Genomic DNA, 144,179 nt, shown 5'->3' with positions numbered 1-144,179 from the left:
CTCTGACTTCGAAGGTGGTAATTTTGGGAGACGGCATAAGGCTTTGCAATACAATATTCAGATGAGGATTTGGTAAAGCATCATTCTCATTGTCACAATCTTTCCATCTCCCAGATGGAAAGATATTTACCTACTAAAAAAAAGAGATAAGCTGCAAATTTTTTTTCTCTGTCTGCTCATTCTGCATTTTTTTTTTTGGGGGGGGTGGGGAGGAAAACCCAACAAAACACCACAGAAGATAACATAGTATTTCTAAACTGCTTTGGATTGGCCTCTGTTCAGTCTCTCAGTCCTTTGCACAACCAGGTAACGGCTCCTGTGAACACGGGGCATGGGTCTGCCCGGTCTGAATACCATAGTCACAAATGGACTGGGGCATTCAAAGCAAATTAACTGCTCAGGCCTGAGGAATGCACATGCTTTATAACAATTCATTCATCCATGTGTAGAAAGAAAACAAAATTCTTTACCCACATGGCTGATTGCACAGCATAAATAGCAAAGGGCAAATGTAAAAAAATTGCTGAAGTGTATATACCATTGGTATAGTACTATCAGCATAGAAATGCTTACAAAGATAGTTAGCTTACAAATAGAGTTAAGGACAAAAGCTTTGGATTAATTGTTGCTGCAATTAGCTGCATCAGGCAAATGCAACATTAATCATAAAGGTAAAGCACTGCAGGATTCAAATAGTTTGGGGGTCAAAAAGCCATGCCTTTCAATTTGATGTGTCTATTTTACTGACAGTGAAGATTCTGATCCCTTATGTGTCTTCTGTTTAGCAGCATACAATTGATATGGAATATGTGCAAAAAATACTCAAGAGGCAGAAAATATATAGTGGTAGAAAAAGCAATTTCCAGAAAAGGTTTCTAGTCCTATTTCTGTTTGTTTTCCTGTTTTGTCATCTTTTCTGCAACTTCAGTTGCATAAGAGTTAGTCAGAAACAATAACAAGAAAATGCTCTCTAAACACTTCAAATGATCGTGTAATATACAGAGGTGGAAGTGCAGCAGTAATTCAATCCCATTTTTTAAACAGCCAACGCTAAGCAATCACCTTGTCTTGTGCACCGCCCCGCCCCGCTGCGTGGGCGAAGCAGAAATATATGACTGACATGAAGGTCAGGTTACTGTTCTGGAGTTATAAAATGACAGAGAAAGAACAGAAAAGGGGAATCCACTTAAGACAAAGCCATTGCCGATTCGTACAAGGGGATAAGGATTTTTGTAGAACCCCCTTTTTTTTCTTTCTTCAGAATTATCCAATTATGCCAGACAGCCCCAGCTTTCATTTTGAAGAGGCAGTTTCCAGTCTTATTTCTACCCTCCCTCTGCAAGGGAAAGCAAACAAAACTAACAAATGCCCAGATAAATCTTAACAAGAGTCAAACCACGGGAGACAATAGAAAACAGCCTTAACAAAATTTCACTGTTTCAAGAACAACAGACTGCTTAATGACTTCAAACACCAGGAGCTGATCACACTATCAAGAAGATTAAAAATAAAAAGTCCCACTGGGTTGTTATACTCCAGTTTACAGCATATTTCCTGCTCATTTACCAGTTGTTCCATAACCCTACTGAAAGCACTCCCCATCCCTATTTTCCTTAAAAACAAAACCTCCTTTTATTCCAAGCCTGTGCATCCTCCAGGATGACTCAGCTGCCTGCAGTTCTGCAAGGCTGCTGCTTAAATTTGGGTGCTATGAGAGGATATCCCTTTAAAAAGGAAAAATTCCTATAAAACAAGTGGTTAGAAAAAAAGGCAAGATTATAAAGGTTTGACTCACAAGTGCTCTGCCTTATTGGTCTGTGTTATAGTTAAGGAAGGAAGATAGGAGGTTTTAGAGAGGCTAGGTCTTAAAATAGGCAGGAGAGTAGGCTTGAACACTGGCAGCACAGCTCTGCAGAGAGCTTGCAGCATTCCAAGTGCACTGCCATCTCCCTTGTTCCCCATCCTTCACACTTTAACAGCTTTATTTTCTTTCTTATAAAGAAAGCATCTTGAAGGTGTTTCCAAGTTACGTGCACAAATGAAGAAGCAGGCAAATGAAAACTCCCAGAAAGAACTGCTGTTGGGTCTGTGTGCACTCAGTCTGTGAGGTGCTGCCTTTTGATACTGCAGTGTTTAATAAAGGTCAGGAAGCAAGAGGAGGTTGGCATATGTGACTGATATCTACCTTTACACTATACCAGATAAAGGGTTATGAGAAATACATGTTCTTATTCATAAGAATTAGTCATTTTCTATATGCCTCAGATTAGTAAGAACCTTCTTCGATTGACATGTGTCTTCAAACTCACTTTTTCTATACTTCTGAAATGTTTGGCAATGATTGCCTTCAGAGAAACCCTTCAGGAAAATGGGTTTTCAAACTGGAATCTATGGCTCTACATCTGGATGTGCACATATGTATGTGGGTGTATCAACAACTAAAAAAAGCAAGCACAGCAAGGCTGTTTTGTTGGCTTATTCACAGAAGAGTCAATACTTTCATTGACTCTTTTTACTGGTTTGCATATTAAAAAAGTTTGGAAGTTACTAGGGCTCTAAGCCAATCTGATCTTCCTGTAGTGTTCCCAGGTGGGCCAGGATTTTAGAAAAAAAAGTGGAAAGACAATTCATTTGTAGAAAGGTCCCCTAGGAATAAAGCCAGAGCAGGAAGAGCTAATAGAGATGTACCCAGACAGCTGGCAGCATAGTGGCTTCATATTCTGCCTGTCATATGTTCAGTGCTGAGCTCAAGGGTTTTAAAGTACCTTTTATTCCTAGCCAGGCATCTGAGGTCTGCATGGTGCCAATTCATAATCATGTTTTTCCTCCAATGCCAATTTCTCCCATGGTGCCAATCCGTAAGCACATGTACTTCCTGTGAGGGGTACTCAGGCTGTTGAGGAACTTTGGGAAGAGAGTGTGTCTTGTGTGAAAGGCAAAGAGGGAACAAAAAACAAGTATTGCACTTACATAGCAAGATTACATCAACTTTTTCTTTTCTCTTGATTAGCATATTCATAGCTTGGAAGTATCAAACACGAAAGTAGTGCAAATTAATTGATTGTAATCCCTTGCATACTGTGGGAGACTTCTTATATATTTTGTTGCTGACACCAGAAATACTCTGTGGAGCTTCACTTTGCATACTAGGCTTGAAAGTGCTACTTTCTTTTATTGAATTACCTGGGGGAAAAAAGAAGCTTTCAGGCATCATGGCTTTAACAATTGCTGGGTTAATTGCATGTTAAGAACTCTCTTTTTGGGGTTTGTGTGCTTTATATAATTAACAGACATAGTTACCTGAAATGCAGGCAGCCAAGGTAGTCATATAGAAAAGATGTGAAACAATTCCTAAAAGCAAATATCAATTTACAGTGAATCATAATAAAATATTTACTTCTACTGCTTGGTATTCCTGGGAGATGAGTGGTACCTCGAGTTACCAGGAGCATTTCCCCTTTTTGACTTACTCCCTTTGCCCAAGGGGGCCATGAATAACAAAAGCAAGTGAGAAATAATAACCAAGCAATACTAGGTTCCCCTGCTTTATACAGCTGCAGTTGTGTGTGAATGACAGTGTTTTTAGAAAGAAGAGCCATTCCCCAAATGTTTGTGTGAAAAACAGAATCAAAGTGTAATTTGTGTTGAAAGGGATCTCTGGAGCTCCTCTAGTCCAGCCTTCTGCCTAGACCACGGTGACTTTCACAGTTAAAGCTGGATGCTCATGGCCACATTCCGAGCAGCTCCAAGGATGGAAATTTCACAGCCTCTCTGGGCACCTCTGAGAGCCTGACTCTGCCTTCTCACCCAAGCAGTGGAGGATAAAGACAGATCTTCCCGGAGATGTCTACAGGCTGAACAAACCCAGCTCCCTCAGCCTCTCCTCATACACAGTATGTTCCAGGCCCCTAACCATCTTGGTGTCCCTCCACTGGTCTCTAACCAGTTGGTCAATGGCTTGTCAATCCATTTATGTCAAGCAGGAGTGGAAACCTGGCCACAGGTCTCCATCATTCAGAGCAGGTGTATGAAGCTTTGCAATCAGGAGAGGATTAACCTTCCTGCAGATGTTTCAAGTACCCTCATTTGAGGTGTTACAGGTGCTGTACTCAGCTGGCTGCATTCAGACAGCCCTGCTAAATCTGTATGATTACACCAGGACATTCACAGGATCTAAACGGATGTTAATTTGTGCCTCTGCTATGCATGTTGCATGAGGAAGTTGTAGTTAGAGGTGTAACATTCATGTCTCTATCTAAACTTGGGGTGGTACCTGCAACTGGGCTTTAGATCAAAGGTGGTTTAAATAGTGATTATTTCACAAACTTCCTTTGCATTGACCAAATTAAAAAACCCAATCTTGTCCTTGTTAAAACTAGTGGACAGATATGCTTATGCCAGGCTCAGCACTTTCCAAAGTACAAAGACTGCAAGCACTAAAGACCCATCTCTAGGTACACAGCACAGAAGAGCTGTTTGCTGTGGGTTTTCTCTGTTGCAGAGGCGCAGAGCTGCTCTGCAGCTTTTGCTGGTGCTTGAGGCAAATGCATGGCGTTGGTCAGCCTGAAAGGAGTGCATGCGAAAAAAAGACCTTGGGCCCTGAGCTTTCTGCAACTGACTAAGGGAGACACTCCCCAGTGTAGAATAAAGAGACTATATGCCTATATACCTATTTTGAAATGAACAAGTTTAGGTCAAAGAATAAATATTTCATGTTACACTGTCAGACTACATCAGGAAAAAACCAATAACTCCCATGATACTTTGACTCCTTTTAATAGAGATAAGATCCCCAGACCAAAAACATCTTGAAAGATGAAGAAAAGCTTTGTGCCGTTACAAGGCAACATATTTTCAAAACTATTTCTAGACTCAATCTGTATAAGCAATACAATTTAGTTTGCGTTTTATGACCATTACTGCACACTGCTTTGAGCTTGGGTTGGGGTTTTGTTGGGGAAGAGGGAGAAATGATTGAACAGTTTGAACATGGCTTCCAGAAAGGAGAAAGGAGAGCACCATACTTGGGAAAATGGCTCCAGGCAGGGATGGGAAACCCTCTTGTCAGTGAAGTCCAGGCTGATGGTGCCATGCATCTGTGGGTATCACAGAGCAATCTTAAACTCCAGACCTGTGTTTCTCATTTAATTTGCACAATAAATGTAAGGTTTGCATCCCCCCCTGTCATTCTACCAGTGGGAAAAGAAGAGCTTCTCACACAGTGATGTGTAATCCCAACCCCTGGTCGACCTATGTGAGTTGCACAGAAAATCTTCTCCCCCCCATTTGAAAGGATTTCAGCCCCATCAGTGCTCACCACAACTAATTTGCGTCCTTGATGGGTGGCCGTTTGGGGTCCGGGGATGCCCAGAACTTTCCCCTTTAATTTATAGTAGCTAGGAATAGCTGCTGCTTTAATGAGGTGTACGCTGACCCCTGGTGGCAATCCCCCCCACATAAACCTACACATCACTACAGGTTAGAAATCTAAGCTTTTCTCTTATGCGGAGGTTACGGCAAACCAGCAGGACAGGGAGCAGAGGGCTGGGCAGAAATTCCTGATCCAAATAATCTCTAAAAGGTGGACCTGATAATTTGTTTGCGGAACACTGGCCGGCCACTGTGAAGAAAAATGCAATGAGCAGTTCTGTGTGTAGTAATTCCCCTACCAAACCTTTATTTTTGCTTGTCTTTGTAGTGATAGTGATGGATTATAATGCTGTCACCTACAATGAAATACAACTGTGGATGTAATTATTTGAGATATTGAATTACAAGAACTCTTGGTCAATGTCCTCATCATCATTGGAAGTGACTGCTGTTTCATTGACTTTTTTCCTGCCAACAGCTTGCCTGCGAGACGTTTTGAGATGAAAGAATAAAGGAGCAACCTAATGTCTTTCACAAAAGGACTGCTCTCAGCTGTGGCTTTATCAGTTTCTGACACAGCGCAACAGCACGTGAACGAACCAGGTTTCAAGGAAGCAGCTGTCTGTACCCTGCCAACACATCCATCTCGTGCTCTGCGCCAGCGCTCATCCCCTGTCCTGCTGGCTGTAGGGTCCTGGTCCTGGTCAGTGTGAACCTGACTTCAGGTCTCCATGGCTGAATTTTTATTTACTTGTATGTATGTACATACAGGTTATATTTAAATTATATAATTACATTTTAAAATTTATTATAAATATTATAAAGAAATAGGGGCATGAGCAGATTCATGGAACGGGAGAGGTGAGAGTGCTTCTGCTGGGACTTTCCCGGTACTGAGTTTCCAGTCAGAGGAGCAGGCTCACCTGCTGCGGGCTGTGCTGGGAGAGGGCACCGTGCAGGGACAGCACACCCCTCAGCTCCCTTTGCTTCAGGAGCTGCTGTGGCAGACATGGCTGGTCAGGGGCTGCTGGGAGGCACAGCCAGCACTGAGGACAGGACATCACAGGGAGCAGCACAGCATCCCCTGCCCACTTTCCCAGGTGTCTGGAGAAGCCGAGCCCACAGGGAGAGGCCAGGGTAAATGGACTGTCTACAGCAGAGACTAAGCGGGCTGTCTATCCCAGCTCTGGCCTGGGTAATGAATGTTACCAGATTTTACCAGGGTGTGACAATAGTCACATATGGTATCAAATACTATTCTTTGGAGACCTTGACACCAGATCACTCCACTGCACAGGACACTATAGCCCCTCACTTTCTGGCTGCAGGTGTGGGAGCATGTGCAGCAGCGCTCCTGCTAGGTCCAGGTCTGCTTCAGTCAATGATCAGAACCTGCTCTTCCACAGATCTGCACAGATCTGTGGAAAATTGACTGCATTAAAAGGGCCAATCCAGCTTCAGAATGATCTGGGATAACATTTGACAAGGTGGATCATTGCCTAGTATGTATAGGCAATATACAGGTATTGCCTGGTATATCTTAGCCATATTCTATTCATTTTGTCCACAGATATATGAGCTCATATTAATTTATTGCTAAGGTCGGAGCACTTCTTGTCCAAAGTAGTCAAGGCCACAGGATTTTCCTGCTTCCAGGCAGCAGACTGCCCTCACCATTTCCTTGGTTCATAATGGTGGGAAGACCTTCTCTGTCCATGGGCACATCTTAAAGTCAGTCTCCACTGGTATTATTCTTCCTCTGATAGTTCTTCCAGGGGCTTGTTCCTGTTGGCTTCAAGCATGCTGGTGAGATAAAAGTCAGTGCTGTTCCTCCAGGTCTTAAGGTCCTGGACCCTAAGAAAGCTGGCAGTTTCTGTGCTGCTGAAAGCTGACTATGGTATTACAACCACTGACCATGCTTATTTAATGGGCTTCATTATTTGTCCGATCTTTTTCTCAAAATTTCCAGTAATCCCCAGTGAAGCTGTTTTCAGGCTTTAGTAGCCCATATTTGTTGCCTCTAAACAAAGTATAGGCTTAACACCTACTTGGAGGGGATCTGAGGAACCTGCTGGAAAACTTAAAAGTAAACATTTCCTACAAACCTATTATTTGGCTGCATACTGTATGCTCTTTAATCCTAACTCTTTTTCTGGACTCCAGCTTGGTGGATAGGCTATGCTGTACTTGCTCTCCTAGAAGTTACTGGGAGTGCTGGAAGGATGCCGATAATAAGTCAGGACAGTTTCTAGGAGAGTCAGGACTGAGGCCAGCTTCCTCCATATGGAGAAAATGATTTCTGTTTTCTGGGGTTTACAAATGAATTGGCTCTCAGTCTTTGAGATTCCATTCATTTTCATCAAGGGTGTGCTGGCTACTGAAAACCACCATGAAGGGACAGACATTAAGGTATGTGGTAAGGACTATGGAAGTTCGTGCATTATCAGTTGTCTTCTTAACAGCTTCAACTTTAAATTGCTCAAAAGATGCTTTTAAGTAATTTACTGAGAACTTGTCAGCATCCTGAATCATTAAGAAAAAGTTAAAAGCAGAGTAACTGGAAAAATCAATGAGCCTTTTGTATCCCCACCAAAGTGCCATCAATCTAAAGAAAGGTCATGTGCACATAGCCTTTTTCTGAAGTGGTTTTTACGCAGTGAAAGTGCTTGCTGCAAGTCTGCCAAAACCACCACTAGGTGGTGGTAACAACGCAATTTCTTGGTTGCTTGGGTTTTTTTTTTCTTTGAGGAAAGACTTGACACTTCTCTGTGTTCATGACACCGCGTGAACAGTTTGTTAGATGACGATGAAACACCCGTCAGGCTTTAGATGTGAAGCGGAAACCACATAGTCCAGCAATGGGAAGGAATGTTGCTCCCCCAGAAACAGCCAAGAACAGCTTGATTACAGAAACTGGAGATAGAGTAGATGGGGCAAATTACAGAGCAGCTGGCTGTAAAGGGAAGGAGTAGTTTTCCTTGCTTGCTACAGATTGACTTTTAAAATGCCTTCTGTATTTAAAGGCTGGAAGATCTAGATTCATGGTTAAAGTCCCACTTTTGCACTAGTACCCCCTTTTGCATTAGCACCCAGGTGTTACATGATTCATGCTGCAGCAGCTTTGGCTGGTGTAAGGTTTAAAACCTGAAAGCCCAATTAAATTCCTTTTTTTTTTTTTAAATGAAAATAAATAAAAAATATTATAGAGGATAAGATAAGCATCTCTCTTACTGTTTGCTTGAGTATTTCTTTGTCTGCACCCTTGGGTCATAAGACTGCTGCTAGGCATTGGTTGAGTTCCAGTGGAACAAAATTTAAACTAATGAATGTTCAAATGTATCTTGACCAATCCCCTGTTCTTGCATTCCCCAATAGTTAAGGTTTTTCAAACAGAAAACTCATCAAATCAAGAAAATGAATCTGTGTTCTTTAGACCAATGTCCAAACACTGTACTGCACGAGTATTTTCTTCACCTTTGCAGCCAAGTCCTTGCACAGGCAGCACTCTAATAACCATAGTGCAACCGAGGTTTACATACACAAAAAAAAGTAGAATGTAAAATTTTAATTCCCTCTGTGTCTAAATTAGCATATATATCTGCTGGTGTAAGCACTTCAGCTGGTGTAACTACTTACGTGTTCATTCCACGTAACAGTGAATTTGATGTTGTAGCTAAAAGCATATGAAAATAAAGGGAGTTACACTGATTGTGTAATTATGTAATTAATTTGTAATTAAATTGTGTAATTAATTTTAATCTGTGATGAAGACTTACTTGATTATTGCACTTACAAAATGAATTCTGGTTAAAGAACTGCTTCCATATTCTGCAATTTTTACTACTCCAGTTCTTAAGTTTATGAAGCCTTTCAAGACTCACTTGGTAAGGTGAGTGCATTTCTCCCACAATATCAAAGCTATATGCTATTTTATGGTATCAGATAAAGTATGACAAAAGAAATAACTTTATATAACAAATACAGTTTTGAAGAGTAGGAGGCTTTTTTCCAGTTTGAGACAAAATGTTCCATGCCCCATGCACTCCATATTTTTGTAATTGTATGATATGTTGCGTTAGCATTCAGTCATTTTACTGTCATGAATCTACATTACTGTGTGTGCAATGATTACTCAATATTGTGATTTATTGGATCCAGGTGACCTGTCACCACAACTAATCACCAGCTAGACAGAAGTTATGTGCTAGGAAAACAGCAGCCTTCTCAGGTGTTCCTTTCTTGCCCCTTTCCTCCATTTTTTCTTCAACCTGGTTCCACAGTGAAACCAAGCTTCAAAAAAATGAGCTTAAGTCAGGGCTGAGTTTGAGACCCAAAAAATATGAGCTACTGGTCAGAAACTGAGTTGAAGCAGCAATGAGTCAGGCCCTTATTTTGTGTGCTCGATATCAAAGCCCAAGCAGCCACACTGCTCAGAGACATGTGTAAGAACAGCTGTGCAAATTGGTCACTGCATTGCACTGAGGCACCAGGATATTCTGTTTAATCCTTCCCTTTAGTAAAAAAATATACTCAGAAGAGGTCAAGAAGCTGTAAAAGATGCAAAGCCTCTCCTCTCTGATGCATTCTTTGTGGTCTATTTTTACAGAAATCTCTCTTAGTTCAAACTGTCCTGAGATTAATAGTTCAGGGAGGGTTAGTCAGCCTTCCCGGCCACGGAGAAGTAATCACGCCACTCAGTCAGCACAACAAATTGATAAGGTGCTGTGCAAAGTGCTCTTTCATCTTCTGGCAGCCTGGGCCCCAAGCCTGTGTCAAATGCACTTGGAGGATACCACAGGAATTCAGCTGAGTGTAAATATCTCCCACAAAACATCTCTCAATAACGTCAAAGCAAACTTAGAGGAAATGAGCCCTTCCTGTAAATACCACCAAAAACCCCATTTTATTAGCTGATGGTGGTATTAAACATTGTGTTTCTAGAACATTTACACCACAGCTAGTAACAAATAAACTAGACTGCACTGAAGCTTTATCATTTGTCATTGCCTTTGCCAGGTAAATTAGAGTTTTGCTCAACAACAGCAGCTCTACAAGCTGACAGAGAGTTTGCAGGTTCAACAACAATGGAGGGCCATCCCCATGCTGCAAGTCCATGGGAGATAAGAGGTCGTGTGGGCACAGGACCTGGGTATGGGTGGGCAGTCTGGGACCCCTTAACAGGGTCCCTGCACCCCTTTGGGGATGAAGTTGTGTGGCGCAGCGGGGCTGGTGCCTGCTTGCTTGTGCCAATGCTGCTGTATTGCACCCATCCTGGAGATGTTGAGGCTGATAAACTGGGCAGAAAAGTACCCCTCTCTCTTGGTCTTTTAGAGAAAGTTCCCCTTTTTCTTTCAGCTCACTGTGCTGTTGGAGACCTGATGCAGGAAGTGATTAATGCAGCTTGAACCACTGTTTGTCACTTTGCCCTGACTCTGACTAGCATGGGAAGTAGAAAGCATGGGTTTAATTACCTTGTCTCTGTAGATTTTACACAAAACCATCAAATCCAGGCTTTAACTCTTTGAGTACCTAATGATGTTGGTAGGCAAGCAGTGAGGGTTTGAAAACCCCAAATCTGTCTCGCTTCTTTACAAGGGAATTTGAACCTGAACTCAGGTTTTCAAAGATAGAAGAGAGAGAGTTTGAATTTCCTGTTAATCAGTTCACACAGCTGCCACTCAAACTGTTGATGGAAAAGGATAGTTATTACTTGCAAAGTCCTCACCCCTTGTTTCTGGCATTTCAGGAACACAGATTGCAGCATCCTTACTGTATACCTCTGTTTAAGATGCTCCCTGGCACCTGGATGTTTGTAATCATTAGAAAAGGAAAACTAAAGAAAACAGAGAGCATCATGATGTCCCTGTATGGGTCCATGGTGTACCTTGAACACTGTCTACTGTTCTGGTCCTCTCAGTTCAGAAAAGACCTGGTAGAACCAGAAGGGTCAGAAACACAAAGATGATCAATAAAGTGGGAGGACTAAATGAAGTAGGACCCCTGAGCCTGGAAAAGCAGTGCCCAAAGGAGCATATGACAGATGTTTAGAAGGTCTGTGTTGGCTGGCTAACACTGTCTCTTTAATGCAAGCTAATGGGCATCACCTCAAACTGTCAGAGGGGGTTCAGAACAAACAAATAGATGAGAGAGAGGCTGAGAGAGCTGGTACTGTTCAGCTTAGAGGAGAGAAGGCTTGGGGAGGGGGAACATATCAATGTATATGAATACCTGAAGGGAGGGTGCAAAGACGATGGAGTCAGGCTCTTTTCAGTGGTGCCCAGTGACAGGACCAGGGGCAATGCGCCCAAACTGAAACACAGGAGGTTATGTCTGAACATCAGGAAAGACTTTTTCACTGTAAGGGTCGCCAAGCATTAGAATATGTTGCCCAGGAAAGTTGTGGAGTCTCCATCCTTGGAGATGTTCAAAAGCCATCTGGACCTGAGCCTGGGCAACAGGCTCTAGGTGGCCCTGCTTGAGCAGTGGCGTTGAACAAGATGACTTCCAGAGGTTACTTCCAACCTCAACCATTCTGTGATTATGTGACCCTTCACAAAAAATATAGTTAAGCTGTCATTCCCTGCTGCAGCATCTGGTGGATTCTATCAATGTACACATATTCAGAAAGTGATTTGACTAATTCAGAGAATAGAAGTCCATCAAAGGCTGGGGTTGTAAGGCCATATGTCTGCCTCAGAAGACCTTTGGACAGCAAAATATAGGTGCTGGTAGAGCTTCCTGGGGGTGTGTACCATTACCCTCTCCCTATACACCCTTTATGGGCCACTTCAGGACTCTTTTCTCTGGAAAAAGGCCAGTGTCCTACTGGATAATAAATAGACAGAGTGTGGATCCATCTCCCAGCTCAACAAAACCTTTGAATGGCAATTCCTCACAGCAAGCATCTGTTGTATTAAGCCATTAAGAAGAGATACCACATTTGAACATAACTAAACCTCCCCTAACCTACCAAGTTAGAGGAACATTTGGTCTGATTGAGTATATATGCCCTTTTGTTCTTATACGGTATCCTTATGTTTTGTTACGCAAAGCTCCTGGCTGCCCTAGCTATGCCCAAACTCACAGCAGGAAACCATAAACAGAAAAGCAGATTGAGGAGACACTGCAAGCCCTTACCAAATGCTGAGGTCAGTGGGGACAAAACCTGAATGGCATCTGACACCACACCATAAAAGGACGAACAATGACCCACAGACATAGGAATAGGAGTGCAGTAAGTAGCAGCAAGGAGCTACAGTTGTATTGTTATTTGACAGTCATAAATCCAACATGGGAATAAGTCAGAGATGTCTGCTCTTTAAAAAGAAAACTGAAAACTTGGGGTGATTGAACCAGTGTCACAAAAACTGCTAAATAAAATAAGGAGCCTAAGGAAAACTTAAATCTGTTCAGTTTATTACGGTGTGGCTTTAAAAGGCATACAGGTAGTTTCTGAAAGAAAAATAGTCAAAGATTACATTAAAGTGATCCTTAATCTGACAAAGTCAGAACAAGAGCTGGTAGCTAGCATTAAAGAAACACACATTCAAGTGAGAAATAGAACCAGGATGCCTGATGATGACAGTGATTACCCACAGAAGCAAACTCCCTCAACAGCTGTGGTACTCGTGCCTGTAGACTGGAGGTCCCAGCAGGGAGATCTGGCCCAAGCATTCCTCCACTTTGTCATGGCAAGGGACCCTATACTCCTTCCTCGTAGGCTTGGGAAACCAGGCTAGAGATATCTTCCACTTTACTAAAGTCTGACACATTTGCCTCTTCCCAGGTATATTGTTTCTGTTACTTGTAACTCATACTTCTGTTTGTGTTGCCTTAGTCCAAGATCATTGGGTCTTTCCAAAGATGAAGCTAGTTGTCATCCTTTCTTTCACTTTTCTCCTCAGATTAATTAAAAAAAAAAAAGGGGGCAAATCTAATTGTTCTTCATGCCCTGAAACTATGTCACACCTGTAACTATGTTAAGAGTTTTGCAGATTAAAACAAGGTGAATGCAACCACTGTGTGTGTGTCCGTTTCTTCCTCCTGTCTTCTTAGTAATTTTTGAATCCTTTGGCTACCATCAACCACAAATGATAGAGGTTTCAAGGGTAATAAAGACACTATAAGTTTTGGGAAAATCCAAGCAGAAAAGAGACTTTATTAGTATTTTTACTGAGGAAAGAGTTGTAGTGTAAGCCTACATCTTCTTAGTCAGTAGAGAACCTGCATAAGAGAGTGCCTTTATAAATAAATGCACGGTTATGCCCAATATCACCTGGAAATCTTACATCCTTGGATGCCAAAGTAAAGTAACTAAAACTATAAAATCCTTATGAAAGGAGGTGTCACTAGCTTGGCTGCTCAGGGAATTGCTTGTTTCTCTTTGAAATCCTGTCTCTCAAAAATGGCAATAATTTAGATTATTGTTACAATCTCTGATCATGTCAAGAAGTCTTTTCCTAAATATTCATATTTGATGTATATATTAAAATAGCTCTTCTGTAAAATGGTAGAGAGCATGGCTTTCTGATTGTGAGTTTTTACATACTTTATTCTAAACTCCATGCCTTTATAAGCAGATTTGTTGACTAGAACTTCTGCAATGTTTTCTGCTTCCCAACCAGAAGAATAGACTTTCTAGTCTCCTTTCTTTGTGGAAAAGGACTCAAGCAATGAAAAAGTATCCTCAAAGTCCCAGAACCACCTGCACTGGGTTTTATTTGGTGCAGGAGACAAGGGGAATAGACTCTTACTGGCGTGTATGGTTTGCCAGTTGAACCAGCTCAGGACCTGGTGTCGATGAGAAAGTCAGCTACTGAGCTCATGCATAGTTTAGGCTAAACTGAGGGTCTTTTTCTTGATAAGGGAAATCTGCACTTACAAGATCAAAGAATTGGACAAGGCTGTGCAGTCTTAACCCTTTTTTATAGGATTTGAATGGGGCAGTTGAAACATACGAAAAAAATTCTCTGTATCAGGTTGAATGATCATTTTTAAAAAAGTGTCTCTCCTTCCCTCGACTGCTCAACTGCAGACTGCTCACCAATTTGTGTCTGAGAAGTGCCACTGGTTTTGATCTAGTGGTTTACCCTCTCCAATCTCGGTTTTCCTGGGGTTACAGGACATACAAGAGCTGGTCCCTCAGGACTGGCCAGGACAGCTCCAGAGCCCCCTCCCTCAACCCCACCCATCATGCATATACTGCAGAGCCCATTTTCAGAGAGACTCCTCTAGCATGCTGCATCCTAGAAGAAAATATTCCTTCCTTCCTTCCTTCCTTCCTTCCTTCCTTCCTTCCTTCCTTCCTTCCTTCCTTCCTTCCTTCCTTCCTTCCTTCCTTCCTTCCTTCCTTCCTTCCTTCCTTCCTTTTTTTTTAAAAAAAAAAAACCAAAACCTGGATGTGTTTAACAGGCAAGTCAGCTTTGAAACTGCACTTAGCAATGTTATCTTTTTGTTGCTTGGAAATAACTGTGCCTCCATCCTGAATAGATGTAAACCTGTGTTTTCTTTTATGTTCTCCCTGCCTCCACTGCTCTTTAAACAAACTGTTGCCAAATGATTGTGCTAGTGCAGTGTTTCACAACAAAGTGGTCTTTCACACGGTGTTGGCTATTTCTAGGTCAACACATGTGTGAAAGCACTCCTTTCCTTTTATTTCTGATGGAACCAGATTGAGCCCTTGTTACCAAGTGACTTGATAGCTCCAGTACTAGGAATATGGGTAGCCATAAAAAAACCCACAGATTTGGGTTCGTCAGTCTTAGGGCAGGTACTAGGAAGTTGCTTAATTTTCAGCCAGATCCTTCCTTTTTTCACCTATTTTTTAAAGGTTCACTGATTTCCATCTAAGACCTAGTTTAGAAAGACAAATGATCCAAACAACAAACTATAGACATGTTGCATATAATCTGTCCTTGTTAAGGCAAAGTTCTGCATTATTTCTACACGGAACATAAAAAGAAACAGAAAGTTTATTTAATGGCTGTTTTGAAGACATATTGAACAAAGACAAATTTATGTCTTGATCACTTCAGCCAGTGGCTTTGGAGTGCAGAGAAACATTTTTGTTCATAGATGTTGTACACAGAAAAACCCATAAAAATCTTGAAGATTTAGTGGTGCAACAGAAGGGGAAAAGGAGTTGTGGCAAGAAGCTGAGGTTATAGAGTTCAAGTCTGAATACCCATAAATGTCGGGAGGGTCTATTGCTGTGTTATTTCTGTACCTTAATTTAAGAGCCTCAGTCTGACCATGAGCTGGCAGTTCACTAATATGAACTCTGAGACTCAGACCCAGCCTTATAACTGTCTTGTTTATGGTCAGTGACTCCAGCTTTATTTTGCTGAAACAAGGACTATTGACTGGGAGTTTTTATCTCATTCTCCTTCTCCCTCTCCTTCTCCTTCTCCTTCTCCTTCTCCTTCTCCTTCTCCTTCTCCTTCTCCTTCTCCTTCTCCTTCTCCTTCTCCTTCTCCTTCTCCTTCTCCTTCTCCTTCTCCTTCTCCTTCTCCTTCTCCTTCTCCTTCTCCTTCTCCTTCTCCTTCTCCTTCTCCTTCTCCTTCTCCTTCTCCTTCTCCTTCTCCTTCTCCTTCTCCTCCTTGTCCTTCTCCTTCTCTTTCTCCTTCTTCTCCTTCTCTTTGTACTTCTCCTTCTCTTTGTACTTCTCCTTCTCCTTCTCCTTCTCCTTCTCCTTCTCCTTCTCCTTCCCCTTCTCCTTCTCCTTCTCCTTCTCCTTCTCCTTCTCCTTCTCCTTCTCCTTCTCCTTCTCCTTCTCCTTCTCCTTCTCCTTCTTCTAGATGTAACAAATTTTTAACCAGATCAGCACAGTGCTGTCATTTGTGTGCTTTGTGAAATCTTCCCACACTTCTTTACTTCACCACTTCCTCGAGTACGCATGGAGCCACAAGGAGAAAAACAAGCTTCAGCATCTGCTAGGTTAGAATTTTTCTTTCTCCCAGTCCTATTTTCTTGTTACTGGGTTAGTCTAGTCCTTAATATGTTTTAAAACTCTCAAGGATCCAGCTGCTGAAATGCATGTTAGCTTAATCAAAAAACAAATAAACAGCAAAGATGTGTGGGAAAGGGACCAACCGTACTCATTGTAAACACAGCAGTGTGCAGGATGGACATCTTTTTCCTCTAGTTCCTCTTGTGATTCAAAGTTTTTTTTAACCATGAACCAGAGAGTAGCATTTGATCTCAGTTTGACTTCTGAAATAGGTCACTGTGTGGTTGAGGAGCAGAGATATGCAGAGATGATGCGTCTGCTTGGAGATCAGCTTCTTGTGACTAAGAAGGAGCAGATAGAAAAGCATAAATAAAAATAAATATCTTTGTCCCTACTGTGGCTGAAATGGTCTCCCATGGTGTCCACGGACAGCAGAGGATTTGGAAAGAAAGGCTGCATTGTGATAGTATTTTTCCCTTTGTGGATTACCCAGAGTCTCGCATGGGAAGATGAGGAACTGCTCTGAGCACAGACTCATTAGGATGAGTCAGTGTTTCTAATTCCACATAGAATAGCCTCTGTGAGAACTGGACAGGTTAGTGTCAAAAGAGGGAGCGCTGGTGTTAGAAACATTGCTGGTCCTTTCAAGGAGAGCCAGAGTAAATAATGCACACAAACAGACAGACTCTGGGATCTCATTACAAGTAAAAGCACAAAGAACAACATTAAAATGGTTTAATCTCCTGTTCTTCATGTTTTAGAAACTAGAATACCTTGAGGGATGAAGCAGAGAGTGAAGCCTATGTGTGGAAGAAGTGAAGTCTCTAACTTCTGATTCCATTAATGGGATTATGGGTGGACTTAAAAATTTGCAAACTGTGAGATGACAAGTTCAGCACCAGTGTTTCTAGAAGTAAAACAGATAAATAAGTCAAAACCCAATGAAAACAAATGAGTAAATGTCAGTATTTTCCTTCCCTAAGAAGAAATACTTGTATTTAAACAAACTGGACATATACAAGTCCACAAGTCCTGATGGGTTGCTCCCACAAGAGCTGGGCAATGTCATTGTGAGGTCACGCTTTATTATCTTTGAAAAGTTGTGGCAATCAGTAGAGGTTCCTGAGGACTGGAAGAAAGCAAACGTCACCTCTATCTTCAGGAAGGGCAAAAAGGACCGTCTGGAGAACTACAGGCCAGACAGCCTTACCATGATCCCTGGGAAGGTGATGGAACAACTAATCCTGGAAATAATTTCCAAACATATTAAGGACAAGAAGGTGATTAAGAATAGTCAGCACAGACCTCCAAAGGGAAAAATCATGCCTGACCAACCTCATAACCTTTTGTAATGATATGACCAGCTTGGTAGATGAGGGAAAATCAGTAGATACTGTTTATCTTGGCTTCAGCAAAGCATTTGACACTGTCTCCCATAACATCCTCATAGACACACTGATAAAGTATGGGTTAGATGGGTGGACAGTGAGGTGAACTGAAAACTGTCTGACCTGCCAGGATCAAACAGTTGTAATCAGTGACATGAAGTCCAGTGGAGGCCAGTCACTAGTGGTGTACCCCAGGAGTTGCTACTGGGGCAAATACTGTTTAAAAATCCTGTTAGTGATCTGGATGATGGGGCACAGTGGTGTCACCCTCGACAAGTTTGCAGACAATGCAGAACTGGTAGGAGTGGTTAATAGACCAGATAGTTGTGCTGCCATTCAGAGGGACCTCAAGAGGCTGGAGAATTGGGCTGAGAGGAATCTCATGAAGTTCCACAAAGGGACATGCAAAGTCCTGCCTCTGGGGTGGAAGCACCCCATGCACCAATACACTCTGGGGTCTGACTGGCTGGAGAGCAGCTCTGTAGAAAAGAATCTGAGGGTGGTGGTGGACAAGTTGACCAGGAGCCAGCAACGTAGTCTTGTGGCAAAGAAGGCCCACAGCATCCTGGGCTGTATTAGGCAGACCACTGCCAGCAGGTTGAGGGAGGTGATTCCCCTCTACTCAGCCCTGGTGAGGCACATCTTGAGTGCTAGGTTCAGATGTGCACTTCCCAGTACAAGAGAGACATGGACATACGGGAGCAAATCCAGTGAAGGGCTGTGAATATAGTTATCAGACTGGAGCATCTTTTATTTGAGGAAAGGCTGAGAGAACTGGGACTGTTCAGCCTGGAGGAGAGAAGGCTTGGGGGATCTTATCCATATGTATAAATACCTGATGGGAGGAGATGAAGAAGAGGGAGCCAGACTCTTTTCAGTGATGCCCTGTGACAGGACAAGAGGCAATGGACACAAATTGAAATGCAAGAAATTCCACTTTAGCATTTTTTTACTGTGATGGTGACTGAACATTGAAATGGGTTGCCTGGAGAGGTTGTGGAGCCTGTATCCTTGGAGATATTCAAAACCCAACTGGACATGGTCCTGGGCAACCTGCTGTAGTTCACCCTGCTTTAAACAAAGGGTTTAGACTGGGTGATCTCCAGACGTGACTTCCAACCTCAACTCTTCAATGATTATGTATACTGTCTTATATTGTAGGATTTTGAGAGGGCCATGATATACTGCAAGTGTTTTGTTTTTCATTGACCAGTGAAAAAATTCGAAATAAGTTTGAGGGGAAGAATAATGGCAAAGGAGATCAAAGAACTGATGAAAGTATCACTTGTTTATTGAAATGCTTGCAGTTCCTGTTTGTGATACATTTGGTAATCCTCAGGGGTGACATGCTATAAAAGTGGTGATAGTTTCACTTCTTTCTTATATTTTTTATTGGAAATAATAAATTATCATGGATCCTGTTTTACTTTCAGTTGCAGAAGTCCCCATGAAGATACAATGGATCAAAGGCTGAATCAAACATACCATATCCAACAAAGTCCATATTGCAGATACTATTACGCTCCAGATGAATATTTTCCCCTTCGCATTGAAAAGTAGTGGGAATTGCTTGAATTGTCATAAGCCAGAGGTTTATATGTACTTCAAGTGTTTTGTTTCTTCTTAACTACTCTAAAAAAATCCTAGACAAGTTGAAACAGAACAAATGTAAGGAAAATGACTGCAAAACAGCACTGTGGGATTTTTTCTCTCAACGTAAACTATACCAAGCTCACAGGAAAAGAAAAAAATTCTTCAGTAATTGCCCTTGCAGTAAACCCAGCCTGAGCTGTAGTAATCAGACTGATATTTTCTATCTATCCTACCATGGGAAACAATACTAAAAAATGTTGATCTGCAGTGTGGTCTGTTTGTTTTTTTAGCACAACAATTTCAGATCTTTAGTAGGTGTCCACCTGCTCCAATTTTGGCGTGCTGCTAGTCCTCTGCCCCTCCATTGCCTCACCAGCTGCTACCCTGGGAGGGGCAGGATGACTGCCCCCATCTCAGCACTTTCCAATTTTTGCCTGTCAGAAAATCCAACATGGTGCAAACCAGGTAGCTCTGTGCTGATGAGAAGGTCCACACCAGTGGGTTCCAGAAGAATGGGAGCATGTCCACCTGGGCCCACACCTCTGTAGGCAGCAAGCTAAGGACATGCTGCCTTCTCAGTGCCTAGGAAAAATCTGGGTAGCTCTGGACTACAGTGAACTGAAAGGTAGGGATATCTGCAAGACCAGGTGCTTAGGGAAAAATAGAAAGTGAGGCAAACTGACAGTAGAGGTGCACCCATACTTTTGTACTTGTGTGAATGCTTGCCTGGCCTTCTGAAGTCAGGAACAGCTGGAAACCTCCTTCAGCACCATGAGGGTTTAGAAGAACTTAGACTTTGGTTGCCTGATATTGCTCAGTCAGTCACACACATCTGTAGTGCTCTCAGCCATGAGACAGCTGTAGCATTTTCACTGCAAAACTGTGGTAGGGAAGATGTCTCACCACCCCAAGAGCTCTGTGGCTTCACTTCCATTCCTGCAGATTAATGGGGCTTCTTTCAGTCCTAGCTAGAAAAAACAGGGATTTTTTTTCTAGTTCCTGCTGCATCAGTGAGTGGCCTGGCACACCAGAACAAAAGAAGGCCATTTTAATGGTTGGAAAAAACAGTAGTCCATGCTCAAAATCTCTCAGAAGGCTCTACTGGAAGGTAACTAGCCATCACCCTCTGGGGGGACCAAGACTGCCCAAGGAGCTAGTGTGTGACACAGAAGTCCCTTGCCATACAGATAGGTGAGGAGATGCTGGTCTGATTGCTCCATGTCATGCTGGAAGAAGAAGAACTTGCAATGCCAAAGGAGGCTGCAAGCCAGACCACAGGTGTACAATGAGCCTGCAGCTGTGCAAACAACATCAACCTGTGTTCACTGACTTTCATGAGCACAGTCTGCATAAATACACAAAACCGTTGATTCAAGGCTTAAGGCCAGACTGGACATGATATGGTTGCATTTGGTCAGGACCAGATTCAGAGCTGATGTAAGCAGAGATGATCCATGGGCTTAGACAGGCCAACTTGCACAACCTGAAGAACTAGGCTCTGCTAAATAAAAACTGAGTCAGGTCTCATGATGGTTTTGTGTAGCTTTTGCTGGCTTTCCATCTTAACATAGACTACAAATTCTGTGTTAAGAAGCTCCATGATTTAAGTTATGCAGCTGAAGCTGAGTCCTTATGAGTTTGTCTGATGGGGACAGACATTTTTCCATACCTGCATCAGAAAATGGCATGGATTGACTTGAGAATTACAGTTCTTCCCTGGCCCTTTACTGGCACTACTTGTGTGAATCCCATTGTCAAGGCAAACCTGTGTGTGTGTGTGTGTGTGTGTGTGTGTGTGTGTGTGTGTGTGTGTGTGTGTGTCTCTGTGTCTGTGTGTTTGTGTCTCTGTGTCTGTGTGTTCAGCTGAGTGTGTGTGCGTGTGTGTGTGTGTGTGTGTTCATCGGCCTGACAGACCAGCCACCATGGAGGCTGCTGTCTTCCTGGCTCTGCACTGGTGCAAATCCAGAATAATTCTGGTAACTTCAGCAGAGTTACTCAGGAGAGACACATGCAGTCGAGGCCAAGATCTGTTCTACTTAATTAAATAAATAAAGGTTAAATATCCTGGAAGACCCATTTTCCAGTGTCCTTAACCTTGTCTTTGCTAGTGATCTCCTTATTTATTTATTTACTTATTTTCGAACTGAGCTTTTCATGGCCATTGACATAAATTTTCCAGCTTTTCTAATACAGAACATCTGTGGTCCCTATGCAGTGTCCTCTATAGGTCATGGGAAAGCTTTATCTTACTAATAAGCTCCATTCCTCTATATATTCAAGCCCAATTGACGGGGCCAAGTGTGTTTATAAATAAATATTGTCTTGTAATGACCATTTCCATATGTCCCAAAGGAATAGAGACTCAGTCCTTTTGAGCTGGCCAGCTGCCTCCTTTGTAACAGTGAGAACAGTATTACCCAGTCTGGTTAATGTTTGGTTTATGTGGAAATGAACTCCCCAAGGTGACAGGCCAGTGATACTGAAGAATGCAGTGCTCCCAGCTACCCTTAATAGTCGGGGAAGTTTGTTCATCCATCCACCGTTTTTCTCTTCATCAGAGAAAATGATGGGTGTGTTTATTGAATATCAATATTTGTGCCTCACTATCTCTGTCTGCCACAGCCAAAACAGGGATGAAAGCATGAGGAAGGCAAGTGAGTTTCATCTGAATGCTATCCCATATCTTTCAGCAAGAGAAATGACCATGATGTAGGACATTGCTAAGTTATGGAACAATACATTTGCTGGGAAATTCAGAGAATGGATAGCAAAAATATCGGGTGAATGTTTGGCCCTTCTTACTGATGAGTACAACAAGAAATATGCTGCAATATGCCTTCTCTTCTGAATGAAGCATGACCTAATAGTTCCTTATCACTGAAGGATGACATACTGTCTCAGTGGCTTATTAATACTCTTCCACCAGAGAGAATATGTTGTATTTCTTAAATGAGTCTTGATCTGCTCTGCATCCTCTTCCATCCAGGCAGTGGTGCAGCTTCTTTTAAAGGCTTTCAGAAGAAATTCATTGCAGTTTTTAGAAGATCAACTAATGTAGCATATCTGTCAATAATGTAGGACTAATGTAGCATATCTGTTAATCTTCACTGCTTAAATTATTCCTTTAGCTACATATATGCATGTGTTTATGTAGATATATACACACAGAGTAAAGAATGTTTATTCTAATTTTGCATTCTCCCAAAGCTTTGTAGTGTGTGGAAAGGAAATAATGTCTGTAGATTTCTGTGGTTTGATTTCTTGTAAAGCCAGTCTGACAAACAGCATCCAGGCTTGATCACTAGTAAGAATTGATTTCAATGGCTATAATTTCATCCTATCTTATAGTTCTGTCAGAAATAGTTTCAGTTGGTGTGATAAACATAATTCTAGCAAGATTTGGCATGAATCCAATGAAAGATGCCATTAAGACAAAGACAAATGTAAAGTATCTCTGTCTCAACTTCCGTGATTCCTTGATTTCAGATAGAAACAAAAGTATGAAAACCTTCACAGTAGTGTCTTACCATGACATTAAAATCTAGGTTAAGTCTTTAGATTAAATAGAAAAAGTCTACCATCTTCAGTCAAATTTCAGGCCACAAATATTTAAGAATGAATACCCTTCTGGGAGTGATCTGACATTCGTATCTCAGAAACAAACCCCAAACCCACTGATCCTGGAAACTTCAAAAGTGAAAGAGGTAAGACATGGAAATTAAACCTTAACTCCCCCGTCTTCTCACAACGTATTTTATACAGCCTGTCAATAGTATTTTATTTTTAATATTTCTTGGAATTCAATTGCATCTCTGATATTTTTTTGCCAGGCTGATCACCAGAGAAGACTGCCAGTGCTGGGTCGCTGTGTGGTACCACAGTCACGTTGCCTCCAGACAAAGGGTGAACTGAACCAGGCTGTGGCTCCAGACCAGGACCTCCATGCTGACACTGAGTTGCCCACATGGAGACAAGAAGTGGGGGAGGACAGGGCTGACGCTAGTCAGATGAAAAGAGGAGGTGTGCATGTGTATGTGGGGGTAACCAAAATTTAGGACTAGACTGACGAAAGAAGAGTAATTTTCCAGAGCTTCATTTTCTTATACATAGGAAACAAAGAATGATCCTTCTCCTTAGCAGGTTGGGGTTTAGCACTCAGTAAAGAAAGGTTATATCAAAATAGGGCATCTATTTTGGGTATCTGGGTGCTTCTTCTTTTTTGTGACAAATCCAATTTTGGCTGATGCATGAAGGACTAGATAGATCCTCCCTTTACTGTACTCTGGGACATGTTCTAGAGGACAATTCAGCAGTAAACCAATTCCTGTGAATTAAGTTATTACAACCTTATGTTTTTTGATTTCTTTCATATAATATAACTATGTATGTTAGAAGGGGATGTGTGCACTGCAGTTTGGTTTTGATAGTAATAAGATCTTGCATTGCAATCCTGGCTCTTTTGTTTTAAATGGCAAAGAGAAAGCTGTATCACCAGGAAAATAATATAAAATACTGTTTGTAAATATTTAATTTCAGGTTTATGAACTAGATAAAAACCAAAACAAAAACAATCACACCCCAAAATGTTCAATTGATCTATTACTACTGGGATCTGTTCAATTTTTTGTTATGTAAACTGCACGATGGTCTTGCTTTCTGCCAGTGGGAAAATCTCCTGAGAAGAAATGTGTCTCTTGTTTCCTCTGGGAATGGTCAGTACCCTGGAGATGCTTCCTGGTTGACATTTTGTCTCTCAAGTGATTACTGGGCCTTTGCTCAGATGAGAGAAGTAATTTTTCTTTCCCTGACTTCAAGTAGTACATGTAGTTATGTAATTGTAAGGCTCTTTCCTTTATGCTTAAGGCTAAACTGGCTTATGACAGTGGATGTACAGGGGTTTGTCTTCCCAGTCTTTTGCTGAGCAAGACTGAGCTGAGCTGGAATACTTTGACCATATTTTGGTGGCAGGTAGCGTGGCAAGCTCAGGAAAACCCAATTCAGTATTGGTCCATTGTCCATCCCTGCTTTCATACATTCTCCCACAGGGAATTTGGGGGCCAGAGCCAACACACTTGAGTGCAAACCAGGGCAGCATCCATGGTATAAGGGGTCAGTGATGATTTGTGCCTGCTGTAACTATGGTGTATTTATTACATAACTGAACCAGAAACAAACTCTGATTTGTTTATAAAATGAAAACACATATTTGTTCTATCTTCTGGAAATACAGCATAGTCAGTGTGAATAATCTTGTAAAATACATTGGAATTGCATCTGGAAAACCTAAAGTCCTCCACAGAAGACCACATTGTGACAGTTAGGAGTTAGGATTTGCAAGATTCAGATTGTGTTCAGATTATGTCAGAACTAATCACAAATTTTAGCTAACCTGAACCTCTACTTTCTACATGATACTGTTTCCTGATATGAGCTGCTTGCAATCACAGCATTTGGAAGGCACTTTGCAGATACACAGGGAGGACAGATCTAGTAAATGTACATAGGTGATCCAAACAGTGTACCTAAATTTGTTTTCATTGTACATTTTTTACATCTGTCATTTCAAATACCCTGCAGTGTCTGGAGTTCTGTCTCTATCAAAAAGGAGACAATTCTTTCAAAAACAGGGAAAAACAAATCTTGTTTGCTTACTTGATTACTGATATTTTTTTTTCATTATTAATTGAGGTCCTGTTTCTACATAATCTTCTTTTTTTTTTACCAGAAACCCATGAAACAAAAGTACACTGCTGCCATATGGAAAGGGCAGCTAGAACCTTACAGCCATTTTCTTTTCCAGGAGAGGCTGCATTGAAATGTCTAAACAAAGATTCTTGTGTTTGTATGTAAATTTAGGGTTAAATAATTCCCTGGGGCTGGAAGACACACACCCACGTGGCCTGGGAAGGGCTGCTTTAGGATTAGGAAGACTCCCCTGCTAGACAGATTTATGCTCTGGAGACCCTGACACTTTTCACTTTGAGTGCTCTTCCTGCCTGGACTCTGGCCTCTTTAGCATATATTTAACTTCAGAGGCTTCCTTGAGAATCCTCCTAATTTGGAGGGGACTTAAAGCAGTGTACAGAGATTCCCGAACTGTTTAGGATTTCAGAGGTGCTCAGGTGTTTCTGTCTATCTCAGTGGGTAACAGCACCCATAGTGTTTTAATTATGTTCACATTTATTCTTATTAGCAGATGATACTCGGTATTTCATGCTTTATTCACAACAGTGGCACAGCTGACACCGTAGGAACTGTTTCAGCGTTAACTTTTCACTATTTATTACAGAGAATCCAGGTCATTAATGCTCAGTCAGAGGACACAAGGGACTATTCTGGTTCAGAGTGTGTGTAAGACCCTTACATTCAATAATCAATTGTTTAGCAAGAGGAAAAGAACAAGCCATGGAAGGGAATCGGGAATCTGGTTTGTCTTTCACAGTTCTTTGAACTGTGCTCTGGTAGCTCCAAGCAAGCCTTCCCCAGGGAGACATTAGACACATGTGCTTTTGAGAGCTAGAAGATCCGGGGCTGATCCTCGCTGTTGCTGTGAAGTTCACATGGCCATGGCTTGCGACCCCGCTGGAAGTGAGTCCCTGTCTGATGTGAACGGGGAGGCACGTAGCTGTGTGGTCGCTACCACTTTTCATGACTGAAAGCGCATGTCCTGCACAGTGTGTGCAGCTCCACCTATGGCATCACCTGTGGCTGTGAGTGCTCATGGAGCTCCTGGGGGCTCAGAGAGACGGTACCAAGAGTAAGAAATCTTTAAAAACTCAGATTGCTGAACGAATCCATTTGGTAAGCCTGCCGTGTCTTTGCTAATAAATATTTCACCCCTTGGAAGGTACATTTGTACCCTCTTTTGTGTGCATGTCATGACTGATGCTGTTGGGTAGATGGATCCATATTTATGGCAGTTTTACTGAGTTGAACTGCCACAGCCTCTTGATGATTTCATGACCCAAATTACTGTGGGCAAGTTTTTCAAAGGGAGATCTGAAATCTGTTTCTACTAAAACAACCCTTCCTTTCTGACAAAAAGTTCAGGAACAAAACATAAATGATCTTTGCATGTGTATCTGCACATACACACTCATACATGCACACATTTTTCCATTACAGTTTATTTCCCCTGTGTAATACTCCCAATGACATTTCTGAAATACCCATATGAAATGCCTGGAAATCCTAATGGGGAAAGAAAAATAAGTTTCACTTCGTAACTATCCTGCCCCATTTTCTGTCCACATGGCACACTGGCATGTATCAGTCTTTCTCCACCACTGCATACATATGTAAGTCAAGTTGAAAACCTCAAAGAGGAAAGTGGTCATGTGAAACTCTCTGAGACACTTGACAGAAATCTAAACCAACACACTGCAAAGAGTTACAAACAGAAATCAATCTCAAAACCAACGCTTCTCCTGTGACATCACGTCACATTAATCACTGCTAGGTTGCCCTAATAAGGATGAAAATTCCCCCTTCACAGCCTGTTCTCCCAAACAAAAAAATGCATCTTCTGCTGTGTCGGACCTTCCTTAATGTCTGCCAGAACAGATATTGCTGGTAGCTTTGTTCAAAGGTCAATGTAGTTAGTCAAGGCCCTGGACAGGAGAAAAATCCATCACAGTGATGATCTTTTCCTCTCTAAAGCACATGAGTGGGTCTCTGAGACATGAGGATGCATGAGACAGAGATGATATAGATAGAGATAGAGATAGAGATAGAGATAGAGATAGAGATATAAAATTTGTGTGTGTGTGGCCAGAGACTAAGCTTTAAATGGAATCTTTTGGCTGAAAAAACAAAGTAACAATAACCTGGAGAATCCCTACCATCAAATCTGGCTTACCTCTTTATATAAATTTATAGAGATATATATACCTATTTATATAAATACCAAGTTAAACAAGATTTTCTCCTTTGATTTGCTAATGTACACAAGGAGAATTTAAGTTTAAGGATTTTACTAATTAATTAATAATCCTGTGCTTGAAGTGGAATAGGAAAGAATGTATTCATATACACAGATGTATTATGTTGGAAAGACATAAGGAGTTATCTCTAGTTGGTAGCTGTGTGATTTGCAGTGAATTGTGAGCACTGTGCAAGGTGTGCCTACCTACTTAAGATGATCTTTCTATTTTGTGGGCATTGCTAGCAGCCTCTCAGTCAGTGAGTGTTCAGATTTTGAGATTTGAAATGGGAAAGATATGGTTGACTTAGTCTACATGTTCCCATGCTAAATTATTATACTTGTACGTGTCTGTGTACGGTCTCACTTTAAATGTCTCCATCAGTAAAGTTTCTGCCACCTCTGCTTTGAAGATTGTTCCACTGACCATTCAGTGCACGGTCAGGAAATCTTTATTTTGGTCATCTTAAATTCTCATTTCTCTGATTTTGTGCCTTTACTCTAATAATTGATATGACTGAAGTACATTAGCCCTGGACCTTCTCCAACTCCTCCTGAAAGCAATGTACAGCATAACCCTTTGCATTTTAAACATAAGATTTTCCATTGCTTATAAACATGAGAGGCTTTAAACTATTTTGATGAAATGTTTCAGGGGTTTGTGTATGATTTGGGTTGTGTGGTTTCCAAGTTTAATTAAACAGGGGTGAAACATTTGTTAGGATTGAAGCAAGGAAAAAAAACCAAACCAGCAGATGGCCCATTTTGCCTGCAGCCTTCATTGTCAGAAGGGGCACAAGTAAGGGTCATGTAGTTCCACTGGGGCAGCTGCTTTGTGGCCTTATGTGGTCATCTTACTGTGCTTGGTTTAATTCTGCGAATGTCTTATGGGTGACATATGTAGGTTTTCTGTATCATCCTGGTGTTCATAACTTAGGCTGTGACTGAACAAAGTGCTTGAGTGTTAACTTGAAATCCTGTGTGAGTTAACCCTGGCCTACAGACAGAAAGGGTGTAGATAGACAATATGCAGTTGGGTCAATGTTATCACTCCCATGCTCCTAAGGGAAGGACATCAACCTCTTACTCCACATTAATGCTTTTGCAGGGATTGTCTGGCCTCAGTGAAAGTGGTGAAACTTTGTTATTCAAACAAAAAATAAACACAGTTTATTGGACATAGCCCTACATGCTCAGTGATGGGACAGTTTTCCTTCAAAGTTGAGCACTAGCTGAGGTACTGAGCTGAACCTCAGTAGCAAATGTAGTCATGATGAACTATATGTTTTCTTGGAATCATTCCTCAAGACGTACCATAATAAATTAGACTGTGGAAGGCTATTTTTTTTTTTTTTTAAATCCTTGAAAAAGGACACACTGAAAAACTTGGCCCCAGTCACAGTTTACCACAAACCTTCACAGAAACATGATGCAATATCATAAGCACTTTTGTTGTATTTGAGCAGTTGATCAAAATGTAAACTTACTGTTTGCTTGTGCCTGTTACTTTTTATCTTTAACCAGAATATCTGAATTGATATTTGAACAGATTACTGTCCCTGAATGAAAAAACCCTATGTCTGATAATGACATACTTAATACCAATATAAACTGAAGGATACTTGTGTCTTTAAAATTAGGCTAAATTAAATATTTCAAGAAGCGCATTCAGACTTGTATTCCATTATTCATGTTGATATATAAAGAGTATGAAGGGGCTGACTATAAGGAGAGCTTCAGTTCAGAAATCTTATTACTCTCTTAATTAAACACAAAAGATTTAGAGAATATGGTGAGATTTTGTATCTGGAAAAAACAGCACATCACAAACAATTTAATCTGATCCACCAGGAATAGTATGTGTTTATAACATAATTTAAAACACTAGCTAAGGCTGCACATAGAACATCTTTTATTATCTGATATTTTTTGAAATGCTGTGAGATGCAAAGCTGGCCACCCAAGGGGTTAACAATTATGACTTGCTCTCACTCAAACTGCAGAGTTTCTTTTACTGGGTGTTGCAACCCTTCAGTTTTGCTTTATGTCCTGGCCTTGACTGAATCTGAAAACCATGACAGTCAGCAGAAGCAACCCCTTTTTGACAGACCAACCCAGATCACCCAGAATCAAAGACCTAACATCAAAAAATATACCCTAAAGGATAAAGAGGCTGGGCCATGGAAGGATGCAACTAATTTTCATGGCTATGGTGGTTACAAAAATAGCGCTTGAGGAGAGCAGTGATGTTCCCTGGGTGAGTAAGACACTGAGCCCCAAACCGTAACAGGCCTTTGTAATCACTCCAGTTCCATTCCTCAATTTAATGATCTTTGCAGTAGACCTCAGACCATAAAACCAAGAATTGTAATTTTACTTTGGCCCACACAGAATCTGGCTTTCTCATCCTTGCTACTAAGCCAAAATTTAACAACAGCAGGAAGAAAAGTAAACTCCTGCAATGATAAGATACCCTAATTTTTACAAATGATCCCCAGGGACATTTGTCAGTACTGTTTTAAGGATCCATAATTAGCACTGAAATGCACTTGTCAAAATAAATCAACAATTTGGGAATGCCTAACCCTGGCTTGGTTTTGGGTTTGGTTTTTTTTTTCATGTTTGTTTGTTTCCTCAGTGGGAGCTTAATTTAATACTTTTGAATCAGAGGAAGCCTTTCTCAACCAAAACTCATTAACCCTCCCTATTCATAAATTTGGAGTGCAGAAGGGACCATTATATCATCCCATCAGACTTCCTGAGCAGCAAGGCCATGACATCATACACAGCTACTCCTGCACTGAGCCCAGAAAAGTGTGTTGAGACTAACACATATCCTCCAGAAAACTACAGCATGTTTGTGAGTAGAAGTAATGTCTTCAGTTGGATCAAGTATTTTTTAGAGTAGTAGGAAAAAAAAAAAGGTGTTAAATCTTTAATAAAGGTGAAGAGAGAATATATCACCATTTTGTTTGTGTCTTTGAATTTTTAACAACCTAAGTGTTAAAAGTATTGGTAGCAATAACTAAAGTATGTACAATGTTTTCCTTGAATGCATGGTTTTTGTCTTTCTTACATCATAATATGTCTTGAATGGTCCTAGCATATTCCCTTCACTGTTAACTCCTAACTCATCAGTGGTCTGAAAGAAGAGTCCTCAGCCAGAAACCTACTGAATACTTAGTATTTTTAAATATTTCCTTTAATCCAAGCCCCTCAGTGATGTGTCCTGACTGTGAGTGCCTCAATCTCAGTGGTTATTTCTCTTGGACAGCACTGATCTCATCTCTGAGGGCTAAATCTCTCTACATTGTCCAATAAGGGAATGTGGGAATATATTTTATCTTTACTGTCCAGTTATCACATGAGAAATCTTTTTTTTTTTAAGTTCAAAGAATTCTTAAGGGAAAGTAGGAGACATAATTCAGAGAGATAGGGCCAAGAAGCATTATTAATATGCTAGCGGTATTAGCAATTCTTGCCTATCACCTTAGATTAATCTGGATGTGATGTAAACACACATATATGGAAAATATATTTTAACATAAGCATCTGGGGGAGAAAAAGTTAACTCTCACCTGACTATGCAAGCAACCCAGACCAGGAAATCAGGTTTAGAGAAGTGGGAATTTACTCCATCATTTTGTATTTCACTGCCATCCGTCACACACAAGAGTGTCCCTCATCAGCTTGACATGAAGAACAATACCTTCCTCTGAAAGACACTGTCCAAAGCACCTGGGGAGCCATACTGCTTCCCACTCTGCTCCTAGAGACAAGTCACCAACCCAGGACACTGACACCAGGGGTCTCGCTGCCTCCAGCCCCAACCCTGCAGCCATGAGCCCCAACATCACTCCCCATAGAATCTGGTGACCACAGCTCCTGGAGTCAGCCACCACCCAGCTCACCGTGAATCCCCAGAATCGTGTTTGGTGACTGCAGGCATCTGGAGACCAGGCTGATGCACACTTGTAAGATGCCGTGCTGGGGCTACAAAACCCTGTTGCTGATAGTAGCACAGCACAAAATCAGAGTCTAGCAGGACATGATTTATTGCTTGATGGTGCCTGCCAAACCCCCACCAGTGTTTTGAAAATATCAGGCTCCACAGGGAATATAATTTGTCAAAAATGATGAAAGCTTTTTTCCTTTCATCATATAATATCTAATGTTCTTTTCTCCAGTCAAAGTTCCTTTCTGATCTTGGACTAACTACTTTTTCATCTTACAGTAACAAGCAGTTGCTAACAATAATCACTGGAGAGTTTGGACACTGATTTCACAAAATGTCCTCATTCTCTAGTTTGCGAAGGAAGAAAAGATATGCAGAATTAGCCATTCAGTCAGCAAGAATGGTGTGTGCATACCGCTTTCCAGAGGGAAAAGCATAAGCATGATTCCTTGCCTGAACTTTATGCAATATAGATAAAGTTGTGTGCTTTTGTGAAATATATTCAAGATGTCTGTGAGTTAAGTCAAGTCCTGTGCCTCTGAAATGACCTGATGGACTACAGTGAGACATGGCATTAGGGCAAAGGCCTATTGTATACATGAGGTATTAACTAAAGCTGAATATATTTCTGGTTCTCTTGCTGTAGGATGTCTTGAGTATCCTGGAAAGCTTGGCTTAACTCTTCTGTGGGTGGAACCAAGCAGCCGTATTCGCAAGGGCAAATTGCTGTGGTGCAACACATGCCCATGAAGCAATATTCAGGAGGGGGATCATTTTACAAGGCCACATTAATGCCAAGTGTTACAGAGGGGTTCAAAGTGTGGCTTGCAGCAGGCTTTAGGGGGTTTTGGTACACAGAGAAAGATGCAGCTGGGTGCACTGGAGGGTGCCCAAGAGGGGTGCTTTGAGCAGGCAGGAGTGTCATGGCCCTGATGGGAGACCAGTGGCCTTCCAAGCAGTTGTGGGGGTGCCTCAGGGCACCCAAAATACACCCAGTTATTGCTTGTTAAGTAATGATCCCACTTCCATTAGCTTTTAGTGCTTAGGTGCCTATCCAGATTGCATCTTCAGCAGCCCTGGTCCAGTCTAGGCTTGAAGGGCAACCCAGCTGCCTTGCCTGCAGTGTAGACCACCCCAGCAGCCCCACTCAGCCAGGTTACCCCCTCCAGCAGGCAGCCCCAAACCCAACATAGAGCCTTGTCTGGTTCAGCAGCACTCTCCTTCATGCCACGGGCACTGAGGGCTCCTCCCTGGACACAGACTTTTTGGGCTCTGGGCAGCACTCAGTGACTGTACATTGCACATCCTGACAAGGCTTGGCTGCAGCTGCGCGTCTCCAGTATCTGGCTTCACCGTGGAGTTTGATGGCATCGGTCTGAGTGGGAGGAAAGGAAGAGCCCTGGTGTTTGCGGTCTGCCAGCCCTCCTGCAGAGACCTGATCTACCCATCTGCTTAGGGTGTGCCCATGCCAGTGTCCTGCCTCTGTCCCTGGCTCGCACCAGACATTTCAAAAGAGAATGCAAGAAATCCTGAAGGTGACAGCTGCAGAGTAACCTGCCAGCAGGAAAAGTTTCCTCCAAACCCCATTACTTAGAGGCTGGCTTGGACCCTGGAGCATTAAGCTTTGTATCACCTGTAAGCACTGTCTGTGTTTGTTTCCTCTCCATGTCCCCACCACAGTAACTCTGAATCTTCTGGTGTCCAGAGAGAGGACAAAGGGTCTCACTGCATTTTACTGTTTAAAATAGAGAAGTTCTTTGAGTTAAGGCTAGAAAGAAAAATTAAAGTGCAGTCCCAGATATTACGGCTGTTAAGGAAGGACTTTATAATCACTTTTCTACTCTTAGGAAATAGTTCTGCTCCCCAGCGACATCTGCCTGGTAGGCTGTTCAAAGAGCCAAAGCACATTAAATGTGCAGAATAAGCGATGTTGATTAATGCAGTTTCAGTTACATCATGTTACAGGGGGATGGGAATGGCAGGGACACAAATAAGTGTGAAGAGACGGCAGTCGGACGATGTTTATACATTGTCGCTTCTAATTTTCTAAATTATTATCAGTGGGAGAGATGGACAGTTAAATGCCAGCATGAACTGTCAGCAGTATTTGGTAGAAATCTCAACTGTCTTTCTTAACTTGGCAGTGTTCTTTAAACACAGAAAACTTCAAATTTAAAATAAAGCCCCTTTCATCTGATAAAGTTGCTAGGGAGAATAAATAACTAAACATATTGAACCGTGGTGCTGCCAGCTCATCCATTCTTGGCAGGCACGATGCTGCAACGCTGGGTCTGAAACCTGTCCTTCAGTGAGGAACGCATCTCCCAGCCCCGAAACCTCTCCGCTGCTCTCCATGGCCAGTGGGGCGGCTTACCCCAGCTGCTTCTGCTGCTGGCCTCTTCCAGGACTGCAAAACTTGCTCTGGAAAGGGTCTTTGCACTAAGGGGTTTTCCACAAGGAACAGGAGCACAGCACATATGAACATGATATTCATGACACAACGGTCTGCCTTGTGTATCTGTTCAGCATCCTTGCACATGACTGAGGTATCTTAGTGTTACCTCAAAAATACCAATATCTCTACAATAGCCTTACAGGAAAGAGAGTACATCAGCTGTAAAGCAGAGAGAGAGATGAAGGCAAAATAAAAATTGGCGGGAAGAATGTACTTAAGGAGAAAATGAGAAAATTATTTTGGTTAAAAACATCTCAGCTGAAATACTGAGAGAGTATTGAGATAATTTAAAATTATTACTCAAAAGGACTGTGGAAAAGGCTGGGATACAAGAAGGACTAAGAATATAGAAGAATGAATGGAGAATACAAAGGAAAAAAGGGAAAGAAATAGGGAAAAATCAGAGTCGGAAGAAATCATTATTGTCACTTTTTTATTTTGTAGTAAATTTGCTTTTGTACAGCATCTGACAGAACCATATATCAAACAGAAATTCACAGCCCTGGAAATGGAGGCCAGAGACAAACTGTATATGCTTTACTCTGACTCTTCTTGGAAGTTACAGATGTTCATTTTCTGGACATGCAATGGACAGATTAATATCTCCAGATGTTCACCATCCATCCTCCTAGAGCATTAATGGGCAGGCCAGGGAATGAATGCTTTTAGCAGAAACTTCAGTTTCCATTACTGCTTCAGATGAAGCATTTTGTCAGTGTTTATGTTCTGGGGATCACCTGCTCCAAATGTAGGGAGCCTACACTTCAGAACAATGCCACCACCCAACACCACTCGAAGCCTGCAAACCTTCCATACAAGTGCTGATGAACTGAATTCCAAAGAGAATGAGAATTCAGCATTGCTTTTGACTATTTTACCCAATAGGAATGAGCAAATAGTTAAAATTACAAAAGCATTTACGTGGTTGAGTGGCTTGGAAAGTCAGTACATGGATAGTACTTCTTTTGAGCCACAGACATAATAAGGCAACTTTTGTAAGAAATTTGAATAGGAATTTGTCCATAATTATACTTCTTATTCACAAAGGAAAAAAGCATGCATCAATTTAGCATTACCAAATGTGATACAATTAGTTGTCATACATTTATTTATTCTTGTAGAAAAACTTGTGATGACATTTTTGGGAAGGCTCTAGATAACAAATGCCCATTTTAATTTGAAGAGAAAAGCTGCTTACCACCAATTCTCAATGCCATATTATATAAAAAACACAGGTGAGACACTGCTGAAAAATAGTAATTCAGCAGCAGCACCCAAGTCCCCCTGAAAATTATTCAGATAGTTTTGAAAATACTATTTTTGATATTATTGGCATGGTTCCCTCTCATTCCCATTCATGAATTTTCACTGGCAAAAAGTAACTTTCTGCTGAAGCAAGCAGACTTAATCCTATGAAAAATACTGTAAGTGAAGTAAGTACACTTGTTGCCTTCAGTGTATGAAGCTATAAGAGAAAACAAACAGGATTTGGTCTTCCAACGATATGAAGAGGATGTTAAAGAGGCATGTGCTTTTTTCAACTTGAATAATTTCAGTGAAATGGATGCTCAGGTGGCAGATGGGAAGACTTGAGTTTCTCAACTTGGGCCACAGCTACATTACAGGTGCATGCTGTTCTGCAGCGGAGTATCTCACCCTTATCTCAATCTTGCAGTGCTCTGCAAGAGGCCATGCTGTTTTGCTGTTTTTTCTGCCAGTGCTGCCCAGAGCAGCACCAGTTTTCCAGTGGAATGGTCGGGTTCCTTCAGCTGACCTGAATTTGCTCTGAAAATGCCTTTATCATAAAGCAACAGAAAGGAAAGATCTGGAAAAATAAAGATAAGATACTGGCTCTTCTCCAGTAAAATCATTGAGGAGTTTAGCTACTCCTTTCAAGAGAACAAGGAATTCACCCCAAAAAGATCAATATCCAAATATCCCACACAAAATCTGTGGGATTTGTTTGCAGCAGTTTTGAAAAAACACTCACTTCTGCCTGCAGGTGGGTAACCCACTTACATAGGAAAAAAACACATTTTGTGACAGGCAGCAGCAGAAGATAAGAAAGACACTCTTGGTAGGAAAAATACAATTTAAAAAATTAGCATGCCATTAAAACAAGTATAAATACCGATTATATTACATGAGTGAACTGTGTTTTCTTTAGTGTACGTGCCATTTTTTATTAATTCATACACTAAGTGCTAAAGTGTTTCCTAATGCCATTAGGTGGTGCTTTCAGTAAGTAATAGAATAAATAGTTCTTGCACAGTTCTTTTCTTCACTGTGTTCTCATTTTCTTAAGTAAAAGAAAATTTAAACAAAACACCACTGTTGCCTCCTCCTTCTGAAACCCACCGACCTTGCACAAGGCTGTGTATCATGTTTCTGAGGCACTCTGGCTCCCCTCAGGTGTGATAAACTGCACTTTGGGCACGATGAGGGAGGGATTGGTTCTCCGCATGGAGTTGCTCCTTCGAATGGAGTTGTTTCTCCTCATGGAGTTGCGTTTCCGCAGGGAGTTTTGGTGGGACAGCTCACTCTTCTGCAGGGTCTGGATGAGAATGGATGGCTTCTCGTCAAGCTCTCTAGCGCTGCAACGTGGCGCTGCCACTTTGACGGTGTTACCAAACTTGGAGTAGTCGACTGCGTACACGCCTTCCTCTTCGGTGACGATGGGCACAAAGCGGTGACCCCACAGGATCTCCTCTGCTATGTAGGAGGTTCTTGCCTGCGTCGTGATGCCAGTTGTTTCTACGACTCCTTCGAGTATCACGATGAGCTCCAGGTCCTGGAGCACCAGGTCAGCAGCGGAGATATCATAAAGAGGGCTCCGCTTGTCTATGACATGACAAATGATTAAGGGAGCCACGAGGAAAATATTGTTGCTTTCAATGGGGTTATCCACAGGGATGTCTACTTGGTGAATGGGTATGACTTCTCCTTCAGGGGTCGTAGTCTTCCTCACAACCTGGATTCTCACTGAGGCGCTAATAATCATGCTCTTCCTCAGATCTCCCACTCGAAACATGAAGCAAAGTTTGCCGTTTCGAACTGCAATGACTGCCTGCCTGCTGAAAATCAAGGTCTCAGCCCGCCTGTGAGCTTGTGCAGTTTTCATGAATATGCAGCCCAGCATGACAGCATTGATGATCAGACCCACAATGTTCTGCAGGATCAAGACTGTGATGGCCAAGGGACATTCCTCTGTCATCATCCTGCCCCCAAAACCAATGGTCACCTGAACTTCAATGGAGAAGAGGAAAGCAGAGGTGAAAGACCTGGAGAAGAAGATTGCACAAAATTATCTCTAAGGACATTGAACACACACTGAGAAGCTAGTAACATATACTTTCTAGAAACAAACTTAAGGACCTATTTGTACAGTCTTAGTACACTTAAGCCTTCTGTTAAAACCAGCAAAAGCATTGCATGCACGGTGACTTTGTTTCTGTATGACTGGTGCAGTATCTGATGGTGACAGGGAAGACCTCAGAGCCTGAGGTCCTAAAAGACCATCTGTAACACTAGGTGACCCTGAGAAGCTCACTAGATCCTCTGTTCAGGAACACATGCTGCCCACTGTGTTTGTCGACAGTGCTGTAACAGCTGGGCTTTCCACCTTCTCCATCCCAGGAAGCTCTTGGTGGAGAGCGGTGGTTTCGGCAATAATGAGTAATTGGCTAGCACACCAAGATTCTTCCACCAGCCTGTGCAGGGAAAGGAAATGGGAAAATTGCAGCATTTCACCCATATGACCTGAGTTGTGACCCCCTTTAGTAGGATTTCCTGGAGGGGAAAGAAGCACTCCCAGATTTGTGACACTTCCCAAATCCTTGCTTGCCTTGTGACTGAGCCCGCAGGATCAGGCTGCAGAGAGAGGCCAGTGGCCTCCAGGGTCCCCTCTGCACATCCTGGCAGGAGGACAATGCTGTGACCCAGAGTTTGGGTTTAGCTCACTGCTGTGGCAAGACTAGCTGGAAAATTTCAACACAGAAGTGAGTTGTAGAAGTTTGGGTTAAGTTAAACGTCCCTAATATGTTATAGTGACGAACATTAGAGGATGCTGTCCACAGACTTTCCAAAATACATTATTTACAGTAGTCCACAATGTCATATCCCCTGTATATAACAGGGTCTTTTGTAAACAGATACATCCTTCACCAATCTCTTATGTCTAAAATCAGTACCTTGGAGTTTATCCGGTAGAATTGCAGTACCCCGGGTCTCGTATGAACCAATATCATAGTCACCCTTTTAACACAGTCCAATCCACCAACGTTTGAAGAATTGCCATGCTCAACATGGCTTTACCTATGGAAAATATGTCCTGCCCATGAAGATGCTTCTAAACCATTCATTGGATCTGGTTTGCTTTTCAATTAATCTGCTTTTAAATAATCTTTTCTTTTTTTCCCTAACCTTATTTTCAGTGAACCTGGGGTAATGAGGAGACATTAAAATAGCATAGGCAATATCAGGGATAATTTTCTATAGAATGAGAAAGTTCATCTTTCAGAAAACCACCCAGTCTCTGCAGAGATATCTTTGAAAGAACTTTGCCTTTCTTTTTTTTCCTTTTCTATATTTTTAATCTTTGGCAGATTCCTTTGTATTGAGGGGTTTATTTTTGCATTTCACTCTGAAGAAGTCAGGGACAAAGGAGTCAATTAATAGAATCCATTGAATGATGTCTTATGTTCATGAATATTTAGTTACATGCAGAATGAAACTTCTAAGTTTAACTTAACTTCTAACTTCACTTCTAAGTTTAAACTTAATTCAGCTTAATTCAACTTAAAGCTCTGTGGAGTAAGTATTCTGATTTCTCTTAACAGTACTCCTTAAAAGAAAAAAAAAAAAGCAAAAGAGAATCTACCTTTTTACAGTGGAAGCAACTGAAGCAGCTAGTTTGTACAGCATTTTGACAATGTGAAGAAGGAGCCAGAAACTCCAAATCATACTGTTCCCAGGTCCTTCCCCTTAGAGCTCTGTAACAGTTTACCTCTTTGGGTAATGTTTGCTTTGTATGGCCAAGAGCTGTAAGACTTAGAAATTTCTGCAGTACTTTGAAAAATTAAAGTGCTGTGCATGTTTTAGGCACTGGTTAAAAACCCTGTTTCCTGTATATCTGTAATGACACCTAACCAAGAAAGCTCTCCCGAAATATCTGTGGGCCTAAATCTCGGGAAAGTAGGTTAAAAGATATTTGCCATTATTTTGGCATACATAGCACTGCAATATTAAATATATTTTACATCCAGCAACTCACCATTCTTAAAAATGTCAGCAATCATATTGCTTTTCACAACTTTGTCCAAAGTGGTAGCCTGATTTAACAGGATGAAGTATTTCACTATGAATGGAAAAGATTTTCCATGGCTTGGACATGGACGCTTGAGCAGCTGTTGGCTGAAGTACCACCAGGTACATGCACGAGGGAGTGATGTGTGTTCTTTGTCATGGGCTAAACCAGAAAGTTACACTGATTCATCTGCTCCACTTTTTGACACCCCTCCAGGCTGTCCTTGCAGCATAGGTTAGCAGCCATCCTGGAAGAACCATGGACACGGGTCTGCCTCATCCCAGTGGCACAAAGCCCTCGGCAGATGGCTCAGGCTCTGCAGGGTGGCCCAGGAGCCCCATGGGGAGCCCCATGGGGTGGGCCAAGCTGAGGGGGCCACCAACCAAGAAGAGGGATGTCCCCCTGGCTGACCCTGAAGAGCTGGTGGTGTGTAGCTGCTTGCTAATTTAGGTTGGACAAATACCACAAATCCCAGAAATGCCAGGGGTGACACTCCAGTATGTGCAAGCTGGGTCGTGATGTCTCATTTCAGAGGCAACTGCTTGTGGCCAGTTATTGGAAAAGAAATAAGACAGCAACCCCCCCTCCCTGCCCCAACCTCACAACCTAATGAAGGCTAGCTTGGAAAAATCCCCATTTCCTTTAGCTTGGAAAATCCTCATTTAGCAAAAAAGTGTCAAAACAAAGGGAGAATGAAATCTCGTCTCCCTCATGAGCCAGATACAATGTTCCTTCAAACCTGGTGAGGTGTCTTAAAACTATGTGCAGGAGAAAAGAGGAAAGGGAAGCGGATACTCCAATGTCTCAGCAGACCTTGCAGCCCCCCTCCCAGTCCCTCACAGAACTGTAATGTGTAAAGGCAGCTGATCTGGGGCAGTCTGGTGGTACCAAATCAGGATTTTTCTGCTTAAAAACCTAGTGCTATAAAAAGAAATTTTACTGACGAGATGACGAAGCAATCTTATTGCTTACTCTGCCTCCAATTAACAAACACTATGTATGTATGTGTCAGTTTATCAGTGCCTTGAAAATTGTCATGGCTTCAGGGATAGAGGGTAAAATAGCAGGTGACATTTAATCTAATTTAAGCTTTCACTGTCTGACACATCATGCACACAGTGGAAACTGTTCCTCTGTCAAACTGCTGGCCTATGGCTTCATCAAGGTATTTTGAAGCACCCCATATTTAGCTGTCGCATGAGAATCATCTTGGCAGACATATAGCTTCGCCCTAAGCTGCACTCTTCTTGCTAGCCCTGCCTCATACCCACGGCCAGTGCTCTGCCTGACACCCATGGCTGGTATCTTGCCTCTCAGGCATCGGTCTCGGGGTGGTCACCTTTCGCTGGCACAGCGAGTGGCTCACACCACACTGGGGATGCTCCCGTTGCCATAGACAATGTTACAATACATATAACACATACCCACTCTTGTAGCAGGCTCTTATCTCGACAGGCAAGGTATGTTACCCACAGAGTATGGAGACACATGAAAAGCAGCAGGTCTCCCTCTCTTTCAGATCCTGTAAGGAATCAAAGAAATCTACAGTACAGTATTTTCCAAGCCCAGAAGGCTTGCTGAGTTTATGCAATCTAGAGGAAAACACTGCACTTTTCAACTGTCTCAACCAAACACAACAGTTCATGTAAAACGAAAGCTGCATTTTAGGCATTGGCAGGACAGCAGGCCTGTTCCCCCCCTTTCTCCATCCCACCAACTGTACTTTACCTGACACATGTCACACATGGTGTCCACTTCGTGCTGTTCATAGTGCTTTCTGTGCTTGGGTCCATGTCGCCGTGGGCGAAAGCCACCAGCCACCACATCATGGCGAAGAGCAGCCAGCTGCACAGGAAGGACATAGTAAAGATGACCAGTGTGTGACGCCACTTCAGGTCCACTAAGGTGGTGAAAATGTCTTGGAGGAATCGCCCCTGCTCACGGATGTTCTTGTGTGCCAGGTTGCACGCCCCATTCTTGGCGATGAAGCGGGCTTTGCGGGGCCGGTCTCGAATGCGCGGCTTGCGCAGGTTCTCGGCAGCAATTCGTGCCAACACATACTCTTCAGGGATGATACTCTTCCGAGCCAACATCTTCCTGCCACCATAGTCCACTCAGCAAGATGTGAAATGGGGGGTGGTCTCTCTAGCGTGTCTCTGCAGGGCTCACTCTACTCTGCAAAAAGAGAGAACCTGGTCAGATTTGTCACCGATGCAGTACAGCAAGAAGTCCCGATTAGGTACCCCCTACCAACAAGTGTTGCATTAAATGTCACTGTATGATTCTACAGTGCCCTCCCTCTTTCAGACCATCATTTTTATACGGGCAATTGGTATCAGCTCATAACAGAAATGAAAGATGCTGTTTTGACACTCCTTGCAGGAAGGGAGGCTGCGGAACAGCCTTGCAAATTTGGTGTAAAGTAACATGACGTACGACAGGTCGGTTCCTCAGGCTGTTTCTCCAGGAGACAGCAGTGCCCAGGTGGGTACCGCAACGCGGAGCACTAAGTTATTCGCATCCTTCGGGACCTGAAGAATCAGACTTCGGCTGGAACCAAGGCTAGTCTGCGGAGAGACCATGGAGCCTCATTTCTCACGGCGCTCGCCCTGCCGTGCAGCCAGAAGCCCCGCCAAAAGCCCCCGTCCGATCCCCCGAAAGCATCACCAAAAGGAGCTGAAGCGGAGGGGCGGGAGGCAGGGAACGGGACTCCTCGGAGCAGGCGGTCGCGTCTCCCCTTCGCAGCTCTCCTTCCTTTCCGGGATTAGGCTGGGAAACCCTCCCTTTATTCCCAAAGTTTGTCCCCAAACGGGTGACAGAACAAGCCTACGGAAAGCCCGGCTCCCCCGCATCTCCCCGCCGGCTGGCCCGGCCCACCGGGGGAGGGCAAGGACCCCCCGCCCCGACACGCGGCTCAACCAGCCCCCGGCCCTGCCCCCGCCCCAGCCCGCCCCGACCCGCCTCCACTTACCGCGGCGGGGCGGGGCGCGGCCGGGCCCAGCGGGGCGGGGCGGGGCGGGGCGGGGCGGGGGTCTGGCCGGTTGGGCAGGGCAGGGCAGGGCAGAGCAGAGCGGCCCGGCCCGGCCCGTTTCGGTTCGGTTCGGTTCGGTTCGGTGCGGTGCGGTGCGGTGCGGTGCGGTTCGGCTCGGTGCGGTTCAGTTCGGTGCGGTGCGGTGCGGTTCGGCCCGGCCCGGCGCAGCGCAGCGCACGGACACGCACAGGCTTCCTTGCGCGGAGCCGTACCGCTGCGGCAGAGGGGGTGATGGGCGTGCTAGGCTCGGTCCAGCGATGTAGCAGAGGGACAAGCTGCTCCCACCGTTGGCTTGTGGCTTTTCTGTCGGGGTGCGCACAGCCAACCCCGGGCTGCAGCAGGACAGTGGCACGGCCGCTTGCTTCCTCCGGTAAGCCAAGAGTTGTGCCTTTTTAACTTTATCTCGTCTCGAATCTCGCCGAGACAGCTTGCAGGCGAAGCATGTGCGTGTTTGGAGGACCCAAGCCACGGTCTACATGGCCTTTGCTGCTTTTGACAAACTTAATTACCTGTTTCTGCAAGAAAATTAAAAATACATTCCTTTTTATGGGTCACAACTCTTGTTGGCCACAGAGTCAGGCCCATTGTAATGATCAGGCGTTGGCAGATGGGTATTTGTGTATGGGGTGGGTTTAGGAGAAATTACGCACAATGGCAAAAACCAGCAAAACTGCAGAAGTTCATTCTTTTTCCCACAGGTCGAGCTTTACAGTTTTGGCTCTTGTGTTTAATGGAAACTTGCATTCTTGGAAATTGCAGGGTTTTTTCCAAAGTCTTAGGGTTTGCAGGAGGAAGAATAAACAGTACATCAACTTTATGAAAAGATCTAAATTTAGATTTTACCGAAGCAAAGTGCAGAGATTTCATTGTGTCAGATTAACTCCCCCGTGTCCAAAGAATGTGCGTGTGTACAGCAGGGAGGTTTCTAAACTGTTCTTTGTATTGCTCAAGTGAATGACCTATACGCTATAAAATTTATACAGAACAAAACACCTTACTTTCTTTGTAAACTCAAGAAAGAAAGCAAACACTTGACAGGCCTGCTTGTGATCAGAAAAGTTTTAAGAGTATTCAGGCTTGGAAAAATTGAGAAGGCGCATTTGACAGGCAGTGTAATCCTCAGCTTGAAGATATCCACCCTGTTGAACACATGCACGTGCTCAGCTTAAAATAGTTGAGTGATTCCTGGAAACTTTTCTAGCACTATTCTTTTCTAATACCAGATACCGAGTAGTCAGAAAAGGGACAGCCTCAAAGCCCCAGTCATATTAGGCAATTAACTAAACATATGAAATTAACTTTAGGCATATGACCAGCTCCAGTCTGAAAAATCAGGATCTGAATTCCCTTTACATTCTAACCAGCGTCTGGGTACACATCCACAAGGTCACTTGGGTGGGTATCTGCAGGATCAGCATCATTGGTGCCAGCTATGGCACTTCACGGGCTGGGCTTGGATCACTCGGGACATTACCCTGCTACAAATGGGGTGGCAGAGACTGATCTTAGAGCGCTGACTCGTTTGATGCAGCCTCCAAAAGTGCATCTCACTTGGGTGTAGCTATTAGAAATAAGAATTAATACACGTGAAAAAAAAAAATCCCTTTTCCTTTTTTACTTTATCATTTTCCTCATCCTTTCTTCCTTTTAGCTCCTCTGGAGTATTTGTTCCATGCTAGGGCTAGAAACAAGATTGATGTGCCCCCGTATAGCTGCTAGATGCATCTGAAAAAATAAAAAACTGTCTGGGAACTGCATGGAAACCCCCCTCCTTTTTCATAAGATCCTTGAATTGTATAATTTGCTTCTGACACAAATTTACTCATGTCACATGCCAGATTGCACGGTTTCCTCTGAAGTTATTGAAATCCACAGCTTTAAAAACAGGAACACAGAAATATCAAAAAATGTCACTTTTATTTACTTGCCACCTTAGAGCATAACCCACCACTTGGCTGTATTCAGGTTCAGCCTCTCATCCCTCTGCCAGGGACCCCTCAGGTACTGGTGTGCTGCTTGCTCCTTGCTGGCAGTGACTGGGACTGTGTGACACAGACTGTGTGGGTTAGCAGCTGGGTTGGCAAAATGGAACCAAATCATCACTGAGGGCAGGTGGGAGGAAGGAGGAACCTTCCTCAAGCTGGTCAGGTGGAACAGAAACCGATGCCAGTGCTGGTGCTGTCAGAGACCTGTATAATCTCTCAGCCTCATTTGTTCCCTGCTAAGCTGCTGGAGGTTTCCTCCCCCTTAATTGGGCACCATGCAGAGGCCAGATTTTTTGTAGCTGAGATAGGAAGGGGTCCCACCAAACACACACAAATAGTCTTGGCACAACTCCAGTGTGTCTAAACAAAAGTTATTGATCGTTTCACCCATCACTGTATTTGGGAGAAAAGTGCTTATGAAATCCCATCTTTCCATCTCTGCCTGTTCAATACTGAAAGAGCTTCCCCCTCACAGGAGGGGATGCCGTCCTCCTCTCTTGAGATTAGCTTCAAGGAAGCCTGCTGGGCCATGACCGCCAGGATGTGAAGATCAGGAACACCAGAACTATTCCCTTTCCCTGGTTAAGCATTATGAGGCATGATTTTGAGCACAGCATCCACTTCCCATGTTACAGTGTATGAATATGCTCTGGAGAGTGACAGCTACTAAAAATGTTCCCCTTTGCCCTTTTAAATACTTGTTTGGTTGCCACATGCACTTTTTAGTCTGAGATTTAAGTAATAGCTGGGAAAATCTCCCAAAATGTCTCCTAACCCGTTTTGTAAGGAACATAGTGTCTGAGTGCTGTGAACACAGCCTTTTCAAGGCAAAAAATAATCAGAATTGATGGTGGGTTTGGGTCCAGTTTTTTTACAGCCCATCACACATCTCCCTTCTTGCTGTTTCATTTCCCCTCCAACCACAAGAATTACTGATATTATGGTAAATATCACTTTACAATGATGCATATCTAGAAAAGGATTAAATAATGTGCTTAGACATGAATCTGAACTATCTACATTATAGCTGTGTCCAGCCCTTCCAGAAAATCCTGCTTTGTAATAAGTTTTGTTTGAAATTCTAATCTTAGCTTAGAGATAGGATGACTTTGCAGGCCTCCAGAGATGTCATGCACTCAGCATGAGGCTTCCACAAAGACACAAATCTGATAAACCATATTCAGATGACATGGATGAACTCTTCCCCAGCTGAACTGACAGTAGATCCATCAAACATGAAAGAGCAGAAACTGCAAACTAAGGGCATCTGTTACCCTGAACCAGCTTTTTTTTTCTGTTTCATGCAAGAGCAGCTGGACAAAAATAGTCTTTATCATCAAAATACATGTAACTAGTGCCCCTCATCCAATATTACTAAATTGCGTGGTGAAGTTTGTAGATGTTCTAGGGGTTTGCTGACAGAGGGATTTTTTCCCAGGAAAATTATCTGGTTTGGAAATGATACATCAGCCTTGTTTGATGAAATCTGGTACATATCTGGCTTCTCTGTGTGTGTCAGGCTATGGGGTGCAGGCTATCGACCCTCTGCAAAGCTAGCAATATGTTGGCAGTTCTCTAAATCTCTGTTACGCTACTTCCCGTGCCAACAAATGGGGCCTGGTGCATTTGTCACCAGGAGTTTAGTATTTTCTACCCCCCCTGCATGTAGTCACCAGGTAGCAGATGGGGTGATATGTTGTGGTTTAGCTTCTGCAGTTCAGAGAGCTGAGGGGCACTGCTGGCCATGGCGAAGGTATCCCCTACCTTTATATCTGCTCCCTGTGGAGCATGGGGGAGAAAGAGTGACCCACACCATCTTGGGTGAACCATCTTAACTGACAGCAGCTATATCCCTAGAGCATGTCCTTAGCTGTTCAAGCAAGTCTGAGCTTACTATAGCTTGAACAGCATTAGGCTGACTTCAGATCATCTGCTCACATCTGGCTCCATGGGCTTGGTGGGGCAGTGATACTCCAGCCAAACCTGCCCAGAGCTGGGCCCTTGCTGCTGCTTGCAACGCAACACATGCTTCCCAGCTGGCTCCCGTGGCCTCTCCTACAAAATGCTGCTGTCCTCTGAGGGCTCACCTGGTAGTGCAGAGGGTCAGCGCATGGGCCACCAGCATGCATTGGTGAGAGAGGGCACGGTCCTAGAGAAATGCATTCAGCCCCATAGTGTGAGAAAGCAGGCAGGGCACAGTTTTGGGCTGGGACTGCAGCCCCTGGCCTCCTGCACAGTCAGCAGAGTGGGGGCAGGGGAGAGAGGAGAGGGAAGATTATCACACCCAAATTACATGGTTCCTACAGTTGTCTGATTTATGAAATCAAATGTCTTTTAGCCTCTGTTTCCCTAACACCACCTCTGCTCCAGGGACATGCATGAGCCAAGAAAGGGATAGTTGAAAGAAATGCCTTGTGCTCCAGGGTATATCTTATATTCACTCTCTGCCATAAGCTCTAGCCTCATTTCCCTCTAGAGATGACCACATCATATTAAATCCTTGCACAAAACCCAGCAAAACTTCTTGCAGCCCCACACTACTTATCGATCTCCCTATCTTTGTCTTAATTTTAGCTATGTGTTTGTTTCTTCCCAGATCTCTTGTTTATAGTGCTGGCTGAAAACCAAAGACTGCGCTTTGCTGAGCCTCAGTGCTACAGAGACTCAGGCTGTCACAACACCTCCAGATCAGGGATGCTGGCATCGCTTTTACCCAGTCCACCTTTTAGGTCATGGTATCCCTGACCAAAAAAGCTAGGTAATCCTCTTGTTTTTCAGTTCACAGCAGATATTTGCTCCCACATGCTTCAGTTTAAACCTTAGTTCAAAGTACAGAAATACTGTACTGTCACATCTGGGACTTTACCCAAGTCAGTCTCTGCTACAGGGTGATATGCAACAGTCAAAGTGGTACAGCCTTTTCCTGATACCTGGTGCTCTGAAGCATATCTGTCATGTTACGTGCCCCTTCCTGGAGCAGGAGCTTCTTCTAAGGCTCTGGGAAGAGAACAGTTTGGGATTGTTTCTTTGCCTTCCCGTGCCATAGTTTATGGAAAGGCTGTAAATCAGTTTCTAGGTAGGTTGAACATGGTTACAATAAGTCTCTAGCTGTGTTGCTAATTCACTGGAGTGTTCTTTCCCTTAGATGCTTCTCCCCTCTGGCTCGCTGGCTATTTCCCTTATAACTTTTTTCTGTGGAAAAACTGTCTGCTGATCCATCTGTCTATGATGACTCTCATTTCTGAGTTTACTGGCCAGATTAACCTCTGAATAGAGATGTGAACTCTTTGCCTCTTCTAGCTGGTGGAGTTGTGGGTGCTCCTCCTCCCACTCTTATGATCAGTCATCAGATGGAGGCATCAAATGATTTAAGTTCACTGAGGGGTGAAACCACAGTGTAGGAGGACTTCCTACAAGCTCCTAACCTGCTGCACAGTGCCAAGGTGGCTCCCTGCACCTGGGGTGGAAGAGCTGGTGGGAAGCTTCAATGCTGTACTTCATATTACCAGGGCATTGGAGAAAACATAAATGAGGGTTTGGACTCCTTAGCATCTTCTTGCATTCCTCCATTTTTTCCCCGCAGGTCTACCCATAGCAGACTACACACAAAACAACAGAGGTGTTTGAATGCCTGAGCTGTTCCCAGACTCAAGAGAGTCTCCGAGGTAGGTCTGCTAGCCTGCTCCTCAGTGACCAGGCATGGCTCTGTACTTTCTTTGGTGTCATTGCCCTCTTCCCTCTGCTCAGTCTCATCTCAGATTTCCATACAACATTTGGATTTTAAGTCTAAAATTTCCTCGCTAAATGATACGTTAAAGTGTATAATGAATTTTTAAAATCATCTTCCACTGAAATGTTGTTTCTCCAATTCTTCCATGGTAGGATTTTGGCTTGTGTCAGGTGGCATCTTCCCACCCAGTAGCCAGGCATGGCTTGGATGTGGGATGCCCCAAGCACGGTCCAGAGACTAATCTAAATGCACAGGATGGGCAAGGCAACCTTGTTTTGGGTTAGCTGTGGTTTTAGACACATGGATGCTCTCACAGGTGGGCGGTGCCACTTTTCCCATTTTATTTAGCAGTGTAGGTGGAGCCTAAGAGTTGGCTCTAGGAACAGATAAAGCTGCCTCTGGTGGCAAAGTCCTGGAGGCAGCCAAAACCCCATAAACTAAGAGAGCGTATGTACTCCTACAGGTGGGACAAATGATAGCTGCCATTTCTCTTCTGGTGGTATCTGAAGCTTTGTTGCTTCAACAAAGCTTCAGATACCAAAGGTATTGAGGGTATCAAGGGCTTTTCATTCCATCTCCTTATCCAAACTGTGCTTTTACCTCTTGTGTAGCAGGAGCCAGAAGGTTTCTGGCTAGCTTCAGCCTTGGAGTAGTATAATAGAATTTTGTCACCTCTTCTGAGAAGCTCAGAGCTGGCTCAGAGGGCCATACTACCAGCTGAAGGAGATTTTTCTTCTGATTTGTGAAATGGAATTTTTTTGTATATCTCCATCCTTGTGCTTCTAGGTCCCCTTGCCTACAACTGAGTGATATCTCTGCTGGCTGCAAGGGTGAGATTATGCCATTGATGGAAGATAGATGCCATCTCTCATTTTAAGATCATATCACAGAATAACTGGCAACTCCGAGCCCTCTGATCTCAACTCTGTGGTGAGACCTGGAGAAGTAGATGGCCCCAAACCTGAATGATTCAGCCATGAAAATCTGCAGTACTCAGAGCCTCTTAGAACCTCACGTTCCTGCCTCTGGTGGAGATAGCTGATATTGCTGAAAGAGTAAGGGTCTAATGTGGCTGATATGATAAAAACACATTATAAACATCAAATATGAATTTCTAACTTTATGCTTTTCAAAGAATTTGCTGCTTTGGGTCATCTGTAACTGTGATACTGAAGGTGGTGGTTCTGGACCATGTCATTTACACTAAGCTGCATTAGTTCCTTAGTTACATGGTTAAATATTTCACTGGACATTTAAGTGATATTTATGGATGTGCAGCCAGAAAACCCTGAAGTAAATTAAAGGGAGAGTTAAGAAATGTCATGGGAATAGCCCTGGGACACTCTTATGGGCAGTGCTAGCTGGCACTGTTCATTACTTATTTATACCTTTTATCCAGAGGATGTATAACTATGTAATGTGTTTATATATTAAATGGACTAATATACATACACAGGAATTAATGCACCGGGCAGTGAAATGTGCAACATAGTAATGTGAAGTGGATGCTGCTTTATTATATAGTAATTCATAGGATGAAAATCTCTGTGTTCAATGAAAACAAAAGAAGGCATCTTGCACGTGATGAATGTCAATTACACCAAATAGAAACTAATTTTTATATATATATATATGAAATGCTTGTTTATAGTCCTTTCAGAGTGTGGCTTATTATATTAGAGAAATAAACAGCTCCTGCCAGGAATGTATGCTATGTTTGCATGGGTAGTGTCTAGCAGCAGACAGATGCTATCAATAGTGAATAATTAATAATAACTATGTAGTTAAATAGATTAAGACTTTTCTAAAAATCTCTCTTCTCTTGAAGGATTACATTTGGAAGCTTCTCTAACTCCACAGCATCATACAAGCCAATACTCTAAGCTGTCCTGCCAAAACAGCATCAGCACATTGTTAATTTGTAACAGTCAGAGAACTTTTGCCTCACAACAATTTTTTGATAATTTGAAAACCTGATAATCTTTCCCCACAATTCCACACAGAGGTCAGTTCTGGTGGAGAAAAACCAGAGCAGTAAAAAAACAATGTGGAAATGATTGGGATGTTTGCATGGCAATGAAGAATTTGATTTACAGTTTTGTTTTCAGACTTTTTTTAGTACTCTCTTAGTTTTGCCTTTGAAAGGATTTATTTGCAAAGAAACTAAAGAGCTCTTCACATGGCATCATTGAATTCATATCACAGAATTTACATAACATATTTTGATTTTAAATTAGGCTTTCAAAAGATACTACTTGAGATTATAAAATAGTAAATGTGCTGAATTAATTTTTGCTTTAAAACACATTTTATGGGAGAATCATTGCTCCAGAGAGATTTTAACAAGTAGCGGTGTGGTTTCACTACATATTTTAGAACTGATTTCTATTGGCAGTATCACACTGGGGATGCTGGGACATAGTGCTTGCAATAGAAACATATTCCAGCTTTTGCCACTAGATAATGGAAACATAATAATGAAAACATGGCCCCTGTCCACAGCTTTTTTATGAAGGTGGCTGTTTGCCTCAAATACATTATATCTCCATTTGTGATAAAATGCCTGCATAGCTTGTTTAAAATGTATGTGTGCTGTTTCCTTCATCTTCTCATGACACGTTAGCAAAACAGCATGTGAATGTATCGTCATCTTTTCACAACAAAGCATGACAGCACATTACTTTAGGAAGCAAAAAGAACACATATAATTTAATCAAACAATTTATTGTATAAGAAGTTTGAAGAGACCTACTTGACCACATTCAAAATTGATGTCATCTGTATTTTAAGAAAACATAATTCAATACAATTACTTTTTGCTGACAGAGGTTTTACATATAATGAGATGCCAAATCCTTTGGGCCATATTCATGTTGTCGCTAATTGAATTCAGTGGAAGTGTATTAATTTATAGCAGAGGTGTTCTGCTTAGTTTACACTAACCTAAAAAGGGCTCATCCAAGTGCTTGAGAAACTTTTGATAATATGTTCTTTCAGCTGAATGATACAGTTGGGAAAAGCAGGCATGCTCTTGCAAATAAAGAGCTTTTTCAGGTCTGCAATGAAACTGGAATTTATAAACACTTGAGATACCTCTTCTGCATATCAATTTGCCTAACAAAGAAATGATCTCTCCCTGCAGACTTTGCCTGGCTTATGCCCCTGGCTTATCAGATCTATCCCAAACTTCTATGGGGGAGTTTCCTGCCTTGCAGGAAATGCTGGTGGATCAGTTTGTCCTTTTCAGTTTATACATGGCTAAAATTCCACTGATTGCCTATCTCTAACTCTCAGAGGCTCCCTGAGGCTCTAAATTTAGCAATCAAAAAGGCAGACATCTGGTTCAAGCTCATTGCCTAGACTCCTGCAGAGGTGGGTGAGAGACAGGCACCTCCAGTGGGTGAATCATCCCATTGACTGATGTGACATGGATCTTTTCAGAAGAAATCTTTCTTCTGAACAGAAAGGAAATGAACCTTGAGTAGCTTGTACCACACACTTCTTTAGAATAAAAGATCACATGTGTGTTTTTGAGTATAAGCACACACACATGCAGACAACATACTGTGTATCAAACAGAAAACTCATCCAGGTGGTTTTAAGGGGTCTTCATAACAAAGCAAAGGGAGTATGAACAGTTAGTTGTAAGGGACTCTTTGAAATAACATATAATATTAATCTAAACCAAGTTTGAAATTACAAAAAATCAGCAACCAGCTCAGCCAGCTCAGAATTAGGAATCCTCACAGTCACTGACTTATTTCCTTTTTTTTTTTTTTTAAAAAAAGCAACTTTCCTATTTGGTAACTGTATTGTTTGAAATGTTAAGTCCAAATAATTGTCATGCTCCCAAAATCCCTGAAGCGTAAATAACAATTAGCAGAACACAAGTGGTTCAGGCAAAGCTATTCTTAAAGAGATTCTCATTGTCTTTCAAGCTGCAATTGCCTGGAAAACATCATCAAAATAATTCACCTTAGATGAATCCCAGCATCCACTGTGCTGTTGTAGATCCCCAGCAAAGTGAATAAATGGAGAAATCTGTTTTAAGCACTGGATCTTGAGGAGGGAAATCTTCCCCTTGTGCTACCTGTCAACAGTGTTGCTTTATGGCAGAGGCTTGTGGACCTGCTTTAAGAATTAAAGACCCCCACAGTGTGTTTCCTGGCACAACTGAGTTTTGACTCAGTAATAAACACAAAGGTTGTATGGGATATTTCTAGTTTAGAAGAAGCAGTAATGAGCAGCTAATTGTTTGTTTCGATTTTGTTGAAAGACAACATATAGGAAGGGAGCAGTCTCATCCATGCCAACCATTAGACCTGGCTCAAAGAGTGGGAAAGATAACCCACCCACTGGTTGCAAGTTAAAGGTTGAGAAACACTGTTGTGGCTCCACTTTAAAGGGGGCCTACAGGAAGGATGGGGGGGACTCTTTTTCAGGGAATGTAGTGATAGGACGACAGGTTTTAAACTGAAAGAGGGTAGATTTAGATTAGATATTAGGAAGAAATTCTTTACTGTGAGAGTGGTGAGACACTGGAGCAGGTTGCCCAAAGACGTTATGGATGTCCCCTCCCTGGCAGTGTTCAAGGCCAGGTTGGACAGGGCTTTGAGCAACCTGGTCTAGTGGAAGGTGTCCCTGCCCATGGCAGGGGGGTTAGAGCTAGATGGTCTTTAAGGTCCCTTCCAACCCAAACCATTCTATGGTTCTATGATTGGCAACAAGGGATCCTACTCCTGTTTTGCTGCTTCTGTCAGAGAAACACTTAACAGAAAAAGAAATGCAGATGAGATGAGAAATATAATTCAGGATCTCTCACTGAGATGTCCATAGTTAGAAATGTACACACGGCCAGTGTTTGCATTCAAAGGTCATTTTTAAAAGGAAGACCTTAATAGTTCTAGAGCATAATATCACAATAATAAAAGCTTGCTTAGTTTAATGCTTGGAAAAAACAACCAACCAACCCCAAAACATGATGACGCTAGAGTAAGTGTCCCCCTGAACAGGAGGGTGTTATCACAGAAAGCTAAAGAAAGCCAGGGGGTATGAGAGTGAGGCAGAGCTGTGTCAGAGAGAAAATGAGGCAGAGGGTATGGAGCTAAATCAGGAAGGAGTGGGAGACTGCAGACTGAATAAGGAGCATTCAGGGATACAAGCAGGAGCCTCAAAGAGGGTATGATATAAGGAGATGGTGAAGAAAAAAAAGGAAGGAGGCTGTGGCAAGAGAGTAAGGGGTGACCAGCAGAAGAGGCAGTGTGACAATAGTCAAAGAAGTAAAATCTCCAGACTGATGTTTCCTTTACCATGTATACGTCACAGCCTAGGGAAACTGCTCCTAAGGAGGACACATTTGTGAACTTTACATGAAATGAAAAGAAATTTGCTTCAAAGACTTTGTCCCTTCTGTACCATTCTTAGTAACAAAACAGCTGTGCAACTGTTGGGATTACCCTCCTCCATTAGAGGAAAACACAAAAAAGCAAAGTTCAGCCTAAGCACTTGGTGAGTATATAACATCATATGCACAGTGGCTATAATGCAAAGAGATATAGTATGTCTACAGCAGTTGGTTTATGTTTGCTAGCTCTCTTAGGATTTGTGTATGTTGAATAGGATTAGTTGCTTCAGGAATCAAATTGTGCTTTTAAACCTGCTAGGCAGCTGTGGGACATGCTACAATGATCATCAAACATTTTGACCATGGTTAATGTAATACTAGGGCCAATATTCCTGCAAACCTCCCTCAGAATGAATGAAGCATGCTGGTAGGTTTTTTCTCATTCCATAATATATTTTCTTTTCTACATGTTTAAACAGCAATGTTAAGTTCTATAGCTCTGGAGGAGTGGATGAGCAAAGAAGGTGCTTCTTAAACCTGGGTGCTCCTTAAACCCTGGCTCTGGGACAAATGTAAGAGGAAAGAGGAACTAATTATTGGTCCCTCTTAAGTACTACAAGATACATGACACAATCCCAGGCCCATGTCAGCCATTTAATGTAATGGGAACCGGGATCACATTGAGCTACTTGGAACCACTTAAAATACATCAGGATTGCATTGTCATCAAAGATACATGGATAAACAAAGTTATTTGTACTTCATCTTCATACTGAGTCTGACAACAATGAATCCAATTAGCTTTTCGCTGAAGACAATGAAATTAAATCAACAAGGATTTTGGCCTTTTGGCTCTGAAATCTGTGTAACAACATGCACTTCCGCTGTAAACATCTGCTTTATTTTTTTATTTTCTTTGTATGACAAAGGTCAACACAGGGAATTAATCCAGAAAAGAGCAAAATCTTTTCACAGCAGTAGACAGGGAAATCACAGAAGTACTTCCCCTCATAAAATGTTCAAGACTGAGCTTTTTTGTTTAGTTGTGTCACACAGCTTTTATTTCCGATAGTTAAGACGGAAAAAAAAAAAAAAAAAAAAAAAAAACATTGTATCATTTTTACACTACCAAACTAAATGTAATCCCAATTTTAAGTCCTACAACTTCTCCAAAATTCATAGCATTTTTTTTTGCCAAGTACTGTGCCTTATGTTTTTAATTACACTAGAAATAGGCTTAAGCACACCTTGTGTTCTTCCTAGATCTTATAACAATAGATGAATAAGAATCACATTGAATACTACTAGTGAAGATGATGTCTCAAGACGTGCCTTTGGAACTATGTCTGTAAAACTCCTTCTGGAGGTTTACTGTCCATTGTGCAGTTATCATGGTTCAGAATCTAGCCATATGCATTAGTCAAGTGCAAGCAACCTTTTCAAAGCTGTGTGATGTAAATATGTATCTAAATTCACCTAAATTCTTGAAGATATAGTAATAATTTGAAAATTATACCTTCTTGGACTAGATCTGATTTAGAGATAAGCCAGAAATGTGTAAAAGGAAAAGAAAGGTTGTCCCACGATAAAAAATAATGTGAAGGGCTAAAGACATACAAAACAATTAGTGGTTGGCTAATTACATGCCATTTTAAGTAGAATATTTTAGTGGACATGTTTAAAAGATTGACTAATATCAAGTTTATAAATTCAGATTAATACAAAGTCTTAAGATACTGGACAAAATTCCTCTATAAGCGTATCAAAGCATGCATAATCATAGAATGATTTGCATCTTTGAATGAAGAAAGTCTGCAGAACAAATATGGATTTAGAAACTGACTATAGCGATAAGGCATCATTGCACTGAAAAATAGTACCGTGACAACTATAGTGTGCTAACTAAAGTGAAGGACAGGAAGAATTTCCTTATTTCTGATTAAATCCTTTCCCTCATTCACTGCTCCTCCACCACACTTGAAGAGCAAAGTTTATGCCTTTGGAATGCGGCAGATTGCCCCAAGTGTTAACGGTTTGGATTTGTTTGTTTGGTTTTTTTTAATTTTCCCCCACTGGGGACAGAATGCTTCTGGGGATCTCTTGTTTCCTTGACAAACTGCACGATTTGATTGCTGGTTCCAGTATAACATATGCAGTTTATAAGAGCAGTGCATTCTTTCGCCCTCTATAAAAGAAAATAAAGCCACTAAAAAGTCTAAGGAAAATGCCAAATTCCCAAGAAATAAAACCTTCTGAGTCTGTGTGTACGTGTGCATGTGTGTGTGAAGTTTAATAGCTTTTGAATGAAGTGACATTTTTATTGCTTTGAGGCATATGTGTATTGCAATTGGTTTTATTATTTTGGAAGATGGAAGTGTGAAGAAGGAAGCTCTAAAAAAAGATATAAAAGTGATGTCACATTGAATAGAAAATATTTGCATTTCATTTGTTTAAAAATAAGCTATTAAAATGCATCATACGATTCTTCACATGTCAGCCCGGACAAATGAAGCAAAGATGCCATCTTCTTGAGAAAGTAGGTTCTCAGGCGTATCATATTCTAAAATATTCCCTCGCTTCATGACGATGACCAGGTCTGCCGTTAGGATGGTGTGAACCCGATGCTGCCGTAAAGAAAAGCAGACAGAAGTTTTCAGTATGATAATTCTCACTGCAGTTCATTAATGGGCCTAATGCAAGGCACACGAAGTTGGTGAAAGGCTATCTCTGTTTGTAGTGGTATTTGGAGTAGGTCCTTGTTCTGTATCTTTAATCTGAAGAGATCTCCAATTACTTTTACAGCCTCTGCCACAAAGCCTGAAAATACTTAAACATGCACTTCACTTTAGGTCCGCTAATTGCCATTATGAACAGCACAGCTGCTGGAATAAATGCTACGGTGTCACTGAAATACATCTTCTCCTTTAGGAAATATGGGCGAGAAACATCCTGGGTATGCCTGCACTATCAGGTGGCTTAGTGTTCTGCCCTGTTCCTTGGTCTCTGTACCCTGACTGACTACTCTGCATGTATCTTAGGGCACTCCTGCGCTGTCTTCTTCTGTAAATAAATTCGCTTCCCTGAGATTAACTTTGAGTGTACTACAGGCAATAGTCCCATAGGCAACAGGAATGAAAACAGGCTGAGTTTGTTTTCAGTTCTGTATGAATACAGCCAGTCAGGTATAGGCAGGACAAACTCTAAAAGTGTGATATTTCACTATATAGGCTGAAGGTCAGGGATTACTTTATGGGGCAGATTCCTTTGACATGATAGATTCAGTGTTAGCTGTATGCCTAAGCTTTAGTTAAATATGATTAGCATAAATAGTCATGAAATTAAACAAACCCAGGAACCACACAATAAACACGTTCTTGCACTGCCGTCTCAGAAGCTGTGCAGTAGAAAGGAAGCAGAGTGAAAGGAAACTAAAGAGGTAAAATAACTACCAAAGAGCCAGGAGTCTCGTGAACAGTGTGGACTGAGAGAGTCTACTTGTGAGTCTTCACCAAAGTGGTGAACAGGCCGTCCTCTTTGAGGAGTAAGTTTGAGGCAGTGTCACATTCAACTAGAAAGCCTTCAGAAAGGACTAGGACAATATTGGCATCCAAAATGTGAGATACGCGATGCTGGAAAAAAGAAAAGAAAAACAGGTGGGTGAAGGAAGGATCAGCCATGAATGAAGAGAGGAAGGAAATGAAGCCAGTTCTGTGAGGAAAACTAAATATTAAAGTGTGCTATTTGGCTTGGGACACCAACTTTAGAAAGACAAAGCAAAAGAAAAGTGAGATTCCAGTCAGAAAGACAATACTGAAAATTTGAACAGCATGTAACTGGAGGAGAATATGCTTACTGTTAGCATCTTCAGTATTTACACGTCCAAGAACCTTAGAGCCTATTGTAAATGAGCTAGGTTAAGTGGTTTGCCTGACACAAACTAGTCACTGACAGACTTGAAACCACAGTCCAGGAGGCATAATGCTAATCTCTAACCGCAGGACTGGATTCCAGACAAAGCAAACGAACCAGCTGTTAAAACATGTATTTATCTCATGGATAAAACATCTGTTTGTTGAGTAAGCCTGCTGTCACAAGGTGGAAGTACTCTTAATGGTATCTACTGTATGTCTGTGCATGTGTATGCATGTACATGTGCATACATATAAAAAAAGTTATATGGAACTTTTGGGCACTAGGAGTGGCAGGAAAACAGGAAAAAATATCATAAACCTTAGTTGAACAGATATTCATTTTTTGAGCAATTCCCATTGATTCCAATTTTTAAAATCTTTATCATAAACCCAACTTTTTATTCTGAAAGAGAGAAAAGATAACCCAACTTGAGAAACCATACCAAAAAGATTTTGAAATCTCGTCTCCTTTTATAAATCTGTGCCATGATTGTACACACTATGCATAGACTTCAGAGGCTAAATTCAAATCTAGATTTTGATGCAACTTTCAATAATGGTTTAAACCATGGGTTTGGTTTCAATTTTTTAGCGAGAATGACTTCAAAATTTCCTGGAGATGATGTAGATGCTGAAGTTGCCTGTGAAGTCCTTCCTCAGACCTAAGTGTTTTAGTTTGGCCTACTTGGTAGCAAGATAGCATTTACTGCAAAATTTCATGTTGATAGTATGTGTCTTGACTTGTTCTAGTATCTGGGAATATTCTGACCTTGTGTTTTAGGTTTATTTTGTGTTGTTCTTAGTTTTATACAGTGATGTTTAACTGGTGAAAGGCAAGATTAACTGCCTGAGGAATAAGGAAAGAGAGCATTTGCTGGCATCAATACTTACTGCTATTGTTACAACTGTGCGGTCTGCAAAGGCAGTCATCACAACCTTCTGCAAAATGTTTTCCTACCAAAGGAAAAGGCTTACTTCAGTTACTACATCCTTTTACATTTTAGTTCATGTGTCTTCAAGCACGTAAGAGAGAGGATCATATTCCATTCTATCTCTGATCTGTGCACCAGATTCTCAGTAATGAAATGCCACATCTGTGAAAGCAGCGATTTTCTAAAACATTTCATTTTGTCTTTTTTCCCCTCACCACAGACATCAATCCCCAAAACACATCAACAGCAATGGCTGAAACCAAACACAAGAGAAAAGCAAAAAAGCTGTCATTTTTTTCGACTAAAGAGATCTCATGACTGATATTCATGGGAGATGCCTCTTCCCCGGGTAGATCCATGCATCAATCGTGCTAATTGATATACTCACTGTGGCCATGTCAATAGATGCTGTGGCTTCATCCATGATGAGAATGCTACTCTTACGAACAAAGGCTCGGGCCAGACAGAAGAGCTGCCTTTGCCCTACGCTGAAGTTCTCTCCTCCTTCTGTGACCATTGCATCTGTAATAAAATAAGTTACTTTGAATGTTGCCCCACTAAAATGCGGTATGTTTGTACAGTCAGGACCCAGTGATTTTGAGTGGGCACCACGAAAACTCTGCTTGTGCACTATTCCAGGGACAAGCAAAATCCCTGTAAAAGCCAATAAGCATGATCTTGACTGAACACTGGAATGGAGTGATACCAAGAAAAGTGAGCACAACTTTTTGGGAAAGGAGAAATATATCATTAAGCAAATAGTTGGCACAAATAGTTAGCAAATCTGGTAGGCTGCAGGATAATACCTTAGTAATATGACATACACGTATTGTGGAAGGAAATATGTGAGTTTCCTTCATGAACCAGATCTGAAATTATAAGGAAAATGCTGTGTCAGTGTTCTAGACAAGAGCCACAGCTCTCTGGCAGAGTCAGATTCTGCTGATAGAGTGGAGGTAAAAGTGCTCTTTTTTAACTCTTTGCTGACTAGTCACCCCACTATGATGCTGAGGTGCTGCAGGATTTTTCTGCAATGAGTGGAAAACCAGACTAGTCTTCAGTTTTTAGTGAGAACATTCTCTCCAGCATAGATACAAGAATATTCATTAGGTGCCTGTGAACTTCTACATGATGGTTCAAAGTGTAAGATTCCATGTATTTGTTTATATGTGTGCATGCTCATGCATGCATAATTTCATTATTGGCCTATGTTCTCAGAGACTTCGTTCAGACATACCAAGGCCTCCTGGCAATGACTTGACCATGTTCTTCAACTGAGCAATCTCCAAAGCTTCCCACAGTCTATCATCGGTGCACTTGCATTCTGGATCCAAATTAAAGCTGCAAACAAAACCATAACAGGAGTCTTGTTACTGCAATTAGAGTTCATTCAGGTCTTGTGCAAAGGAATATTTTGGCATTGTGTATGTCACTTGACTTCCCTTGGACAGACTGTGTAGATAGATTGGACTGAGCTAGGAAGGTTCCTTCCCTTTTCCATCCCTTCCTGTACCACAGTGCCCATCACAAACATGCCATGCAATGCTGCTTGTCACCCCCCAATGACTTACACCTACCGGATGGAGCCACTGAACAATATTGGATCCTGGAGAATAATGGAGAGTCGGGAACGGAGAGTATGAAGAGGCAATTTGCTGATGTCTATTCCATCAATCACTATCCTCCCTGTTTAAAATAGCATGCAGAAGACATGTGAAGGAATTGCACAAAGTGCGTGATCTGCAAGTAGCAGACAGAAAGATAAAACAGCTAGTTTGGGCTGGACTCCACATGATGAGGCAGCTTGCCTCTGATCTCTCAGCACTGTCATATAAACACTTGGAAGGTGAATGTATGTATTAACACAAGCCAGAGCAAACCCAGCTTATTAGTGACACTGTTGCCTTACTCCCTTTATTTTTCTCCCTTGCCCCCTCCCTTAAAGGAAATACATGGCTTCCATGCTATGTGATTAATGATAGCACCAGAAGAATAATTTATTATGGGGCAACCTGAGCTTTCATTCAAACAAAGCGAGAACGAGAACAACTTATGTAATTAGCCACATCCTGTGCCTTTCTCTGTTCCCCTTGACTTTAACAGTTACAGAAGATATTTAATTTGAGACTGTGCACAATTTCTTTTACATAATGTATGTATGTGTCTGCAGTCCATACCTCAGGAGCCAAAAATATCCTTTGAACTCTAGAAGGAATGGGGTAGCATTAACTTTTTAACAGGAGGCAGATCAGAAAAACAAAAAGGATGTCCTACTCCAAGGCATTTTAATACCATTCATGCTGGTTCCTACAGCTCAGTTTTATTTGAGTATTTGGTTGTGAATTAGCCACATACTGTTCTGCTAACATAAGATTACTGGAAGCAGTCACATTAATCACTCCTTACCCTAGTGTTCATTCCCTGACCAGAAGTTGCTGCAACAGCTGGGATACTTGGTAAAGTAAGAGGATTTTTCCTTTTCTAGTCACTAGTTCAGGTCAATGAGCATATGGATCTCATCTGAAAATCTGATTTATGATGTGCTGGGTGTGGCAACTGCTGGTATTCAGGCAAGGGAGATGGGGGAAATGTATAAGAGAAACTTGGTTGGCTGCTCTCTTCCCTTGAATCCTCAAACAAAAGTCAGGAACTACTGACTCCACTGACTTTCCCTGACCACAGAAACTTCCTCCAGGTTATGGGGAAGGGATGGGCCAGGGCAAACTGAATGAGGGTATCATAAGGGGTATTTTCATCAGGCTCACTTCAGCAGTTTCCCTGTGGATTACTTCACTGGGCAGTTGCATTCCTCCCTGGGAAGTACCTAACATTAAGTTCCTCACTTCTCTCTCCCAACAGCAAGGACCTAACTGTGAACTGGCAAATACACGGATATTCAAAGCTGTTCACGTATGCCTCTTCTGTTATTCCCAATTGTCATGATACTGCATTTTGTAGGTTCCTCTGTTTGGCCCATTTCCAATGAAAGACTTAATCCCCACCTAGCTGGACTACCAATAGTCTTATGCTTTTATTAGATGGTGAGAGGAACCAGGATTTAGTTTGTAGTGTGCAAAGCCCAATTATTTTCAGACTTTCAGAAAGCCTGAATCAGATCATAAGACTTCAGCATGAGACATTAGTGGTTGCATAAACTTAAGCAATTCCTTTTCTTCACAAATGAGGACATGAGAGAGGGTTAGCAGGAGATGAGGTGGAATAAATTAATATGGCATGCTTTGGGAATAGGGGAATGCATTTTTGATAGAAGCCAGGGTGCTCAAGGAAAAGAAAAGAGCAGATGAGGAGACCTAAGGGAAAAAGTAAATTAGAGAGGAGTTGAGAAACTGGGAAAGTAATGAGGGTGACCAAACAAGACAGAAGAGAAATAAGAGGTAGTTTGAACAGAGGGAAGAAAAGGGAAACCCTAAAGAAAAAAGAAGGAAGCGAGAGTAGGGGAATAAAATGGAACACGTACAAATTTAAAGACGTAACAGAGACATAACGGACCAAGATGGACAACATGAATGAAATCTTGGCTCTAGAAGAGTTACTGTAACTTTTATTAGAGCCAGGGCTCCACCCAGAAGTGGACCAGCATAAAGGCCAAATATGGGTCTAGCTGAGAGAGGGATGCGCACAAAGGATAAACAGAGCTTGATTAGAAAAGACTTAGGCATTCCCATTGGGAAAAAGCAGGGATACAGAAGGAACAGGCAAAAAAAAGATACAGAAAGAAGATTAAAGTAGAAGGAAGCTTAAAGTTGACCATAAACATAATTATTATTTGTTTGCACTATTTATATACCCAGGAACCCCAGTCATGAATCAGAAACCTATTACCATAGATACATATAGGCACAGAACCACAACAAAAGCAAATATTAGCTGCATCAGATTTACTTATCTTCCCACATCCTACAGGGGTTTCCCTAGCAAATGTTCCATGTGCAATGGCTAAATTAGAAACATGGAAATCTTTGAAACAAAAAGATGACTTTCCAGTAGGTTTCCATATTCCCGCAACAGTACACACGTATATCTATTATAAATGCCAGGATGCATATTGCTGCACACCAGTCCACGCCAATTATCTGGGAGAGTGAAATGCTGCAGGAGTGAAAACAGCCAAATGTTTCCAAAACCTTTAGTCAATTTCTGCTGTAGTTGTGGGAAACCACAATAAAATCAAAAGTAAATATCAAGGGAATGGACTTGCGGAAATCTAGTTTCTATTCTGCTAATATTTTGACAACTATTATAAGTTAATGCAGTTATTTTTTACAGAGAAATTTAGAGGCTCCAAAGGGTTGCATATTTTTTCCTCCTATCTCAAAAATGGCATATTGTTTTGTCAGACCATACACACAAAAAAATTTAAAAAATTAGAAATATAATCTGTGCATAACATTTCCTGGAAGAACCAAGCGCTACTCAAAATAGGACACTTTGTACTTTGAAGGATCGGGCATAACAAGCCCCATTCTAATCAAGTATCTTCTGAGCCTGAGAGCCATATAAACTATCAAAAAGTCTCCTCACTTCTTCTGAAGAAATAAGGGGGAAGCAGGTCAGGAGTGACAACATACTCCAGTGAAAACTAACCATCAAATATGTCCACCATTCTGAAGAATGCCAAAGACAGGGATGACTTGCCGCTGCCAGTACGACCGCAGATCCCAACCTGCAAAAGAATGCAAGATGTTACTTACAGAGGGAAGCTGTAAATCAGACTTGCAACTGATTTTGGGAAAGCAGGACTGGATTGCCCTAGTGGTGACTAGAAAGGTCCTTCCCAATGGCTGGTGGCAGACCAGCACAGCAAGCTCACTCCCCTTTTCTGCTTCTCAGCATCGTAAGGACTTGTCCCAGGAAATTTTTGAAACTTCAGTATTTTGATCTGGACTCCAATGACACTATATGCTGAAATGTGAGGTATTATTGCATTTTTACCCAGTTCCAGTCTGGTGATCATCTAACCTCATTTGGCCACCTAGGCTCACTCTATGTGAGGGAGATGGACTTGGAAAGAAGTGGGACTCTCAGAAGGAAAACTGATCCCAGCCTAAAATAAGATGTCATCAGTGTAAGTTTCTTGACTCATATTCAGGGACCTCAGAGAGGACCATCAAGGTATATAGCTGTCACTACAAGTTGTTATTCTTGCTCTTCTGCCATCTTAGAAAAGAAAACACAATAAGGAATGAGGATGATAGGTAATTGCTTGACTTGGTACCTTTTGTCCTGGTTTGATATATGCCTTAACATGCTTAAGAACAGGTTTCAGGTTGTTTTCATATCGAACACACAAATTTTCAATCTTGATTTCCCCCTCCTGGGGCCAGTCTTTGGGGACTTGAGAGGGATCTGAAATATTTACAGAAAACCAAACCAAAACAAATGCAATCAGAGGGTCACCCTTTATGACATTCCCCTTTTCCCCCCTCTCTCCTGGCTGGGCACCTTCCTGAATCCACTCCAGAAATGGACTCCCACTTCCCTGCCAAGAGGGAGCTAGGAACTGCCTGACAGGTGCATTAGCACTTAGCTTCCAGATCTCAACACGTAAGAAGAGAGGGCAGATGCTGAAGTGGCTCTTGGCAACAAAATGGTGAGAAGCTGAATGAGCAGAGAAGAATGTAGTGTCAGCGCAGTGTTAACATGCTCTTTGGTCAGTAACCGGCACAGGAAGGGCAGCACAAGGAAGGATGTTGTTACTGCTGTACAATATGAGCTGTTGACATTATCACAGCTCATATTTCATCCTGATTTGTAAATACACAGGTAGGTTTTGTCTCCAGACTAAGGGGCTTGGCTTTCCAGGGACACTTGCTGACCTGTGAGCCTTTTTGGTCTTGCATTTCAAGCACTTCTAAAATACCAGTCAAAGCCAATTTGAAATATGTGGAGTATGAACACCAATGTGCAGTTCAGGGAAGAGTTGCTGAGGTCTGATTGCCAATGTGACCCAGTCTTGAAGTCCCCATTTGCTGCAAAGATGAGAGATTTTGAAGCATGTGACTGATGGTGCATTTCTAATTTTTATCCATACTTTTATTTTCTAAATAGCTACATGGATGTTTTGTTCATCCCATCTATAACTGTGCCCTGGTACTTTCTGATTGTATAGGGCCATGCTCTGTCTCCCTGGCATTTGGTAGTTTTGGAGGTTTTTTTATGTTGATTAGCATGGGCTACATATCTCATAGCTGCTTTTGGCTATCCTTGTCATTCAGATCAGTGGAAGTTCCAACACGAGTTGAGTTCAATGAGAACAGATTTTGGCCACCAAAGATGTGTATACATTTTGCATGCTTTCACAATTACCACATTAAAACCCAAAAAGATTAGAGTGCAATACCCAAGTAGCCATCATAGTTTTCTGACTCCATGTTCAGGAAGCTGTGGACTTTCTTTACTGCACCCATCTGCACCTCCAGATCAGCCAGATTCCTCACCACCCAGTTCAGATAGTTGGTTATCTGCATCACAAAATGAAAGCAAGGACAGGGTTCAGCCTTCTGTCTATTCACCTACCTGTTTGCAAATAAAGGTTGGATAAATTTGTAAAAGTCTTTGTCCTGACTCAGCACAGTGGGTTTCTTATTAAATAACAGTTCAAGACTCAGTGCAACAGCATCAAATACCTAATAAGCCAGTTGTACTCCAACACAAACAACCCTGACATAGTAATTTAGTGTTCGGTATTCTCATCCTTGTTTCTTGAAGGAGCACTATGGAAAGGTTGTACCTACGGTCTGAAGATGTGGCTGATTAAGGGAATCTCTTGTTCTCAGCATCTAGTAATCAGTACTGAAAGGCATCTTTAAGCATACAAACAGAAAATGAAACAAAATTTGAAGTGCTGTTTGAAAATATTACATTTTCTAATCTTTCAAAGACTGTAACTAAGGATTAAGAAAGTTCACTTTGCAAATATATTGAAAAGATTTGATGGGAATTTCATTTCTGTTTCTATGTACATATTTAGATAACTAATTTCTCTCTGTGGAAAATGTGAGGTTTTTTAGCATAGAAATACATGAGAAAAAAATGTATTAACAGCTCAGTGGTATTTCATTCTTGGTTTTTATTCCCATCTGTAATGAAAAGGATTTGATCAATAGTAAAGGTACTACCTGTAGTAGATAATAGTTGATAATTAGTTGTCTAACAATGCCCAGTAGCTTAGACAAACTGATCTCTAGTCAGGACTGACTATTTAAAGCTGAAAATTGTAAAGCAATTTCCTAAACATTTGCTAAATGTGCCTATGTCTGTACTTAGGTGCTCATATAAAAAAAACCTGATCTTATTAGGAACAGTTGATTGCCAAGCACCTTCAAAAATGGAGATACTTTACATACCTGAATAAAGGTCTAGAAACTTAACACAGTGAAAACAACCTATACACAAATATATTCAGAGAAAGGTTTTTCCGTTTGTTTGTGGGAAATTGCTGAATCTGTCAAGTAAGAACTTTATTATGAATAAATCACTCAGCCCCACTTCTTTTCCACTAACCTAATACTGATCCAATAGGCATACAGTAAATAATTTTCACTGAGATTCAGCAATAACATTTGTTGTTGATTTAGAGGATTTAGTTGCTTGCTTTATCCTTAAAATAGAGTTACTTAAGGGGGTATTATTTTCTTTGTTGTTTAGAAACCCGCTCATTCAGTGTCCAGCTTTTGAGTCAGGAAGTTACGGAAATGCGTTTGCAGGTAAGCTGAACACTGCAGAACTGCTGCTTGAGCAGTAGCAGGCTGCAATCACAGACCTGGCAGATTTCATAACAGAGCCTGGCATCTGAAAGGCTCTACGCATTATTTCAACCTTCATCACTGTTGTGCAAGGGAGTTGGCAGTGTTTGTACAAGGGGAGAGAATAAGCTTATGGATGTCTACTGTAAACACAATGTTGGTACAAACAGTTTGCTCTCACCTGGGTCCATACATCAGCCCTCTCTTAGCTCCAAAGAGAAATGATAGAAAAACCTGTGTCAAGGTTTCAAAATTTTATCAATGTTATTGTGGGGCAGAAGAGAGACAGGTAATCACTTGGTGACTGCAGCATTTTTTCCTCTGCTATGCCAGACTTCAGCACATGGCTAAATTTACACTAATGATCTGTTTGCAAACACAGACTAAATACAAAGAAGGCAAAGATGATGCAGACATCCTGGTGCTTCCAGATCTCTGCTAATGAAGTAGGATTATCAGGAATGTTTTCAGAGTGCAGCTGAAGCAGTGGGACTGATTCCCAGTTGCTGGCAGATTCTTACACTGCTGCAACAGCAGCACGAAGGGGATCTAAGGCCACCCTAAGGCAGCGGCTGAGAGCTTTCTGTTGTAACCATGGGCTTGCCAGCATTTACGTGCAAAGCCAGATCTCAGTATTAGACCCATACCTATATCCCTCCCTTATACCAGTGCCATAAAGCAGCCAGATTTTTGCCATGCCAGTCATGATTTCAGAAATTCTTCCTGCCACTATCCTCATCATGCTTTTGTCCCCACTTTCATGGTTAATTCAGTGATATTTCTACTCTCTATTGGTGATTGTACTCACTCTGTGCTCATGATGCACTCTCAGCTTCTCTTATAGCCTAGTACACTAAAACATGGTTCCTTCTCCATGATTCAGCTCAAACAGTTCATTGCTAATTATAGTGTCAAAATGCCAGCATGCCACTAAAATCTCGTTGTTCCTAACCCCATCTCCTCTGCTTTTCTACTGCTACCTGTCATGATGGACCATGCCCACCAGCCCCAAAGGTCCCAATCCCCAAATCCATTCAGAATTGCATGGAAATATTGGGCATCTGAGTAGTTTCCCTCCAAAGGCAGAACTGGTATTTTTGGTTCTCCAGCAATTATTTTATTTGGTCTTTGGTTAAAGATTACCCAGGTTATGACAGTCTGTGGAACAGTATTTTCTGGCAGGTTTTGCTATACACAGGCAGAACCAACATTGTGTTGTGCAGAACAGAGTGCACAGCAGGTCCTCTTACGCATTTTTAATTTTCCTGCTCTGCTTGAGAGCATGCAGGGCCTGGGAATGGTTGTGTTTTTTTAATTGGCTCATAAAACCTGAAGCAAGTCCAAGTTGCCCTGAACTCTCTCAGCTTTGGCTCAAATCCATTATTTGCAAGATTGTTTTTTTCAAGATTATGAAAGCTGGAAGATAACCATGAATATTTAAAAAAATATTATAAAACTAATACATTGGTCTGAAAGTTCTTATGCTTTGCCTTGGTACATACCGTCAGAGCGTACAGGAGACCTAGCCCCACAAAACCCGAGTTAGGCCCTTCGGTGATGGAAGTGACAGCAGCAGTCAGAACTATACAAGCACCGAGGTAATCCTGGAATGAGAGAGACGGGGAGAGAAAGATTCTAGGCAACATTAAAATGCAGCAACAAGAAAATTTCTTTAATTGCACAGCAGGTCCGCTTTACTGAGGATTATTTCTATAATGATGCCTAGTCCTTAATTCTGGCTTGTTTTTCCTGGAAAAGGTCAGAGGTTGTGGAACCCAACCTGAAACACTCTAAAGGAACTTGCTGAACACAGTGAAACAGGCCAGTATTTTCTGCAAATCCATTTGGGCTAGGGTATCTCATTGTGGCTACCCCAAAAAGAGGAGGTATCAAAAAATCTAATGAGCACATAAAAAAATATAAAATCATAAGAATGGCGTAACAATGGCACCCCTAATTCCTACCACTAAAACAAATCGGTTCCACTCTCTCCACTCTCCTTCAGGTCTTCTCAGACATGGGTTTCCCCCCCCCAAAAGGGAAGTATCGGTGACTTCACAAAGTCCATGAAGAATTTTGGTAGAATTTATACAGGTCATGCACATGTTTTATTGGCAGAAGTGGGCAGACTGACAGACAGTGTCTATGTCATGCAATGGGACACCGTGCATGGTGAAGGCATCCCTAAGCCTGCTATGTGCTCACAGCCTGCAGTGAATCACCATGTGGGTGCTGGCAGTGTAGACTCTGAAAGCAGTATAGCTGTGTAGTTGTGGTGCTGCAATGAGCCTTGCTCCAGCCACAGCACTTTGGGTTTCAGAGTGATTCTGTGGTAGATACCTAAAGGATCTGAGCTCTGTCGCATGGTGATGACTTGCTTTACAGAAATTGCTGTGTAGGCTGTATTAGAAAGATCTGGCTTCTAACAACCTTTGCAGGAGCTTGAACCCATCTTCTTGATGTGTACCTCAGTTTTGAAGTGAATGCCACATGTGATGTCATGTAGTTGTCAAGGTGCCTGATTCATGAGACTGCTGGTATTTCCACTCTCCCACTGCTCCCTGCATTATGTTTACTTTGGATTACAGGGTTAGCATTTTCCATCCATTTTTTTTCCTCCTCTCTGACAATATCCTGCCTGGAATCTTTCCTTCTGAGATTTGAAATGAGGGCTGCCTAGTTCATCTGTCTGTAAAAAGTATGATGAGTAGATGACGGACTCAAACTTAACATCTACAGGGAAGTAGAAGCACAATGGTCTCGAGTCTCCATCAGCAGTTGAGACAGAACTTCACAGTTGCTATTAAATCCTACAAACTTTTGAGTGATCTTAGTACCACTGTGCCAGTAGGCTGAGCTAAATGAACTATTTCTTGGCAAGACCACATTATTTATAATTCTATGATGAAGCAATGCATATTCTTGGATCAAACTCATTCCGCATGTAAGCAAGGCTAAGACCATAAGACATTAACAGGCATTGCCACAGTTTATTCCAGGACTGGCTATCTCTCTATTATTTATCTGTCTTGATTTGGAAGCAAATTCAGTTGATCTTGGATGCTGTAGGAAGCTGAAAGCTTCATGTACAAGAGCAAGCTTTGCCATCATAAGAAATGGAGCACAGCTTTGTTGCTCTGCCAGCATACCAGGAAAAGAAGGTGAGCATACAGCCTTTGATGTGAGGATTAATCATGCCCGTTACTATTTGTGTCTAGCAGAAGCAGGTCACTGCTCTGTTTATTCACTGCTCTTTTAGTGTCAGATGAATAAGGAAATCACAGTGACTTTGCTTGCCTCTTCTCGCCTTGCTGATCAGGAAAGTTCCTGATGTGCTGTCCCTGGAGAGCCCCCATAAAAGCCAGGAGCCTGTCTCACTGGCAGTATCTGCATTGTGCCCTACTGTCATTTGGTTTTCAGTTGGAGTCTAGTTCTGCCATCTTTTGTAATATTGAACAGTAAAATCACAAACAGTATGGCCTCACAGCTGCAGTAGGGTCTTAAATTACAGCTATGGGATTAAAACTGCTGCTGGAGAGACACCTCAGGACCTGGAAGCTCAGCGGTGCCTAAAACAGCCCTGGCAGAATGATGGCATAGTTCACGAAACTACTAAAAAGCTATGCTCTGCTTTGAAAGTAGTTCTTGCAGCAGCAGTTCTGCTGCACAGTAGGAGAGAAAGCCTCATTTCAAATTATGTAAATGTTTGTTTTTGCACTCTCTTCAGATGCTAGACATCAAAACAGCAAAAGATGAGGGAGACTTGTATTTTCTTACTCCTGGCCAAGAAAGCTGAAAAACCCCTATGGGTTTAACATAAACAATCCCGACCTATTTTAAGGAACAGTGTGTATAATCTCATTGTGAGATTAATTCTCATCATTATCTTCTCTGCATCAGACAAAGTCTCTGTTTGCTTCCAAGGTTTCAAAACCACGGCTGGGATGAAACTGAACGTACCGTCCTGACCTCCAGCCATCTGTTGGCAGCCGATAGAAATAAGTAGGCAATGTTGTTCGTGTCTGTTAGTTCCAGCATACGTTGTTTAAATCTGGCTTCATGCCTGCCAAGAGCAAAGTTGTTATATTACAACATATTACACACTCATACACAAATGGATAAAGTATTAAACTCTTCTCTCCCTCCCCTCCTCCCAAACCAAAACTTTTTGCCTTTGTGCTTTTGTAAATTTTATGTTAAAAACTCTTCCCTAAGGACCCATACCTGCTGCCAGGGCTCTCCTTAACCAGGCAGAGCCACACATACAATGGGGAGGAATTTGTTAGACAAACAATTATATTGGACTAGATTTTGGATCAGAGCCTGTCCCCTCAAAGAGACTGCAATGCCAGAGTGCTAGGGCCGAGTTGTAGTTCTCAGAGCATATCCGCTTTTATAGCTGTGGACTGTGGCTGCTGCTGCCCTCTGGTCCTCTCACCGGTGAGCACTGCTGTGGCCCCTCGCTTCTTCCTCGCAAGCTGCTAGCAGGAGCAGAGAGCTCACCTGTCAGCTTAAAATCTGATTTCAGAAGTTACCTGGCCAGCTGCAGAATTCCACCAGGAGTGACATTTCTAAGGTTTCAACTAACGTAGACTGCAGATTGATCAGTAGATCAATACCTTTCAGCTACTCGGCTCAGCTGTTTTCTCAGCCAGTCACACATTGCCTAAGCAACTCGGAAAAACTATGAGGGAGAGATATAGATCATTTCCGAATTACAGAAATGAGTGGCGTTACCTCCACTGTCACTTGTTTCTCTCTCCCCCACGTAATGCCAGTCAGATTTGAAAAACAGTGCAAGGATGTCAGAGAGCCTAAGAGCTGAGGTACACTTTGGGAGGGCAGAGGGAAGTCTCTGTTGGTCTAAGTGCCTTGCAGTACTTTAGGTATGACCTGCAGTCAGATGGAAACCATTTTGGTTTTTCGTATTCTATTGTCTGTTAAATACCCTCACTTGAATAAACTAGCTGAACTTCACTGAGCAGTTTATCATCTGTTTTATCATGGCAAGCTCTTCCATTCTGAAGTCTCAGGGCCCTGCTGTGAAGCACCTGTAACCCCTGTTCTGCCAGAAACTTCTTTCTTTCTTCTTTTTTTTTTTTCCTTTTCCCACTGATACTTTATTTCCCTCTGTACAGCTTGTAAACATGTCAAGTAACCTCCCCAAAACAACAAATGGTAACAGTAATGACACAGGAAGGAGCAAAGATGCACTGACTATTTTGCTCGTCTGCCTTTCTGGCAGCAAAACTCCCGTTTTCCTAATGGAAAATCTGACATGCTCAATCTGTATCTTTTCATCCACGTCCAGCTGATCTTCTGGGCAGTTTTAGACTTTTATCCTGTCAGATGACAAACAGCAAAGGTCACTGAAATCGCTTTCTGATCCAACTGTACTACTTTGTGGTAAGTTATGTGACGAACTGCTCTATTTTATCCTGGAACATACTGAACTCAAACTGCAGAGGATGACTAACAGGACTATCAGTAAATACGAGCTTGCTGACAGAAAAACACTGGTTGACAGTGGAGCACAGACAGGGAAATGAAACGGCTTTGATTAGCACCAGAGATCATGGAAAACTCAAGTGATGGTTACGATGCCTACTCCTTCCCTAGGACTGCCTTTTGCTCTCTGCCATCCAAGACCACATTGCCTTTTTGTAAGGTAAAGAAGAGTTGAACCACTCCCAAGGAGTGCTAAGCTCCTTCCTCTTTCTCAGGAGATAATGTGATGAAAGGCCACTTTGAACCTCCCAAAATGCATTCAGCATACATCAGCATCAGGCCTTAATTATGACAATATTTCAATACATCATTCTGGTTGTTAAAGCTTATTAGAATATTTCTTGTTGAATATAAGCTTGTTAAAATATTTCTTGTTGACCACTGGGCTCACATGTCTTCCACACAACATTTTTGCTAGTTCTGCTACAGTCCTTAACATAGCACTCTGTACTAATAGCCTAGGCCCTAAAGCTAGCTTGAAGTGATGAAACAGTCTTAAGCTGATCAAATAGGTGTGTAAACAGCATTGCAGTGATATCTGCACTGGTTCAAAATTCTACATTGTACATAATGAATGCAAATTATGCTTACTGGGGAGCAACATCAAGCTGACACTTTGACAGTCATGCTAGCTATAATGTAGCGAATATACAAGGAGAATTTGGTCTATATTTCGTGTAGTAACTAGAGAAAAAAATATTAGCATGGAAATTTGGAAAAATTCTGTGAATCTTCTGGAATTTATTTTTCGGTTTTGGTTGACAAGGTTAGGTTTTACAATATTAAGATCAAGTTCTGCTCTGCTGTAGTTTTCTTGGCAAGTCTCTCAAATTTCATACTGACTTTCAGTTGGAGACCGCTCTAATGATGTTTCTCTGCCTGAGGAGTGTGTTAAATACAGAAATGATTCAGGGGCACTTGGATAACACAGCTTGTAGGATAGAGCAAGGAGGTCTGAAGGAGTGGTGCCTGTGCCTGCCTGGCAAAGGAGAGCTCCCTGCTGTCCAACTAAGGCATGGTTAAACTAGACGCACTGAAAGTTTAAATATCATATCCTAAAAAATTAATCATCTTTAATTCAGCAGAAAACCTATAGATAAATTAGTGTGTAGCTGAAAATATACACAAGTGTTTAAAGGCATGGCAAAGCAACACAAAACCAAAATCTCTTCCCTTTTTTGAGATGACATTTAAAGTCCACCAAATTCAACAATCTGCCCTGAGACATACTTCAAGTAAGCTCCATGTGCCAGACCAAAACCCGAGCCTCCCTCCAATCATTTGTTTTACTAACCTGAATGCTCTAATGGTGGTGAGGCCTTCAGCTGTCTCAGAGAAGTGACAGAGTAAAGGTAGCTGGGTGCTGTCGTCAAGTTCTTGGAGGTCCCTGGGAGTACAAAAAACAACAGACAGCCCTTACAATGTAAACATCTCTGTAGAATTTTACTGCATAACAGACAAGAACAGACATTTTATGTATTGCACATATTCTTTTCAGGATCACACAAAATAGTATTTCTATAGTATAGAAAGACACTGACGTGGGAATGTCACATTTCAAACATTCTAATTTATTAATAAAATTAATATCATTAAATTCAGAACAGTTGATTTTACACTTTATAGCATGTTGTAGATCTTACATCAGGTATAAAATAGAGTTCGCATATCTGCAAGTTTATCTATTTTATTGCAACTGTATCAGCCGGCCTAACAAATAGGGTGCCTTTGAATATAAACCTTGCCTCATTTTGAGAATCTGTAAGTACCACAACATGATGAATGTAGAATATAACAGACTATAGCAGACCTTCTATTTGTAGTGCTAACATTATCACATTGGTTGAAATAGAGACATCACTGACAAAGAAATAATATGAATGAGAAATTTCCTCAATTATTCAGCAATGGTATTTTCAAGACCTGCATGGAGCAATGATATTTAGGTCTAAAAAGCTCCAGTCTCCTGAAACAGGAATGTTTTCCAAACCACAGGGACAAATATATCTTTCTGTAACACTGTCATTGGCATAGCAGCCAGTTGTATAAACAGAAGAGAGGCCAGATCATTAGATATTTAAAATCTTTATTAAAATCCTGCTATGTTTGCACACTGTATTAGACAAGCCAGGAGAAATAACTGCTCCATGATGCTGAATGTTACAATATACAGAACTGAAATTGCTGCTTATGTTTTGATGATAAATATGCTCTCTTTCAAATTTATGATGGAAAATTCACATAAGTTTTTGAGAGATGTAATGGAAAAAGGGTCAAAGTGCTGCAAGGAATACTGTAAATATTTGCATTTCTAAAAATTAATGAAGCTTATATGCCTGGAAAGTACTCCATGCAAGTAAGTTATAAATACTGGCTGAAGCTATTCCTTCATCCTACATTTCCCAAGACTATTATTTCTACAAATAAATTTGATTTATTAATTTCTATTGTGGATTAAAATAACACAAGTCAACCCTGAATGCTTCACAAGTGATTTAAAAGAGTTTAATTTAAACAGATTTTAAGAAAAACACTTGCTGATACACATTTTCTCAGAAAACTGTAAGGGAATAAAATGAATGAAGTACTTATGGACTTGCAGAGCCAATGGGTGCATGTGTGTGTGTGTGCTGACTTACAGAGGTGATCAACCTCTTGCTAGCTTGCATGGTATGGGTATCGGTATAGCATGTGGGAAAACCAGGTTTGGAGATGGATGGAGACTTTAGTCTCACATATAAAATACAGAGAGAAACTGTAGTATTTCCCTGGGGTCTAATACATCAGATTTTGCCTACTCTTGTGTATTTGAAGTAATAAGTTTAAACAGTGTGCACTGCTATGTGTACCAAGACAGGGTGACACTCAGAAGACCACAATGGATTTAACAATGAAAACCAGGTCTCCTGATTCCTCGGCCACCTTGAGACCTGGTGTACTGCCACATACAGCTTTAGTTTGGAAACCTGGTGGGGAAAGAACAAGGTTTCTGAAAAATCTCTGAGAATTTAAGCAAATTATTTCAGAATTAAACATTTTTGTTTTGTGAATTCTGAATATAGAGTTTTCTTATGAATAAATCTCCTTGGAAATTCTGAGGAAAGCAGATGAAAAGTAGGGTAAAGTGAAGCTAAATTATTGATATGTTGTTCTGTGCTCCTCCTGCTTCATTAAGGGGAATAATTGACACAATTCTTTCTCAGGCTACGTAAGTAAGGGTATTATCTGTAAAGCCAGCTATACCGGTACAGTTGAAAATCACCGTGTATCTTAACGAGCTACTGAAAACCAGCAGCTAACGCTTTACCGTTGGCTACGCAATGGTACTGGCTACTGCAGAGACAGAGCCAGAAGTGACAGTTGCTAATGATCGTAGGTTGTTCTGGCCTTCATGCAGGTCAGCAGGCAGCTTGATGGGTATTTTTAAGTATCATAAAGTGCAGTAAATCCAGCCAGAAATCTGGCTGATAAAAAAAGGAGCATGACTGATTGAATTTAAGAAAACACTTCAATGGCTTGCTTAAGATGTTTTACTAAATTATATAATGAATTTAGCACTAGAAGCATGACTCTAAGAAATCATGACACTCTTTTTGCTGAAAAATTGTACTCTTTATAACCAGCCAAACCATTCTGAATATGGAATGTTGCTGTACAGTGTAAATGACTTTCTGTGGAGTTTTTCCCAATATGAAAAAAAAGCAGTGACTGACGTTAATCCAGGAAGTTATTTTCCATTCTCTACTAACCCTCAAAAGGTCAAAGAAGAGCTGGCTCAGTTGATTAAAAAACTTCATGCTCATCCAAATCAAGCCAACAGTGTACAAAAGTGATGCAACTAGTGTTACTTCCCCAAATACCCCATTTGTAGTCAGGTCAGCTGGAAACATCCTCCAATGTATGTCTCAAACTCATACCTCAGGATCAAAAGCAGGACTCCATGGCTATTTTTCCATCATACTACCTCCTATAACCTCACATTTCATCACAATTCTTATGTACAATTTTTTTAGAAGAAGTTTTCAGAACAGTTTTTTAATACATACTTGGAAGCAACTCTGAAGTATTTCTGGATGAAATAAAATGCTATCCCAAGAGGCACGAGGGCAACAAGGAACCACGGAGTGGCATAGGAAATCATTCCAATGGCTGACAGGCAGAGTAAGGTGGACCGGGTAAGAGACTCCAGTGTAGGAGGAATATGCTAGAGCGAAACAAAAAACACACATAAGGCAATAATCACTAGCAGTACCACTATATGCCTTTTCCTACAGAGGACCATAGGGAAAGTGGAATGATACCACTGCGCACTCATTGATATTCTCCTTATTTCAGGGACCTTTATGTTTCTGTGGGTCTACTACTCAGATGTCCAGAGGTTAACAAATGAGAAGTAGGTTTTTTTTCTAAAGGTCAGTGTTTCAAAGATCATGGGGAAATAGGAGCAATTTCCACCTCATTTATATAACAGGAAAGAAAGAGATAACTGTTGTTCATATCCCAAATATTTAGAGAAACAGAATCCTCTTTTTCATAGCTGCTTAATTTTCCTTCCATGTTCCCATCACCCTTACATTCAGGATTATTGCTCATCCAAATATTTTAATTCACAGCCATAGTGAAAGAATCTCTACCTCTCCCTGGAAGCTCTAAATTCACATGTGCTACAGGCAGGATGGAACATCTATTTGTCATGTGTACTCCCATGTAGTTAAAGTTATTATGGTCTACCCTGTTTCCAGTTTGAGCCCAAAATCTGTTTTGCTAATCCAGATCTTCCAACAGAAGCAACCAGTCTGCATATGACTAAATTAAAAGCCACCATCTCCCACCACGTTTGTTCTAATGGCTACCTGCCCTCATTACTACAAATGTGTGTACTTTCTGAGTTTGTTTATTATCATTCCCAGAGCCTGTTTTTGATGCCTTTCTCTACGAATATTTTAATGCATCATCTTATTCAGTAGCTAAGTGAAAATTTACAAAACCAGAATATATTGATAGGTCTACCTGATCAATGATATTTGTATCAGCAGAGAAGCGATTTAGAATTAGCCCCAATGGAGTCATATCGAAGAACCTGTTGAACAAATTAAAAACAAAAGGTTACCTGAAAAGAAATTCCAGTTTTGGATAAAAAGCCCAGTCAGACAGAACACACAGCTGTGTCCAGCCATTTTCTAAAACCAAGCAATAAATATGAATAACATAACAGATCATAATGTCCGCGTCCTGACCCTCTAGATGCTTCTCTTGGCATTCCCCCCCCCCCCAAAACTTTTAAGTCTCCTCTTCCAAAAACCTACTGTCTTGCCTCCTGCTCTTTCATCTATGCTCCCTCAAGACTTAAGATCCCTTCCAAAGATTCACACCCTGGTTGCTACTCAGCCTCCTGCATAGTACTGGGCACCAGGACTCTGTTGATTCATGAAAGCACCATAATAACTGTGTTTGTTATGCAGGCACCCTTTTGGCCATCCTGCTGCCTGTGAGAGACTGTGGTCATTGTGCACAGAACCTGTCCCTAGCCATCAGAAGAAGCCTGGTGTCCACATTGTTTGACACCATGCCTACTGGTCAGAGTCAGATCAGGGTGCCCTGGAGCTAGAACTGCACTCAAAGTTATCCTTGACACCTTGAAGGTGGTGCCAGCTATCTGACACATTTCACATGTCCTGACATGGATTTTTTTTCCCCTTGATTACCTCACTAATTATTTTCACTTTTTGAGTCTTGAAGGAATCAGGGCAAATACAAGAGCTTTTCACAAGAGTACCTTCCCAGTTACAAAGAGGACAGGTTTTGGCCATGTAGCTTTTCAGGAGGAACATTTTTTTTGCTGTACCTGATTGGTCCAAGGATGATCTTGTTGAGGAGATTATGGTGTAGGTTCTTGGCTGCTGTGAGGCCCATCCACTCCACAGTCAGAGATGTGATGAGGCAAAGGACAATCCCTGCTCCAGAGAGGATGCTGAAGACAGCTACATGATAAGTCTAATAAAATGACAAATACATCAATCCTAGAAATAAACACCCATTTCTCTTTCCTACTGGGAAGTTCCCAAGGTACCTGCTACCAATCAGCTAGTATGTCATATCACTTATATTACATAATTATATTAATATAATCTTTGGGAAATAAAAGAACTATGATGGAACTGCAACTCATTAAGTTCACATAATAAGAAGATCTGGCAGTTCTAAGATCCCTCAAACTACTGATGAGTACCCTTCAAGACCTTGAAGGGATAGAACTGTGAAGATGACTAACTGGACAAATACAAAAGTATGCAAATTGTTAGCCAAGAAACTCAGACAACCAAAGTAGAACCTCTCAAGAATTAAGACCTTTGAGAGATGTTGGAAAGTTCCACTTTACTAAGTTCAAGCACCACTAAAATTTCCAGAGGAAATCCTAAACTAATCTGCCAGGCCTATAACACATTTAAACCTTCTGAAAGTTTACTAAATGTATTCCAGTGAGATATTTGTATACGAGTCAAATTTACAGATATAAGCAGATTGTATTTAAGTAGTACATTTGAAATTTTTTTTTTTTTTCTGGCAGGACATTACTGGACAGCCAGTACTGAGGAAAATGGGGTCATTGACTTAGGTGTTAAAAAATCCAGATGGAAAAGTTTAGTATGAGATTCCTTCCTTTGAAAGGCCAATCATTTTTCTAACCTCAAACATGCTTCTGTTTCAGTTTTGCATGTTTGAAAAGACTGATAAAATTTGAATTGTCATGTTTTAGCATGAACAATTAATTAATCCTATATAATAATCAGTTTCACTATATCTGTATCTGTCTTTCCAATCTAGCTGGCTTCTATATGAACAGCAAATAATTACTTTAGAACATTCTTTTCTTTTTTTTTTTTCTTCCCCCCCCGTCAAGCTCCAAGATATGGCCCACCTTATTTGTGCTCTTAACATCATCAACGTTCCTGACTTCATTTGCATTGTCCATGGATGTCCACGTAGCAAGCCAGTAATCTATGGCCACTATAACTGAGTGTTTCAGCAACTTTGAGAAAATCATCAGAAAGAGCAAGAAAAATCCTCCAGAGGTTAGATATCTCCAGCAGGTTTTCCATGGCATCTTTGTCCTGAGCCTCAAGACAGTGGACATATTATCATCTTCATCTTCTTCCTCTTCTTCCTCTGTGACTCAGACATTTGATCAAGTTAGCTTGGATTCAGTACTAAGAATTATACCTGGTTTTACTGGATTTGGTTGACTTTTTTTTTTTTTAATTTTGAATTTTAATTTTAACAGCAAAATTCAGTTTGTCATTTAAAAATAGCAAACACTTCACACATATTTTCATGGACTTCCTCTGTGCTCTTTGAGGAACTCTATACTGTTAATCTGACTTGTTACAGTTTTGTTAATAAAATATTTTTATAAATCAGGTCTTCAGTACTGACTATTTATAGTAGAGTAGGCCTTTCCCAACCTAGTCAGCTGCTTTTACTACATAGTCAGCAGAGCACTTTGGATCACATGGAAGATTCCAGAAAGATCTCCAAAGCTTTCCATCCAGAGGCTCTGTCATCTGTCACATGAAAAAGTTCAATTTTCCCTTCATTCAAGAGTACTAAAGTTTTGACTATGATAAAATGGTAATTGTTCACATTACACTGAAATCTAATCGGTGGAAGACTTCTGTTATGGGAAATATATATTTCGTAGGTGCATAAACATGAGATTTAAAAATGATTTTTTTCCAGGTAATAAGAATATGCATCTCACAACCTTGCAGGCCACACCTGGGGAGGAGAAATGTTGACCTGCTCTTGACAGCCCTGAACTAACTCATTTCTGGTTTTGAACATTAAAAATGAGTTAGCAAGTGATTTCTTGAAAGTTTAAATTCTACACTTTTTGGGACACAGAGACTTTGTGTACATTCCCTAGGTCACATATGGATAACCTAGAATGCACTGTCAGGTTATATTTCTGTCCTGAAGTTACTGATATGTGGTTTTTGATCTGAATGATGTCTTCTTTTTGTAGGCATTCTGTGGACTATATGGACATGCCTTTTTTTCCTCATTTTCTGTTATCCCACAAAGAAGATACAGGTGTTTAGCAAGGCTTTCTTGCACAGACCAAAAGGAGGAGCTTGGGAATGACCTCAATTTAAACTCTTCCAAGAATTTAACTGGTAAAGTGTACTGATGACTGCACGTAGTAAGGGGTGTTCTGCTCAGCTCTGCCAAAGTATGAAGCCAACATAATATTTCAATCTCACGGGTTTTGGGGTCCAACTCTGCCTGTTGTACAGTGATTGGGAATCTCATCAAAATGGAGCAATCCAGGACCTACAGACCTATAATTTAAGATGACAATCCAGCATGAGCATTGCCAGATGAAACACAAGGCAGCAGTAAAGAGCCTGTTAGTAGCCAGTGTTCATTCTGTGGTTGCTCCAGCCAACATCACCATGATAATTCCTGCAATTAGTGCTCCTGTTGAGCTAAGGTGAAGCCTGCAGTTCACCTCTTCTCTTCCCTGGCACAAACTTACTGCTTGCCAGGGCTGACTGCTCCCTTTAGGCCTGGTCTAGCATCCCAGGAAGGTTTTTGATGCGCCTTGTTGCCAGCTGCCAGTATCCAACCATTCTGTCCCCTACCCCGCTTTAAAAGTGATGTGAATCTCAATCTGCACTTCTAAAAGCATCAAGACCTTGGGGAAACAAGCTTGAGAACAAAACCTAAAGCTTCTCCCATAAACAGTCGCAGCTAGAAAAATAGCAGGTTAACTCCATATTCAAAAAGGAATTGAAAATAACTACGAAGTTTGATCACATGATGATATTTCAAAAGCCCAGAACAGACCATTCACAGATATCTCATGAGGAATAAGACTACAGGTGATCTAACATTATTGTGCCAATGACTAGGCAAAGCTACCTCAATTTGCTTTAACTAAAATTCTTACTGTTGTTTTACTTCTATCTCACCCCTCAATACCTCCAGGCAGTATGAGTTAGCAAAGAAATTAACTTGTTTTAGTACACCCTTATCTCTGTAAAATGTTTAGAGAAATCTATGGAGAATCCCTTAAACAAGCATATTGTAAACATGTCGAAGTATTGGACTTTCCACTGTTATTACCAAGTGTCATCAGTGTCTTCATACTTCGTTGCTAAGAACTGCCAGCTATTCAAGTGGAAAGGCAATGAAATGTGGCAATAGAGTAAATAAAGCAAAATTATAAAACATACCTTCATCTTCATCTTCCAGCTGCGACTTGGATTCTCTAGGGTACATGGCCCTTCTAAGGGTTTTTCTCTCAAGAGTAGTCTGGTCAGCTTCCATATCCTGTAATAAGGAAACTTAATTATTAATTTGAGAGCTTAGCTGTCTGCCACTGTGGTAGCACCAACAGTAACCTCAGAGAGACTTTATTTGGATCATTTAGCTCACAGAATGTAAAAGCACAGTATTTTAGGATTTATCTTTCAGAAAATCCTGCTTTATCCACTTCCTTCCCTCTCTCTTTCTTCCATTCTTTCATTCCCTCTCTTCTGGAATGATAAAAACATCAAAAAAAGTATTCATGGCAATAACTGAATAAAAGCCCATCCCTTGCCCCAGCAAAGGATCAGTTGTGTACAACATTTCAAAAGGATGTTTGCCTAATGTGTCCTTACAAACCACCCATGACAGATACACCACACACTTCCTAGACAATCTATTCTGGTCCTTAAAGTTCCTTACAGTTCATGTGTTTTTTCCCTAATGTCTACTTTAAAACTTGTTTTCTGAATGGTTTGGTTTTTCTAGAAACCAACTTAAAAATATTTCTTTCAGAAAGGTCATCCTTGCCCAAATGCTCCTATTTACCTTTTCCAATTCTTGATCTTGGCGATTCATCAGAGTTTTCCAGTGTTCATACAGCTCAACATCCTTGTTTTGGATATCCTTTAGTGTCCCTTCTCTAAGCACCATTCCATCCTTCATTGCTATGATCTAGGGGAGAAAGAATCCAACAGGTCTACTCAGAAACATAGACACCACCTGGACCCTACAAGACATTTCTCAGTATTGGTGAGATTACCATTATACAAATTTCTGTGTTAATTTTATTCAATATTTTATTAATAATTTCTTAAGTTTGTTGACACAGCTCATAAACTGAAACTTCTATAAGCCATGCTTACCTGTACTTGTAAAAAGCATGGACAAGACATAATAAGTAATAGTCATGTTTGCAATTAAGTTATAATTCTCTGGTGGCTTTAAATAAAAAAAAAAAAAAAAAGAACAAATAATGTAAAAATAAAATTGTTCCTTCTACTATAAAATCCATATTATGTAAAGTGGCAGCCACATGACATATGGAATTAAGAAGGAGGGACTCTATTACAGAGAAAAGTAGTGATCTCATTAAGCATTATGGTGCTAACTTCAAGTGTATATTTATCCTTAGCAAATCTGCATTGTGGTATCTCTTCTCTTACCCAGTCAGCATGTGGTAGATACTGTAACTTATGTGTCACCAGAACAAGGGTCCTCTTGTCTTCTTGCAGAAACTTCAAAATCCCTTCCTGCATTAAATGATCACTTAAATGAATATCCAGTGCAGAGAATGGGTCATCCTGCAATCAAAACAAATTAAAAAATATTAGAACAGAATACAAATATTAGCTTTATTTCTTTCAAGAGTTTTTAAAAAGTAGAAAGCATCTACCATTATTAACATTTCATCTCTCTCATGACTAAGATCTAGTCAGAGGGCTGTACTACAAAACAGTGAGGTAGAATCCATTGCTCTTCAGTTCATAGCAATGGACTCAGTCAATTTTTTGTGGCTAGATGTGTGCAGTGCTGGTGCCACACTGACAGTGTGGAATAACCTTGATCAAGAACACCAGAACTGAAATTTCCCATCCAAATTTGAAAATGCCAGGATCCAGAGCCAAACTTGGGCCTAATTTTGATGAGAAACTGGCATGGGAAAGTTAAAACAGAGTTAGGAATTGTTCTGATTTCGTCCAAACTAAACTGCAGATGTGCTTGGTCTTCACTATGAGTGAGTGTGGCTAGCAACAAGACAACATTCAGATAAGGATATTAATATGCAAACACTTTTTCTCTAAGAACAGAAGTCCCTGGTTAATTTTGAAGAGGCTTAAGCAGCCTTCTGAAATTCCTGACATGCCTTGAAACTAGTAACAGAGAAGGGAATGTTTGTCCAAACCCACAGCACTCTGCAGGAGAGCACTGAACCCTCAGTCTGTTCATTGCTCACAAGGTGCTTTTCCTTATCAGAAGTCCTACTGACTTCAGTGGGACTATGTTGATAGTAGGTCACCACTGACAGCGAGCAGAAGTCAGACAATCTGTTCTACTCTTCTGCTGTTAATCTCTGTAGGAAATCTCACCTCCATTGGTCTCCCAGTATGTTTTGCTGCTGCCTCTGGTGGATGTTTATTTCCCATCTCTATAATTTGGATTTGGAGTTGAATACAAATTCATATAGTCTTCAAGGAATGACAGTTTTATTACTAACTTTCCATGCTCCATGTGAAAAAGAAAAATCTTACCAAGAAGACGATGTTGGTGTTCTGATAGAGTGCTCGAGCTACACAGATTCTCTGTCGTTGGCCGCCACTTAAATTAATCCCCTAATGAGTATAATGGATCAGAAATATGCATCTTTGAATAAATATTATGATAGGACTTTGGGAACGTGATTTTTTACAATTATACAGAGTTCCAATAAAAATAAAAAACTTTGTTAAAATGCTAATCCTGTTGATAAACAAGCATAATCCTCATATCATATCAGAAGAAAAATTGCTATTCAGCAACTAATCATGGGTAAGTGTAAATTATCAAGAGCTTCTCTAAGCACAGTAGGATTCTTAGACTGAAAAATGCAACCATTACTAGCATCAAATTCTGTAAGCAAAATATAGGAGACTTTAATCAAAAAACCCTATCTGAGAAACAGCTGAAGAAGGAAAAAATTTTCAAATTTTTTTGCAGTAACCCCTGATGAATTACAATTATTTACCAGTCTGGCAGCCCAATACAGACTAGATGTGTCTGAGTGACATCAGAGCATGCCTTCTTAATACATAGGCTAAGTAGACATAAAAGGATTCATATTATTTACCCTTTCTCCAATTTCTGTCTGATCACCAAATGGTAGTAAGTCAATGTCAGGCTGCAGAGAGCATGCATCTGTAACAGCTTTGTACCTGTTAAAACAATAAGGTCATTGCAAATATTTAACCAGCCACTTACTTTGCTAACACAAAAACCTTCAGTTGGAATTCACTGCTAAGCTATTATGGCTCTGTAATGGTTCGATAATTGCAAAAATAAGTAGGGCAAAATGATTACACAGCAACTAATCATGGAGCATTGTAAACTAAGCATTGTAAACTGACATATTTATTAGAGATCTTTATTGGCAAGCCTACTTTTTAAAGAATCAATTACGTAAATTATTGAATACATTCCTCCCTATCATGGAGCTGTTTTGCTGGACTCCGGAGTATTTGAAGCCATTTTCCAACAAGTTATTATTGTTCCCCCTTTTGGTGCCTCTTCATTTACTTCAGTGGGATATTACAGGACAAAGGATCCTTACAGTGCTTCTGATCTTGCCAGAACCAGGAAACCACATGCAAAAGCTTGAAATTTGTTGTTGAGATTTTTAGGTCTGTGGGGTATCACAGATGATCTGCTAATAAGCAGCTGGGATCAGACTATTCAAGTGTTGTAATTCAGCCTTGCCCCTTCGATATGAGTGAAGTTAGGCTGATGGATGCAGCAGCTGAAGGATCTGGTCCCTGAAATTTTAGATGATGATTATCTGGATTTTGAGATTTTTGGTCATTGCTAAGTTTTATTAAGTGGAAATGGAGTCATACATCTTAAAAAAGCACACACTGAGAGGAATGGGATATATTTTTAATAACTTAAAACAAAGAGACTGTTGCCTTTGAAAACACCAGCAATTTGCTTTCCTTAAGTCAGGCCACTTTTTCCACTGCATTTCTTAGCTGACCTTTTAGAAGGACACAGGAAGCAAGTGCTGGATAGGTACAACAGAAGCTGTGCACGTCAGCCTTCACATTCCCTTCTCCTGTATTTCTAAAGGAAGAATTAAGGTTACTTCCTTGAGGCAACCCATCTTCATACATGCAGTGCTTTTGGTAGAGTGGCTTCTCCAGTAATCTGAACACAGCAGGATTAGCACATAAACTCAGTAGAAACATGTCTAGAATCCCTGTTTCCAGAGTCCTTTGGCAACCTCAGGCTCCATTAAACAAAATGAAAATATGTCAGTATTCTCCAAAGAAGGGATTCATCTTACCTAACTTTAGCTGCTTGAAAACTACACATATGGCTTCCGCTGTATTCCATGGAGAGTCACTGCTGCTGTGTGATTTCTCACAAACATTTTAGCACTCTGGCTAGAGGGGTAGCCTTGAAAAACTAATTTAAAACAGAAACCTTCCTTTGAGATGGCTAAAGTCAGGTTAGCTAAATCCACCCAGGGTTAATGTGCCTTGACATTTTTCAGAATCTACAAACTTCCTCCAGAAGGAGAATCCAAAAACCTCTTTAAAAGAAGCTGCCAGGTGTTTTTGCAAGGGAGTTAATATTTACCTCTGTTTATTAAACGGGCTCCCAAAGATAATGTTCTCCTCCACGGTTGCATTCAGCAGCCACGGCTTCTGGGCTGCATAAGCCACTGAGTATCTGTTTCTATGTAGACAGATAAAGAGCATTAGTAAAAAACAAAGCACCCACATTATGAAATGTCTGAGAATCAGATTTTTAAAAATTAATTTTATGAATGTACATTTATAAAAATACAGGGAAACACACAGGCAAGGCAACTGTTACAAAGGTGAAGGGAAGAATTTTAAATTAGATGCTTTTGTTAGAACAGCACCCACTCTCTCCCCTGATGGCAAAATCTACGCTCTAGGTTGTAATCTATTCTGCTATAAATGGCTGATACCTACCTCAATCTAGTAACTGCAATTTCAATCCAAAGGCAAATTATAAGTAATAAAAATTATTAAATTCTCACAGAAATAGTTATTTGGTATTTTTTTCTCTAACATCAAAACAGGTAGTGAAAAGGCACTGTTTAAATGGCATCAGTACACTTGACTTGCTGCTTTCTGAAGTTTTAGATTATTTCATGTGGCCATACACATGAAATACATTTTTCTCAGTGAATGCTTTTTTCCTTTAAGTCTATTAGATCCTCAGTAGACTGACATGAAATTGGAAAAGAGGGCAGCTTGATACAGACTGGGGAGGAATCACTGCAGTCTCCCAAGTATTTATTAGTCATACTTTAAATGTGTCTGAATACCTAATGATGTGTACAATAGGGATATGAATGTTCTTTACTTCTGGCTGTTTTGCCTATGTACAGCAGCAAAAAAAAGGTCATGTATTTTCAGACATTTTTCTGAGGTGCCCAAGATGTGTGAGAAGGAGATGTGAACTGGTACCAGCTTGTGGATCAGAACACCTATCTTCCTTCTCAGTTTCTTTGATGGTGTTGCTTCAAACCAAACATTTGATATAACTTTGTATGTAAGCATCTAGGATTTGCTATTGAGAGAGAGGGTGCTATGGTATGAGAAATAGCTGGTTAGAAGCAGTCAATAGTATTCCCAAAATTTTAGGAGTATTAGAAGTTCAGTATGCACTAGTATGAAACACATCCTCAGGATTATCAGGTAGCAAATCATGGTGTGGCTCCCAACCACAGCTATGTGTGCCACTACTTCTCTATCATTTATGATGTGTTTTTAGTACAGCTTGTCCTTCTTTTAAACCTGCAGGTCCTTTCCCTGAAGCCAGGGGTGGAGTCACTGCTTGATTTCAGCTGGAGCACTGCCAGCTCCCTTCACATGCTTGTGCCTTGCTCCATCACACAGCTGTCAAGCTGGGTTGCAAGCAACATGAAAACCAGTGCTGATCAGAAAACATGGAATTACACGTGGGATGATGTCTTATATCTAGAGTCACTGTCTTGCAAGATATGGAGCACACTAAACACGCAGTGATATCAAATGGGAACTGGGAGCACTGAACATCTTTCAGACTGGACTGAGGTAGTGGTACAATTGCTTGAGAAGATTGGGATCCACTGGATTTAACAGAATTCGTCAGTTAATCCTACAGTAAATTATTATGGACATGGTAAGAAAACACAGAGATGGCTGAAGGGTATAAAGATGAGGGTTTAAGGAAACTCTGAAGAAATGAATGAGTATATTATGATACACTAAAAACAGAAATAATACCTTCTGGATGCTTCAAAAGAAGGTTCACTTTCATTTACACTGTAAGTTATGGTAAATGACATTTAGTAAGCAGGAAATATTGAGAATAACATTTTGTGCCAGCTTTATATATGGGGAAACTGGAGTTAAGTGCACATTTTAAGAACTCAACATCACTTTGGGTTTTTTTGTTCTTAAAGAGAAAATAAACAAGGTCTAGTTAAAAATATATAACTTTTCTAAATACAACAGTTTCATATATATAGCGCATAGTGGCTAAACAGGCAATCTATGTTGTTAGAAAATGTATTAAAAATGAAAAGTGTATTGTAAAACCTATTAAAAATGAAATTATTAATATTGCCCAGGCATATAAAAGGTTGACAAGCAATAAGTTAGCTTCTCCACCCAGTTCCATCAATGACCTGCAAAAGTTGGTAACTACTCTAATGTCAAATTTCTCCTGGAGCAAAGATTAGTTTTGCAGATATGATTTTGCAAGGTGCAAACACACTTTTGAATCAGAACTGATTTTCAACCTGTTTATAGCAGTAAGACTCCATCAAGCCATGCATGGCACCACAACACACAGGCTTTTCTTGTCAACCTCCACTTCTTAAGGATCATATCCATGAAATACATTTTGAAGAACATGCAATGTCAGTAATGACATGAATGACTTTGCAGCTCCCTCTGTTTGTTATCTGACTTATGGAATGGCAGCCAAAGCAGTTCTGGACCAGCGATGGTGCTCATGTCCAGGCATGGCGACACATCCCTGCAAAGTGCAAAACCTAAAAGAGTAAGTTTATCCTAGGTAAATGGAAATGGGCATTAGAAGGGAATAGAAAAATCATTAATGTGTTATTTGCCTGACTTAAAAAACCCCCAGATAAACAAATCCTCCCCTCCCAAGCCTACAAATCCTCCAGATGAAATATTTTACTGCTGAGACAGAAACATCTGCTTGCCTGCTGGGATACGAGTAACTGCAGCTGCACTCATAAGCAGACGATCCAAGTCTGGCAAAGGGCATAAAAATTCTAATAGCAGACCCCTCAAAATGCCAGACTCACATATTAAACATCTTCCCAAAATGCTAGAACTGAGACGTGTTGCTTTCTGTGCTGCACATCATCTTTCTAAGAACTTTGATAATTCATGCCTCCTAAAGTGTGTTTCCTTCATGCACCTATCACCAGAGAAGATGTTACATCAGAAGTGAATAAGCCCTGTTGGTTATCTCAGAAGGAACAGAGAGCCATAAACTGAGGCTCAAAAACAGACATCGCTTCACCAGAGTTGGTCCTTTATTCAGCAGAAGCTTCCAGTCTTCTCTACAGTGGAAAAAGTTACAAGAAAGCAAAAGATGGAGTTTAATGAGAGATTAAAAAGAGGTCAGAAATTAGGTCAAACCAAACAGAAAAGAAGAAAGCCTAAATACCCTCTATTAAAAAAACCCAAACTTTTATCAGCAGAGCATTGCAACGGTAGAGAAAGGGATAATGCGTTCATGTATAAGTTTGGGAGTGCCCTCTGAAGTACAGTTTAACAAAAACTGTGCACAAGCCTTGCAAGACCTCTTGCAATTCAATACCAGATTTAATGTGCTTGTGATCATAATCAAATAGAATATCTGAATGAGCAAAGACTAATTTTAGGATCTCAATTTCTTAAACTCTTCTTCCTTGGTTAGAAATTTCATTCCATGCTTAGCTTGACAAATATACTTTAATTCTTTCAAATTCTGAGTGAAATTTCTGTGAGAACCCATGTCCATTAATAATCTCATGAATAAACACATATAATACCTCTGCTGAGCTGGGGCTTTCACAAATAAGGGGATTAAAGTATTTGGTCTTGTACTTTATAACCCTCCTGAATCTGAAAGAGTGATGCAATTGCAGGGCATGGGAGTGGGCTGAAACTGAAGCTCCTGAGATTTCTAAAGAGAGTATTTTATTTGCCCACTGGGATTAGTAATATTTGCTCTAATTTCTTTATTTATTGAAATGTGTCTATTTATACTGATTTTTATTCTGTACTATAAAATACACATATTCCCTAAAATGGGGCATGTCAAGTTCAAGTCTGAAATGGTAGGAAAGATCAAACTGATTAGATTGATTAGATATTTTTATAAGATTTTGAATATATAAGATGATCTGTCAGAAATGTATTTAAATCAAAGTTTTAAGGAAGAGTTAAAAAGAAACTTTGTTGAAGTTTGGACAGCTTTTATGCTAACTCTGGATGTTTTAAAATAGACTAAAGCATCTCTAACCAGGCCCAGATTCCTTCAGCCTTCAAAATGAAAATGTGGGGGGAAAAAGGATACAAAATCTCTAGGATATCACTGTAACTGCAGAACGAACCATTTCCTCTCCTAATATAGGCAAGAGATTTGAGGCAAGACAAGGACCAACCATCTACCCAAATTCTATCCAGCAGTTCGGAGGAATTTGTTCCTATCCCTGCAACCAGCCATAGAAGAACAGCAGCATTAATATTCATGCGGACTTTGGCTACTGATGTTTATCTCTCTGCTCATTTATCCCTTCAGTGTCCATAATGCCCTTCAGTGCTTTCTATGAACTACTGTGGTTGCAACCTTTTGGTAAGCAGTTGTACTTTGCAATCCTTCTGAGGGGAGCACTGATTTTTCCTAATTTTCCTTGAACCCTTCCATAGCTTGAGGGCAGAACAGGCCATTTGGGAGGATCTATGTTGTAATTCTTGTGTTTCCTATGCTTTTCACTTAGTACACAACAACCTGTTTGCACAGAAACCAGTTCAATGTACAGAAAATATATATCAAATGAAAATGAAAGGCTTCCACTTAGCTAATCTTCTTTGCTTGGTGGTCTGAGAAGATAGTTCTGATTGTTTGGCTTGGTGTGGATGAAGGGAATACATATCTCTGCATATTCCCCACATCTGTCCCTCATAGACTTAACAGTTAATAACACAGATCTGAAACAGGCTCAGCTGAATCGCTGCATCTGGATAGCCTCATGCTTCAGTGTTTAAGAAGTCTCTCTAGCTGATTGATCACTGGGAAAACAAAAAGCCAGCTCCTTGTCTAAGGTTTGTAATGTATCTGAGGCATGTCTCGTGTAAGTGGGAAGAACTGAGATCTGGCCCATAAGATTTGCCCTGGCCAAGATCTCTTACAGAAAGATACATTAACACACTTTCTTTCCCTAAGGTCCCAAACCAGTCACAACCCTGGCAGTACAGCTCTCACTGCGGTCAACTACAACAGCAACAGGGTATTCAAGCCCCATGATGGGCTTCCACAGTGATGCATCACAGCATTACCCCAGTAATGGGGCTGAAATCTTATCCATCATTATTATTACTGTGTTGTTATATCTGAATTTGTTGGGGAATTCACCTAGCCTGCATTTCATCCCTGGATCAGTAGCTGCGTTAGTCATGCATGTGGAACCACATGGAAATGGATTTAAGAGAGCAAATAGGACCTTTATTATGGTTTTGTAAAATATAGGATCCACTTAGTTAAATACCTGAAGTATCCTTCCGCATTCATCTGTCTGTCAGGCAGTCTGAAATTATCAGCAAAACATAACCATGTTTGCATCAGCTATATCACAGTACCAAATTATAATTTGCAATGAAAAAAAGTCACTCAGTAAGGCCTGAGATGCTTGCTAAAACCTGAGTTGCCTGGTTATGTACAGACTGCTAATCAACTGACAATATGATCTTAATCTCTCTTGAACAATGTGAAACTTAAATAGTATTTCATAAAATTTCTCTAGTATTTTTCTAAGATTTCTTGTTTTCTCTGATCTTCCTAAGAATCCATATCTTTCTCTAGGACAAATTTCAGTTTTCTCATATCTTTGAAAACAATTGTCAGAATAATTTCAAGGTACACTCTACTAATTCCTTGACTTTTCTTAAACTACTCAGAAAAAAAATGCCTGACTGTGATGTCAAAATCTTCACTATGTGTCTCAAAGAAATTAACTGTGGTAAGTCACATATTCTTCTTCCTTCAAAGCTTAAACTCTCATATAATTAAAATAAAGTTAGTCTTGCTTTGGCTCCAACTGTACCTGCTACTCCAGTGAGATCATACATTTAGAATAGCAGACATTGAAATATGGCTAGAGAACAAAAAAAGCCACGCATACTAGCACAGGAAAAGCAAAAATATCCAGCTTGCAACATTGCTGTAAGAAAAAGATGACAAAGGAAGTTACTAGTCAAGGGATGGGGCAACAAAATATTGGTGCCTCTGACAAAATTCACCCTTTCTCCTCAAAAAGCTATTTAAGAAGAGTTTGGCTTAGTAGTTTTAAGGAAACAGAACTGATCTTTAAAACCAAAGAATGACTCTTGGGCTTACACAACATCCCTTCTCCAGCCTCTGCCCTGCCTAAGATGGAAGAGTCGCTGCTGCCCCACTTAGTTTCTGTAGGAAGTTCTCATTCACTGGGGCTGAATCCATGTGGATCCCGAGGCTTGACCTCACTGGCAGTTCCCTCTTCAGCAACAGCTTCTTCACAGCCTTTACTCTTTAGGTATTCAGTGTCCTCAGGCTGCTTTCTGAACACATTAATGTGAAGAGTAACACTGACTTCCATAGGCAAGGCTTGGGCAGATACCAGGGAAAGGGAAAAGCATTGCTCACATGTTATTATGTCATGGTTTTTTCTGCTAGCAGTAGCATCATTGAGTGGGAAATACAGCCTTTCCTGTATGCTGGTACCCCTTGACTGAAGAAGCTCCAGCCTGTCATGCTTTCACTGCTGTGTACAGTAGCAGCATAACAATGCTGACTTCAATTATAGTAAGTACTGAAGCTTATTTGGTAACAGGAATAGTATAAGCTTTCTATTCAGGTCATTTTCTAGGGCTAATATATTAGATATTAATTGTCAGGCTAGCCTCTTTCCCCTCCTGAGGGACTCTGCTCTGCCTGCTCTGAACCATGATAAAACAGCAGTTTGCAGGTGATGCCTTCCAGAGAGGATCTGGATGATAATCATTCAACAGGCAGATCTGAGACATGAAGTTTACATTTCTCACATCAAATCCCAACTACCTCCTTCTTAAATGAATACAGCAATTAGTAGCTATATGAAACATACTTGCTCCAGTGAACTTTTCCCTCCAGCGTCTGCATCTCTCCCAGTATAGCAAGGAGAAGTGATGACTTGCCACAGCCAACTTGACCCACAATCATTGTCATCTGACCTATGATAACAATAATAACAAACACATTTGCAAAAAAGAAAAAAATTATTCTACTCAAGTCCACAAGGCCCAGCTAGATCCAGTTCTAGATCACTTGAACTAGTTGGTTAAATTTGTTAGCACCCACTACGTAAATGGGCAATATTGCATGTATTCATCTATGGAAGTATACATTAACGGATATTATAAGTACACACTAATCTCCAAAGGAACGAGACTATTGCTTTGACATATATTATCGTACATTGCATGGGACTGTGTTACTTTATGGAAGTTATTTAGGGTCAAATCATATAAAGTGGGGAGTGATTATTCAGTCTGGGGTTCCATGAAAATTTGTGCCAATCCAACAAGTTACTGCAACTGAAAGATCCATTACTTCTTTCTTCTTTGCTGTACTTCTCCTGCCTCTACCACCAATTTCCCACCTTCAGTCCTACTCTGTAGTGGCAATGGTGCTTCTCAGATCTTCCTGTAAACTAACTGAACTCACTAACTGGCCTGTTAGTGCATTTGCCAGATAAGCTTCTTGCCAGCTGGGGAGCTAAGGGTCTTATTCCTTCCAAAGGAGGTAAACTTTTAGACTGGGTGACCCAGCTTGTGAACCCATGGCCTTAGATTGTGAACTCCTTGGAGCAGAGACCTTCTGCTGGTGTTGTACATGGCACTGGGCTAGTACAAAGAAGTGTTCATCCATGTATGGGACACCTAATGCTACAGTGAAACAAATGATACAGACTTTGGCATTACTTAATAACTATGTGTCATCAAAAATGTGTCAGCCTAAAGTAATAAGCTATTTTAAAACTAAGCACTTGACAGGATATAAAAATAAAATATAAGACTACTTAATAACCATGAAATACCAACAGATAGTGTTAGGAAATTTACAGCATCCATAACAAAAACAACAACAACAACAACAACAATAATAATAATAATAGAAAATAATAGTTGCTACTTTTCACACTTGCTGTGTAAGTCTTCCAAAATAAATCAATGTTTTGTAAATCTGTGGAACTCCTAGCCAAAAGACATTGAGGGTCCAAGGAATTAAGGAGCTCATCTGGACAAAGAATTTCCTTGAAAGAGAAAATCATTGAGGATTTCTTGACAGACAAACTGCATGAGGCTCAAGGAATTTCTGAGATGAAAATAGTTGTGAACTGGAAGATGACTATAATGTTGAAGAATGGCAAAAGAAGTATAATACATGAGTGCTGTGTCCCTGTGTACCCACTGGTAGCCACTGCTGGAAATAAAATACTGAATTAGATGGACCTTAGGTTTGAATGAGTCTGGAGTTCTCCTTCTTTCTTTTTTTAATTTGTCTATTAAAAACAATAATGATTTTTTTTTGCAACCTTCTTTTTCATACTTATTCTTACTCTTGACTTTGTTCCTACTATTATAAAACTATATAAACTATATAGGTATACAAAAACCATGTGATTTTTTGTCTATTTATAGTATTTTAGGTTAATGATATAGCTATAAGACAATACAGTTCATGACTTTGTGTACATTTTTAACCTTCAATTTTTCTTACAAAATTCTAAATGTGTGGTTTTGTGCTTTTCAAGAAATAGAATTAGTTACAGTTTGATATTATATATTTAATGTTTAAACTGTGCTTTTTATCCTACCTGTTGGGATTCTAATGTTTATGTTGGACAATGTAGCTAAACCACTTCCCCATGAAAAGTATCCATTGGTCACCTACAAAACAATTACCACTTGTCAGATATATAAACACATGAGGGGAAAAAAAATAGATTGTCTACTTTGGATTTAAAATACATTACTAAAATAAATCTGTAATTAATACACATGGTGAGGTATGCTCATACCCAAAAATCCCAAGTTACATTAGTAAAGATTGTCAAACTCAGAAAAGTTTGTGAATAAGAAAAGTTATATATACTATATATACTGTATGAAATGCAATAAAGGGATGATCTTGAGCTGAACTCTATTTACCAAATACTTTCATTCTGTCAATGTAATACTAAAGACTAAGAATAATAATCACAAGACCTAACAGGTGACAATCTAAATAGCATAGCTTATCAAGGAATGAATCATTCTGCATATTGTGATATATGTCCACTTGTGAATGTATTCCCAAAGTACAAATTGAGTATTCACAAGGTTTATGCTGGACATCAGAAAAATGTTCCCCAGTGGACCCTAGCCTTTTTGTGCATACATCCTTTGGAGTTGACAGGGCCATGAAACATTCTTTGCACAGAGCACCTATGTGGGGAAAAGTTGGCCAACATGACTTTAAATAATGTCATAATAAATGACATGTCGTAATAATTGTCAAAAAATTACTCAGAAGTTTTGATATTGGTTCTAAGAGTGAAAGAGAAGTGCATAAAGGTAAAGTCTAAAAACTCTATATTAATTTTTGCATATCAAATTATTTAGGTTTTGTTCCTTTAGACTCATGATGCCTCTTTGTTTCCTGAGAAGACAGGGAATCACTATAAAGAACTGATCTGAAGCAAATTCTTCTCACTTTATTTTTGGCTGAAGTGCTAATTCATTTAAGGGCTTGTTCTTGCAATGGACAATTTGCCTTTGGAAGAAAAGCATCAATTGGGCACTATCTGGTACTGTTGCAGGAAGGAGGACCTGCTCCTTGTAAAGAATGAGACGATTTTGTCAAACCACCTTGATTGCAATATCATCTATCTCCACAGGACGTGTTTGCTTCTTTGTTGATTGTTCATAGCTTTCAAGCTGATACCTCAAGGGCTGCCTCCTGTTGATGGCCTTGGTGTGCTACATAGTGAAATGAAGAAAGGAGAAAAGTTGGAATTCTCAAGAGAGGACAGCATTTGGTTCCCTATAAAACAAACAATCCATTCCCCTTCTTACCACTGTTCTAGGTTACAGGAAGAAACCAGTGCTTTTCAATATTTGTGATAATAAAGCTACACTACTGCGATGCACATAGTGTAATGTTTAAAACACCCATAACTGAAGCACAGGAAATGTCTGATTTTTGGTTTCCCATGCATAACCACCCCAAATTTCAGCTCTATCATCCTCCTCAAACCACCAGGTAAGTCTGCCCCACCTGAGGTAGCTCCAAACAAAGTTGTGTCAGTAAAAGTGTAATGACATGCAGAGTTACCAGTCTGGTTCTTGGAAGCAGAACAGCTGCAGGAGTGAGAAGCATATCAAATTAGCTTGTGCAGGATACCTCGCTAATGCATAATAGTGACTGTGGAGCCAGCTCACTCAGAGCTACCTGTGGTATTTGTAAGCACCACTGTATTGAGCTGAATTGGTGTAATCTTAGTAACTCCTTATAGCTGAGCTGTATGATTTAACCTTTACAGATATTACCTTTATTTTTCCCTCTCCCCATCATTTAGACTGTCTGTTTCTGTCTGTAGGGCTAAGCAAAAGGTGGACAAGAGAAACAAAATAAATGCTGAAACAATTTCATTTTTATTTCTTTTATTATAACTGTTAACCCAGAAAAACAAGAAAAATGTTGGCTTGGGTTCACAAACTAATTTAATTCAGCTCAAAATAAAACTCATTTTGTACTAATCCTTTCTTTCTCTTTCTGTCTTCAAGTTTCAGTCACATTTCAAATTATATAATCAGTTTGAAACAGTCGAAATATCTAGCTTTAGAAAAACATCAAAATGAAAAAAATATCTTTTCCCAAATCATCTATCTTGGTGGTTTTTTTCACTTAAATTTTACTCAAATTTACCATGTGTTTAGCACTCCAGAAACAGCATTTTGGAATTAATTCCTATTTCACAAAGTTTGGTGGTATTTTTCCCACCTCCAGTTCTGAATTTCCCAGAGCAGGAACTGGTCCTACCTAAAAGATGCCCAACATACTATAGGTTGTACTGGCAATATACAGTACAAACCCCATAGCCACAGGAAATGCATCTGGGCCTTTTATAAAAACTGAGAAGGATGAATCTGAACCTTGTGTAAATGTGTCAGGGTGTTATGAGGTTTTTATTACTACTGGCACTTGAGCAATGTTTAAATGTGTTTGGGGACCCTTCATATCACAGAAGCACAGAGATCCCAACATAGAAGAGGCAAAACTGGTCAATATTACTGTCAGCCTCAAAGCCAAAACTCCCACACCCTATCAGCTAGGCCACTGGCTTTTTATGGGGGGCTGTATGTCATAAAACGGAACTTACAAGTCCTGTGTGCTTCTTACAGGATTCATAAGCTACAGAGCTGTCCCCTCCTCTCCAGCTGTCATCTCCAATCTCATCACTCAGGAGAAACTCATTTAGCTTCTGTACACTTGAAAGAAAACAGGACAGTGAGTTAATTAAACCCAGGTTTCCATGAGTACATTTCCATTTTTGTGCAGTCCAGCCATCAGGATGTATCAGAAATATTTCAAAAGTAGTTCATGGGATACTTCTGGTTTTCTATTGGACTGTCTGCCACCCTGATGGCAAGTGAAAATTTGTTTGTATGGAAGAAGGAGAGATGAAAATAATTAATCATTGTACTGGTAGATGGGAATGAAGAGGAGAGCTAGTCATGGGAGTGCCACTAGAGCTCTTCAGGAATGAATTCCACCTTGGCAGGCTTATTTCCTCTGTGTATTTCTCATGCCTACACAGTCAGGATGCATAAACGAGTCATTCACCCACCTCCATCCTCTGAAAATGCCAGTGCACTAGGTGAATCCTGAACACAGTTTTTGCATACACTGCTTGCAAACAGGACCGACTACTGCACAAATCAGCACAGTCATGGCCAGCCTTGGAGAAATACAGCAAGAGCTCTCTTTGCCTACTTCTTAAAACTGTCCCCTGGGAAATACAGCACACGGGTTCAATCCATTCTTCATCACAGAAAGATTTGAACCTCTTTCTACCCCACTTCCTTTCAGAATGCTATAAGCACCTGGCTCTTTATCATTCTGGGGAACAAAAACACCCACAAAAGCACTCACCAGTCATGGTGAAGCTATGTTACTTTGCAAAAACTAAAATTAAAGTGCACTGAGCCAGAGACTGAGAAAGCAGAAGGACATACGACTTTCAGATCAGGGATTTGAACATTAATCTGCAAATGGAAAAGCCGTCCTGTTCAAGGCCTGTCTGAGCATTTTGTATGAAATTATCAATACATGTTCAAACCAGAGAGATACTGGTTAGCAAGAAAGCACTGCTCTTGTCATTATTTCTTCCTGCCAGTATACCTGTTCCTATTTCTTCTTTTGGAAGGAAAATTCATGCGTCTAACTCCCACATCAGAATTCCAGTCTTAAGTGCATCAAGCAAGAATTTATCTTCTTGTAGAAGATAAGAGACCTTATTCTGATCATTTGCCTAAGAAGACATCAACCACTACTTTGCCTTTGAATGAGGACAGGTACCCTCAAAAGCTTTCATGTTATTAGAACTACTCTTTAACAAAAAATGGAGATTCTGACCAAAGTATAAGCATTTAATCATAACACAAGTGAGCGCATGTATTTGATTGATGATAGAGCCATGTAGTGGCCAAGCATACATTCTTCATTCTTCACTTGGGTGATGTTCATGGGAGAAGGATGTTAGGAAATAAGTTTGCTGAAGGGTAAAGTTTGTTTTGGCAAAAATAGTTTTTAAATAATGTCCTCAGGGGTGGCCAGCAGTGCTAGGAAACTGTACATACCATTTTGACATTAGAACTATGATAAACAGTGCAGAGATGTAGAGGCTGGCATGATTTATAAAGGAGGCTTGAGGTTTTCAACTGGTCAGAAATAATTTTCAACCTAGGGAAAATCTCCCATGTGGCTCTGCTGTTGCTTCAATAAAAATAAACCCTATTTAATTTTTTTTTTCTTTTTAAAGTGAGTGTGGTGCTGGCAAATGACAGCTGTGAAGCTTGAAGTCCCCTTGACTGCTATTTGTTATTATTACCCACCAGAAAGAGGCAGTGGTAGCAGTATAATGCAATACTTTGCCAATGTGCCCCAGTCTTGGCAAGAAGGAACTATGTTTCTGGGTGGGAAGATTAGTTCCATCTTCACATCCTGCTAGTGCTTGGCATCTGACACGTTACTGCCAGTCAGGTGTGAGTTTGTGCCTCTTGGGACATATTGACAGTGTGTATGTCTACATAACTGCCCCATGACCCTGACTTTCCATACAGACCACTGATGCAACAGTGAAAAGTCTGAAATTTGACTTCCTACCAATCAACTCCCTTGAGATTAAATGCTCTATAGCCCAGCACGAAGGAAGTTGTTTTGTTAGGCTATTTGCACAAATAAATGCCTGGAACATAGAAGTTTCTGATGAGGCAACGTATTTTATTAATTCCTTTTCTTTTTTTTTCCAAAATCTTTTCCACTTCATGACAACTTCCTCACTGTTCTGCCATGCAGATCCCTAACCCTCACAGATGAAAATCCCAAATGTCTGCCTTGCCATGCTTCTTCTCCTGCCATATCTTTACTGCCGTTCAGGGGAACACCATTTCCTCTATAGGAGAAATCCTGTAGGACTGTTTCCCTTGAGTAACTCATCCTTTGGTATCCAATGTTCCTCCATCCACTCTCTTTGGACAAGAGAGTCCACGCTAGTGCTAGACAATGAGAGGGGGGACAATACCAAATTCTCACTTAAAGCCCAGAGCACCCTTTGTGGAGGTAGAGTTAAGCCAGTTGCTCTTCCCTGCATCAGCAGGGCCAGTCTTGCTAGATAGCTTCACGCCAGTCTCTCTCATCTCCCTCTGTGTCCATGAGAGCCCAGAAAAGTACTAGGTGAGAGCAATGGTGGGTGGCTACACTGTGAGGAGAAGAGCATAGTCCAAGGAAGGACAGTCCAGCTCTGAATCTGGACTGCCAGACTTGGTGATATTATTAAAAGAATGGAGCATTTCTTTGTCTCTGTATCATGGAGTGAAAAGAAATGGTTACTCTGATTTCTCTCACATTTTTGAACATCACAGGCCCACCTCTAAATCCTCTTCCACGTAAGCAGGTAGAAACAATCTTTTTGTCTAGCACCCCCCTGTTGTAGTACTGAACATAGGTGTTCAAGATTTGGAGAAACTAGAAAGTCCACTTACCTTATGATAGCCTTGACTGCAAAACGAACCACAGTGGAGAGCAGGAACAATGGTGTGACCAGGATGTGAAACAAGGACAGTGATGCAAAGGCCTGGGCAGGCTGGAGCGGCTTGTCATTGGTATATGCATAAGTCACAAAGGTCTGTCACATCAGGAAAAGAGCATGTCAGGATAAGGACTCTTGAAAAAGATGGACAAGGACAGCAAGCAAAATATTTTGCTCAACTAAGGCCAATGACTATATACCTCAATTTATTTGGAATCCCAGTAAACTGAAGAGAAAGGTGTCTTCTATTAAAGTGAAAAAGCTTTTAAACACTCGCCAGTGATTTCAAGACATTTACACATTTACGAATGAAAAAAAGTCTGTGTAAAATCAAAGCATTTAGTTTTGTAAAGTTTTGTAACTGACTTCAGGGTTTAGAGGAAACATACAACCCAGAAAAATCAGTAAGGATCTAATAAATCTTCTGGGTTATTTTCACAGATGCAGAGCTATGGTCATATTTCATCCAATTCTGGTACATACTGTTGGCAGTAATGCCCTCAGAATTTGGTCTATGAAGACTCTGTAATGACCAGCATGCCATAGTTCCTCTAGTGCAATAGGCTGAGATTTAAACCTGCCCAGAGGACAAGCAAAATTTATTTCTCCTTAAACTGCAGAGTACCCTTCCTTGAATACTGAAATGGTGGCTTATAACGCACTTTGAAACAGGAATGATTTTCACTGCTAGACAATAGAAAAGCAAAGCAACCCAAAATCCCTTCAAAATGAGAGCTGCTCAAAATGGGTCTTCTTTCAAGTTGCAATGATTATTTTTTTTTATTTCTTACAGTAAAAATTTATATTTCCTTTTGGTTTTATCAATCCAAACCACAGCTGGTGAAATACCAGCTCTGGGAATGGGCACTTCCAGTGTCATGCCATCCTACAGTTAGCAGGGACTTATTGACTCATCTGCTGTTTTTACGAGGAATATGTCCTTCAGTAACAATGGTGTCCTTTCTGTCTTTCTCCCCCTCTATTTTCTCTCCCTTTTTATAAGGAAAAGTGAAAAAAAAAAAGTATCTTACTGCAAGAACAGCTGCTATTGGTATGGCTGCATTCATAAAAACTGTGAAAGATAAATAAAATAGGCATCAGATTATATGAAATAAGAAAAAACAGTTTTACAATTAGTTGTATGGCACTAGAAGAATCCAGTTATTTCCAATTCAAGTAATTAAAACTCCAAAAGGAAAACTGCTCTGCAGGAAGAAATTTCCTTCCAGGACAGAGAGAAATCTTAAACACACAAACAAATAAACCAAGGAATTATCTCATTTGTATACTTTAGTGAACTGAGATAAAAAGATTTATATGAACAATTATGCAACACAATTAAAACATTACCCTCTCAGCTCTTCTACATTACAGAAAATACAATTTCTTTCAGACACTAATTTATCTTTGCTGTAATCAGAGCTGTTAATGTTATCTGGAGCCTCCTTACTATAAAGCAACTCATAATTGTCATTTCATAATGAAGGTGACAGAAAAGACAAAATAAAATCAACTAGGTATGTTCTATATTTTCAAGTTTCTGTGTTATATATTTCTCATGTCTTTTTATTTTAATCACATTCCACATGCACAAAAAAAAGTGTCATAGCCACAGCTGTATCTTGCTTTAGTTGAAGTCAGGAGGAATACTGACATGAAGAAAAGGATGCATTTCCTAGTGCTACGAGTGCTAAAAGCATAGTTACTTACTGGAAAGAGATGTATGAAGTGCAAAGGTTTTGAGGCTGGTGAGTTCCTTCATTCTCGTTTCTTCCACACTAGTACAAAATATGTGCTCCCAGGCATACAGTTTTAATAACTTAATGCCTTTTAGTATCTCATTGGTTTTCTTCAATCTCTCAGTAGAATAGTCCTTCATTTCAAAAGAAAACAAGGATTGATAATAATTTGCAGTTTTAGTGACAATGCTCTTTTCCCTTCACTTCTGTTCTAAAGTTCATTAAAGATTTATTACTTTGTTTGTCTGTGATTTTGTAAAGGCTTTCAGTTGCCATACCAAGTAAAACAATATAAAATTCCATGTTCTTTGGAGATATTAAAATGCTTAAAATCATGAGGAAAAATTAAGTGATCCTGTTCTAAAAATAAAAATAAACCAAAACATCCAAATCCTTCAAATAGAGGGTGAAACTCAGGGAGGTTAGTAGGTCAGTGGGGTCCATAACAATAGATGGAATACTACATGTTTGTAATTGCTGATACAAGATTCATTCTGGGATTCATACAGCCTGGTCATGAAAATAAGATGTTTATTGATATACTTAGCTAATTGCCCCTCAACAGAAAACAGTAATCATAAGTTTTCGTAAAATCATAATCCAGAAGATGTTATGAGTCAGAGGAACTCAGAAAGGAGCAAAAATAAAAATTCAGACTATTTCTGAAATTATGCAAAAATAAATCCTCTGTTGCTATAAATTGGCACAGCTCAACAGGATTGAAGTGTGCTGAAGATTAGATACATGTATGTATAATTTGCTTATGAATATTAAGATAACAAGGATCTTTAAATATTTCACAACACAAAAATCAAAGGTTGATTCAGAAAGTTCAAGGATTATGAGAATAAAGGTACCAAAGACAAAGTATCAGAAAACATTTCTAATTGGTGAACTAAATTAGACAACAAAATAAACTTGCAGCACTGAAGAAAGTACAATAGTTATTAATCCAGCAACACCAGCTGTATTTTTAGAGAATACCAAAACTTGGGGTGAGACCATAAAGTCTCTAGCCATTTCAGAGGGTGGTTGTACACATTCTTTAATACTGTCCTCCTATAATTTATCAGTTATTTGTAGTGTTTGCTAACATCCCAGGAAATACAACACCTGAATGTAGGAATAACATCCTTTCATGGAATTGAGTTCAGATGAAACTGCCAGTTGGGTGAAAACTACTCTCTGCAGAGAAGGCAGGTTAAAGCCTACACACTTTTTTCAGGTTTTTGTATGACAAATGTTAGGAAGGAAGAGATACTAAGCCACATAAAAACAGAAAGGAAGTGATGATAGAATTAAGGGACGGCTTGCCCAAACCTCTGCAATGAATGTTCACTAACAACAAGAACAGAATCCAGAAGACCTGGTTCCCAGTTCTCATTTCTGGGTCACAAATATCACTGAAATAATTTACTTACGAGAGTGCTCTTCTGAGCCTCAGCCAATTTTGTAGCTATGAAGTACTGTATTGGAGCTAACAGTACAATGACAGCAGCACCCACCAAGGCACTCACTCCGAGTAAATTATAGAGTAGGATCACACCCATTATTATCTATGAAGAAAAAATGAAATAGAAAAAAAAAAAAGAGGTAGATTTCAATATGCTGGAATGAGAGCAAGAAAAAAATGTTTGTTCTTCCAATAAACAGTTGAATGGTTCACAGGAATCAGCTGAGCCTGTACTTCAGGAGGTCATTTTTGGAAAGTGTGGGAAATGAACCCAGAAGCCCTTATTTTTTATATTAACTGCATTGTTTGTGTTACAGCCTGGTAGTCCTAATTCCAGATGAAGTTTCCACAGAACTAACAGAGCACTAAAATGATGGTGCTTGCCCCAACGCATTTTACAGAATCACTGGTCTCAAGTCTTATTTACACTAGAGCTCCTTACATCACTCTGGAAGTATTCAAAGGTCTTAGGGCTGTCATGAATCACAGTTGCATTCTGTTATAGTGGTCCTCTTGCAACTGCAGACAGAGGCACATCCAAGACAGGCACTGAAGCATGAAGCAGATGTGCTGGCAGTGACACAAACCTGAGCTTGTGCATCAATACCATGTAGCTCTGTAGGAAAACACCAAGATGGAACCTTAGCCCTACAAAGATTTTGGGAACACTTCCCCCAGACGTTTACCTGAGAATGACTCTCATGCAACTACTGTGATTCTGGTTTCCGAGTTAATACAAGCTCTACTACTTAGCATTCTTATCAAAAGCCCCACTTTATGGTATAGAGATGTCCTCAGTGATAACAGACCATACAGAACTAGTTCCCTACTTTGCATTTTTGTTATCTCTTAGACAAGTCAGTTCTGTCTTTAAATCTGCCTTCTTATTACACAATATCAGAAATAAGAATCAATGGAGTTCAACATTTTGAAAGCATTATTTAACTTTTCAGGCTTCTGTAATGTAAATTAGCATACCTAGATGCCATTTTCTTAGGAGAATAACACAAGGTTACAGGTAGCAATTTGTACTTGGTGTAAACTGAAGCCCTTACTGGGGGCCTGCTCCTGCAATGAATTTTTGCCCTTGATAGCAGGCCATAACTGGTGGATACACAGTATATTTTCTAAGATTCACCCCCATCTTCAGCAGGGTATGGCTATATTTGATCACACTGGATGGATACACGCTCAGTATTTGCTACAAGCTATTTTGCTCAAGGAGGGGGCAGCCTTGACAACTGCTGTTTCTTGGGATAACCCTTGAAGGTCAACTCCTTTGCACAAGGCAAGACAGGACAGTTCTACCACCCCTTCCAGAGCGGTATAGTTATAACCCAGCTCATAGCTACCAAGGTTAGTTTCTTCCCTCTTTTTCCCAAAAAACAGCCAATTGAGCTTATCAGGCAGAAAGACGTATTACCACAAAACCAGTGTCATTGGTATCAGCTGCGTATTTTGAGAAGGAAATAGTAAGTATTCACTTTTTGATTTTATTGTTGGAGTAGAGGTGTAAGGTAATTGCTATGATTAAGAGCTTAAGAGCAGAAGGAGCCCTGTATTGCCTTGGCCACAGATGCTCATTCACCAAGTGCACTCATCAAGTACAAATTCATAGGTCATGCTATGCTCATTCCCAGCCAAAGCTATGGTCAAGCTACCTGTGTTCCCTGCCTCTTGATTGCCTGAAGGTGAACTATAGGAACCAGCAAAATCATCAGAAGCTTCCTCAAACCAGCCTTTTACAATAGCGGTGAGGAAGGCCATTACACTTCTACAGTGGCTGGGACAGACACTTTATTAAAGAGACAAATGAATCATGAATTTAGGCTACATATAACTATTCACTAGCCACAGCAATCAGACCACCTGCTCATTTAATAACATTCAAAGTATTAACATCAACACTTCCAAATAAACCTGGATGTGAAACAGTGACTTAAACTCTCTGCATTATTTCTGATTTCTGTTGCTATGTAAACTTTTTTGTCTTTTTCTCCATAAATTATTTTATGGCTCTCTAAACCCTACCCAATCCACTGGTAGTAGTAATATTGCTGACTATTATAACAGATTACTGATATAGTTCCAGGAATGTCAGCAAAACAGATCTACTATAAGAGTGGGTTCTATCCCTTTTTAAACTTGTTTAATGTCAGCAGGATCACCTATAGGTAAGGACCATGCCAATCTCATCCCAAGCTAAAATTCTGAAGGTGCTACAGAAGTCCAAGCTTCATGGGAAATCAGCATGGCTTAGGTCATTAAGTTATTTAGCACTTAAAGATTTCTTTCAGGCTAATAATTTTTACCTTTTCTTCCTACAGATCTGCCTACAGATCTTTCCCAGCCTTGTTAAGAACCAGATGTTTACAGTAACTAAGCTTGTTTAGATGAGAGCTCCTCTGAGCATTTTGTGCAGCACATTGTCAGTGCTGCTGTCAGTCACTGAGCAGGATTCAATTGCTTTTTGCTCCTGCCACAAAACACAGTTACAAGTGGACACTGCAAATGCAATACTTAGAGCTAGTCAGATGCCAGTGCTGCTGCCATGTGGCAGAAATAAAAGCAATGACTTGTGTCAGTAGTGGAAGAAATATGAGCAGGGAAAGGATGACAGGTCATCATTCTTAAACTCACAGACCACATCCATGACATGGACATCCTGCTCAAAAAATCCTCTCTCTTTACTGCAGAGACAGCCTCCCAGCCTTTGGAGGAGATGATGGGCCATGGTTCTGCTTGTTAGTCTTCCTGGCAAATGAGTGTGAAGTCCAGGTTCCCCTCTGGATTTTGTAGTATTCTCACAGACATATATGCTTTTCAACCAGGTTGGAGGATCTCTGAAATCAGGCCCTTACTTTGATGCTCTACCTGAACAGGCATTGCCCACAGATTGGGGCACAGGAACAAGAACCACATTAATTGATTTGTTTCTATGGCAACCAAGTTATTGATTTGTCCCAGCGTCATCTCTCCCATGGACAAGTTGGATGTAGAAAGCCTCAGGATCTTATTATATATCATTGCCTGTGGGAAGGGAATAAAATGGAAGACATGAAAATGATATAATACTAAAACAACAGTAGCAGCAGGATGTTTCAAACTGCAGTATCAGTCTCTACCTAAGACAGCCCTTCTCCCAGTCTCTCACCTGAGACAGAGAGAGAGATGGAGACAGAGTGAGAGAAAGCACAAGAGAGAGAACTGACTTAAAAAACTCCAGTTCCTCTTAAAAGGTTTGTTGCTTAATGCAGACCTAAAATAGAACAAAATGACAACAAAACATCAAAATCTAGAAAACTGGGCAAAGAGATCTTTTTTTAACAAATATTTAGTGAGCCTGCTTTTCTGTGACACTTTCTGTCAAAAAGATTCTTGTTTCTGATAAGATAGTTAAACTCAAGCTATGAAGTTTTAATCAGGGTGGGTATGTATTCCCTTGGGTTTCTTTCCTTTACCTGGCCATCTATTTTTATAAAATTTGTAGGAACTTAGAAGGGCTTAAAGTTAATCAGGGCTTATATCTACAGAATTTTAGACAAATATTGTGAGCCCAGTTCTCAGTGATGACCAAATATCCAACACTGCAGCTTCAAGGAATTTTTTAAAATAACCTGTGCTCTTTGCCCTGTTTCATCCATGAGCAAGGTAGATCTTGTAGAATTAATCAGAAATGCCTACAGACCATGATGAATTACATCAGCTGCATATGGTCCTAAGAGTCCCCATTTTGACAAGTGGGAGTCAAAAAAGCACAAGGAAATAATCAGGTACTCTTTCTTCCCCAAGTCTGTACCATCTATCCTGGGAGAAGGCAGAAAATGTTTGAAACAGCTACATCAATCACAGTGTGCACAAACCCCAGAAGCTTCTGTGCTGAGAAGATATTCCTATGGTTAGTTTACCAGCTTCTGTTTTGCACACAGTGCTACTGCTGCCTGTGGAGTTTGGTCTGCAGAGATCCCTGCTACAACCCACCCACATGCTGAGCTGTCATAAACATGACTTTCAGAAAGGGTCAATGGACGCCAGTTTTAGAGACACAGTTTTGGAGATGAAACACTCCTGTCCCATCCCACAGGGCTCTGTGCAAAAGGGCATAAATACTCAGAATCACCACTCATTATACATGGACAATGTTTCTGTAAAACATAGCCCAGCCAAAGATATGCTGCAGATGACTCTTCACAGTCAGCAGAAGTAACCTCATAAGCAAATGAACAAAGCAGATGCAGAGCCAAAACGACGCTGCTTATCTTCATATACCTAACGTCATCTGCAAAGATATGTTCTTACATGCACAGAGTGAGTGTTAAACTTCTACATGTTAGTATGATGGGTCTAGTTTTTAGAAAAAGGTATTGCTGCCATCAGTTTGGCTGTCAGTGATACTACTTTTTCCAGTTTTGTCTATAAAAATACAGTGCATATCTTCTGTCAAAAAATTGTTAAATGAGTCTTCAGATAAAGAACAAGACAAATGAAAGTACAAAGCTGGAGTTATTATTAGTGAATTTCTTGGCAGATCATGGGAACATCTTTGCTCACCAGTAAAGCTCCTCGTAGGTTGATGCCGGTTTCTGTAGTCACATAGTAGGATGCCTGCAGGAATGTCCTCTGCAAGATAAGGGCCAGGAAGAGAAGAACTGCCAAAACATAAACATTCCTGAGGAATTCCTCTGAGGAAAGATATGAATTTGATGGATTCTTCACCTGAAAAGAAAGGAAAAAATTATGGAAGTGGCATAGGAGGGATTGTATATTCTTGAGACACTGGAAACAAGGAAATTCAGTCATTGCAAATGATACAAATTAGATGGATACAAATTAGATACTCCTCTCATGTTCCAAAGAATTAGGATCTGAAATTTTAGCAGTTGTAAAATTAATTGGTTTTAGCAGGAAAGGGACAATGAGATCACCATGTCTGCCTTATCTTTAGTTTCTCCATTGAATTTTGATGATTTGTAGGACAGAAATGCTCATTCAACCTGCACCGCAAAGCTGCAAGAAAGTATTTTTTATTATACAGGATTAGTTACTTATGTTGCATTTGCATATAATAGAAACAATTCCTTCTATGACACCTGTGAATTCTGAATAAAATGAGAATATATATGCCAGTATTCCACACAAAATGAGGTTTAAATGCCTCAACAGGGGGGAAAAATAAGCTCCTTTAAATCACTTTATTTGTTTTCATTTTCTAGTTATGTTCACTGTGCTGCTCTGTTTCAGGCAAAAAAGGAAATAAATGTACCAAAATACTGCAGAAAAGGCTATTCCTTTGGTATTTCCGATCCAGCTGGAAGCAGGATGTACTGAAATTCCTACCAAAAAAAAAAAAAAAAAAAAAAAAGAAGGAAAAAGACTGTTCTACTGAAATACCCAGACCATTACTGAGATGAAAGGTTTGGAAAATACTGGAAAGTAAGCCATGTACCTACCCTCTTGAAGGTTACTTCATCACTCTGGATTACTGTCATCTGCCATGAGACTTCAGTCAGGAGAGAAGCGCCCCAAGCCGTGCAGGCTCACCTCACTGCAGTGACCCCAGCCTCTCCACACCACACACTCCTCCCTCTGCCACAGGCAGCTGACACCCAAAAGGTGTGTATAAGCACCCAACCATTTTTTCAGAAGGACTAATGTCTGTAAGACACCTAAATCCCACTGAAATAATAGGACTAAGTGGCTCCACCAGCTCAAGACTCCTTGAAACGGGGGTTGCTTAAGTACCTGATTGGTCAGATAAATATATTTGAAAACTCTTTTATTAATGTTCTGCTGCATCTAACTTCCCCATGTTTACACAGTGAGGATATCAATAATAAAATAACATTTGTAGATACCTTTATCAATGTACATAAAGTTCTCAGGAATTAAGGGGGAATAAGCATAAAATTCAATTAATTCACATTAATTGAAACTAGAGAGAATTTAAAGGAGAAACACATAATAGCAAGAACAACCAAGAGAAAGTTGATCAAAATCCATAAATCAAAAGCAAATGTATTCTGAAATGTATTCAAGAGAGCGTCACCAAGCCAGGCCCTTGGTGTGGTTTCAGTTATCCAATGATTTTAATCTTCCCTTTACCCAGTGTCGATTAAAACTTAAAAAACCCCACAACTAAAACCACTACACTGAAGAGTACAATAAAGGAAGCAAACAAGGTACAGAGTCCTAAATTTGAGATCCAGAAACAATAATTTTCAAGCTAAAATACCTTGTTTGTTCAACATGCAAAAACCCCCCATTTTTGAGGCAAAATATGCACTTTGCCTTTTAACTCTGTGGCTCAAATCCAACACATGGAGGTTCAAGGATGATAAAGAGCTTTATTTGACAAGCTGCACAATTAAAGTCTCATTCTTCAGTGTAATGGCTGAATGAGAGTCAGAAGCCAAATTCAGACCATCAGTCAAGAAAATTAATGTCAGAAGTGAGCAGCCAAGAAGAAGATATTTGGGTAGTGATAATAGTCAAATGCTTTATCTGAAGGGGAAAATGTTATTCCATTACATACCTATCTGCTCATTCAAATTCAAAACACTCACTGCATAAAGTGTATGGAGATGTTTCTGTATCAGAACACAGAAGCAGGAAAATTTCTTCATCATGTCTTCTCTGCTGTCAACTAGTACAATCATTTTACCTGTATCTTTTCACTGGCTACTAATAATTTCTTTTTCTTATGATAGAAAATGTTCTGTGTCAGAGGCTTGCTCAGTGCTTAGAGGTGATCTCTGAAAGTTCAGTCTCAGTGAAACTTGAAATGAGCTGTGAACTAGCATCTTTTGTGCATCTCTAGTATCAAGAATGCCGCTGAATAAAGTGGATGCTTTTCAACTTCTATAAGTCAATGCATTTCATCATAGCAATAAGCAGCATTATCAGTCACAAACAGGGAGTGACTACTCTCAGCTTCCCAGCAGAAAACCGATTTCAGAGAGCTCAAACCTGTCAGTGAACTATGAATGGACAGGAACAGAAATTAAGAAGAATTCCCAGACTCATCCTTGATGGATGCATCCACCAACAGCGGGTATCCTGCCTGAAATGAGGAGGCACAGTTGAAGAGGAGCAGAAAATCTGTTCCTTCTCCCCAAAACTGCAGGGACGACTCCACCAAGAGGCAGAGAGCTGGGCAACTGGGGGAAGCCTGCACACCTGTGTTGCATTCACACAAAAGACTTCCACTACTCAGGTTTATAACTTGACTGCCTCTCACAAAAAATACCCAATTTGCTTGAAAGAAACAATGAAATAATACAGCGATGATCACAGACATATGAAATCATGCAGCCAGACGTATTAAAAAAGTCTTTCAATCCATGTTGTCAGGTTACCTTTTCTGTTGTATTTGTATTATTGGTTGTATTCTGGAATCCCTGGACAATGCCAGAAATGCATAATGGCCCAGCAAAACCCAGCAAATCAGCCAAGTAACGGAATGTGCTGCTGAGAAGAATTGGTCGTCCAAAAGCACTGTACATTGCTAACCATATGGAGGGACTCCGATTGGGCTGGTCTGCTACCTTTTTCTGGAAAACAGAGAAACAGGTATCAATGCACCAAGAAGATAACTCCCAGGCTGTATACAGCAGCTTCCACCTCGCTCCTGTCTGGATGCCCAAATGATTCCTGAAGGGTATTTTGGAGTAGATGAGGTAGCAAGCGAGCTGTAGGTATCAACAAATTTCAGACATTCTTCACATCAAATTCAAATTCTGCTTTCTCTTGGTAACTGTGGTTCCTCACCTCTAAATCCTAACAGTTTTCTGAGCCTGTGAACACAGGAATGCAAATACAGATTAATCGTACTGGCACGTTCCTTGTCACATGTGTGCTCAGAAAAAAGTCTGACCTTTCAAGCCCTTGCTCATATGGGTAATCTTGACTTTTACAGTAGCTGTGAAACCACTCGATCCAGTAAAGGCTTCTGATGTGAGAAAGGGATTGAAGGAAAAAACACAGACAGACACCAACAAGAATATAGTTTAAATTGATTTATCTGGATTTTTTCCCATCTCTTGGATGCTTTCCAGGAAGACACACTTCAGCCGATCACTAATTACTGTGCTCAGAGATGAAAGTAATAGGCTTTGTAGGGAGGTAAGACTAAATCAGCTAAGGGTCCTTTCTAGCCTTCAGTTCTGTGAATCTATGCAGTATCACAACTCTTGCCCTAAAACACCAACTGGCAGCTATCTCTGCATCTAGTCAGAGAAGTTCTGGTATTTCGGAGGTCCTTTTAATCTAAAGAAGAAAGAGTTTTACATAACAGATCCATGGCCTGCAGAGCACTTCCTTGTGCTTCAGGCAGCAGCTTTTGACACTTTAAAAAAGCATCTGTCATTCTTCAAGTAGGATGGATGCCTGCAACTTGTAACCCAAGCCAAGCCCTCCTGAGCATTCACAGAGACATTTTAAGTGTAGCCCAGCAATAACAACTCCCTGCCCCCAGCAAATTAACCAGAGAAAAGCCTGTACCCTGCCTGGTTGCCTCATCATTTTTCCTCTTTTCTGTTTTTCCTTTTACGCCACTTCAACAGCGAGATAGAATATGCGCATGGTGCCAAAAATGTACAAGTGTACAGGAGGGCCAGATAACTGCTTACTGGCTTCTAGAGATTAGGTCAGTCTGGTCATACCCAGTGCCAAGAAGCTGAGTACACAGAAATAAGCAGCATGGGGACAAATTAGAGGTAACATTTCCGAAAGTGGTAAGAATGAAACTGCTTCTTCTGATGAGGGAAAGAGCACAGAGGCCTCATGGGAGTTTCTCAGACAAAGGCTCTGAATTTGTTGCCTAATGGGTTTTGAGCTAGACTGCACTACAGGGGCTGTTGTCATCCTCCTCAAACAAACAATCTGCACTCTAACAGCTTGATAGGAGCTAAACTAACTTATAAGGAAAACACATCTTCCATCTTTTGGAAAAAAATTGCACATACTGTTCTGGGCATTCACTTAATGGTAAATTTGGTAAATGGCAATGGTAAATTCTTATTTCTTTAATAAGATTTTGCTATTTCAATAGCCATTTTCAGTACTACTACAAAATTCACATAATTGTCATCACTACACGAAATCTATTTACTTTTCATTGGAAAAAACTAATTAAATTAAACTAACTAATAATCTCTATTGTTGTTTCTTCTTTCTTAATCAGGACTTCAAATTAGCTGAAGCATCTAATGAGGAGGGGGGAGCAAGAAAAGTGCATTTTTTTTTCTAATCTTAAACTCTATTCCACAATGGTTCTTGAGGCCCAATGTTATGGGCTTCCAGTGTAGTATGTTGTATGTTTGAATCCTATCCTTTATTTAGGTGCTGATCTGTCAGTCACCACTCATTATAGCTCTCTGACAACCACTGACATGTTTCAGTAAATCCACAGTTGAAAGTTTGGCCAATGTCATAAGAATCAAATAAAAAGCTCTGTCTGGGCCTTCTGCATCAGAAAAAACCATTATTATCATGATTATTTTCTGCAGTTTCCCAGTCCCTTTAAGACACTGTGGCTTGGGAAGACACCTGAAGCCAAGAACTTCTCCTCTTGGTCACAGGAGACTGGAAGGACATACTTTCCTTTTGGAAGGTGAGAAAAAGAACCTTAAAACATAATGTTTAAAAAGATCCAGTTACAGAAAAGGAATGGAGCTGTACTAAAGACAGGGAAGAGTTTCAGCAACACAAATGTGAACTTAATCAGTTTACACAACTATGCATCTTGGTGTTTGTTTACATTTGATTAGTTTTGTTGGTAAAGTTGGTAGCATTTGTTGTGTGAATTACTGAGCTGGACCGCTGTTCTCACCTGCGGCACTTGCTTAGGTTTTCTTGTCTTTGTCACCTCCATTTTAAATCACTGTAATTTTCTCTACCTTGGGCACTCAACAGTTGAAATAAGGGCAGTGAGACAGCACTTGCTGGTAAATCAAGCCACCTGTAAGGTACACCTTGGTAAATATGGAAATCTGACTGTTTCCTTAGTGCTGGAGCTGACAGTGTCAGTCTGATGCTGAAGGGCAATGCTCTGTTCCTGTGATTTCTAGCTATATAACACAGTTTCTTTCCTCTTCTTTTTGCTATAACAGGTAAGATCCACAGTGGCACATGAATAGCAAGACATAGGAAATTCTGACGGTCCTTGACTTTAAAACTTGCATTTTCTATTACACCATCCCAAACGTAAAACCTTCTATTGCCTCTCAAGGCAAATTACATGGGATTTTGGTTGATGGGGTAAACCAAATGTAATATCAATGTGTTAAATCTACTTTGGGGTATGTGGTGTATGATGCATTAGTAAGAGGTTTGAAACATCTAAACCACTTGTATGGAAAACAAACCAAAAGCCAAGCAACAACAGAAACAGGATCAATTTTTTTTGGCAGGGGATTATGTGACAAGTACTAGCCACAGATAGTACGTTGGTCCAAAAATTTGGCTGTGAGAGTTTCATTGCATATTGTTAAGGACATCTTTATCTTCTTAATCTTATTAAAGAATTCTTTATATTCAGCCAAAATATCCATTAATATAGTAGGAACTGTGAACGTGTATTAAAGAGAATATATGAATTTAAGTCATGGATCCAAGCCTATGTGTATGAAGTGCATTACTGCTTATTCTGCAGAAGAAGCCTTCCTATCCACAGTTCTAATTTCTCCCTGATTCTTAGAAAGGTATGATAAAAATACTGTAAGATGAGGTATGTCTGCTTCTATAGGAGACTGTCCAGAAAAGCAAGAAAATATATCATGTCCATCTTTTAGAATATTTACTGATGGCAGGAAATAATGAGATAAGGAAAGCAGATTGTAATTTATTTTTGGCAATACTTTGTTTAGGAAGAAACCTCAAACAGCATATTTAAGTAAGCTTAATTAGAGCTTATTTTACCTGTAGTTTTATAGTATCTTCTAATTTGAAAGAATGTATGCGATGTTGTTTTCTTATGATAGGCTGTGTTATGCTATGTTGCCACACACAAGCTATCTATGAAATCAGTAAAAAATTACCTATATCTTTCTGTAAGAGTTGGAATGCCTTTTGCAGTAGCAACTACGAGACAAATAGCCAATTAGAATGTCAAAGTTATTTATCCTTGTATTGTGTTGTTTTATATTACTTAATATTACAATAAAATTACTGATAACTGGCTTTAAAATTCTATAAAATACCATGTAGCATGAAAGTGATATTAAAATTCAATTACTCAATGGTTTGAGAAAATTACTTATAACTAAAGAAATCTGAGTAGTGAATGTATTCATAATAATAATAACTGCTTGATGAAAATTTAAAAATGAACAGAATAGGGAATTCAGATTTGTCACTGAGAAATGTTAGCTTACGTCTCGTGTCAGTGGGCAAACCTTCATATGGTAGGAGTCAGAAGAATCCTCTCTAAATAGTTGAATACAGATTTAAGGAGTTGCCCACTGACATCAAAGAAAACAAGAAAAGGTTGAACCTAATGTTCACAGACTTCATGGTTACACAAGTGGCAATATCCTGTTTTAGCAGAATATAGCAGCCATAAAAAGTCAGTCTCAGACCCACTAGTTTACACTCCTATATGCTTGGGAGACACAGGTTTGGAAAAAACAGTGATTTTGAGAAAACAGTAATCAAAATTTAACCTGACTCAATTCCCTCAAGCTATTATTTGTTAGAAAACCTCAGCTGCTTTCAATTTTCATAGCATGCAGAAGGGATAGCAAAGCAACATCACGTGAGCTACCTCAAGGGCATTTTACAATACAGAATATTCATGATCATGTTCAGCATCTTTCATCAAAGCCTGATAAGAAGAGTTTGGAAAGGAACAGAAGCCTTCTGTCTGCAGGGCCACAGAGCACAGCTAAGATCAGCTATCTTCATGCACAGGCAGGGATAACCCCACTTAATCGAGAGGATGCTGGGGATGCTCCCCTCGCTGGCTGTGGAAGATTAGTGTAAAATACACACTGACAGCAGAGACAGTGACATATCATCTCTTCCAGATTGCAGACCATGCTTCAACCTGAAGAATTTTCCTAATTCTGTGGCTGTTTTCTGACCCAACCATGAACAAACCAACACATTTCTCTGTGGGAGTGAACTGCAGCAAGTTTTACTGCCTGACTCTTTGGATTGGTTTTAGCCCTCTGGTTTACTTTAACTTTATCTATGAAGTATCAGTTTATGTCAAGGTTACAGCCTGGTTTTGAATATTAGCATAAATGTGCTAAATGCCGTGGTAATCTTGAGACTTGAAACAATTACAGAAAGCAAAAAATCTGAAGTCAGCCAACTAAATGTAGGTGCATGTAACTGTATCTATGCGAGTCTTCATATGTGCATGACACACACCAAGGGAAGATACACACTGAATGTTTTCACTCATGCACATGAGCAATGGCACATTTAACTTGCCTTTTGGCACCTGAACCACATATTTGTGCAGGAACACACAGTATCTGCAGATGTAAACGAGCTACAGACAATGCTTGCACCCAGACATCATGCCTGTCATTAAGAATGGCACAGAGACTCAGATCCTCAGGGCATGTAGGTGCCTAAGACTCTCCAGTCTCTTTAAGTAGTATTTAGGCACCAAATGCTTCTCCAAGGAGCTGGCCTAAGGGATGCACTTCCCCTTTGCTATGATAAGCTCAGTTCCAATAATTCCGTAGTTTTCTGCTTAAAGCAGAAGGGTCTCTAGTCTCTACTCTCTGTAAACATCAACTACAAAAGGAAGGAGAAGCAACTTACATCTATTAAAATAAAAACAATTGTACTGATTAAGGTTTCATTTCAGAGAGCCCAGAAAGTAGAGTGCAGCTCCATCAGTTGCTGGGAGCATAGAGCTGCTCCTCCTGGCTTTCCTTCTCATTGCAGTTCTAAACCAGACACTGCATGGAAACACATTTATCTGGTTTCTGCAGGAATGGGATTTATATACTTTTGTCCTACATGATACATTTTCCAAAGTGACTTCTGAATGCCTGTATTCTCTCTGTTTATGCTTGAGAATTGATATGTATGTACAAAGCAGGGAGGCAGGCTCTCAAATCCTTCCTCCTTTCTGCAAAACAAAATATTTCTTTTTTGGCAGAAATCACAAGGTTTAAGCACAAATGAAACACCACAGTTTTGCCTAAATGCATCAAGAAGTTTCTCTGGAAACTCCTGCCCTACCCAGTGAGTTTGCCCAACCATGGTTTTTGTACTGTGTCTGGCTGGGATGGAGTTAATTTTCTTCATAGCAGCCTGAACAGTGCTGTGTTTTGGACTGATGACTAAAAAGCTGTTAAGACACAAGTGTTTTGGCTATTCTTGATGTGTGTTTTTGGCTATTTCTCTTTCTAGAGAAAAAAGTGAAGATGAGTGTTTCCAGCTGAAACTATGGACAGAATGTCTTCTAATTTAAGATGCTGTCATAAGTAGCTAAGATTTAAGCAAAGCTTTCACCTTTAAAATGAAATCTAGTAAGTGATCAGTCTGTTATGGATTTAGTTTCCAGTTGCTCTCAATCTGGCAACACTCCCCTGCTGTAAATTCACTTAAAACCAAACAGTAACCATTGGATTGGAACTTCCTAAGCCAAGTTTCACCTTGGAACAAATTATCCTAAGTTAAAAATTCCTAAAACTAGGATTTCATAGAAGCAGAAGAAATTCAAAGTGACATTATAGTTTCCAAGGCCAAACAGTGACATGAACATCTTTGGTTACCTTTTGTTCCTCATACGCTTCTTTGAGACAAACATAATTTGTCAGTGCTCTCATTGCAATTGGAAGCTTTCCAATCGCCTTCAGGTCCACGGGTTTCTTGTGAGCAGATATAATAAGAGTATTCATCCACCAGTAAGTTGCCTTTGAGAGCAAATTGACAAATGGCTGCAGAAACCTCACCCCCAGGTCCTGTAGATCTTCTGGTGGCTTTACTTTCTGAGGGTTCATGAAAAAAACATACCTCTGGAGAGGAGAAAATAGACAGCATGTGCTCAGGAATTATCTTATTAATGGTAATTTTTAGTAAAAATTATGTATAATACAACTACAGTGTCAAAGTATTAAAAGCATTTAAAGGTAATTATACATTGAATATAAATATAAATTTGCATACAAATAGGAACATTTCCATTTTGACAGCATAACTGGCAAGAAATTGAGCAATATGGGATGTGGACAAAGCTCTGTAGCCTACCAGCACCACCTGTCTCTATCTGAACAACAACAAAAAAGAATTCTTGGGGTATAATTATATTTTAGATTATCATGGGTAAGAACATATGCTAATTTATACATTCACTACATATATAGCTTATCTACATTAACATAGCATAGATTACATACATGCATACATATACCCTTACATGCACAAATATGTCTATCTATCTATACAAGTAAATATGCACTCTCTGTGTGTATACATATACACAGGCATGCATACATACCAAGCACAGGGGACACATGAAGGACATACATTTTAAAGAGATGTCAGGTCCCATCAATTTCCATAGAATTAACCAGACATTTACCACTAAGCTAAACTTGGGCCTAAACTTGACACAAGCCAGTGTTACTGGGACTAAAGACCCATCTCCATCCCCGAGATACCACTGATTTTTGTCAGATCCTGATAAAGAAACCACATACCCTAACTCGAATGACATTGATCTCCACAGCCATCAGCAGCCCATAGAGAATGACCATAATTCCAGTGATGCAGAAACGCAGCTGAGAAAAAGGCACACCATCCTGGCAGTATCTGACAAGCTTGATTGTTTTGGTGACAAAGGCCATTATCCAGTAAAGAAAGAGAGCTGTAAAACAGGTGCACATGCATAATAAAAAAAAAAAAAAAATAAATGAATCACACCAGTGCTGCAAAAGTTTTAGCTCTCTCAAACAGAAATATTCCATGGCTTAGTGTAATGCAGGCACGGTGAGCCTCTATATCACCAGCCTGCAGGCTGGCGACGCACGATGTCAGCCAAAGTCAGGAAGCCAGGTTCAAGAAATTTGCTTTGCACTTCCTTTTCCCAAGTCACTGCTTTGTTTCCTGGGCTATCACTCTTCAAAGATGTCCACAATGGTGGGTCTTCACACAATTACAAAAGTCCACTGAGGTAATCTGAGGGGGAACTTTGTTATTAAAATGAAGTAAAAGTCACTTAACTTGACAAATATCATATTTCCTCTTTGAAAAAGCAGGGTGCCTCCCAGGGGAGCATATGGAAACATGCTCATTTTGAAGAAGAGTTCACATAGTTTAAATATATTCTGCATCCTGGCTTGTATCTGTTAATGGCTCATTCAGGTTGTTGAGTTATAGGTAATTTGGACAGTATCCTTGTATGAAACACTATCCTGCAATGTCTAGTCAAATTCTTCTGATCATCTCCTGAATGAGACAGCAGACTGGGTAATCTCAGAATCAACCACAAAGGATGCTGAGAAACAACAGCCATCTGCACAGGATGGTTTGTGTTCATAGTAGCCTTTTAAAATAGCCCTTTTGAAGGGCAAGCTTTTGCCTCAAAATAATGAGCAGTCTTAAAAAATACCTAAAATCTCATGCTAGAAATACTACAGGCATACAATGCTTTTCCTTTTGTGATCATTTTTAAAAATAGTTTTCAGTGTGTACCTTACAAAAGGTGTAACAACTCCTACAAAATACTAGTTTGAAGAGCAGAGAATTATTCCTCTCAATATTTCACACATTTCACCATCCTCTCCAATCTATGCAAGCTGACTTTGGCTAACCTACTGGGTTTTGTAAGAGTGTATAAATATCAGACCTAGACTTACCCAACAGTAACTTTGGAAAGTTAGATGTTTCAATATTATGGTAATAGACTATGGATACAGTGGCAGCCACAAATCCCATTATAGCTGGTAGAAAGAGATGCAGATGGCGAGATTTCATTTGTCTGAAAATAAACAGGGTATAAATTAGTGAATTCGATGTCTTTTTCCACCATTGTTACATTCCCAGGTATTCTGATAATCTATTTAAGAGGACAAATACGGCTTTCCTAGAGACAAAAAGATTTCTTTCCATGTGATTGCTTTAACTTTTGTCAATATTTACTTGCCGTTATACTTGAGAAGAGAGTAACAAAGTGCTAATAATAATTGTTTCACCTTCATCCCATTAAAATCCAGACAGCTTTGAAATGATACCCCAGCTTTTTTGAGGAAAAATTCTTTACGCCTTACTAGCCAGCCCATCACACAGTAACACTATACATTAACGAATGCAATTAGCTTGGCTATCCACCAAACACTGTCACTTACGTATCGGAAACTATGCCCTCTGCTATTTCACACACGTGTACAAACAGGAGGGTGAATGTCAGGATCCACCGCAGGTTGTGCCCAGGGAAGTGCAACCAGGTATTGTGGTGAATCTGGACTTTGGAGCTTTGGCTTCCCCAGCCTGGGAAATAATAGTAATGAAAGAGGAAGGTTATCACACAGCCAGCCAGTGAGTGATCTGGTTATCAATTCTCTGTTCTAATCCATAGATCACACTTAATAATATACAATCAATACAAAAACCCGACAAGACTATGGGGGCTCTTGTTACTAATAAGATGACCCAGGAGCATCTGAGTTGCCATGCAGCTCCCCATAATTTCAATCTAACCCTGTAGACAATGGAACAACAGACTTCTGACAATCGCAATCAAAGAGAAGAGGTCCCTGGCCAAGAACAAAGATGAGAAAACCAAAAGAAACATCTGAGTCTCATGCTCACAACAGGGACTGACAGATCTTAAGTGATGGCATCATCATGTCTTTCCCAGTCACAGACAAGAGTGGGCAAAATTTCCAACTGATGTAAAAGTTGCATCCTCCAATGAGACCTCAAAGAGATACATTTACTTCAGAAGAGTAACATTTATTATCTCTGTTTCAGGCCTGGTTGGGATCACTGTCTCAGGGGATGCTGAACGGCGATTTCCCAGTCTCCACTCCTCAGGCACAGCCCAGCCTCCCACCCTTGTGCATTCCTGGCACATTAAAGCTCCCAGCACAGCACCAGGACTCAGCTGATTTAATCAATAAATTAATCTTGAAGCCTATTTCCATGTCATCACCTGAGATGGCACCTATCCTTTTCAGGCAAGATCCTCTCTGAGGCCAGCAACCTGGCAAGAAGTGGGACACCAAGGACCCGAGGATGTGACAGTGCTGGGGGGAGCTGAGGACTGACCAGGTGTTAACCTCATGTGATGGCAAGTCTTGCCCTGCATGTTGCTTTGGCCTCTGTCCCTTCCCACCCTGGTACAGGGTTGTCATGAGTCAGTCAGCCCAAACAGCCATACATGTCCCACCTACTGTAAGGCAACTCTTGGAATTCCCTGACAGACTTGCCGAATCCCACAGCACATATTGAGGAAGTAAAGAAACAAAACAAAATAAAACAAAACCAACCAAGTTTAAAATCCAGGATATGCTTTTGATACACAAGGATGCAGCATCTCATTGTGCCTAGGGGCTTATCAGGTGACCAGGTTTATTCATTCTTGGAAACTGTCAGGATTTCACCATTTTATCCTTGTTTAATAAGCAAAGTACTGCAGGAACAAAATATCCTCTCTTCTCCAAACCTACCTAAGCATTTTCTATAGTTTCCCAAAGATTTTCCTAATCTAATGTGGCTTTCTTTGACCTTGCTCCTATCTTTGTCTCTCCCAAGATGCTTTTCATTTTATTTCCTCTTTGCCCATACATCTACATAAACACGGTTCATCATCTATTATTGGTTTTGGAATCAGTCAATACTGTGGGCTCCAGTTGGCTTTTAATGCTCTGTTCAACAATTATTTGTCCTGATAATCAAGCAACAAAATAGAAAACAAATGATTACATACATAACATACATAACACACAATTTAAGTTATTACTTTTTTTCCTAACATTGTTAGAAAATAGAGGGAATTTTCACTGGCTGCAAAACTATTTCAAAATTAATTGGCTAATGCCCATGAAAAAAATGGAGCTGTCTGCTACCACGTGATGCATAACACAGAATGTTGTAAAAGATTATCTCTGCCCTCAGACCTTGCATTGAGTTTCTATCAGATACTTCTGCAGAAGTGTTCAGGGATGACTTGCATCTCATATCAAAGAAAGAGCCAGCACTAGCACAAAGATACAGCACTGTCTGAGAGAGTTCTCCATAACCCTTTTTTTTTTTTTTTCCAGTCTTTAGTTATTATTTTGTTAGAACGTTCTTGTATTCTTAAGTTAGAAGTTTTTTATTTCCTTGCTTAATTACTTAATTAGTTTTCAGTCACTGGATCTTGTTATACCTTTGACTGCTAGGTACTGAGTGTCTGAGCCCACAGGTTCCTGTAGCCTATTATTCAATCACTTTAGAGTCTTTTTGCATAATGGAAGTCCTTAAATCTTTAGTTTGAATATACTCCCAAACTAAAATCTTCCTCATTGAAGAAATGTATATATGTGTCATCAGGAAGGTAACACAGAAGAAACTGACATGCCATTTCTCATGCAGTTGTCAGGAGAATATTAATTTTTATTAATACTTATTGCCTTTTGATGGTTATTCAAGTCTCTTTATCTCCTACGATCAGTTAGAATGCTGTTTTTGACAGCTCTGAAAAAGTATTAGATTGCATTTATTTCATCACTGCAAATAACTGGGATAAAGAGACAACTATAGAGTACTGGTTTAGATGGGGCTTTTTACAAGAATGTGTGAGCTAGAGCCACTTCACTGTCCTAAATTCTTCAAGAGAGATTTATTATTTCTTATTTTCATTCCTGTGGAAAAAAGATTATCTCCGTTGCTCTACTTCTGTTTACAAATGTTGGCAAAAGAAGTAATTATTCTGTTTCAAAAGTTTCCTTCTTACACTTCTCCTAGCCTTAGATTCAAGTTGCACATTTTGGATATTCTCTGAAATTCACGTAACGTGAAGGGAATTCAGATCCACTGCCCTAAGTCTTCTCATATCTAAAAATAGCAAAGGTTGCAAGTTGCCAATTTCAAATCTGAAGAAAACTTCTCCAGAGAGAAGTTTCAAAGCATTTGGATCTGATTTGTCTGGTTCTCATCCATCTTTTCATGCTGCTTAGTTCAGATTTATATGTAAAATTCCCCAATATTTCAAGCAGGCTGGTGTCACGTCCTCTGGGTCAAGCCCTTCTCTCTCTTCCTCGTTAAGATTAATAAATACAAAGCATCCAATGGCTTGCACCACAGGCCTCCAAGCACATATAAACATGACTGAGTGTAAATACATGCTCAAGTGTTTGTAGGATTGCACAGCTCTATTGAATAACTCACCAATGAACAAAATCGGGAAGGTGATAAATAGCAAGAAGACATGGGGAACCAAGTTGAGGGCATCCACAAAGCAGACATTTCTTAGGACACCAGCACTGATGTTATAGGCTGAAGCATTGTCATTACCACAAAATGAGAGCCTCATCGCTTCCAGAATGTCTGACTACTACAAAAAAGAGAGAATAGTTGACTACCAAGACTGCTAGCATTCCCTTTAGCTAAACATAAAATAAATAAAATAGATACAGAAGCAGTATACACTGAACAACCCATAGAAAATAATTCAGCTGTATTTTGAAAATTCTTTTGGGCTCCATCAAGTACAAGCACATTAGAATGAAGGCTGTGTTTGTATTAAATTAATATTATTTACATTTAGTTAATATTATTTATAATTATTTATATTTACTATTGTAAGAATGATTTATTAAATACACTATGCTGTCTTCTAGCATTCATTATACACACAAATGTTATGCTGAAATGTTCTATGAGAATACAGAGAAAGAACAAGGAAGTTTTGAAAAAAAATTATTTCCATTTCTCATAAGAAGACTCAAATGCACATAAGCTGACTCCTGTGTGTTACTGCTTCTTTGACAAGCCAACATTCTCTGTGCAACACCTCTGTTCATACAATTTGTTGCCCTACATTCTCAGTGCAAGCTCTGAACCTTTGATATTTGTGATTTGGCAGCTTTGCATTCACTGATATTTTGTATTTCTTTATTGTCCCATAGAACAATGGTCATACACACTAGTTATTACAGATAATTGCCAAACTCTTAATCAGAGTAGGTTGTATTGAAGATTGCATAGGCAGTAAATCAGCATTTATGCTTGATCCTGTAAATCCCTATGCACATGCTTAGTCTCATCTAAGCACTTCTCTGACTTCCATGATTTCTTATGAGATTATCTTTGTAAACCAAGATAAGCTCATGCATTTGTGCTTGCAGAGTGTGGGCCATAGTATGACCCAGAGTTATGGCCACCTTCTGGCTTTTATCAACCTGTGCATCATTTATTTTTTAATTCTTCTTTATAAGAAGATGAAGCAAGATTGTAATAAAAACATTCACTTGCTAATTTCTTTGCCTGAGACTTACACACAGCAACATAGTGCTGTAGAATAGGTTGTGGGAACTCATTTGCTCACAATTTTTTTCCAAATTTTATATACTGAAATGTAAAAAGTATCTTTAATTCAGCAAAGTATATGTATACTTTGGTGAAAGCATCTTTCTGCAGCAACACTGTCATTAATGAATTTTGAGGAGTCGGAACAATATAGACATGCAAAAAATGCATGAAAGCAGTTTAAAAAAAAAAGTTAGTTGAATGCGGAGAAGGCAGCTTGCTTTCTTTCCTCAAATAGTTCAGATTAGTTCTTCGAGCCTACTGTTTAAACAAGATAAGCATAACAAGGTAAGCATAAACTACTCAAGTACTCCCTTAGAGCAGAAACATATAGATCTTCAAAAGAATACAGATTTCAGAAGCACTCTGAACCTCTGCTAAACCCCCTTTTTGCTTTTAACTAACTTTTTACTAGATCTGAAAAGCATAATCCATATTGAAATACACCAGTGAAATTTTTAAAGCAGTTTCATTGAAAAGAATGTGATAAATACAGTCCCTTTTCCAAACATATCAGCAATTTATGGTCTGAGATTTGCCAGAAGTTAAGCATAATGCAGAGTCAGATGGTGGACCACATCCTGCAAAAATGCATGCATGTACTTACTGTGGTGCAAAAGCTGATGGGTAACCCACTCAACCTTCAGTAGAACACAATTTGATGGCGATTTTGGCCCATTCTCTGTAATGAATAGAGTGATATGACCACTATCATTCTATCATTTTATCTTTATATAAAAATATATTCATAAATGCATATGATTAGTAACACAAAAGAAACATGTTAATATTAATTTTGTCTGAACAGACTGAGAAGTTATTAGCAAAACAAATATGGAACTTTTAAAAAAACTACACAGAGATTGTTTATTTTTAATTTGTAAAAGCTTGATGTGTCTCCTTTAAGAGAAACATAATGGTAATGATAATGTCTTGAAAATCATAAGTGTTGTTTCCTCATTTTTATCGAAGGTCAGAAGTCCAAGGGAGTTCTGCTGGGAATTTTCCTCCCTTTCCCACAAAGAGGACTCTTTTCTGAGACAGCATAAGATGTTATTGTTGTCTAGTGGTTGGACTGGTACTGAAAGGCAGGAAGATCCTGGGTTCAAATGAGCGCTGAATCATTGACTTCCAGTGTAGCTTTTGGCTTCTAGTCAAAAATAAATCTGGGAGAAAGGATTAAAACTGTGTCCAAGAGAAGCTAAGGGAACTGATGATTTTTTTCCATTTTTTCTGGAAGGGAAATGGAATATAGGCAGTAGATGTTCCTGTATAACTGCATGGAGATTGCTATCTGCTACCATACTACCATATCTATGACCTACCATCAGTTTGCAGAGATTTCATATTACACCTCAAACAATAGTCCCTGAAAGCTCTCAAGAAAGATGCATCTTTCAAGAATCACATCTGAATCTTCACAACCACCTCTGCTGGGCCTAGTTTTGTGATGGAGTATGTCCAATAACACATCTTAAAACCAACTGTCCTTGGCATGTTAACAGGGTTGAGGAAAGAACCTGGTCCTATTTTTAATACTGATGTAAAGAGACAGTGCCCATCACACTGATGATAATTTTCAAGAATAGGTATAAGCCATCTATACAATATTTTTGCTAAAGGTACTTTACCAAAAAAAGAGTTAGAACTTAATTGTTTTTTCTTAAAATGAGAGAGAAAATCAAAGAGCCTAGGTTGGTTAGTTTGTAAAAAAACCCCAGAAAATAAAAAAGATTGCATTGCCAATGAGATAGGGTAATTGACAAGAAATTCCCAAGTTTTTAAATCAGAAGACACTTCACCATTAATCAGCACATCCAGTGACCGTGTTCATTAAACCTCCACAGGCTTAAAATCTATCAAAATATTCTGATCAGTGTCATGATGCTGTGTTGACCCAACACAGCTTATGATTTGGCCTCATAAAATGCTCACCGGGTACAACTTCCCTTTTTAGCAGCACCCATTTCAGGACACACATCTAGTACAGTATGGCACTGATAGGGATCCTTCCTTCTGCCCTTCCTTTCTTCCATCCATTGGGCCATTACCACTGTGCTAGAAATGAACTGTGACTGGAAGTGGGGGACTCATGTTCAGCATCTGTTGATGTATGCCAACTTTCACAGACACTTTCCGGTGTTTACACAGACAGGCTGCTAGTAGTTCTCTGTATCTTCAAGAGTGGCATATGAAAATACACTGCAGTACATCAGAGCTCTAGGAAATAATTTTCTCTCTGGTGTGCCTCACGGGGAGCAAGAAACCACTCCATTGTTCCCTTCCCATCCATTTCTGGTGCAGAATGCAGATCTGATATGCCCTCCACAGTTTCGCCCATGTGACTCAAAACACTGGACTCTGCTCTGTTTTTTGGAAAACTTACATACACAGGAGGCTCTGGAGATGCACTGACGCACAGGCCCATCACCACAGACATAAAGCATGTCATGTAGTTTTTATTTCTTTGCTCAAGTTTCAAGAACAGGGGAAATATATTGGATGAAATTTTACTGACATGTAAGAAAGGATGCTTTGCATTTACAGTCAATGCAAGCCAGACTCCCATTTGGTTCAAAGCTGAAATTAACCATTACTTCCTGCTGCATCAGGGCATGCCTCCAGAAGCTCATCTTCATTGGCCTCATGGTCCAACAAGCTGTGTTCATTTCCAAAGGACAGAAAGAAAAGCCCCTAAGTCGGAAGAACAAGTCCTTGATTTCTCTAGACAGTATGGGAAATTTTACAACAACGCTTGCACAGATCCACCAAAATTACTGGAATTGGACCATGACAGGTTTCCAGATCCAATTGCTCATCCAAGCAAACAGTGTAACCTTCAGTCTCCTTCAAAAGAAAATTTGATAATGGCAAAATTTCTTGTGCCCACACTCAGATCCCATGCTTGCAAAGTTCAGCGTAGCTACAGATGAACACATTCTTAGGGCTGCAAACAGTGCAAGTACCATGTTCAAAAGTTTCAGACTAATTTGAGAGTCTAAGTTGCATTTTCAAACAGTATTTCAGTATTGGGAGTTACGGTTAAAGATACCTTTAATAATTCTAAAATTTTTAAAGAGTTTTAAAAAGCCTCAGCTATACTGACTTTTAATGAGCCCCAGTTTTGAAAATATTCACTCAAAAAACTGAGCCTGGAAATGAAGACTGTTTGGAAGATCTTGACTGCAGATAACCAATGAAAGGCAGAGTGAAAATACACTATTCCCTCCTCTTCTGTAAAACCATAAGATTTCATTTCATGAAATGAAAATGTGAAATGGAAGAACCAAGAGATTTAGAAAAAAACATGAAGAACTGCAGTTGTGCTTACTGTTGTAAGTCATCAAAAACTGCAGCTGAATTTAGAAAGGAAGACGAAACAGTTTTATGACTGATCACTGACCAAATTTGTTTCCTTTAAGAATAATTAAACTATTCTTCCATTGGCTTTAACTCTTCTAGTAAGGCAATACTGGGCTTCAGTCAGAACTAGATCTGTAGAGGTGAATAGAGGTATCTTGCCTATGTGAAGAAGTGCTGTTTGCTTCGCTTAGTGCTGAGCATTGTGCAAGCATGTAATTAAATACACTGAAGACTTTATATATTTCCCGAGCACCAGTTGTTGATCATTGCCAAAGAGAATGCTGACCACACTGAACAACAGTCTAATCCTGTAACGAATAGCCATGCTGAAGATCTTTGAATTAGCCCAAAGCCAGTCAGAATACAGAGCTGGCTCAAGGTTTCCCACAGTGTAGTCAAAGGGGATTTTCTCCTTACTAAAGATGAGGAGACAGATTTTTAGGCCACGGTAAGTATGCAGGGAGAGATCAAAGAGAAAAAACTGGGCTGCAGAGCCACACGAGGAGAAATTTGAAGAGATTTCTGTTGTCAAGGGATAGAAGAGATAAAAGCAGTTATTGCTGCAACTCAGAGAGGTTATCATATTCCATACTAGCAGTTGCCTTCCTACACCTGCCAACACCCCTTCCTTGGTAACACTGGCAGCAGCACAAAGCTGGGCTTTCTGGATCTGTACACAGGTGAATTAAGCAGCGAAACCAGATCATCCTCAGCAGTCTGCTGCTGCAGGCTACACAGTCTAGTAAAAGAGACATGCAAATATTAGTTCAGTCTCAGAACTGATGGTCTTAATCACCAGGGTGCTGTTCCCAAGATAAGAAGCCCTGCTCACAGCAAGCCTGACATTGGTGCTGAGTAGTTGCAGTTGCCATACTTCAATTCCAAAGTTGGCTCATGCAGAACTAGCTCAAGGACCTGTGAGCCATAGGGCATAACAGCAGAGAAATGTCCACTAGTTTCTTAGCAAATCTTTTATCTACGGGTCCCAAACGAAGGGATAGTCACTGGAAAGCAAAGGCCTCTTCTTTTCATATGGGTTGCCAAGACCTTTTCTCTAAGATCATGTTCAGGTTGCAATCTTTGGATCTAAAAGCTTCTGTACAGGCAGATAGCTTTGTCTAGTGAACAGCAATGTCTGCAAAATATGGGAGCAGTCCGACTGCCGCATTAAAACAATAAAATGCATAACCCAAACAAAAATATTGAGGAGACAACACATGAAAGGGTAGCAAGTTGTTTTGAAAGTTGATCATCTGAAGTTATTGACCACCATTTCTCATCAGGTTGTAGCAGTCTTTCAGAATAACTAAGATCCTCAGCTACTCATTTAAGAAGACAACATTATTCATAGTCATTACAAAAAATGTCTTTCCCAGAGAAAATTTCCCTTTCTGTTGAATATAGTAGGCCATGAAATTATGCTGGGGTGATTACACCAAAGTGAGTACATCACAAAACATGCTTCACTACTAATCATAGCAGGAATGTTATACTTTATACTAATGTTGTCAAGCACACTAGATTTAACAGCATTTCAGTCAGAGGAAATGCAGTGATGTGATAAAAACCATCCATCCAATAACAAGCATATGCTGTCTGAGGGTACCCACTACATTCAGCACTCCAATAGGAGTGTCAAGTACCAGGAAATTTTTTATTTTAACACTTGTAGTCTGGAGGGCCTTTGACCTTCAAAGTTATTGACAAATTCCTCACCTGAGTCTTTACAAACTCTAGAACTGGTCAGAAATTTTCAGAGGTGGTTTTTCTTTCTCCCTTTGAAAATGACCTTTGCTGAGAAGTCAGCTACAAGCTAAAGCCATGAGCAAAACTTCACAGAGGAGGGGAATGGAAAGAACAATCAGGAGGGCGGGCACATGATGGTGCCAGTGGAAGGCAAGTTTCAGCTCTCCTTTACATCATTTTGGAATCTGATTCCCTGTTGATTTACTTTAATGAGGATGTGAACTATGTGAACAGCAGTTCACCCTGCAATGAAATAGCTAAAAAAACTTATGTCCTTTAAGCATTTAAATTTTCATGCTAAAATCCCCATCACTGGCAAGTTCAGACTTTCTGGTTTTGGGCTAAGGTGTACAGACATAGTCATAATATAATAAACACAAAACAGTACAAAAGAGAATCAGGAATAAATATCCACTGAGAAGAAGAAAAAGCTTTTGGGAAGAAAAAAGACAGGACAAAGTTGTAAACATTAATATGATGTAGCATTGAACCTAAACACTTACAAATCTCATTTTAACAAGCATAAATGGAGATTGTCAGGGCACTAAGCCAGTTCCTGAGATATATTTTCCATAAGCAATTGTGAAGAAGACAATGGGAAAATTATGGGAACATCCTCACTGAGTGCAAAACTGTAAGAATTCTATTTAAAGACATTTTAATTACCTTAAGGTCTTTGTAAGTGGACTTAAAAGTCTTCATATTCAAGAATTTCATCTTACCTGGATTATCACTTTCTTCGGCATGCTCTGCAAGATACTTATGACTATAAAGAAAAGAGTATAAATATACTCCTCAGGTGGACCTTGTTGGGGGGAAATAAGAATATTTTGAAAAACATTGATTTCAGGAGTTCTGTTGCCCATGTTTTAAAAAATATATAAATTAATAGCTGCACTTTCTAATTAAAATGTATCATCTTACAGAGCATACTTGGGTCTCAGTTAAGATTTTTTTTCCTGGTCTTACATATAATGTGCATTATATACTCATATATGTATATATATGCGTATATATACACATATATAGATATGTGTAGGCATACAGATGCAGGATGGAGAAAGTACTCAGAGTTTTACAGAAGTAGGTAGTTCATATCTTCTGAATAATTAAGTCATTACAAAAGCAAGAATTTGTCCTTCCTTCTTGAATTTCAGAGAGAAAATTCAAAATTAAGGACAAATTATGAATTTATAGGTTTGGATAAGCACACTGGAAGGCCTAACTCTGAGTTTTGCCACAGATTTCAGGTGAGTGCTCTGAATCTTTTTCCTTTCTAGGTATAAACCTACCAGTTTGTTCTTCTTACCTTCCTAAAAGCAATCTATGTGCTCTATAGTCCACGCATTATTTGCAAAGAGTTCTGCTAAGGTCATGGCAAAAAGTGCTGCCCTTTTAAAATCTATTTTATCAAAATGATCCTATACAAAATATCATTTTCCTTTTTATTCCTATTTCAGCTGTGGCATCTCTTCTAAATAGACCCCTCTTTCTTGCTAAGCACTGTCCCAGTTACTCTGGGCCTTAAGGTGATGAATTACCTCTGATACTTGTCAGCATTCACATCACTAACTGGCATATACCAGCAGCCCGATCCAAATGTTACTGAAGTCAGTGCAAAGAATCTCATTGACTTCAGTAGGTTTTTGGATCAGGCTCCAACCACCGAAAAAATGACAACAGCAGTAGTGCTAAACAGGCTATTGGCACTGAAAAGCATTTCACACAAACATCTGCAGTGATCTCACACATCTAATACATTGCTTTTTTCTTTTGTGGTAAGCTTCTTAACACAATGCTATTTCCAACATCAGCGTGCTACACTGCCTGCTGTAAAACCTTCGACTTCACATGCCAAGACAGGACAGTTTAAAAAAAGAAACACAACCCTGTGAACAGCAGCAAAGAAAACATCAGCAGGAGGGGACGGTAAAGGCTGAGAATGCCTGTGAATGGAAAAGGAAAAGGAAAAAGAGATTGGAGTTGTAATCCCAGGAAAGAACAAGGAGCAGCCCTGTCCCACAGATATAAAGGGAAGGAGGAGGAGGTGGTTAGTGGGAGATAATGGGGGAGGGTCATCACATGCCCCGTTTGGTTGCTGAATGTTAGATCAAACTCTGTAGCTTACCTTTGTAAACACAAAAACAAAATACCAACCCAAATTGTCACTCGGTTGTGCTATGTGATCAATATCATCCCGATGGCAGGATTTTCCTCCACTTAGTGAAGCCGCTTCAAGCCCTGGAGTGGATTATTTTTAGGCTGGTGATGGGAAGATCAGCTGCTGCCTCCTATCGAGTTTCCAAAGTGCACTAACTCTTCTTGTCTTTCTCATACGCTGAAGGGGGCAGGAAACTGGGAAGAGACAGGCAAGCAAAAAGCACCAATTTTTCGCCTCCTGAAGCTACAGTCCCCTGGGATTTCTTCTGCTTGCTTTATTTTCATTTTTCTCTCACTGGAGTAGTAAGATTTCAAGAGGCTGTGTTACAGTGTATGGGCTATCAGCAGATGGCTATTCTGAAGTAATTGATTTAGACAAGGTAGTCTAACTTTTGGCAGGCTTGCAGAGATTCAGCTTTTGATTTCTTTTGAATTAATCTTGGATAATTTGAATTTGACAACATAATTTTGCATGTCTTCCATCATCTTAAGCAGAAGAGAAAAGAGAAGTCTACTCATATATTTTACTTTACCCTAGATCCCTCCAGACTCTTCTACTTAAAATACAGAAGAAATCCCACTTTTTGATCACACAGATCTGTTTCTTTTGAAACAGATCTTTTAAAACTTGAAATAAAATTCAAAACTAATTTGATGCTCATACCAGGAATATAATTTTGAATACAATAGCCCTTGTTTCCAAGGGATAATATTTTTTGTCTGGAAAATACATTGTATATGTTTACTTAGAGAGAATGAAGTCCCAGGAGAGCCTACATGCAGTTGGTTGGCTTGTTTGCTCATTTTCTTTCAGTGCCACTGAACCAAGGTACTCCAAGGTTCAGATTTTCCATCATGATAGTTTCACTTGAGCCCTACAACTCGAGGGCACAGATAGCAAAGATCTGGGACTTGGTGGTGTGTCACAGGACACATGGTAGCACAGGGTGGTTTTGAGCACAGCTGTTCAGTCATTAGGTACCAGAGGTGGAGGGCCTTGGGACAAAATTTGCTCAGACCTTGCAGAACCCAGGGGTTGCACCTCAATCACTAGAGAGAAAATGGCTTCCAATGGATTGAGATCAAAGTTGTTTTCATGCCATGAAAGGGATTGCAGCGAGCTCTGAGCTGAGAATGTAGTTGGATGGCTGAGGCCAAACACTGGCAGGACTCATCAAAATCCTGGCAAACCCAGCTTGCTTCTTTTTCTCTGATGTTTCTTACCTTATGATTGTAGGGATAAGAAAGCATAAACCTCAGATCTAGAGAAAATTAGTGCCTTTTGTTATCTCCCATTGACTTGAAACATCAACATAGCATTACACTGAGCAACTGCGGTAGTCCTCAACAGTCCTCCCATGGCACTTGAAACCTTTTACTTGCATTTACTTCCCGTCCCTTTCATGTTCAATGCTTCAGATTTTCTAAAGATTGTGGATTGTGGATTGAAAACTCTGAATTCTGATACATATCTATGTTTCATTAAAGGAGATAAAAAATAAAAACTTTAACTCATCTAATCATCATCTAAAATAGCATTGTCATGTGGTATTTTTGAAAATACATATAATTTCAGACAGAAGTGAGCAGCATTTATGATCACAATTTTCTTTACCAAAACATGAAAATGTGGTTCATTGTAATTCAGCTCTGTTATTTCTACTGAATTGTTTAAACAGAAAAGGGGAAAGAAGGGTAAAATGAATATGGAAACAACCAGCATGTTTCATTTTGCTGTTTCTAAATGAAGTGCTTTCATTCCTCTACATGACAAGCTAAAATGTTTTGAAAAGCATTTTTTAAAAGGATTAAAAAATTCCAAAAAGCTCTTATATGTCAGAACACATTCTGCTCTGATCTGAAATGATTTTTTGTATCTGGGCTTTTCAATTTACTGGGACGGGGGGGGGAGGGGAAGAAAAAAAAAAAAAAAAAAGCAGTAACAGGAATTCAAAATGTTTCAGGGTGTGTTTGGACCTGTAAGTGAATGGGAAAAAAACACGGGCCGGTTCTCAGATATCCCTGTGCGCAAGATGCCACCAACTTCCCCACGTCAGCCTCCAGGAGTCGAGCGCTCCGTTACCGACGCCTCTTGAAGCTGGCCCCGAACCAACCCGGGCCCCAGCACCGGCAGCAACCGGGCGGGCCGGAGGCGGCCGCTCAGCAGCGATGCTCGGCAGCCGCCGCGTCGACACGGCCCCCGGCAGCGGGGAGGGGGGCCGCCCCCTCGGGCAGGTGCCCCCACGGCCCTGGAGGGGCACCCCCAGCCTACCCCCGGGGATGAGGGAGCAGGCGTACGTGACCGTGGCAGACGGACAGCTTAAAGACAGAAGCTGCTTTACCTGATGGCTTTCAGGGGGGCAAGCGCAAAAAATTCTAAGCAGATTTTAACAAAACCGCTGAGTTTTGGCTCCTCGCTACGAGGCAGGCAAAATCCACAGCTCAGCTGGCAATGATTTCCACGCTGTGGTGGGCTTCCATCAGCTTGACTGGCTAAATGCGAAGGAACCTAAATGGTGGAGGAATAGCGGGAGTGGAAAACAGTTTTAACAAATTAGGACTCACCACTGTGAGGGAAATGACCCGACAGCCACTGCAGGTATGGATTAATTTTCCGTAGCTCCCAGCTGAGCACTCTCCACCTGAATTGTCTTGATTTATTTAACTCACTGAACAGGAAAGGAAGGGTATCTGTACTTTGGGTAGAGTTCACATAACAAACTATTCTGGTTTCAGTTGACAACAACTCTATGCCAATTTCCATATTGCGGACCAGTCCATAGGTCTCCCTCTGTGTACTTCGTGACACACCAACACTAGCAATCAAGTCACTGGACGGTAATGAGCTACCACTCCTCGGGTAGCTGCATGCAGACTCCTAGCCTCTCCCATTTCTTAGGTGAAGAGCTGAAATCACCGTCATTTCACCCATGCGTGCAGGTTATTTTGTTGGAACTGTTGACACTAAAGGAGATGTTTTGAAGAAAAACTCTCATGGATATTTTGGTGAGCAAGTGGTGATAAATTCCTTGACTTATTTTAAACCTACATATATCATTTATACTAAGGCTTTATGCTAATATAGCAATATATAACAAATGGTCAGAGTAAATTATATGTTATGGTCTATCAAGTCTTTATTTTACTTCTAAATCTGTCACAGTGACAGAATCCCCACAGCGCTGTGTCAGAACTCACAACATCATATAAAAAGATCAGATTGAGACAGCTTCAAGATTAATTTTATTTGTGCTCACAACCCTATTTAAAAAAATAAAGGTTCGTGGTATTTGTTTTAATTGCACAGTGCTCTAAAAAAAAAAAAGGATCTACCAAGAAAATGTTAATGAAGTAGTAAAGACTCTGTTTTCCATTTTAATTTTCTAATGTAATGGAAAATGCAGCCTAGTCTTTGAATAACTTCTCTGTCCCTTTTAAATAATTATTGTGATTAAGCTTGGAGGGGGGAAGCAGTAGAAGGTTAGTATTATTTGAAATATTTTCCACAGCTTTTTCTAAAGTTATTATTCCTGGTTTCTATGGGGAAAACTGTTGTGGAAAACATATACAGCAAAAGTTCAACAGAGCAACCTAAGTAGAGAAGAGCTCTATATGGAGAACTACAAGAGAACCCCAGACCTCAAAGTTCATCGCTATAAAAGGTGTATAAAGCCACAGGACTTGAATGGGGATTTACAAACCTTCTGATCTTTGATGGACAACTGTGCATAAGTGGCGCAGTGGTGGAGTCAGAGGCACCAAAAGCAATGCTATGATTTGTCTTGGTAGCTCTTAATCTTGGCTGAATCTGTGTGCAAAGTTGCAGGTTAGATGCTACACACAATATAACTTTTCAGATATCCAGTTTTATTCATTCTGTTTGATAAAGGTGTTTTTTTCTAATCTGTCACACTGGCAAGAAAATACATATGGCTTGTATTACACTCTTTTTGCTTCAAAAACCCCACAAAACTTAAGAGCTGTTCTTTTAATATCGCAGGGCTTTTCGAGGCTGTCAAGAACAATTTACACATCCCCTAAGCATAGAGGAATTTCATCCTAAATATCATAAAATAGACTTTTTGTACTATAATATAAATTCCATCAAACCGTTAGACCCACTTGTATTATAAATAACAATGACATTGTGGATTCTGTGTGTGTGTCTGTGTGTGTGGAGCTGGAAGAAAGGGTTGAATTTTTGTTTTTAACTGTGCTGTATTGAATTTGTGTCCTCTAGCCTGACACTGGACAATTCAGACTATTCTTGTATGTTGCCCAGAAAATCTTCACTTATTTGTAAGCCAGCAAACCTACCAGTCAGACTTACCCTCTCTGCAAACAAGACAGGACTAAACTAGGAACAGCTTCATTTTCTCCCATTGAACTCAATAAGGCACCTACATTGTTTAGTCCCATTTACAAATTTTGGCTTTTAGATACATAGTAGTCAGAAATAACAAGACGTTTAGGTGTCTAATTTCAGTGTGAATGCCTGAAAAGGGAGTTAAACACTAAACACAGAACTCACCTCACCCAGGATTAGATGACAGATACTTGATTCCTTATGTCTCTGTCCATTGCCCAGGCTCCCTATACAGCATTTGGAGAGAATAATACATTTTCAGATGATAATTCTTTTCATCCTAGAACAGGTATATAAGATAGTGGGAACTCATTCCCCTCTGGATATGATGGTCTCACCCCATGGAGAAAGAGAGAGTCTATATGATTGTTACAGGCTTAAGCAATTCTCACACATAGATTTAGGGAATTGGACTCCTGCTTCTATGCATCCTATGCTACACTTGGAAATGAACCTAAATCACTGTAGCATTTATGAAAATTTTAGCCTATTATCTTTCTCTTTTCTTCTTCTTTGAGGTGAGGCCGCACCTCGATTACTGTGTTCAGTTTTGGGTCCCTCACTACAAAAAGGACATTGAATTACTCGAGCGTGTCCAGAGAAGGGCAACGAAGCTGGTGAAGGGCCTGGAGCACATGTCGTACGAGGAGCGGCTGAGGGAACTGGGGTTGTTTAGTCTGGAGAAGAGGAGGCTGAGGGGAGAACTCATTGCCCTCTACAACTACCTGAAAGGAGGTTGCAGAGAGCTGGGGATGAGTCTCTTTAACCAAGTAACAAGCGATAGTACAAGAGGGAATGGCCTCAAGTTGCACCAGGGAAGGTTTAGACTGGATATTAGGAAGTATTTCTTTACAGAACGGGTTGTTAGGCATTGGAAGGGGCTGCCCAGGGAGGTGGTGGAGTCCCCATCCCTGGAGGTGTTTAAGAGTCAGGTTGACATAGCACTGAGGGATATGGTGTAGTTGGGAACTGTCAATGTTAGGTTAATGGTTGGACTGGATGATCTTCAAGGTCTTTTCCAACCTGTGATTCTGTGATTCTGTATGGAAATAAATTTTCAGCCTGAGATATTTTTCCATGTATCAACTTTACACTATTGTGTACAGCAAGAGAATATAATAAAATATAAAAAAATGACAAGTATCTTGTAGAAGTTATCCCCACCTTTTTTACTAGACCTGGTAGAACCCACACAGTCCTTCTCCCACAGCCCTTATCATCTCCAACTGTAATTCCAGTTGTCATACTTGAGCATTGCTATGTTCTATGCTGGGATAAAGGTATAGCATAAGGAAAGATGAATCATCAAAACTATAAGAAATGTCTTTTATAGGAAAAGATGAAATTAATTTGCCTATACTAACCCTGAAATCTCACATCTGCTGTATACAAAATACAGCTTTTTTTTTGTTCTTGTTATTTGCACCATATAGAATACATTCTTCAGAAAGCCACTACCATAAGAGGATGCATTCAATCCTTAAGATCCATACCTTCCATATCTTCTTTTTCAGGCAAGATATGTAGTGCAGTTGCCTTACTTTTCAAAAAAGCATTCAACTGTAAAGGGTCCCACATTTGCCTTTTATCTAAATCCTCACAGTCCAGTCTCTGAAGTTGCATATCTCAAAGCTGGAAGCTTGTTAACAAAGTCTGTTCAGGTTTCCAGGAACAAAAAAGAACTATTAAAAATCACTTTCATAAAAAAGGCAAACCCCAAATATACTTAAAATCATTGTGGTCACGCTTTATGTTGTATTTCAGTTGTATTCATGTATGTCATCTGGGTAATTTAACTGCTGCAGTGTAAGCATAGTAATGGAGGCTTTCATAGGCACTGCCCTGTTCTTTGTGTTATTAGCTGCCCCTGTATTTATTGGGTATTAAACACTCATATGCTGGATCTCCGATCTTTTCTTATTTTCTTTTTGCTGATGTCATCTGCGACCCTCGTTGGAAAACAAGAGATGGCAAGGTAAGTCCATTTTACAGCACACAGAACTTTGTTAAATCCCATGCTTTCATGGAAAATCTGGAATAAAAAATGTCAAAAGGATTAAGATTAATTTAAAATAACTCTACTCCTTTACAGTAGGACATGTCAATGGCAAGGCAGTGGAAGGCAATGTCTTAGCAGAAGACACAAAAGCCCATTAATGAAAACAAATAAAAATTTCCTAAATTATCCAGCAATCAGCACACTGCAAAAACATTATGTGACAAGGAATGGTACTCCCACAGACTCTCCCAAAACACTTTCTGAAGCTCCTTGGTAGGATATACCTAAGGTACTTCTGTAATACTTCATGAGCCTGTGAGAGCAGTCTGATAGGATGGTCAAAGGGTTCGTACAAGTAAAGGAAAAGTGGGATAAATTGTTACCACACAACTTGGTCCACTTCCAAGACAGCAACAAGATAATACCATATGGTACAAAATTATAAAAAATAAAACGGTCTTTGGGGTGAAAATAGCAGCTCCTCTAGAACAGTAGTAGTAAAACACCACCCTGAAGTGTATAATGCTTCAAGGCAGATTCTTGGCAGACAATATAAGATTTATTAACAAGACTTCAGGGAGATTTATATCATATTTGCTGTAATAAAGCAAATGGTCTGAGAAATGTAGAAGTGAATTAGACAGACATTCATCTGTGTTAGTTCTCTGTTTTACGTCTTGTCCCTGTAGCAGTCATGGGCTTGATAGGGAGCACTATCTCACTTCAAGTGGACCAATGGATTCTTTTATAACTTTGCACAGGAAATGCTGACATGCTGAGGCAATCTGGAGATCATCGAACAAATATGATCAGAATCACTCTAGCCAAATTTTCAGTTTGTGAATTGGTGTGTAAATTGACTGCACATGATCCTGCATTCAGCTATTCTGATGAATTGATTTATCCCTCCTCCCAGTTATCTCAGGGAGAGGAAGACCAAGCTAGTATACGTGCATGAGTGTGTGTTATGTGTTAAGTAATGTATTGCTTATCACTCCAGCAGTAATTAAGAATTAACCCCATCTGTACAACTCAGATCCAAATCTGGTCTGTAGATGTATCATTATCCAGCAGACATTTCAAACTAAAGTGTGGTTTTTTATTTACAGTGAGACAGATTCTGTGAGCCAATTTGCAGCAACTAACTGCTAGATGTGGCTGAGGGATGCCTGAGAGCAGTTGAATATAATTGGTTTTAGATTTGAAACATAAGGCAGCAGCCACTAGTGACAAGAATCATACACATATGACATGTTATGTCTGAAAAGATGAAATGGTATCTTCAGGAAGCCAAACTCCCATTTCTCACTTCAGAAAATACTGAATGGAAATATGAGTTCATGAAACCGGAATGCAATATGTCCAATACACATTTCATATATTGTATTGTGTCCTGAGCAGCTGATGTGTATGTGAACTCTTATTTAGTGTAAAAAACCTCCAAACTCACTTTATCTGTTGCTATGGCAATATTATGTTGTTGGAAAAAGTAGCTAATATTCTGAATGATGTTATTCCACAGAACAGAGAAAGAAATTGTGAGAAAAAGTGAGGGGAAGAGAAAGGAGAGATACTTTAGAGGATGTCTCCAGGATCATTTGTGTCTTTGAAGAAAAATACAGCTGCACACCCTTCTTACTTTCATTGAGCAGACCCTATTGTAAGACAAGGTGGCTTCATTTGAACTGGATATTTGGCTAAAGTAACTCAAAAGGTGAGATCCAAGGAAAAAAGAGAGATGAATCTGTTCATGTTCAGGAACGAAGAAGATGAGCAGGTCCACTGTGGAGCAGGTGTGTTCTGAAGTTTCTCCGATCTGTATGCTGCCTAATGCTTACACTCAGTCCAGGTAACTAGTGTTTAATTAAGCTGGTTCAATACCAGCTGGTAGGAAAACCATGACTAGTACAGTTGACTGGAATTTTGCTTTGAGAAGCTTTTGTCTTACTCATTTAAAAAAAAAAAAAAAAAAAGTATTTTTGCAACGTTTTTACTTTTTACTTGTGAAAAATACAGCCTTTTTTTTTTCTTATTTCTATCTTTTTCTCCCTTTTATTTCCTCTTTTTAGTAGCAAAACACAGAGGAAGAACTTGGAAAACCTTTTTTCTGGAATTTTGAGTTCTTATTATCTCCTATTTGTTGAGATGAAAATTATGATGAAATTGTGAAAAGACTTATGCATGAAAAATTTATCCTTCTGATTCCTATGACATTTGTTTCAGCATCTTCAAAGTGCAAAATGCTAACTTTAGGCCTCATATTTTGAAAATCTTCTTACGAATCAGTGCCCATTAAGTATATTCCCACTGAAGCTGGGAGGAGATGCAGATTCCTGATACCCTTGAGAATCAAATTTTCTGAGGAAATTTCCTGAGCTAAAAAGAGAGAGATAGATTAATTGAAGTAAAAGAAGATGGGGAATGTATGGGATGATGTAGTTACTTCATGTACTAACACATTTTATTATGCCCCAATAAAATGGGATCCTGATAAATAAAACAAACTGAAATACTATTTTATAATAGATAATATTCCCGCTACATTTACCACAGTTTCTGGGCACACTTTGAACAGTAGAAAACAAGATTCTTGTTCAGAAAGCTTTCTCTCCTGAAAATACGCATTTCAGCTTTCATCATGAAAAGTTATGAAGTTTGTAACAATGGCAGAATAGTTTCCTCATCAAAACATTCTGTGTTTCATTACCAGGTATCACCAATAAAAGTGTTCAATACAACATCCATGATATTATCTACAACAACATTCTCCTCTAGGCCTTTTGAAGCATGTACTGAGGTTGCTGGAATTTCAGAAGCTAAAACATTACGTTCATTCAATAAATAAATTGCTAAAGCATTAACAGTCTCAAATTTATAAACTTTATCTTGCACAGACAGAAGCTGATGAAGTCTCCCAAGGAAGGTGAGTTTGCCTACTGCTGCTGTACCTTCCTGCAAGTTCCTGGCCTGCAACTGTTAATAATGATCCTGCTATCATTTTAAAACAACTTTGTTTTCATACATAGTTTGAAGCATTCAACACTGGTACCAAAACAAAGTGTACCAGTATTCAGGTATCTTCCATCTTCGTATGGAGCTGTGGAGTAAGTTCCTCCTCTCTATCAACAATGCTTGTTACCAGACCAGTAAGTGTCATTCCCTTTGAGCTCTAAGAAACACATCAGTGAAGACAAAAAGTTCTTGGCTTGAGCTAACAGAGTACTTGATTAGGGAAAGTGGGAAGACAGACAAGAGGAAAATTAGCCTGAAATGATATTCACATGAGCAATTTAGCCTGAAGACAAAAATGGTTGACAGAACTGTTGGATGCTTGTGGTCAGTGTGGCCATAGTAAGCACCAGGAGGAGCTCTGGCTCCAGAATGTTAATCCCCTTGCAGCTAACTCTGCACTTTCTGCCTGAGCACAATTAATCCAACCTAAGAAAAATACTTATTTCCATGTCAAAGATATATTTTTAGGTAGTTTTCACATTTAGCAAAGCTAAAGGAGACACCAATGCATTTAAAATACTGTAACAGGTAAGAGATCTAATTGGCACCATTCACTGGACAGGTCCTCGCAAGTGCTGTATTGTCAACAGTTATTAAAGTTTTCCAGGACTCCTTTCCTTAGAGACAAGGCACAGGAGTGATGTCTGATTTGCTTAGACTTCCCAGAAAAGCTCGTTCCTGCACTTGGACAGAGACCTTTGTTTCAAATCACTTAGAACAAAAAATTGTGAATGTTCTAAATTGTTTTAAGACATGGTGTACAACTCATGCCATATAGTACATGCAAGTTGTAGCCCAAATAGCTGAAAGCAGACCACTGTGTAGCACTGAAGGGTAGAACATTTAAAAGACCGGCTCTGGACCAGGCTTGGACTGTGGTTTGGAATATGATTTGAGGTTACATGGTAGGACAGATTGAGGTTTTAGGCCCACATGACCAAAGCCTCCTGAACTGTTTTCAGAGATTTTATTGAAAAAAGACAAAAAACTTGCAAAGGCAAGGGTAAGGGAGGGAAGACAATAAGATGACTAGACGATGTCTGTCTCTATAAAGTAGAGGTTTCATAGGCCAACTCTTTTCTAAGACATAGCGAAGAAAAAGTCCAGAGTACATGAGTCACCTAATGTCCCTTTAGTCATCTCTTGGCCATAATGGTCACCTCAGCTACCTGTTTCCCCTTGGGAGGCACGTCAATCAAAATTGCATGATTGAAGCTTATCACTACCAATCAGGGTTAAATTAATCAAAATTGCATGACTGAAGCTGTTTTTTTTTTAAAAATCTCTAAAATAATTTTATATTACAGATATTTTTAATGTTCTATGTCTTCATTAACAAAATGAAACAATTCTTTACTCCACAATCAGAGTGGTACTACTTTCAGGTAGGGTTAATGAAAAATCAAAATTTATGACAGATGCTCTATGGCTGTATGTCTCTACAAATACATATTCAATGACTTGCTTTCTCAGCAGCAATTACGAGTGAAACGTGGCTCATGCACATGTATGGGTAGTCCAAAACGATCATTTGCTAACTGATCAGTTAGAGTGTGAGAACCATCTTCCAAAAATTTCCATTGTAATGAAACAGGAACATTGTATATGCAGACCTGAGCTCTGTAATACTCTCAGGAGCTGCGTTGAGGCAAGTGACCCTACGGAAATGTGACACAAAATATCTCTGGGTCTGAGGAAACAGTTAGCTATACACAGGGGCACAAGAGCAACAAGAACTTTCTGACTCTACTGGCCATTGTGCAAGCAATGGGGAGTGGGAAGTAGATTTCCTAATAGCGTGAATTACAAAGGTATTATCAAGAGACACTGATCTCTGATCTTTTGTACAGTCTTCTGCAATTCACATACTCATAGAGAAATTATTAAGAGGACTATTTATCTGACCCTGCAAAATTATGTTCAGGCTGCACATGTGTGTTCTATCTAGGGCTTGCTTCATGGGTCATCAACCAGCAATGAGACTGGAAATAGGAACTGGTCCAAGCAACAACACTTGTTTCCCATCCAGATTGAGGCCTAGACAGAGGGAGGGTGTTTACATTCAAAGGAAAAGGTACAACATGCATGCACAAGGGATTCATTTCACTTAAAGGGAAACTAGGATCTGCTTTATACCTATTGCTCTGTAAGGAATAGGAATTCCAATTCAACATAATCATAAAAGAAGAAAAAAAATACAGTAATTAGAAACTGCAAGCAGTAATAGCATAATGGCATCTGCAGAAGCTATTTCATGTGCAATAATCATAGATAACTGTCTGGAAATCTGTCTATAGTAAAAATAACTGGTGATTTTACTGAGTTCTCCACAGGCGCATTTCAACATCATTGTTAGAGTAAGAAGGGCAATTTAAGCAGAGTTCTTATTGCACCTCTGATGATGATTTTCTCAGTTGACGATTACTTGCTTTTGTACCGCATGGTGTTACTGCTGCTATAATAATGGCACTAGATGGCACTGTTCCCACCAGCTGCCAAAATGCCACGTGAATACCACTTTGGGTTGCTAATTCAGAGTTATGCAGGGTTACACCAGGCTATGTTACAGGAGCAGTTTCAGAAGACATAGCAGACTATGAGCTGTATGAATCTATAATTAAATCTACTACTTTAGATAGAGGAAGGTATAAACTGCTTTAGACTAGGTACAAATAAAGCAAGCTCTGTTCTGATTAGGCCACAATTATGTATTTCTCTTCTACTGAGAAGCAACATGCAAAGCCTTGCACTTGGCAGACCAAAACCATTAGCAGTAGTCAGGGATGTTCAGTGTCAGGCAAAAAGGAGGCACTATATACACATTCCTGTGCTTCAAGTGAAAATATTTGTTAATGTGTAAAATAAGCATGCATTTCATAAATAGTTTTGACATATATTGTGGGCAAACTGGCAGCAGATTGAGGATGTTTATGGACTCAGGCAGATAAACTGTTTAATGACCCAGTGCACAGATAAAATGAGTGAGCTGGCTGCTAAATTTGAAGAGATTTGTAACAAAAAATTATTTAGAGTGTTATAAACACAACATGAATGGAAACATATATGTGTGAAAGCACCAGATGAGACAGCAGAACAAGGGGTAAAAGAATACCCTGTAATGATAATGAAGAACACTACTCCCTTGATTCTGTTCCCAGAACATTGTTCCCAGCAGTAAAATTGAGTAATGTGATGTTTAGGTCAAGCCCAAAAGGCCTGCACTCAGGCCCACAAGGCCCTCACTCTAAGACCACAGGACAAGGTGACTTTTCAGCAGAAGATGCTGCATTCTCACAACAGGAGGATGGGCACAAGGCAGCAGGAAACAGACATACATTTCAAATAAACAAGAAAAAATGGGCAAACCCAGCAACTTTTCCTAAGATTTATGGAGGCTGATGTAAGCAAGAGCCTAAAACACAGGACTGCCCTATAACATTGATTCCTAAAGAGTATCAAAGATCTGTGAAAAAAAAAAGTTTACCATCGTCAATCCAGAAGAACTCCAGAGACATGATGAACACGTGACAGATGGTGTACTTTGCTATCTGTTGCACACAAGTGATCCTTGCCAGGGAGACACATATATGTGCTTGTAACTGTGATATGGGCCTGTGAGTGAGTGAAATATTTGAGAGAATGTTAGTGCATAACATCAACTTACATAGAGATTTTGTAAGCAGATAAAAAGTTCTCTTTTTCTAAGATCTAGCACTGGGTTTTGTTATGATGAATTTTCCTTTTATTTTTAAAACTTATATTCCCATGTCCCTTCACTCCTTCACCTCTTTTAACTCCTCTCTATTGCAGTCTTCTCTGAGACTTGTATAAGATAGTGGGTTTGGGGTTCTTTTCTGCTTTCTTTGTTAGATTGTCTTCCTTGCAAATCATAATTTTAAGAAAATAAAAAGAAAGGGAGATGTAAGGAACTTAAAGAGATCATTTAGGTCACGCAATGATAACTAGAACAAATCCTAACACTGTGTCAGTGTCAGCTGCCAATGAGGGAGATGTCACACCCTCCCTAAGCAATGCAGGGGTAATTGCCCTTTCAATTACCTTCTAATACCTGGCCTGAATATCCTGTGATGTAACTCAAGCTTGTAATTTCTTGTTGTAAGAACACAGTAACATGACAAAGATATTTTTCTTTTTTTTGTTGCAGCAATCTTTTACTTATGTGATGATTACTATCACTTCCCCTCTCAGTTTCTCCTTCATTTTATTAAAGACCTTCATTTCCACTTCTTCACAATTTCAGCCTAAGAATGAAAAACAGACAGGATTTTTTTTCCTTTGCTTTACCAGCTGGCAACAACTATCTCATATTTTTGGGGTTCAGTTAGCCTCCCAGAGGCTAGTTGATGGAGGGAAGATATAAGAACAATAGGCTAGGAAAAAATCACCTGGTCATGAGCATGATTGAGGGTCAGTCCAAAAAAACCTGCAAAATGCCAGACCACAAAATTTCCCGACACTGTAACAAGACATACAAGTTGAAATAAAAAAGAGTGAAAAGCCATCAACTACAGGAAGAAAATATCATTCATGTACTAAGTCCCTTAAGTAGAAGGGAACATTTGAGGAAGGTTTTAGGGAGGATCACAACTACATCACACTACAGAGGAAAATTTAAAAAACAATCAAGGTAACAAAGGTCTTTGCAATTCTGAACTAGGGGAAATTTTTTTTCTGTTTGCACATCTGGCTAAAAACTTAACTTCAACCATGTAATCAGGACACACTAACCTGGCATCTGAAAAACCTGAGTATCATGGGATAACTAGCACTGCTAAAACTTGTTTTCCACCTCTGGAAAGCTGGTGATGTACCCTCTCTGAGGGCAATCCAAAGTTTAGGTGCCTTCAGGTGTTCTCTAAAGGTACCTTCTAAAGGATGCTTCAACTATATACTTTGGCTATATGATGAACTGAGGTATTCAGGCTTCCAGCTTACTGCCTCATTTAGACTCCTGGATTTAGGTAGGATGAATCCAGGTCATGGTATAAAAAATGATGTGTAAGTGTAAACGTCTGCAACATTGACTTGATTTACAAAGTTGTTTGGACTATTTTATGGTAAAAATT

General features: G+C 40.2%; 2 protein-coding genes and 1 long non-coding RNA gene across 14 annotated transcripts; 1 reads left to right on the top strand and 2 right to left on the bottom strand.

Annotated features, from left to right (window-relative positions):
• Window positions 1-34,046: 34,046 nt before the first annotated feature.
• Window positions 34,047-41,789, bottom strand: KCNJ8 (potassium inwardly rectifying channel subfamily J member 8). 2 transcript variants are annotated; one of them, XM_074826422.1, is made up of 3 exons: window positions 41,372-41,789; window positions 40,664-41,110; window positions 34,047-36,911 (listed from the first exon to the last, which is right to left on the bottom strand). In XM_074826422.1, exons 2-3 carry the CDS (start codon window positions 41,026-41,028, stop codon window positions 36,011-36,013), a joined length of 1,266 nt encoding a protein of 421 aa, XP_074682523.1. In that variant the 5' UTR covers window positions 41,029-41,110; window positions 41,372-41,789; the 3' UTR covers window positions 34,047-36,010. The 2 variants fall into 2 exon arrangements, with proteins under 2 accessions (XP_074682523.1, XP_074682524.1); XM_074826423.1 differs by having other exon boundaries at window positions 41,603-41,789.
• A 189-nt stretch (window positions 41,790-41,978) lies between these two features.
• LOC141924233 (uncharacterized) lies at window positions 41,979-49,391 on the top strand. 2 transcript variants are annotated; one of them, XR_012623499.1, is made up of 4 exons: window positions 41,979-42,028; window positions 46,548-46,709; window positions 47,535-47,616; window positions 48,468-49,391. It is a non-coding gene; the product is annotated as an uncharacterized LOC141924233 (long non-coding RNA). The 2 variants fall into 2 exon arrangements; XR_012623498.1 differs by having other exon boundaries at window positions 42,012-42,336.
• A 995-nt stretch (window positions 49,392-50,386) lies between these two features.
• On the bottom strand, window positions 50,387-129,814 carry ABCC9 (ATP binding cassette subfamily C member 9). 10 transcript variants are annotated; one of them, XM_074826417.1, is made up of 43 exons: window positions 129,684-129,814; window positions 128,278-128,360; window positions 123,054-123,128; window positions 121,307-121,472; window positions 118,282-118,423; window positions 117,793-117,914; window positions 116,635-116,801; window positions 115,708-115,950; window positions 109,327-109,521; window positions 106,523-106,687; window positions 104,846-105,001; window positions 101,940-102,074; window positions 100,490-100,652; window positions 99,811-99,851; window positions 98,733-98,875; window positions 95,849-95,957; window positions 94,335-94,445; window positions 93,302-93,374; window positions 91,550-91,655; window positions 89,957-89,995; window positions 86,448-86,486; window positions 84,784-84,882; window positions 83,279-83,363; window positions 82,704-82,784; window positions 81,618-81,755; window positions 81,001-81,126; window positions 80,379-80,475; window positions 78,062-78,309; window positions 76,988-77,136; window positions 76,153-76,222; window positions 75,189-75,346; window positions 72,437-72,529; window positions 69,595-69,697; window positions 67,137-67,238; window positions 64,230-64,350; window positions 63,105-63,235; window positions 62,474-62,552; window positions 59,446-59,554; window positions 59,106-59,209; window positions 58,257-58,390; window positions 57,828-57,890; window positions 56,475-56,654; window positions 50,387-55,649 (listed from the first exon to the last, which is right to left on the bottom strand). In XM_074826417.1, exons 4-42 carry the CDS (start codon window positions 121,449-121,451, stop codon window positions 56,517-56,519), a joined length of 4,722 nt encoding a protein of 1,573 aa, XP_074682518.1. In that variant the 5' UTR covers window positions 121,452-121,472; window positions 123,054-123,128; window positions 128,278-128,360; window positions 129,684-129,814; the 3' UTR covers window positions 50,387-55,649; window positions 56,475-56,516. The 10 variants fall into 10 exon arrangements, with proteins under 10 accessions (XP_074682518.1, XP_074682513.1, XP_074682522.1 ...); XM_074826412.1 differs by lacking the exon at window positions 56,475-56,654; XM_074826421.1 differs by lacking the exon at window positions 89,957-89,995.
• Window positions 129,815-144,179: the final 14,365 nt, after the last annotated feature.

This window comes from Strix aluco, chromosome 5, assembly GCF_031877795.1.
Source record: "Strix aluco isolate bStrAlu1 chromosome 5, bStrAlu1.hap1, whole genome shotgun sequence".
Taxonomy (NCBI): Eukaryota; Metazoa; Chordata; class Aves; order Strigiformes; family Strigidae; genus Strix; species Strix aluco.
The sequence above is the reverse complement of the archived record's forward strand: the minus strand, read 5'-3'. Positions and strand labels throughout refer to the sequence as shown.

Excerpts from the sequence above, each read along its gene's own strand:
- ABCC9 (XM_074826417.1), bottom strand. The coding sequence starts at position 121,451 with ATGAGGCTCTCATTTTGTGGTAATGACAATGCTTCAGCCTATAACATC. Across the intron at positions 106,688-109,326 it reads ATACAAATACAACAGAAAAG|GTGAAGAATCCATCAAATTC; the intron begins GTAACCTGACAA and ends CTTTCTTTTCAG. Across the intron at positions 100,653-101,939 it reads AGGCTCAGAAGAGCACTCTC|GACTATTCTACTGAGAGATT; the intron begins GTAAGTAAATTA and ends TTTGAAATGAAG.
- KCNJ8 (XM_074826422.1), bottom strand. The coding sequence starts at position 41,028 with ATGTTGGCTCGGAAGAGTATCATCCCTGAAGAGTATGTGTTGGCACGA. Across the intron at positions 36,912-40,663 it reads CCATGTGTGACATGTGTCAG|GTCTTTCACCTCTGCTTTCC; the intron begins GTAAAGTACAGT and ends CTTCTTCTCCAG.